The sequence below is a fragment of the Scomber scombrus genome, chromosome 15, assembly GCF_963691925.1.
Source record: "Scomber scombrus chromosome 15, fScoSco1.1, whole genome shotgun sequence".
NCBI classification, from domain to species: Eukaryota; Metazoa; Chordata; class Actinopteri; order Scombriformes; family Scombridae; genus Scomber; species Scomber scombrus.
In genome coordinates, this window is record NC_084984.1 from 15,569,758 (window position 1) to 15,702,208 (window position 132,451).

Here is a 132,451-nt window from a genome sequence, read left to right on the forward strand (position 1 = left end):
GAGTAAATGTACTTTATAAATGATCTTGGGTTAAAAATAGACTTCAGGTGTATGTAATGTGCGGGAATACAGCTTCTATAAGATCACTACTCACTTCATTTCCGCCTGTTTTGACATAAATTATTATTAATTGATCATTTTAACACTGGTGCAACCTTTTGACAGCTAAGTCCCGCCCTCCTTCACTCCTATTGGCCAATCCTGGAGCTCTTCAGAAGGATGTGGCTGTGATTGGCTCTGTGTAGCCATTACATCACCCTGCGCAGAGCCCTTACAAATACAGGCCCGAATCAGCTCTGCGGTGTCTCTGAAAGTGCGTTTTTCTCCAGGTGGACCATCACAGAAGCATCTTTACAACATGGGGAACCCCCGAGTTTATTTTGACATGACTGTGGACGGAGCTAACGCAGGCAGGATTGTGATGGAGGTAAGATTCATCTCACACTAAATACCTACGCACTTATCACTTCCTTTTTTATTTAATTGTCAATTTAAAGGTTTAAAATGGCTTTAAAAATGGTTTTATATATGCATCTCTGCGCTTTGAAAACGCCCTGCAGCTCTAAGCCTCCATTTTGACATATTGCTCATATCATAGGATCTGTTTTATCTCCTTATAATACAGCTAATTTAATAAATGCACATTACAGCTATTAAATTAAACACGTATCATGCAGGGTGGGAACGCCCAGCAGCAGCAGCAGCTGCAGCAGCACTGCAGCCCAGTTAAGATAAATGAGTACTGCAGTTATAATGTAATTGGGCAGGTCAGGGTGTGATGCAGCTTATTTTACAGCTCGTGTCCTCCAGGATGAGCACAGTATGTCCCACGCAGACATTTTTGGAGGGTTTACGTTTGAAGTCTTGCTAGTTTTATCAGCTGAAATAAAAATGAGTTTGCTTGTATTGATCCAGATGTTGAGGTTTCAGTCTATCCATGATTTTTCTTCCTCTGTTGTTAATGTGCTTTGTGTGTCCAGCTGCCACCCACTTCTTTAGCTTTTTATTCACTAATTTTAATGTTTGCTGTGATTTTGCAGCTGCGGGCTGATGTGGTGCCAAAGACTGCCGGTAGGTAAGCTGTAACCATGAGGATGAAACTGAGTAATTATTGTATTTTTTTGTGTGTTTTATTTAATATTTTCAACAAACTGGCAGACATCCAAAAAAGATAGAAACATAGTGCAGGCTATAAATATGAAGGGCTGCAACTAGTGATTATGGTAGGTAGGTAGGTAGGTAGGTAGGTAGGTAGGTAGGTAGGTAGGTAAGGGTAAGGTATCTTTGTTGATCCCCCTATATAAAATTCAATTCAATTTAAAAAAATAAATAAAATAAAACATTAATAAAATAGATTAAAAAAAATAAAAATAAACTATATACAAGTGTGCAATGTTCCTGGGATTAAACGGTAAGGACAGCCTCAGTCTCTTTTTAGTGGGAGGTACTGGGAGCTGTGGTGTTATAGAGTCTATTGGCTGATGTTATGAAAGAGCGCCTCAAGGGCTTTGAGGCACATAATAGAGATAGATAGATAGATAGATGGATGGGTGGTTTACAGCAGCTACAGCCACACGTAACATCACATAGAAAACATATCTCTACTATCTAATGGAAAAAAGTACAAAACTTTCTACTAAAAATACCCAAAAGTTGTGTATATATGTCATTAATAATATTATATTAGGTGTGTCAGTAAAAGTGACCTGCAGTATCTAAAAGATGTAACATCTGCACCTCGGTGTAATCAGCCTGTGACTGATGACGCTCATTATCGATCAATCTGTTGATTATTTTTGATCAATCGATTAGTCATTTGGTTTGTGAAACGTCAGAAAATGTTGACAAACAATAGTTACTGTTTCCCAAAAATCCATGATGGTGTCCCCAAATGTTTTTAAAGCTTCAATGATTAGTTGGTTAATTTATTTAATTATTTGATTCTCTGATTCCAGCTTCTTAAATGTGAATATTTTCTGGTTTCTTTCATCCTTATTGACAGTAAACTGAATATCTTTCTGTATTTTAGTAGCATATTGATCTTCAGGAAGAAGTGATCGACGTGTTTCACTATTTTCTGACCTTTTTATATAAAGATCAAACAACTAATTGATTAATCAAGAAAATAACTACAGATTTATCACACAACTTCTTTTATCACAACCAACAAGAAGATGTTTAATTTTCTATCACAGAAGACAAACTTTAGAAAATATGAGAGAATTTGGAAATGTTTTCTCTTAAATGACTCAAAATGATTAATCGATTATCAAAAAAGTTGGAGATTCATTTTCTATGGATCTACTCTAATAGATAGAAACTTTCAATTTCAATAAACAACAATTAAAATATGAAAACTTATTAACTTATGAGATACTTTAAAAATTATTTAAAAAACATAAAATAAACAAATGTATTAATGAGGAAACTTTAATGCAATAATTATAATTACATAATAATAAAAAATATATATACAAACACTCTTTGTTCTTTATGAAATTTCCGCATCAAAACCACAAATATTAACAATTAAACATTACATTCATTTATAATATCTTTTCATAGAATTGTTGAGATGAAGCTTTAAATAGGTTTAAATAAAGTGTTTTTCTAACATTCAGCATCAGCCACAGAGCTGCTCCAGTGTTTTTCCGCACTTGGAGAAACTGTGTTGACACGAGCTGAGATTTTATTCTAAATAAGGGTCGAGAGAGTCTGAACGGCCTCCAACAGCTGCATGTGACTGTAAACAGAGATACAAGGAGGAGACATGAGGCTAAATGCTGCTGCTGGTCTATAATAAAGAGAAGAAGGAAGAAAAAGAAAAGTCCTGAATTTCTACTTACAGACAGTTTTTATAACATGCGTGTAGCTGCTCATAAGAAACCTGCATCATCATTACTGTTGGAGTTGGTGGAGATGGAGCTTCTTATCTCATCATGTTGTAAAATCTTTGTTTTCAACTATGGCATATCATTATATATTTATATCGTATTTATAAGTAAAAAAAAAAAAAAAAAGTACAATATTTCCCTCTGAATTCAACTCTATTTAAGTACAGTACTTGAGTAAATTTACAGACAGATATATTTTGGTGTTAAATGTTAACTGCGACTCCTCATCTCATATAAACATGTAAAAGCAGAGGAGAAGAAAAGATGAGCTGTTCAGCTTCAGAGATGGATGACATTTACTGATGATAAAAGAGAAAATAAATTATTCAAGACGCCCTTCTAACAGAGAATAACCTGGCTCCTCAGGTGGTTTGGGTTAGAGACACCTGCTCTAAAGCACCAAATTATGGTTATCAATGCTGTTATGAACCTGCAGTTTATCTTATATGGATTATATAGAGATTTTCTTTTGACTTTTTAAGGACAACTGTCTTTATTTTACAGAGAATTTCCGTGCTCTGTGCACCGGAGAGAAAGGTTTTGGCTACAAAGGCTCCACGTTTCACCGCGTCATCCCTAAATTCATGTGCCAGGTACAGTGAAGGCAAGCAATTAGTCCTGTTTGCTTGTTTTCAGATTTAAAGGGCATGTTTACCATTTTTCAATTCTGTCTTCAAACAGTCAGGAGCCGAAATGAGCATAGGGTGCACTTTTCTTGTTGTAATCATTCCTCCTGTTCATACTGACCATTAGAAGATCCCTTCATAATGCACTTACAATGGAAGTGATGGAGGACTAAATCCACAAAATTGTATTTAAAAGTTGATCTGAAGCTTCAGTCGTCCAAATGAGTCAAATCTTCATCTTCTATGTTTCAATGTTAGTGTTTTTAGTACCAAAGTCTTTTTGTTACTATACTTCCACCACAGCTCAACAGGGAAACACTAAGAGGGAATTTGATGCTATAAAGACTGTAAATGTGTCAGATATCACTTGATATGACTAACTCAGACTGATGAAGCTCAATAGAAGCTGATCATCTACTTTTAAATGACTCCGTGAACACACTGTGGATTTTGTCCTCCATCACTTTACATTGAAAGCACATTTGAAGGAGATCTAGTTTTTACACCTTTTTCTTCAACTATTTGTGTTATTGGTTATGTTTTCTGTCCTTTTGGTTGTTGATTTTATTGTTTGTTTGTTACTGACCACTGAGCACTTGTTTCAGATGCAGCACTCCAAAATCGTGTTGTCTATTCTTGTACAATGACAATAAAGGCTATTCTATCTTTTAATAGTCAGTATGAACAGGAGGAATGATAACAGCGAAGAAAACCTCTTTCACTGCTCATATGGACACCAGACTGCTGGTTTAACACACTTGAAAAACTGAACTTGTCCTTTTTGAGCTGATTTTAATGGCAGCTGTCAGATATATTGAGTAAAATGAATTGTTGTTGTTTTCAGGGCGGCGATTTTACCAACCACAACGGAACTGGAGGTAAATCCATCTATGGAGAGAAGTTTCCTGATGAGAACTTCCAGCTGAAGCACGGAGGCATGGGGACTCTGTCTATGGCTAACGCTGGTCCCAACACCAACGGGTCCCAGTTCTTCATCTGCACGGCTTCGACCGACTGGTGAGTTCCACTTTGGCCCCGTGTGCTGTTTCATTCACAGCTCCAGGCTTGTTTCAGGTGTTCCTCTCACATACTAATCACCTCTCCTCCTCTGCAGGCTCAACGGGAAGCACGTGGTGTTTGGCAACGTTGTGGAGGGCATTGATGTTGTCAAGGCGATAGAGAAGTATGGCACAAAAAGCGGCACCCCGAAAGCCAAGGTTGTTGTTGCCGACTGTGGTGAACTTCAGTAGAGCGACAAAGCTGTTTCAGTTCCCCTCCTGTTAGATGGATCCTCTATCATGCACATCTTTAAAAATGGTGTCTATCTGCAGTATGATTATAAAATCACCCAGTGAACCCACTCCTGTCCTCTTGTGGTGATATTAATCGTGTAATATTTTGTAACTTCTAATTTGTCCTTAATGGGCCGCATTTGTTAACAAAAATCTGCGTATGGAGATGCTGATGGTGTAAATAAAGCAACTTGAAAGCTTTTTTGTGTGTGTATGTGTGCACTCATTCAAGATATGAGTCTTACCTTCAGTGGTGGGGAGAAACCTAATTACATGTAACGGCATTACGTAATTAGAAAATAAATGTAATTGTAATCCATTACAGTTACTGAGGAAAAAAAGTGTTATCTGGTGCCATCTGCTGGTCAATTAATGTAATTACAGTTACTGATGAAAATGATGATTACATCTGAAGTCAGACCTCTAAGATTTTGCTCAGAAGGGTTTTTTCCTCATTTAAAAAAAAAATCTAACATGTTACTGAATACATATATTGCTGTTTTTAATTCTTTGAAATCAATATTTTGTTATATTTAGTAAATAAATCGAGACGTGGGCTTATTTTGAGCACACATGGGTTTAACCTTCGTGTCGTCTTCCCGGGTCAAATTGACCCCGTCTGTTTTGACTGTTCCTTCTTTCCTCCTTTCCTTCCTCCCTCCCTCCTTTTTCATTTATTCCCTCTGCCTTCCTCCCTTCCTTCTTTCCTCAGGAGCATTCAGTCTTACTTTTGGTAAAAAAATGGTGTATGTCATTTCAAATGACATAAAACCAACACAAATACTAAATATACATTTTAATAAACCTGATGCTGCTTTTAAGACAGATTTTAAGGTATTTTTGAATTGCTCATCTTGCCAATCCTTATTTGTCACTGACCCATAAACACATAAAAATGAAATTATTAAAAATGAGACAATTCTTAATAGAAAACACACTAAAACAACTCAGAAGTTTTTATTTATTTATTTCTGATTAATTACAGAATTTATCAAAACAAAGTTATCGATGCTCATTATTGTTCACGATAAAAACATAGAAACAAAAATCCAAAAACCAACTTGAAGTACACAGATTAAGGCATCAACATCTCCTTTGCCAGCTTCTCCTTCAATGAACCTCAAAGAGAGTGATACAAAAATAAATTAAAAATAATCCCTATAGAAAGGTCTCTGTAAGAAAACAAAGATATTAAGAGAATATAAACAGGAATTGAGACCAACAACCAATCACGGCACAGGAAAACCACACAATACAAAACATACAGATCCAATACAGCAAAGGTAAAGATCGTAATGGTTACAGAGGCCCAGTCCAGTAGTAACACATGGATAGTTCCCTATAGTTTATAAATGTTTCCTCTGTGTTTTCACTGAGCGGATTGTGAAAAACTTCTGAAAAAAGGCAGATTTTGCTGTCAACAGGATGCTGTGATATGTAACAGAGTCGTGGTAAAGGGAGTCTCTGTTTTCCTGACACGACATGTAACAAGAGGAGTTTTGATGGACTTATTCTGGACATTGGGAGTAACTTCATACCTCAAAATTCAATCCAAATATAGTACAAAACGTGCCAATTTCAAATATCCAGGACCTCATGAAAATATCTTTCATGCTATGGGAATACAGGGATTTAATATGGCACCTTGGGTCATCTATTGGTCCCCAAGTCGCCAGCTATGAGGCAAAAAAGTCTTAATACTCAATGACATACACAATGCAAACAAATTGCCTCTAAATTGACGCAACATAGTCTTGTCTGGATTGTTTGCAGCTCTGCGTTGTTTTTTCCAAGGCAACGGTGCAAAGCACACTTAAAAAGAACAGTTTGACAATTTGGGAAATACACTTTCTTTCCCAAGAATTAGATGACACTAAATATCAATCTCATATCTGGATAAACATGGAGCTAGAACCAGAAGGCGATTAGCTTAGCTTAGCATAAAGACTGGAAGCTGAATCTATAATATTTGTGTTTAATCACCATAAATGACGGAGTTTGGCTGATATGAGAGTCAAATAAGTCTACACTTTCAGAAAAGTCAGTTTCCTAATCGTATAGGCTAGACTTTCAAGTTGGAATGAACTCCATTTACACGTTGGACTCTCATAATTACAATAACTTCAATATGACGTGACCAAAAAAAACCCATAAGTTTGAGTTTTGGGAGTTCTCAAAAAATTGACAAATGACAACTATTATCTTGTATCATTTGTAATGCTGTAATGCATTTTAGCTTTAAAAATACTAATATAATTACAATCAAATTACACCCCCATGTTCAATGATTAGGCGATGCTTTATCTTTGGTCACGTATAATTAGTTTGGACATGTGCTCGTGGATTTACTAAAAAACCTACTGCTCTCTCATTAGCCACAAAAACACAATATAAGAATTGACATATGAGTTGTGAAGAAACTGGCTCTAGTTTGTCACTAAGGGAGCTATACTTTTGTGTTTCTCTTTGTAATATTTGGTAAAAGTCAGCAATAACCTCTTTCTCTGCCCCTCTAAAGCTGTAGCAACAGCACTAAGTTAATTCTGTTTGTTAAATCCAAACACACATGTCGAGGAGTTGTGTTCTGTAAAAGCTCAGACATACTGTATCGTGACATAGCGAAATTCAACCACACATTCACCCAAAATTGTACACGCTAGAGGCTTGGTGACGTTGCCTGGGACAACATGCTAGCAGTAGCCAGGCACTATTTTCTCTTTAATGGGCCATTTACTACCCCTGACGTTTTATTTTCACATTGTAAATCATTAAAGATTCAATAAATATCTATTTCAAAAAGTAAAAGCTTGACCATTACTTTTACACATGCTAGTTAACATGCTAGGAAACAGTAACAGCTTGTAACTCCCCCTAAAACAATGATGTTTTTGCAAGTTTGTTTGTGTGTGAATTTAACAAACTGGATAATGTGTTAATTAGTGAGCTTTAGAGATGTTGGCAGAAGTATTTTTAAACTTTGGACTTGCTTGATTCCCCCTGCTTTCAAGCTAAGCTAACCGCCTCCTAGCTAACACGTCCATAGTAGCATGCAAACATGCAAACGAGAGTGGTATTGATCTTCTCATCTAATTCTTGGCAAAAATTCAATAAGTGTATTTCCAAAAAAACGGTCAAACTATTTGTTAATATCTCCGCTGACTGTACAAATTCACTATATCCATCTTTTTTAATCTACATTCTAGCTGAACAAAGTCGCCCAATTAGCTTCCTGTTTCTGTTCTTCATCCTGGTGTTGTTGAAACAGCACAGACAAAGTCACAAAAACAACCCCAAAAAAGTAGGTTTCAGACATGATACTTGAGGTAATCATAACACACAGGAGGGTATTTGAAGAGCTGGTTCATATTTCAGCATTGGATCGTCTACTGTTTTTTTCACGCTAGTATGAGAACGTGAGCCTCATTTTAACACAGAGACAAAAGATCTGACTTTTGCGAACAGCACTGAACAGTGTGCACTCTCCTGTCCTCCGGGCAGTTTGTAGCTTTTTTTTTGTTTTTTGTTTTGCTATGGCACATTTGTGGTATGTTTTTTTTTTCTCCCACTGCACATCTACTTTAACATCTGTGTCGTCCTCCCGGGTCAAATTGACCCCGTCTGTTTTGATTGTTCCTTCTTTCTTCCCTTTCTTCCTTCTTTCTGTCCTTCCTTCCTTCTTTTCCTTCCTCCCTCCTTTCCTTCCCTCCTTCCTTCCTTCCTTCCTTCCTTCCTTTCTTCCTTCCTTCTGTCCTTCCTTCTTCCCTCCCTCCTTCTTTCCGTCCTTCCTTCCTTCCCTCCTTCCTTCCCTCCTTCCTTCCCTCCTTCCTTTTTCCTTCCTTCTTCCTTCCTCCCTTCCTCCTTTCCTTCCTTCCTCCCTCCCTTCCTTCCTTCCTCCCTCCTTTCCTTCCTTCTTCCTCCCTTCCTTCCTTCCTTCTTTCCTTCCTTCCTTCCTTCCTTCCTTCCTTCCTTCCTTCCTTCCTTCCCGCCTTCCTTCCTCCCTCCTTTCCTTGCTTCTTCCTCCCTTCCTTCCTCCCTCCTTTCTTTCCTTCTTCCTCCCTTCCTTCTTTGACTCGAGGACAACAGTAGGGTTAAATGACTACTGTGCTGCTGGCATATTACATTATCACTTAAAGAGTACGACTCTGAGCAGTTGACGTGCTGCTACACCAGACTGGGAGATGCAGTAGCCTCGTTTAATCGGTCTATTCTAAGTCTGTAGACTACTGGATGAATTTCAGATCATCACACTCAATATATCCAATCTATAACAAGTCAAATACATCAGGTTGAAACAATACACTGAACTTGTTTGACACCCAATTGAAGACAAAAGGTGTATTAGACTGTATGCTGTGTGTTGCTAATCACAAACCCTTCACAGCTAATACTTGTGTACAGATTGTGACAACAGTATAGTGCTAACCAACAGGCTACATAACTGCTGGTTTAGACCTGGGCTACGACTAGAGTACGAGTTGTTCAGGGCACTTAATGACACGAGTCGAGGGAAGACCTGCAAAGACTGAAACCACAGGGAAAGAATCACTGAGAAGAATCTTTTATACTTACTTAGAGCGTAATTTATACTTCAAAAAAATTCTAGTTTCAGGTTGATTTTCTTATTAAAATCTCTCTGGAAATGATCCTTCTACTGTCCAGAGGAAAGCTCTGAGTGGATAAAAATGTTGATAATCTCATCTGAGTCGCCTTCAGATATGACTGTACTCTCAGAGCAATAATCTTAATGAGCAGCAACAACTGGTAACAACCAGTAATTAGTGGAATATGTTGCCGTCTGTTTTGCCTCTCAGGCGACATACAGGCAGTCCTACTTGTTAGCGTTAATTGTTGTTACAGTGGCAATAAAAAAAAGGCTTCAGGTTAACTGGAATGGTCTGAAGTTTGCGCTCTTGTATATTACCAGACATTTTTTTCAATAAGCAAATATCTTCTAAACCAGTGGTTCCCAATCCTTTATGGCCCATTTATGCCTTCTTTGGATTGTTCGTCATGTGTCTTTGAGCTGTAAGCAGTTAACCCAAAAAACGGATGCTCCCATTTTAAGACATGATAGTTAATTAGTAAAGATGCAGACATGATTTACGGGGAGAGACATTGGGTAGGTCCAAACCCCAGGATCGGGATTGGGAACCACTGTTCTCAAATGTTCAATTATAATTTTTTTAATCCATCCTAGAAGATAGATCCTTCCTTTGTTGCTCTTCTGAGGTTTCTTACTTTTTTTCTTTTTTTGTTTTGTTATAAAAATCAAGAGTCTTGGCTTGATCACTACAGAAAGTGGCACACAAAATGGATTGTGCAATTCAACCAGTAAGCTACGTTAACTTCTTCAATTTGGACTTTCTGTTCCCCTCAAAGAACAGGACTGTCAAGACTGATTAGTAGACTGATAGAAAATTAACAGCCAACAATTTTGACAGATAATTAATTGTTTTGAAGTCATTTCAATTGTTCCAACTTCTCAAATGGATTTCTAAACTAAAAATGAACTCTCTGTTCACTCAAAGACTTAAATCACGCCTTTGAGTGAATCCATTGATTGTGGCATTGACATTGATTGACTTTGTTGCAAAATTTCACCATTGTGACTGTGCCTTAAGGATAGAGGTTGTCACATGTTGTACAGATTGTAAAGCTCTTTGAGGCAAATTTGTGATAAATAATAAAACTTGAATCACATATTTGTGGGCCACCCTTCATATTTTAACCTCCTGAGACCCGAGCTTTTGTTTGATCTGCATTTTTAATCTCTCGTTCATTTAACTGTATAACAAAATTAATTCACCAGTGTATAAAACTATTTATTTCCTTACATTAACAACTTCCTTTTGCACGAATTAGCAGTGTTGTAGATTGCTACTATTGCAAAAAAATTAGTCAAATTTGTATAACATATCAAACTACAAATGTTTTGAAGCACAAACAAATAAGTGTCAACCATAAAATTTGATTAGGAATTTGTACCTGGTCCACTTTTTGACTGGGGGGGTTGTTTGACTTTTTTTGCACTGATTTTACACTGTAATGCGCTTTTGTTACCACTAGGTGGCACAAAAAGGCATGTACGAATGAGGACAACAGGTCAAAGTTCAGCAGAATGAAGTATAAGTAGTATAATGTCCCCATGTGAGGACGCAGGGACGCAGGAGGTTAAAGGATATGAGCTTCACTGGAGAGTTTTACCACCCAGTGCTCATTTGTTTCAGAGGCTAAAAGACTATTAAAATAAATAAATATACTGACACCAGTCTGCCACAGTATCAGAAACCCACAGGTTGCTCATAACTTGGTCCCGTTACCTCCCTCGGTGTAACCAGACTCGTTGCTACCTCAGGCTGTGTGTGTGTTGAGGGTTTTTTTATGCTCAGCTCTGCGGCGACGTCTTCCGGCTCTCTCTCAGGATGCCGTCCAGGCCGTTGAGCTGTCGCAGGAAACCTCGGTTGGGGATGACGCCGCGGTGGTCTTTCACTGTTTTGATGGCTTCCACTAGGGTCAGGTTCTGTCTGATCATCAGGTAGGCCAGCACCAACGTGGCTGAGCGGCTAACTCCCACGGTACAGTGGACCAGCACCTTACCTACATACAGACAATACTGTGAGCTGAAGATATCAAAACTATGAAATAACACAAAGGGGATTATATAAAAAACACAATATGTTTCATATTCGTTTGGAATCTAAAATATAAAACACATTTTACTTTGTTTAACACTTTTCTCTACACTTTTTTAACCTTCCTTCCTTCCTTCCTTCCTTCCTTCCTTCCTTCCTTCCTTCTGTCCTTCCTTCCTCCCTCCCTCCTTCTTTCCTTCCGTCCTTCTTTCTTTCTTTCCTTCCTTCCTTCCTTCCTTTACTTCCTCCCTTCCTTTCTCCCTCCCTCCCTCCCTCCCTCCCTCCCTCCCTCCCTCCCTCCTACCTTCCTTCCTTCCTTCCTTCTTTCCTCCGTCCGTCCTTCCTTCCCTCCTTTCCTTGCTCCCTTCCTTCTTTCCTTTCCTCCCTTCCTTCCTCCCTCCTTCTTTCCTTCTTCCTTCCTTCCTTCCTTCCTTCCTTCCTTCCTTTCCTTCTTTCCTCCCTCCTTTCCTTCCTTCTTCCTCCCTTCCATCCTTCCTTCCTCCCTCCCTTCCCTCCTTCGTTCTTCCTCCCTTCCTTCCTTGACTCAAGGACAACAGGAGGGTTAATTCCATTCTCAACCGCGTGAATACTTGAAACACATATTTTCCCATATATGCACATATAAGTAAAACAAACTCATGCATACATTTACAAATCATGAACAGTTTAATAAGTTATTGGTCCACTTTAATGGACAAATGTGTCAAAGCATGCAAAGTGTATAAAGCATATACAGTAGTTAGCATTATTCAATCTTTCTGGTCTCCTGAATCATTCTGCCAGTGTAAGTGTTTGGCTGAAAACAAATAATCTAAGTGATGGAAGTTGTAGATATTTTTCCAAAATAGTAGACGAGAGGCTGCCATGTAATATAAAACTTCTCAGTCCATCCTCTAAGAGAACATTTTCTTTTTTTCTTTTTCAGTTTAAGAATGACCTCAGATCAATTTGTTAAGTGTGTTCTGCTTGGGGCTTGGGCGACTTCCAGTTTAAGAGGATACATCTACGGGGCAATCAAAGAGGCAATAGATAAAACATTTAATTTCTGTGTAGTAAACTCTAGATAGTTCAGGGGAACTCCAAAAATGGACAGAGTGCAATATCAGTACTTAGGACTTCAGACATGGTCTTTCTTTCATTTTTAACATTGCTTTATGCTCCTTTTAGGCCCTTTTAATATGAAGCACTTTGTGTATGTAATTTATTTGTAAAGCACTTTGAGCTGCATTTCTACAAATAAAGTTCTCATCATCCTTATTATTATTTTCTGTTATCTACAGAAAGTATCTGGGCAGTGCAAAAGCTTTGAAACAACCTTTAGGGAGATACAATTTTCAGAAAAATGTAATTAAACCGTTAAATTAATGAATAAAGTTGTAATAATGGATCATTAATTATGCTTTTCTTTGGGGAAATCTGGATTCATGACCCCAGTATTTATAAAATGGCTACAGTCTTGTTATTATATGACATAATCAATATAATTCAGTGTTGTTAAAGGTTTATATGACGTACAAGATTTATTTAATGTGTATAGATGTCACACAAACACATCATTCCCAGACTGACCTCCACTCGTGAGCGCTTTGTGGATGAACTCTGCAGCAGGATAGAAGTTGACACTCATGTCGAAGGTTGGGGAGTCGTGAGCCTCGATGCCGTGATAAGTGATGCTCATGCCAGCGTAATACTCGGCCCCGCCGCGCCACTTGCTCTGTGCACAGTTGAGGATGTGTGTAATGCCGAGTTTGGCCAGTTCACGCCGATCTGATGCGATGTCTCTGCGGAGAAAGGAGGTTTAAAACAGACCCATTATCAGACGGTCGAGCTGATTTTTACTTCTCTACCACTTTCATATAATCAACTTCTTATTCCAGCTAATTTGGTGGCCTGCAAATCAATGTATGACTATAAAACAAATAAAATATCAAAATACAACAAAAATGTTGCATTGTATTTCCTCTCCCATGAATCATCTCACCACCCCTCACATTTATCTGCTGACCCTTTGGAGGGGCCCCACCCCTAGGTTGGGAACCACTGGACTAAACTAGCTAACTGTATATAAAGTAGTGTAAACTAGCTACAACAGTAACATGCTGCTCTAACACTGATGCTTCACTATTAATAATCTAATGATGTCATATATAATAATATATCAGTCAGAGGGACCAAACCACTACTTTTACTGTAATACTGCATACTACATCACTCATAATACTGCAGTACTTTTACTGTAATACTGCATACTACATCGCTCATAATACTGCAGTACTTTTACTGTAATACTGCATACATCGCTCATAATACTGCAGTACTTTTACTGTAATACTGCATACTACATCACTCATAATACTGCAGTACTTTTACTGTAATACTGCATACTACATCACTCATAATACTGCAGTACTTTTACTGTAATACTGCATACTACATCACTCATAATACTGCAGTACTTTTACTGTAATATTGCATACATCGCTCATAATACTGCAGTACTTTTATTGTAATGCTGCATACTACATCACTCATAATACTGCAGTACTTTTACTGTAATACTGTATACTACATCACTCATAATACTGCAGTACTTTTACTGTAATACTGCATAATATACACAATATTATGGGAATATACAAAATGTTTCCACCACTGTTAACTATGATTTGGTCCATGCTACAACAACTATTGGTGATCATGAGTTATAACACGTGTTGTGCGCTCTTATTATAAAAGTATTAAATGTAAAACACTCACTGGTCTCCAATATAAAGTCGTGGCCACACTTCATCGGCATGGTTGCAGGCAGTCTTCCCGGTGTACAGCAGCCTCTCCAGCTCGGACACGGTCAGGATTGGAGAGACGCGCTCGGAGTCTTTTCGGTTCGGGGACCTGGAGCTGCTCCGGGACCGAGAGAACCGGGACATGAACGCCATTTAATCTGGGAGAGGTTGGGGAAAACACACACACAAAGAATGATAATGTTAATATAATAAATACTGCCACTATAGACAATAACAAAACAGAAGGATGAAGGATAGAAAACACTAGAAACAAATTGAGTGTTAACGGATTTTTTGAGGAATACTTACATTAAAACATATTTTAAAAATGATTTATAGAGGAATAATTAGAATAAAAAAGGATGTAAAATAATTTCTGGAGGAATAATTACAGCCTCCATGGTTTGATTATCATAGATCATATAACGAATATACCTGTAGCTGTATGTTGGTAAACAGTGAGCTGAGTATCTTTCACAAATTGAGGCGACAAACCTTAAAAAATAACATAAATTAAACCTCTTCAGTCTGGGTGTTTTTCCTCATGCTGGGTATTTTTCTATACCTGTGTTTGGTTGGTGTCCGCGTCTCAGTGCTGCTGCAGGGCGAGCTGCTCCGCGGCCATGTTGACTCATTTATTTGCTTTGGGAGGAGGAGGAGAAGAAGGAGAAGGACGAGGAGAAGGAGGAGGAAGAGGAGGAAGAGGATGAGACCGTCGCTGAGCATCCATCAGGCATCTTCACCTCCATCCATAGCTTCATCATCCTCTCATTTTCTGACACATGCTCCCCTCAGTTTATCGTAGAATAAATAAAATAATCTTATTTATCAATCAGCTGTTTCTGCTGAAATTATCGTGGCTGTTTTTAATATCTAATAGTTAATAATGGAGAATAAATGGCGTTGATTCAGACGCTGCTGGAGTTTGGCACCATCTACAGGTCAATTAAGGGGACATTTATATAAGGGTAAAGGGTAAATTCACAACTTTTCAAGTCTGTCGCACAAGGTTTCCCTCTGTAATCATTCCTAGTGTTCATACTGACTGACTATTAAAAGATCTCCTTCAAATGTGCTTTTTATTATGAAGAGTTTGGTAACGTTAGATTGTTTAGAAACAACTGCAAAAATCAGAAATCTTTAAGTAAAAGTACCAATGTAAAAATTACAAGTAAATGTAGTGCATTTAAAATCCTACTTAAGTAAAAGTGTATACGTATTATCAGCTAAATGTACTTAAGGCCATGACCTAATTATGTGTACCTATATGATTTTAGGGTAAACAGACATGATTTTAAGTTGAAAGAGTAACACTAATAATCACAAATCACAAAACTGAGAAAAAACTGAACTGCCAACAATTTCTATCAATAAATAAATCAAAACAAATAAGTCAATTAATTGTGCTAAATTTGGGAATGTATAATCAAAAATCATAAAATTGAGGTTTTTAACCTTGTTAGGAATACAATATTTTTAAGCTCTCTTCCAATACACAGAGAAAAACTCCAAAAGTATTTTCCTTAAGTCTGAGTCTGAGTTTATTATATTATGAATATAATACTACATCTCTTATATCGCGGTTGTTTGTTACTAGAGCTTGATTTAATATATATATTCTTTGTTGAACAGAATATACAATAGAATAAACAAAAGAATATATAAACAACCAGTTATTTCAGTTCATAAATATAGATGAATAAAAAAGGTATAATAATTTCAATTGAAAGAAAGAAAAAAGTAAATAAATAAAAGTAAAAGTACTTTTCTTATGTTTTATATATTGCAGAAACACAAAATAATGGGGTTATTTTTGATATTTGGGCTTTGTGGATATGAACGTTATCTAACAAAATAAAATGACTTAAACAATGCTTACAAACAATTATATAATTTATGTACACAAAACAGGAAAAAACACTGTTTTCAAAATAAAGATCTCATGTAAAGTTTTAATAACATTTTCAAAAAACAACCTCAAAATTCTTTCAAAGTAAAACACAAAACCTCATCACAAAATGAAGTCACCAGAGCTCGAGGAGGCAGCGCGTGAAGGCAGCTCGTGACGTCACATCCCCGCGACGCACGTGTGAGGGGAGTGCAGCGCGAGGAGCAGACATGGCTGCGGACAGGCTGATGTTCCATGAGATGGGATTAGATGACCGTCTGTTAAAGGTAAGAAACAACCAACACTTTATTTAAACATGTAATAAACTGATAGAGAAGAGTTCAAAGCTTCAGCTGAGAGAAAGAAACTGAAGAAGAAACAAAAGAAGATGATAAAAAGAGGTCAGGAGCAGCATGTGTTTTAATGTTTACTGAAGATTAGATTTACAGTTAAAAACAGCTAAGTTTTATATACATAATGTAGTTTATCTCAGTGTCAGGGTGACATAAATAAACATTTGAAGTTGTAATAACTGACACTAGTTTGATATGATGATAGAAACATTAAAGGACGAGTTCACAGTTTTTTTAAGTGTGTCTTAAATCAACAGTCAGGAGCTAAAAATGAACGTTAAGTGTGTTTTTTTTCTTGCTGTAATCATTCCTCCTGTTCATACTGACCATTAGAAGATCTCTTCATAATGTTTACAATGGAAGTGATGGAGGACTAAATCCACAGTCCTCCTTCATAAACATATGAAGCTTCAGCGTCCAAATGAGTCAAATCTTCATCTTCTATGTTTCAACGTTACAGTGTTTTTAGTACCGAAGTATTTTTGTTACTATACTTCCACCACGGCTCAACAGGGAAACACTAAGAGGGAATTTGATGCTAAAAAGACTGTAAATGTGTCAGATATCACTTGATATGACTAACCCAGACTGCTGAAGCTCAATAGAAGCTGATCATCTACTTTTATAAATGCATCACTTTACATTGAAAGCACATTTGAAGGAGATATTTTAATAGTCAGTATGAAGAGGAGGAAAGATTACAGAGAGGAAAACCTCTTTCACTGCTCATATGGACACATGAATGCTGGTATAAGACAGAATAACATTTAAGCAACTAAACAAATCATGAAAATAATCAGCAGATAAATTGAAAATAAAAATAACAGTTACTTGCAACTCCAGTAAAAGTACATAAGTATTAGTTGCAAAGTTGACTTAACGTATTAAAAGTAATAGTACTCATTATGCAAAAAATGCAATTTTCTTGATCACTTTATTTGTGCTCGGTCCAGAAAATAGTGAAAATATCAATCACTGTTTCCCAAAATCTATCTTTTTGTTGTTGTTTTTTTGTCCACAACCCAAAGATATTCAGTTAACTTGCACAGAGAGACTAAATAAACCAGGAAATATTCCCATTTAAGAAGCTGGAAAAAGAGAATTTGGACATTTTATCTTAAAAGTGACTCAAAATTATAATTTACTACGCATACATTTACTATATAAATAAACAGATACTAAGCCTGTAAAAAGTATTCTTGTCCTTGAATCTTTCATGTTTTTGTTTTTATCGTCTTATATTAAATAAAAAAATGTGGCAGCGCTGATTCGTAGAAAACAGAAAAAGCAGATCTCTAAATAAATTAAGAATAAATAAATAAAATCATCTTTTAAATCTGCAAAGTAACTGAGCTGTCAGATAAATGTAGTGCAGTAAAAAGTGTAAAATTCCTCAGTTTTATTTTAGACCGATTTGAGTAACGTCTTTACATCAGAGTGAAGCTGCTTTCGTTAGTTTAACCATCTTCTTTGCTCGTCTTGGTCCGTCAGGCGGTGGCAGATCTGGGTTGGTCCCAGCCGACTCTGATCCAGGAGAAGGCGATCCCGTTGGCTCTGGAGGGGAAAGACCTGCTGGCTCGAGCTCGGACCGGATCCGGAAAGACGGCAGCGTACGCCGTTCCTGTTATACAGAGAATCCTGAACTCCAAACAGGTGAGAGACACACAGGAGGAGAATTAAAGGAGGTTTAATATAGAGCATTTTGACTGTCTTTAGCCATCAGATTGAGCCGGTGTTGGGTCAGTTAGAGTTCATTATCATTATTATTAGTATTATTATTATTATTTGGAATTATGGTGAAGTGTTTGTGGATTTGGATTAACTTTAACATGTCTGTCTGGTGGATTTTGATTTGATTTGTGTCTGTGATCCATAAATAAATCATATACAGCCGCCAACAATAATTCAATTAACAGAAAATGAATCTGCAGCTATTTGGATAATTAAATAATCGGTTTAGTGATTTTTTCTTTTTAAGCAAAAAATGCCAAAAATTGTATTGCTTTTATCTTTTTGGTGTCAAACCTGATGTTAAACTGAATGTTTTTGAGTTTTTAAGTGTTGGTCAGACAAAAAAAAGACACTTAAATACTTCAGCTTTCACTTTGGGAAATTATAAAAAGGCATTTTAACATGTTTTATACATTTATAGATGAAGTGATTAATTGAGAAATCAAGAAAATAAAAAAAGAAACTGATAAAGGAAATACTCACTAGTTGCAGCTCTTAAAATATATTATATCATAACATGGGACAATACGGTTATAAACTCACTAATTTTGTGTTCAGTACACATTAATCAGTCTGTGATCAGCGGTATAGTGACAACAGAAACTGTGTTATAGTCTGAACTGAAATATTAAAACTCTGCAGCAGATTTAACAATAAGTAAATCTCTAATAAGTCTCCTGTTAGAGCAGCTTGAGTCCATCTGTGAAACTTTACAAAGACCACAACACTGTGACAAGAACAGGATTCAAATTATCAGTTGATTTCCCGAAAGTAAAAACAGATCTTATGAAACAAAGCTGATTTAATGATTCACAGCTGGTTTCCCTCTCTGTGTGGTGACGTTTGTCCTCTTCATCCTCGTTTCGACCCTCTCAATCAGCTCACAACAAACAGGGCCAAACATAATAACGAGAGTCAGGATTGCAAAGAAATTAATCAATTATTAACAAAACAAATAAGGCTGTCTTTCCACAGTTTGACTTTGATAGTGGTCATTAATAATACAAAGTTTCATATCATTTCATTATAAATTTAGTAAAGATAGAATAAGATAAAGCAGTGTGTGGTCAGTCGTGGAAAAATAAAACAATATATGAGGTGAAAGCAGCTTTCATTCTGACCATAGACTGTATATAAGAAATGGACGTAACATCCGAGACGTCACCCATTGGTTTGTGGACTGCTGCTCGGAAGCCAATAGTATCAGATCTGAGCAGCGCCATCTTGAAAATTTCAGGTGTATGCCGGAAAAAATAAAAACACAGATTCTACTTATATGGGCATCAGGAGGAGCATGAGGCCCCTCCTGAACCTGTGAACCAATCAACCTGTCAAACACGACGTAGCCACGCCCTAATGCATACCCTGCTTTATCGTCAAATATAAAATCAGGGAGGCCAAAATTTCACAAATGAACATCATACTGCATTGAAGAAGGCTTTAAACTAGCGATTGAGACCATAAACACATTTTGAAAACGTTTACTGAGGTTAGAAATGAAGTGAGAAGTTGGTGAATTCTCCATTGACTTGTATAGAGACGGAAGTCCTTTTGACACCAAAACGGTCGCCCCCTGGTGGCCTTTTGATAGAATGCAGTTTTAAGTTACTTCCGCGTTGGCATCCCCGCCTAGTTCTGACCGACGTGTATCTGGGCTTGTTGTATCTTTAGTTCATGGATACAGGAACGCATTTAAGTATTGTTACAGTTAAAAGCATACACATATAATTTAATAGTTAATAGTTAATTTGTTTGTTTGATGGTTTAAAGGAGTGATTGCTCATTATTTCCACAAGGTGGCAGTCATGTTTATTTCTACTCACAGTAGGAAATAGTAACAGAAGAAAACAATGGTAGTAAGGATGCAAACGATGCAATGCTGTGTTCGTTTTCATGTGCAGACGTTCAGTAAACAAGAGAAAATAAAAAAGTGATGCTTCGTCATTTACAGTACACTCATACACATGCACAGGAGGGCTTTTAAAAAAATTATATTGAATATATATCCACCAGTTACACCCCCGCTGTCACTGCTCCAAGTGACGAAAATCCCTCTAGACAAAACCAAGTTCCTCAAATGAACCAAACACACAATAAAACCTCCAAACTAAATTTAATAAAGAAAATAACAACAGCTTCCGTCTGGAAGCAAATAAAACAACAAGCAGGAATCCCGGTTTGAAGTAATATCATATAAATTGAGGGCAGTGTAATCTGTTAACGTGGGCACTGAAATAAAAAACGAGTGCTGCTGCTGTTTCCAGTGTGGACGAGGAGTAACAGACTATCAGACTCATCAAACAGACAAAAAACTTACAAAGACCTGAAAAAGAGCAGAATTGACAAAAAGTAGGTTTCTTCCCCTCTATATACAGGGTTTCTGCTGGGTCTTAAAAAGTCTAAAATTTGATCATCTCAATTTTAGGCCTTAAAAAGTCTTAAATACGTCCATATGTTGCATACTAGGTCTTAAATATGTACGTTTATTTATCGCTTCCTTCATCGCCTTTTTTTGTTTGTTGGAGAAATGCATTGGTGGGATTCACAGTTAGATCTGTGTGTTGTAGTTCTTTCTGAAGGATCTAAGTTTCAACAATCAGGATTCAGTGGTTGGTTAAAACCAATACCAAACCATCAATTTGAATCGCAGTGTGCATCATCTCTGCAAGAAGTCCCTCAAATGATGCATACTTGGTGTGAAAGCACTGATGTCACACACAAGATCACATCAGATATTTTGTTACTTTGAAAGTAATTCTGAGACTGCGATTTTCCTTATTTTTTTGTACTTCGTGTAGGTCTTAAATTTAATTCATAATGGTCTTAAAGTCTTAAATTTAACTTGTTCAAACCTGCAGAAACCCTCTATATAGATCCTGTCTGAATCAGCTGCACCAGTGAAGAAACACACCACATTATAAATAGAATATCATGCTATATAAATCCTCTCAATCTCTCTCTTTTTCGTGTTTTGGTGTCTTCAGACTGTTCGGGAGCAGGATGTGAGAGCTCTGATCCTGGTTCCAACCAAAGAGTTGGGTCAGCAGGTCCAGACCATGATCCGACAGCTGACAGCTTACTGCTTGAGAGATGTCCGAGTGGCCGACATCTCCAGCAAAGCTGACCTGTCGGCTCAGAGGTTAGACCGCCAAGAGGCTCCAGTACATCAGTATCAAAGTGTCTGAATGTGTGAAATATAACCAGAGTGGATGCTGTACGTTGTGTTTGAACAGGCCGATCTTAATGGAGAAGCCTGACGTGGTCGTTGGGACGCCGTCTCGTGTGCTTGCTCACCTCAACGCCCAGAACCTGATCCTGCATTCGTCCCTGGAGACGCTAGTGGTGGACGAGGCCGACCTGCTGTTCTCTTTTGGCTTCGAGGCAGATCTGAAGAACCTGTTGTGGTGAGAGCACGTAGACATTGTTGGTAGAGTGTTTGAAGAAGTTATTTTATTTACTGTAGGTGTTTTTAATTACTCACCCCAAATATTTCAGGAGGTTTTAAGCATATGAGTAGAGAAGATCCAGAGTTTTTGGATGTTTAGATGTTTTTGAGATGTATTTCCACAGCTGCAAGTTGGTCTTTAAAAAGATGCAACAAGCAATTCAAGAGTTTTTGCAGGACTGTAATTTGCATAAGAATGTAAAATTGTAGCCACTAGAGGGCAGAATAACTTAAATATTATAATTAATGTGGCTTGTAACAGGTAAACGAACAGTTGTCTGTTTACACTTCCAGCAGAGGATACATTGTCTTTTTTAATTAATGAGCAGCATTTATCTTTTAGAGCAGTTTTTGTCTTCTATGACTTTAGCTTCTTAAATGCTGCAGTGCGTTCACCAGCTAGCCTCTAACTGTTCGGTGCTGAGCATGTAACGAACAGCAGGTTCATCAGAGGATGTTTGTAGAAAACAGCTGTCAGAAACGAAGCTGATGAGAAGAGTGAGACTAAAATGACAATAAATGTGCAAGAACACATTCTTTTTATTCTTCTCCTATCTGTCTCACTTTTTTCTCTTAAGATTAGCTTTAAGCCAGATTCACTAAACTCTTTAAGCCTCCCATTGTCTTCCCGTCAATCATGCAATTTTTATCCTCCTGGGTCAAAATTGACCGTGTAAGACAACAGATGCTATATATTTTAATAAAACACTCGGTGAAAGTAGTGATGATTAATTTTACCTCTAAAGAATGTAAGTTTTGAACCATCCATGTGCTGTAAATCGCTTGTTTCAGACTGATGAATGTCACCTTTTCATTTAGATTAAAACATTATGATTTCTTCTACTGTGAAGAAAAGCAGGCTGTCTTTTTATAACTTGCAGCAGTAGATCGATCACTAGAAAACAAAACACTTCCGCATCTTTTGAGTATAGTATAGATTTGTAGTCCCATTTCGTACTTAGAACCATACACACATATATATATTTATTACAAATAACTTTTAATTATCTTAAACATCATCAGTGTTTAATTAACCTGTTTTTCTGTGTTTTAACAGCCATTTGCCTAAAATCTACCAGTCGTTCTTGATGTCGGCTACTCTCACCGAGGACGTTCAGGCCTTAAAGGAGCTGCTGCTGCACAACCCTGTAAACTCATTTTCACGTTTACTTCACATTAACAGTCCTGATGATGTCGTCTGTGTGTTAGAAACATAAACCGTGATGATTGTAGAAGCTGCAGTAACACGTTAAAATTAAATCCACAGCTTTTAGGTTTAACTTAATCCCTGGATGTGTGTGTGTGTCTCAGGTGATCCTGAAGCTGCAGGGCTCCCAGCTGCCCGACAGCAACCAGCTGCAGCAGTACAGCATCAAATGTGAAGAGGAGGACAAGTTTCTGCTCATCTACACGCTGCTGAAGCTGCGGCTGGTTCAGGGGAAGACGCTCGTGTTCGTGGGAGCCGTGGACAGATGTTACAGACTGAAACTGTTCCTGGAGCAGTTCAGTATCCCTGCATGTGTGCTCAACTCTGAGCTGCCTGTTCACTCCAGGTGAGGAGGAGGAGAGGAGGGATTGGGGAGAGGAGAGGAGAGGCAGTGGGGAGAGGAGAAGAGAAGAGAGGGAGTGGGGAGGGGAGAGGAGAGGAAAGGAAAAGAGAGGGAGAGAGGAGAGGGAGTGGGGAGGGGAGAGGAAAAGAAAAGAAAAGAAAAGAAAAGAGGGAGTGGGAGGAAGACAAGAGAGAAGAGGAGATGGCAGGGGAGTGGAAGGACAAGAGGGAGGGGGAGAGAGGAAGAGGAAAAGAAAAAAGGAGGAGTGGGAGGAAGACAAGAGAGGGGAGAGGGGAGAGATGAGGGGAGGAGAAGGACGAGTGAAGAGGGGGAGAGAGGAAGAGGAGATGAGGAGAAGAGGGGAGGAGATGGGGAAAAGGAGAGGGAGGAGGGGAGTGGGTGGAAGAGAAGAGCGATTAGGGGAGAGGAGGAGAGGGAATGGGGAAGAGAGGACGTGAGGAGAGGAGAGAGCAGACTAGAAGTGAGGTGATGGGAGTCAGAATGATAAATATAATTATGCCACTAATTTCTCTAAATTGTAAATTATATTAACTGTATTCAGTAATACAGAACTCCTAATATCCAATAATTAAAAACGAGTCATTTGTCCCTCTGCTCGTCCCACACAGTGTAAATATAATAACTACAATCATAGAACTCAGTGTTTTTTGTTATTTTTTTCATGTTGTTATTCATCTTCCTCGTACTGCAGGTGTCACATCATCACACAGTTCAATCAGGGCTTTTACGACTACATCATCGCCACAGACGAGCAGAGTTTGGCCGACCCGACCGCCGCTCCTCCGACTCCGACGACCGCGGGAAAAGGGAAGAAGAAAAAGAAGACGGGCGAGAAAGGAGGAAAGTGAGTGAAAGATTTGATCTATTTAGCAAAGAAGACACTTTCTTTATGTGGGTAAATCTAATGTTTGTCAGTCTCTACACACCTCTCCAATTTGGCATTTTACTGTAATTACCTGAATATAAGACAATATTTTAGTTTGGGAATTACATTAGAAAAAAAATCAGGATCTTTTTATATTCAGGGACTAAACTTTTACAACATCAGGTGTTATTTTGAATTAGAGATTACAGCTGAGAGAGTGTTGCAGCAAGTTTCTATGTGTTTCTGTTTCTAGTGAATCTGTTTTGTGTTCATTGAATTGGTGGATAGATTACAAAAATGCATAGATAGATAGATAGATAGATAGATGGAGAGAGATACTTCATTCATTCATTCATTCATTCATTCATTCATGCATCTTAGCAGCAACTTACAGCCAAGAGATAATAAGCAACATGCAGTAAAGCCGTGAATGAAAAGAGAAAATTTGATCTAAAGAAAAACATCAAAAATTGAATTTGTAGTGACAAAAAAGTGACAATGCTGTTAGTCCGAAACTGTAAGTGCAGCTCAGATGACTGGTGGTTAGATTTGTGCAGTGAGTTTAGTGTTGTATATACAAAAAAACAAAACAGTCACAAGATAAAAAGATCAACACAAGAGGTCAGAAAAACGTCCAGATTATCAAAAACTGGCAAAATAGGCTGATTAACAATATCATTAGGCTATACATCGTCTTTCTTTAACTCACAGTGGACTCTGAGCTGCTGCTTTTTAATACATTTTAAGATTAAATAAACACAGATTTTTAATTTAATTTAAAGAATTCAATGAAACCTGCAGCTTATACCTTTAACATTGGTGCTCAAACTTTAAATAATACAAATGTTCTACCATTACTCACATATCACAACAGACACATAGAGATTATTTTATTTGATAGTGAAGTGATGAAAGAAACTGTTTTCTGAAGAGCGTTTCTGGTTCTTTGGTGGCATAATAATGTTTGTTTTTTTTTTAAAGGGGGAAGGATAAAGAGTACGGCGTCTCCAGAGGTGTGGACTTCCAAAACGTTGCCAACGTCATCAACTTTGATTTCCCCACAACTTTCGAGTCTTACATTCATCGAGTTGGACGGTAAGAGCTGCTCCGGTAGATGTTTGTGAATGCTGGTGTTACGTCAAGCTGCGTAACTTGTAATTTAACTCTGATAATAACCCTCCTGTTGTCCTCGAGTGAAGGAAGGAAGGGAGGGAGGAAGAAGGAGGGAAGGGAGGGAGGGAGGAAATGAATGAATGGAGGGAGGGAAGAAAGAAGGAAGGAGGGAGGGAGGAAGGAGGGAAGGAAGGAAGGAAAGACAGGGATTAAAGTTCTCCGTCGCTATGACGGATTTCCGTCAGTTTGACTGCCGAAAGGTCATATATGAGATCAATGCAGATCCAATGACAATTACAAAGGTATGTTAATACGTGATACCCTACATTATCATCACAACAAACACGGAGCAGGCATGGGCAGCCCGCGAGTCAGTTTGCAAATATCAATAAATTGTTAAAATGATGTTGAAAGCAAACAGATCATTACTGCATCTAAATGACTGAGTTAAGTTGTCACAATTCTCCACCGCTGTGTGTGTGTCTGCTGCTCCTCCCCCGAGACGGAGGAGCAGCTAACATTAGCCTCTGCTGATGTTAGCTGTCATCAAGCTGCTCTCCTTTGAGAGTCTGTTCACAGCAGGAATACTACTACTTTATTCCTCCTCACTGTTCTGTATAAAAGGTCCGGACACTGAATGAGGGACAGAGTTGCTCCACCAATAAGCGGCTACAGAGGTAGCGGCTGTAGGACGCTGTTGTGTTAGCTGTTAGCGTCCCCACACACCTCCACTCAACCCTGCAAACTCAGCCTCAAACACCTGCGTGCTGTTTTAATATACACAACAGCGACATTATGCTGGTTTTGGTTGGTTCAATGTAAGAAAGCAAAGTCTTAATAGAGATCTTCTTCATGACTATGATGATAATCTCTGTTTCACCTGGTGGAGCTGAGTCCCCAGTGTGTGTGCTGCTCACACAGACAGTGAACCAGGTGGAAACTGGAGGAGACAGCTACACTCCCTACGTTACTGAAAGTGCAATAAAATCTACCAGAGTAAAAAAAAGAAGAAGAGTAATTTAATTTAATCCACCCAAAAAACGAGTTTTAAAACACAAAATGTTAAATTGAAATATTATTTTTCTTTTTCCTGGTCAAAAAGTGATGAACAGAAATTTAAAAATGGTTTGATTTTCTTTTCATTTTTAGAATAATAAAAGATAAAATCACTGGCAAACCAACGAAAAAATGACCCGTTTTCTCATATTCTGAGACTAGATGTTGTCATCAAGGCAAGAGAGCAATAAACATAAATAAAATATAAAAATCCTTTGTCACTGAAACGGTCTGATGGACCGTTTGAGTTTTTATAATGTTAATAACTAATTTCTGAAGCCGATAAGGTGCTTAAATGAAATACAAACCATTTCTGAACATTTATACCTCCGACCCCCACTGTGGTTATACAGAGTATGGCTTATTATTGCCTGTAAGTTTTTTCATTTAATTTAGAAAAGAACAGCAATGGTTAGTGGATCAAATATAATCTTGTTTTCTCAGCTGTTTCCACCTTGTTTTACCTTAAATCCTAGGAAGCGACTGTAAAAGGGTTTCTGTGACAAGGTAGATGGTGAACAGTTTATGACTTGGTCGGGAAAAAAATTTCAGTCAGAAGATTTTTTTTTGCTTTAATCCCTGGAAAGAAGGAGGGAGGGAGGGAGGAAGGAAGGAAGGGAGGAAAAAAGGAAGGTAGGTAGGTAGGAGGGAGGGAGGGAGGGAGGAAGGAAGGAAGGAAAGAAAGGAAGAAGGGAAGGAAGGAAAGAAAGAAAGATGGAGGGAGGAAGGACAGACGGAAGGAAGGAAGGAAGGGAGGAAAGAAGGAACAGTCAAAACAGACGGGGTCAATTTTACCCGGGAGGACGACACGAAGGTTAATCAAATCCCGATAATCAATTTGTCTTTGCTTTGGATGTGTAGGACGGCGAGAGCAGACAACCCCGGCACTGCTCTGTCCTTTATCTCTCACACTGAGCTCGATCTGCTGTCGGAGGTGGAGGAGGCGCTCACAGGAGGTAATGAGGACTGTTTTCAATGCAGCTTCAGTCATTCACAGGAGGCTTAGATGCAAATATGGGTCATTTTACACACAAAAAGTACACCGTTATACTATAGTTAGATGTACAATAGGTTTTTTTTCTTTCATTTTAAATCACATCAAGTCATAACCACATTTAAAGTCACGACTAGTGCTGGAACTATTATTTTCATTTCATTAATATTTTGTCCACAACTCAACGATATTCAGGTTACAAGCATAGAAGATTAAAGAAACCTGAAGTTATTTGTATTTGAGAGGCTAGAATCAGAGATTTTGGGCTTTAATCTTAAAAAAATGTTGGCAACTAATCGAGTAATTGTTGCAGCTCTAGTCACCACATTCCTGGAAATAATCTTCTTTCAATTTGTTATTAATAAGAATTCATCTCATTTACATTTTGTTTGTCTTTTAGAAAATGCTGTTTCTGCTCTGAAACCTTACGAGTTTAAGATGGAGGAGATTGAAGGTTTCAGGTACAGGTGCAGGGTAAGTAAAGTCCTCACAGACAAAGACTATAAAGATGTTTATCTTTATATATTTAAGTAGTAAGTAACACATAATCTTCATTTTAATGCTGCTAAATACTGTAAATGTGTGGATGATCAATAGTTTTGATGGTGAGTCTTTGTTTTCTTTGCACGTAGGATGCGATGCGTTCAGTTACCAAACAGTCGGTGAGGGAGGCCAGACTGAAGGAAATCAAACAGGAGCTGCTAAACTCAGAGAAACTCAAGGTGACTGACCCTCACTGCTCTGCACAGATGATCTCTGACTGTTTATAAAGATGGATGTCATGACAGCTCCTCAAAACATCTGGATCGCCCCCTGGTGGCTGGCTCCAGTATAGGTCATAAGTCTCACCTCCTACATGTTAAAACCCATTTATGCTCAACGTACGTACGAAAATGTATGTCCTTTTCAAACGATGTTACCGTCACTGCTCACAGACTTCCATGCGTCCTTTACGTTGGCATGGATGTTAACCAATACATCCACCAGGGGGCAGCGCAGAGTCAAACGTTTATGACGACAACAAACTCAAAAACAAACATGGCGACTGTGGAGGAGATATTGATAATGTACCTCTTGCATAAAAGACAAACACGATATATTTTAAGTTTCTAACCAGCTCGCACAACCTTTCCTCAAAAAGTTCCGCCATTTGTTATTTCTTCTTCGTGAAGAAGAAATAACAACTCGATACGTCATTCGTGCTACGTATCGAGTAGTGACAGCAACACTGCCACCCATGGTTTCCGGTGGTACTGCTCCGTTTGGCCCGTATCCGTAAGCTTTATGGTAACGTGCAGAAATACGGATGAAGTGAATGCAGAGCACGGACAGAAGGCTCCGTCCGTATCCGTATTTAACGTTGAGCATAAATGGGCCTTTAGCAGATGCGACATGAGCCCAACTAAAAAATTTAAATACACATCAAATAATTTCCTCTCAAAGATTGTTTGTCATTTTAGGTTGTTCCTATTACACTGATGTTTGCCCAGTTGCTCAATTTCCTGATGAATGTATTTTTAATTAGTTGTTTGGAGCTATCAAAAAGGGGTTGTGACATCATGATTGACTGTAGCAGCCGCTCTCAATCCCCTGTTAAACGGCCAGACGGCTGAGCTCCCTTCGCTCAACTGCACAGACTCTGGCTCCAATTTATGTCACACAAGCAAGATGGCCACTCCCAGAAATAAGATATCGTGGCTTCACTTTTGCATAGCGGCAGGAAGCGAGGACATGTTGTCCATATACAGTTCATGATATAAATGGAGGTGGAAGTGTCTGATTGAATGTTTCTGCTGTCTTTTAGACATATTTTGAGGATAACCCCAGAGATCTGCAGCTGCTCAGACACGACAAAGATCTCCATCCTGCCGTCGTCAAACCTCACCTGAAGAACGTTCCCGAGTACCTCAGTAAGAGACACACACACACACACCTTTCTAACATCAGCATTAAATTACGGGTACATTTACATAAGTTATTTATATTTATCACTTTCACTGATTTTATCCAGTTCCTGAGACACTGAAGGGGACGGTGAATCCTCTGTTAAGCAGGAGGAGGAAAAAGAGGAAAGACAAGCTGAAATCAGAAGGAGGAGTTGTTAAGCCGAGTTTCAAGGTAAGCCTCAGAAAAATATGTGAAACTCTGGGAAACTGTGTCAGGCACCTTTTACAGGATATATTGAGAAAATACTCAATTGATTAACCTGTTTTCTTTCAAGCAGTTGCAGTTGCTACACATCAACATATCTATAAAGTACCTTTTTTAAAATTATTTTGCAATGTGTCCTTACATATGAGTTTCTTCAGTTTTGTCCTGGTTTTTATGTGTGTTAATCAATAAAAATAAAGTGTAAAGTCCATTTAAAAACAAATACAGTAATGTATTTATATGAAAATGTAAAGTATGAATAAAGGATTTGACACATTAGATGTTAGTTCAAATAATTTGTTCTGTCTATTTGCAGAAGAACATTCAGGGGAAGAACCCACTGAAGAGTTTCCGTTACACCGGAGGAAGAAACAGAAAAGGCAAAACCGGCCAGTTGTAGTTGCAGCTGCTGCACACGACTGTACATCACACTTGTGCAGAGACTTTCACCTGCCTGGAGCTCTGTTGGCTTTACAATATAATCTATACAGTTTGAACGGAAGGGTAATGTGAGCTGTTGAAGCTGTACGGGCCAACGAAAAAATGGATTATGAACTGTGACTAATGAGGACTTTGAAACAAGAGGAAAACGCAAGAAACATCAGTTTGAACCCGGATTTTTCAAATTCAAAATAATTATAAGAGGAATTAAGTGTCTTTATTATCTGTTTCTTCTGTTCTGGAAACTTTGAAAATGTTTATTAAAATAAAATGATTTCTTCACAAACACCGAGTATTTGTTTTATTGTACTAGTGGGCCATGTTTACAGTAGCAATGCCAACATGTTGATGTGTAGCAGGTATAATGTTAACATACTTTCTCTGAGCTGCTGCTAAACTGTTGTGTTTTTAATAGTTATATTAGCACAACTGCTAATTGTGTGTCTGGAATATTTGTTCAGTTTTTATTTTAGATATGATCATTCTTAGTAGGCTACCTATTTATTAGCCAACTTTTTTTTAATGCACTGACAAGAGCTGATGAGAAACTATTTTGTTTCATTCTGTGTTTGCAAATACATAAGCTGAGGCTGATGGAAATATCATTCATTTTGTAGACTGTGTGGCTTTGACCAAACACAAACACTATAATGTTGACGTGATGACACCAGAGGAAAGGTGAGGATCACACAGGTGAGTATGCTTCTATATAGTTCTGGGTCTGAAAAGTGAAGCTAATGTGTAAATAAAACCTGCATTCCTTCTAAATAGCCAGCAGGGGGCGACTGGTAGCAAGAAGAAGCCTGAATGTATGGAAGTCTATGAGGGAGTGAGCATACTTCTCACTTGATTTATTACCTCAGTAAACACTTTCCTGATGACTTTATGATCTCAATCGCGAGTTTCAAGTCTTTTGTAAAACGGTATGGTGTTCATTTTCTAAATTATTGTCCCATTTAGAGTAAAACAGACGATAAAGCGAGGTATGCTTTCGTCGTGATTGACAAGTTATTACCATGGCGACAACGTTGATAAGGTAACATAACTATGGCGTCACCTCAGGTTAACAGAGCACAGGTGTAGCTGTTGTTATTTTAAAGTACGTTTTTAGTTCATGAGAGTTAATTGTTACATATTGGTCATCTAAAAGGTATTATTAAGCGTTTGGTTGAACTGAAAGACAACCTAAAACAGGAGGGTCAAACTCATCTTTATTCAAGGGCCACAAACAGACCAATATGATCTTATGTGGGTTGGATCATTAAAAAGATGGAAGGAAGGAATGAATAAATGAAGGACAGATGGATGGAAGGAAGAGAAGACGGGACGGAAAGATGAAAGAAAGAAAGAAAGGACAGATGGAAGGAAAGCAAAGTGGGCCGGATTGGACTCCTCGACGGGCCGTTTCTGGCCCGTGGGCCGCATGTTTGAGACCCCTGCCCTAAAGAGTCGGGTGGACTTTTTTCGGTAAGTACATTTTGTTTTAATGGTTTTACCATATGATGTGAATGCACAGTGCTAACCAGGCTAGCAATTAGCCCTGGAGTCAACGCCACCATCTCACCAAATATGTTCACTTCTCTCTTCTGGCTCCAAAAACATCAAAGATGCCGACTTTAAACCGCCAAAATCCAGACTTCAAAACGGAAGTCAACAAAACAGTAATTGCCATATATGATTATAAACTGAATATCTTTGATAGGACACAAAAAGACATGTAAACACGTCAACTTGTCAGTCATTTTCCCACAATTTCCAAAAATGTAAAAGACCAAATGATTAACTGAGAAAATGAATGTCAGATGAATATCAATAACAATAGTCCTTAGTAACAGTCTCTCTTAAAACATGTCTGTCTGGAGGGGATCTTTAAAGTTAATATTTTTAGTTCACCTCAAACAGTGGACAGAAACAGAAGAAAAATTAAAGCCGCAAGCGGCGATGGCGGGCCCTCGCTCACCCATGCCACCGCGGGGCCTGAGGCATGGCGGGGCTGTGGCGTGAAGCAGAAAGTGAGAAAAAACCTGGAAGGAGGCCAAAAATGCAATGTTTCGTTCATCCAGTAGGGGGCAGTCACAGGTAGTTACACATATGGTCTGGTGTGTTCAGGGAGGCCACTCATCAGTCATGTGAAGTTTGGAGTGAATTGGACAAAGCATGAAGGAGTTATGAGAGGTTGATGGTTCATCCACCAGGGGGCAGTAATGGGATGCATGCAGGTGTGTTCAGGGTCAGTCCCTCATCACACATGTGAAGTTTCGTGGATATCGGACAATGTTGATGCAAAAAATTGCACTTCCTGTTTCCACTAGGGGGCGACATGAGCGACACCCCTATCAGATGGAAGAGGTCTCCACCCTGGACCTGTGTACCAATTTTCATGATGATACGAGTTCAATAAAGCCATCAAAAAGCCAAACGTATTTTCATGGCGAGGAATTGATGGTAGCCACGCCGCCACACGGACGCCATTACTCGTAGCTTCACAGTGTTCATAATGTAGCTTCACCAACTGGTTCTGCATGTTTTAGAAGTGGAATGAAGTTGATGGGGTCAACTATGTATTTTTCATGAATTTAAGTTCACTTCCTGTTACCACCGGGGGGCGCTATGAGTTACGTGGGAAGTTAATATATCGGGACGTTCAGGGCGGAGCCATCATCATGTCCAACAAGTTTGAAGCTGATTGGATGAAGTATGTGGGCGTGAGAGCCACTCGTATGTACATGGCGAGCACGCCAAAGTTAGTTGAGCCCTGGCAGACACGCCCTTTGACCTACGGATGCGCAGAGCACAACTTAAGCTCAGCTAGGTCTGGAGATGTTGCGTACCTAATTTGAACTTGATCGGGCGAACGCTGTGGGAGGAGTTAATTTTAGGCGGGAAAAATCAAAACCAAAATGGCCGCAGTCACCGCTCGGGCCCTAAAAAGATAATTGATGGACTAAGTCATGAACAAGGCACCTGAGAAATATAACAAAACGTATATAACTGAGGGCAGCAGGGACCAGAGTTGGTAGGATTAAGGTTAAATTATGTTTTAGATCCAAGGAAGGTTTAATTGAGGGTAAGTGGTCTTGGTTGGAGATACTTCTTCAGTTGGTAAATGGTAAATGGACTACTTATATCGCTTTTCTAGTCTTTAAACCACGCAAAGTGCTTTTACACTACAAGTCGCATTCACCCATTCACACACACATTCATACACAGCAATTTGGGGTTTAAGTATTTTGCCTAAGGACACAATGACATGCAGACAGGAAGAGCAGGGAATCGAACTGCCAATTTTCCAATTAGTGGACGCCCCACTCTACCTCCTGAGCCAAAGCCACCCAGTTCTGGATAGCCATGACCGGTAAAGTACAGTTGGAGCCATACAGCTAAACAATGAGCTGAAACTCATGAGCTGAACTCTGTAAAGCCGAGAGGAGCTGCAGAAGCATTGATAATTATCAATACGAGACACAAACACATTACACACTGACAGATCAGACATCATTACTGTAAGAATATTGATTACAGCCCCATCAATTTAAACCACAAAATAACAGACATACTAAAATATTTTAGAAAATTATTTATTTTTAAACAAATGCATTCAGCAGTACATTATCAGTTTAGCTGAGGCCAGAAAATCACAGTGGAAAGCTATTAAAGAAACAGAGAGAGATACACAGACTTCTTATGGAGACGTACCTAATCATAACCTGAACTTTGTTTGTTTTATTGAATATAAAATCAATTACATGTATAGTTTCCGCTCAGCAGAGGTTGTATTTTCTAGATTAATTCTATGTAGAGAAATTTCCAAAAAATATTTATCTAACTCATTAAAGACCTACAGTATGTACTTTGTGTTTGTATAGCTGCAGCAATCTGAAGTGGTTAATAATAATATCTTTGTATAACAATGATGTTGGCTCACTGAGTGTGGTAATCAATCAATCAATCAATCAATTACTCACTCAATCAATCAATGGTGAATTCAAAAGGATAGTCCTGTGTGGGCAAAGAGTCAAACATGACGCTGTCGAAGGGATTCTCCGTTGACCAGCTGTCCACAGGAAACCAGGAGTCGTACCAGGAGGTTGTGCTCTCGGTTTCACGTATTGTTGTGGGGGTTGTTGTTGTTGTTGTGGTTGTTGTTGTGGTTGTGGTTGTGGTTGTTGTCCTATCAACTGTTGGACTGAGACCGGCTCGCATCCTCTGCATACGGAGCCGGCGTAGGCGCATGATCCGCAGCCGCCTGAGCCGCTCAGCGTTCTGAGCTTTGGCGTGCTCGTCCATCCCTGGGTCAGCACTGGTCACCTCCACGGGGGCTGAGGTCGCTTTCACCACGGTTTTGGGGACGAGGCGGATGGGCCTGTTCCCGTTGAGCGCCATGATCTGTTTGATGCGGTTCCAGTTGGATTTGATCAACGTGAAGCTGCAGGAAGTGGCCCCGGAGTCATAGCCCACCATGCAGAGGCGGGTCTGAGTGGTGTAGCCGTCAGCTTTGGCCGATACCCGGTACTCTCCGGGGTTCAGGAGCCGCCAGTAATCACCAGCTGCAGCTGAAAGGAGTCACATAGATTTTAGGAGATCTTTCTTTCAAATGGCATTCATTTATTTAAAGGCATTCATTCATGCTCAGGTGGTGCTACTGATGGACTATAAATACACAATGCACTTTTATGGGCATTTATAGGTGTTCTTTATGTTTGCTTTACCAGTTTTGACGTCATGCCGTATCCCTTCCACAGATATGGTGGCATTAGGCAGCGGATTACCCTGCATGTCCCTCACGATACCCTTTATTCCTCGATGTACCTGCACAAGAAACAGTCACACCAATCTTTGCTTGTTTGGTTGTGAAAAAATAATAACAAAAGTAATAAAATGGACAGAATATTAAATTAAAATGTACACAACAATTTAAACTTTTCCATATGGACACTTTGACCTCTTCAGGCCTCTAAGATGAACTTATTTGCAGACAGGCTTACTCATTCCAGGTGGCTAGTTTCTATGTTTGAGTTTGTTCAGACTGGAGATGAATGTTTAAAATGATTTATGTAAGAAAAATCATATTTATTTTATGAGCTTGCCCCAGTATACATTGTTTTATACGTTTTTCCCAAATCTCGAAACTGTAAAGCTGGCATGACCCATGAAGTCACAATTGCCACATTTATGGGAAATACTGTAACTGTTGGAACAATCATTTAAAGTCTGGCTGAATTAATGCTCAAGAGATAAAGTTTGGCTCAAATGTGTCCCACTCATAGCAATCTGTCCTGTTCTCACTTGTTCAATGAAGGACAGCAGAGCCTCGCGGTTGTTCTCCCACTCGAGAGGAAGTTCACTCTCATGAGGAAACTTGTCACAGCCCAAGAAGATGGAGAGCTCGAAGCAGTTGGTGTGCAGGTAGCTGAAGTCGTTCATACCTGTGGGAGGAGAGTGACAGCTTCATAAGAGAGGTAAATTCACCCAAATCATAGGAAAGACCCCTCATACTTATTGTATTATTTAGTTTTGTTTTTATTTGCTCAGATTTTAATATATACCATCATCATCAGGTGAATGAAAAACTCAACTTTAAACCTGCATTAATTGATTTTTTTGGCCAGTTGGTGGTGTGGTCTATATTTATGTGCTTGTTGAGTCTCTTTAATGGGGAACAGCGATATTTGTCTCAATATAAGATCTCCCATTTTCATGGCTCTCATAACTTGCTGGACTCCCTGAGCTTTGTCATGAAATGCTTCATAAATCCTCTGGCTCCGAATGAGCGGAAGTTGATGAAACCGACCTCTGGCATCTCAGCAGTCAGCATCAAGCTCACTGAGAGTTTTTGTTGGTGATGTCAACTGTTGTGTAACACTTGCTGAGCCTGAATGGCAGCCACAAGTGACTGTTAAACTGTTAAATATCTGGCTCTTTAGCTACTAAATGCTCCACTATGTTCACCAGCTAGTCTACAGCTAACTGTGTCTGTTTGCTGTTTGGTGCTGAGCAGGAAGTGTACAGTGGCTTTATTTATTTATTCATTTACAGCTTTTTTTCTGAAAACGACACTATGAGAGAGCTGAGAGTGAACCAAAACAGTAAAGTTGCAGCCGGACAGCTAAACAATGAGCTGAAACTCAACTATAAAGCTCTGTAAAGCGAGAGGAGCTGCAGAGTCTCTGATAATTATCTGTAGGTTCATCACTTCGAAGCAAAATCACATTACTCACTGACAGATCAGACATTACATCATGAGATAATTGTCAATGAGTCACACTGCTGTACTGGGTGACATCATTACCTTCGTTACCATAAACACACTTTTGTTTATTTTGACTCCACCATCCTGCTGCCAGAAATACTCATTAGAGCGCCAAATGTGGATTCATCCGAGGCTGAAAATTCACTATTTCATCCTTTGAGGAATATTTGCTAAAATCTACAGTGACCAGCTGTTTAAGGAAATTACCGAGCCTATTTTGAAATATGTAACTACATATATTGTGAGGTTTTTTAAGATCTGGAGCGGAGATTCTTATTGTTTTATCCTTGAAGAACATTTCAGAGCAGCCAGAGCACATTTGCCTCATGTACTCGTTACTTCGCCTGTCACGATAATTACGTTATGGTTGATTAAAGTGAAGGGGTTAGCCCTGAATTTAGCCAGAATGGGTTAGTCTGGCCTGGCCGGGCTCACTTAAGGTGGACCGGGCTTTAAGGAAGGACCATTTATTCTCATTGTAGTGACAGTCTCAGCTGCTACTAAACTGAGAGCGGAGAAATGTATCTGAGAGTCTCTGTCAACACTTACTGCCCACCACTGGCTTCCAGGTGGCTCTGTTGGTGATGCCCTGCCCCGCGGTGACATCATCCCCGTGACAGGAGCCCCGGTAGGTCTCTGTCATGGTCAGGTGACTGTGGGCGTACGACATCGCCAACCACCGAAACATGGCGTCATCAGGCGTCTCCCTCAGAGCTCCCTCATTCTGTCGCTGGATGCGTGCCCACGTTTCCTCGTTCATCTCCGAATTCATTCTCCAGCGTCGGCTGTCGGTTAACTGCAACAACAGCCAAAAAAGGGAATGAAGCATTAGAGTAGAATAGAATAGAATAGAATATAATAGAATAGGGTAAAGGTATGTAAGTGTAAGTATGTAAAACCGCCTTACAGACGCTGGTGGACGCTGCATGTCAAAAGGGTACGCTACCAGTTTTTCTCCTCCTTGTAAATTGGCTCCCAGTACAAACGGGTTGCGCTCCATCCAGGAGATGATGGCTTTGGTCTCAGAACCAAGCTGTAAGACCAATGTTTGAATGTTAATACTTAAAAATGATTGGTTATCTTAGAAGGTAGATGAGCCCTTGATTATGTAGAAGAAACTCACAGATCCATTGAGGAAGTTTTCTGGGAGGGGGATGTGATGGTTGGGTACGATGCGAGGGACCCAGCCTCTGTCCTCGGCTCCCCACAAGATACTGTTGAGATCTGGGAAATTCTGAAAGATGTCGTAACCCTCTTCAGTCCAGTGGCCCAGCGCCCAGTTCCCCATCTCCGAGCCCTGGATGACAGGAAGGAGGACCACGTAGGAAGATGGGTTCACAGAAGTCTTAAAACATGGTCAGGACCCAAATGAGCTTGAAAGTTGTTTTTTTTGCTAATCTTTCCTCCTGTTCATACTGACCACTAGACCATTAAAACCTCTTTCACTGCTCATATGGACACCTGACTGCTGGTTTAAGACACACTTGAAAAACTGTGAACTGACCTTTAAGTCTCGGAGACCACAGTTAATAAATATTACTAGTACTGTTTACTCCAATGTTTTGCAGCTACCTTTAATTTAAAATACTGAAAAACCAGGGACATCAGACTCATCGTACCATCTCGTAGGCCAGCTCGTAAGCGTCGGGGTTCAGCGAGGGCACCAGGTGTATTCTCACTCCGTCCACCAGGCGGCGCACTCTGGGGTTGTCGTCGTTGTACTCCTTGCACAGGAACTGCATTAGCAGGAGGAGGAGCTCTCTGCCCAGCGCCTCATTACCATGGAGACCAGCCGTGTAACGAAACTCCGGTTCACCTTAAAACAACATGAGAAACACAGATTTATTAACACTGGGCCTGGACAAATAATGGAAACTTTATCGAAATCGCAATATAGAGCAGGAACTGAATTTTTGTCAAAGGAAAAATCTGTCAAAATTCACAAAGTATATCGTAATTGCAATATAAGTCAAAGTAATCTTGACTCTTCTGTCACATGATGATATGATAAACCCGGTGTATTCTTCAACTCTGTGTGATTTTTACTGTACCTGTCTCATGCTCTCCCGGGTTGTCAGAGATCTCCATGGCGTACATCTTCAGGCCCTGAGAGCTTTTACCGATGTTGTAGATCCTGGTGATGTTGGGACACTCCTCATTTATCAACTTCATCATCTGAAAGAGAAAAACAGGAGGTGAAAACACATCTGTGATATCATTGTTAGCAGCATGTACTTTTTCCCCCCTACTTTAATCTTCAAAACTTTCACTGTTTTTATGCTTGTGAGGCAGGGTATTCTTCTCCTCTTGTTCTTATTCCCTAAAATCAGACCTGTCTCATCTCCTTGTAGTTGTGGTGTCTGTAGTCCAGATCATCTGACGGGGTCACTTCATTCTCGCTGCGGTAGCTGCCTGAAAGAAACAACATGCTGATTGTAAACGAGATTATCTGTTGCTGAGAAAATGTATGTGTTAACAGTGTGTTTCTCTCCGTTTTAAAACTTCTACTTCATGGAAAATGCTGGAAAATGTAGTTATGTAACACACCTCTAAACACTGAGGTTATGAGGTTTTTGTCGTGAAACAGCCGCTTGTATATCATCACTTTTGTTAAGTTTGGCAAAAGTTGTGTTTTTTCTTCCATTGGCTGACATATTCCTCGATGGAAGGAGAAAAGTCTGTGACTCATGGTCTTTGTAAGGTCTGTGAGCGTCACAGAGACACCTTTTATACTTTTATATCCAGCAGTCTGGACTATTTCAATGTTTTCCTATCTGGTCAGCTTGGAAACTGTCTAATAATCGGCATCGTTGAAAATTAGGGTCAAAAGACTATAAAATCATCATCAATTCCAGCAATTTAATGAAAAAAGGTAATTAATTACTCATAGGTCCCCTATAGTAGTCAGCATATTTTAGCCCCTTATGTAGCATGTAGCAGTCAGTTTATAAACATAAATTATTATGCCACAGATATATATCATCACCTACTACTATAGGTATCTATATCGTCAACTATAAAATCATCACCAATTCCAGTAATGTAACATAAAGAAAAAGAGAATTAGAAAGAAGAAGAAAATGATTTTAAATTAATTAAAAGAAAATTAAAGTGTGAGTTGTATAATTGTGAGTGTTTTCTGTGTTACTGACTGGGTAGTTGACAGGCTAAGATCTCAGCTCTGAGACACAAGCTGCCATTCCAGCTCTGAGGCAGGATGCGGATATAACGCGCCACCACGGGTGTCGAAAACTGATTCATGACCGGCGTGTCTTTGTCCACGTTACCATAGAACAGCTGCAGCGAAGAATCAGAGAGAACAGAGATTAATATCACAACAGTGTTTTTGTGTTAAATGGTGGATTATGGTTCAGTTTTCACTCACCCACTCAGCGTAGCCGTCATGAAGTACAGTCCAATCACGACTGTCATTACTGAAGGCCACGAAGAAGGATGACACGAAATCCTCACTGGGGAGTAAACAAGATTAACCAGATCATTTTTAGTATTGACCGTTATGGAAGCTCATTACAGTAAAAGTTTATAAGGATTATGAGTGATGTAGTTAAAGTATTACAGTAAAAGTCCTGCAGTGTTATGAGTGATGTAGTATGCAGTATTACAGTAAAAGTACTGCAGTATTATGAGTGATGTAGTATGCAGTATTACAGTAAAAGTACTGCAGTATCATTAGTGATGTAGTATGCAGTATTACAGTAAAAGTGCTGCAGTGTTATGAGTGATGTAGTATGCAGTATTACAGTAAAAGTACTGCAGTATTATGAGTGATGTAGTATGCAGTATTACAGTAAAAGTACTGCAGTATCATGAGTGATGTAGTATGCAGTATTACAGTAAAAGTACTGCAGTATTATGAGTGATGTAGTATGCAGTATTACAGTAAAAGTACTGCAGTATTATGAGTGATGTAGTATGCAGTATTACAGTAAAAGTACTGCAGTATCATGAGTGATGTAGTATGCAGTATTACAGTAAAAGTACTGCAGTGTTATGAGTGATGTAGTATGAAGCATTACAGTAAAAGTACTGCAGTATTATGAGTGATGTAGTATGCAGTATTACAGTAAAAGTACTGCAGTGTTATGAGTGATGTAGTATGAAGCATTACAGTAAAAGTACTGCAGTATTATGAGTGATGTAGTATGCAGTATTACAGTAAAAGTACTGCAGTATTATGAGTGATGTAGTACGCAGTATTACAGTAAAAGTACTGCAGTGTTATGAGTGATGTAGTATGCAGTATGACAGTTAAAATACTGCAGTATTATGAGTGATGTAGTATGCAGTATTACAGTATAAGTACTGCAGTATTATGAGTGATGTAGTATGCAGTATTACAATAAAAGTAGTGGTTTGGTCCCTCTGACTGATATATTATTATATATGACATCATTAGATTATTAATAGTGAAGCATCAGTGTTAAAGCAGCATGTTACTGTTGTAGCTGCTGGAGGTGGAGCTAGTTTACACTACTTTATATACAGTTAGCTAGTTTAGTCCAGCTAGTTTAGTCCCACCCCTAGTTTAGTCCAACCTAGGGGTGGGGCCCCTCCAAAGGGTCAGCAGATAAATGTGAGGGGTGGTGAGATGATTAATGTATGAGGAAAGAAGAAAAAACGTTCTAATACCCACATCTTTAATAACTTTTTAGAGTTTTCTCTATTGACTACTACAAACTACTAAACCTACTAGTGGACAATCTGATTTACCTCCTGAGCCACACTCACCCTATAAATTGGCTGTTTGCAAACACATTCACAATTAACTTAATCATGTGTGCAAGTGGCAAAAAAAATATTGGTAAATTCATGAGATAGTATCTACTATCTATTCTTGTCATTTAGCATTTTATCTGTTTATTTATTGCCAGAAATAGGCTTCCATACTTCCTCAGTCCTGAGATACAAAAAGTACCCAAAAACATTAATACAAGCATTTTCAGAGGTGCAGCTTTAGCAGGACTCACAGTTGCTCTGAGTTTCTTCCCTGAGTGATGACCCCAGAGAACTCCACCTCTCTGCGGGCATCGACCTCAAACCAGTGGTTGAGCTCCTCGGACTCTGGACACCAGGCGCCGCCATACAGATCGTCCTCGTTATCAGAGCCCTGCAGACAACCACAGATTTTTTAAAGGTTAAACTTTTTCCATGTTTTGAGAGCAGACTCCTCATTTTTCTTCAAAATGAGCCATACCTGCATGTTGAGGCGTCCCCTCTGAGCCGCGAAGCCATGGTGAGACTGAGAGGAAGCCAGCAGCTGGTCGTCTTCCACCCGATGAGACTCCAAACCCAAAGGAGGACACTCTGAGAGGAAAACACACACAAATGTTCCAGAGAGACTCTTAATTCAAAACACTTGGGGAGCAAACGTTAACAAGTCTGTCAAATGCATTCTTTCTTTTTAACAGACAGACGCCGTAAAACATATCCGAATGTATTAGTTTAAAAAGTCCCAGTGGATAAACAGATGAAGACCACCCTCAGACTAACTGAAACACAAATCAAAAGCATTCATCTGTCAACTATTACTCCATCCTTAGATTTTAGATCTTAAACAAAGTGAGAAACAAGTGAATGGAAATTAGTAGTAAAAGTGACTCCATCTCTCTCTTACTTTTGGGTGCAGCGGGCACCGAGATCTGCTTCAGTCTCTCCTCTTCCTCCTCCTCCCACTGCTTCCTCAGCCGCTCGGCTTTAGGCGTGTAATGAGAAAAGAATATGTTAAGAATATGTTTTCAAATGGACCTCGCTCTCCAGCCAACCAGCGCCGTCTCCCCGCACAAAAATATTTCCATATGTGCTTGTACAGTGTGCACCTTCATTTCCACTCATGCATTCCTCATGTGTTTCCTATCTAGAATATAGGTCAGTTTAGTTCCTTTGAGTTAATATAGTCACGGTCTGTCATACAGAAAACTGTAGTAGATTTTTTTGTAACTTTTTATTTGATGTGACTGAAAATTCAGAGTGCTGAAATGTTATGCAACCCCCCTCTACCTGTCCCCTGATATCTTGATAGCATCAGCCAGCTCAGTCTCTGAACTTATAACAATCCACATTAGGACACTGCAGCTGTCCCAACTCTACTGTATCCCCCCTTCCTCTTTCTTATCATTGTCATTATTAACAAACCACAGGCGGATTAATGACAGGAATGTAAAAACAAACTAGAAAGGTTATAATTCCTGAAGATAGTTTTATTTTGTTTGCAATCTGTTGCCAGCTGCACTCTTGCAAGTCTGAAGCAGATGTTAATAGAAACAAAGCCATTAAAAAATATTTAAGTATATTGTTTCAGCAACTATTGGTGACATTTCACAAAGTTTTAGAGGGTGGTATAGGCACACAACACCTAATTTTGGCTGAAACTGAGCATTGCATTGGGGAGTTGTATTTTATTCACATACACCTCGCCTACTTGGCTTTGGTAACCAACTGTAGGAAAACAGTTGGTTACCAAAGTTTAGTGAAGATTGGATAACACATGTAGAATAATATGAGAATTTTTTGTTTTATAAAAAAAATTCAGAATGAAGGAAACATTTTCATGGCACAAATGGGAGTGATGTATATCAGTCTTGTTGTGTTTATCCAAGGAATCAAGTGTTCTTGTGTCATTAATAAAAGACTTGATGACTGGTCAGATTATGGTGCAATCGCTGCCTTTTTTTTAATAACCTGTGCACCAAGTTTGATCTCACAGTTTTTGAGATATTAGGTGTGAAAGACCGATGTGTTTGCACTTTCTATTGATCCCTGTCGCTTCGCAAAACGTAAGACCAATCACTACAAAAAGTCATAGCACACCCCCATGGCAGCTACCATATTTCTGGCAATGTTTTGTATGTCGCTCCCCCCCGTAGGAGTAGCTTTTTGAAAATGATTATAATAAGAAGTCTGCAGGATATTAAAAGTTGTGCTTTGCTCCTTCAGGTGCAAGGGTAAGATAAAAGACTTAAACCAACATTGCTGTAGTCCGTCTATCAATACTTTCTAACTTCTCCTCTTGTCTAAGGCTCTCATCCCAGAAAAATAAAGAATATCAGCAGAACCCCTTTTAGTCTTAACTCTCCTGACCAAGAAAATCACCAAAAAAGAAAGTAGAGACCTTTTTCTGCCTTTTCCTTTCGAGCTCTCTCCTCTTCTTCTTCTTGTTTCTTAGCTGCCACTGTGGACAGAAAACAGCTCATGATCTAAACCAGCTGCATGTCATAAATAATAATTAATTCAGTTCTTCGTAGGAATCAGTGCTGATGTCAGACTTACAGTCAGCGTAATCGTATTCTTCATACCAGGGACCCATGAATGGGACAGTGGTGGCTTCCTCTGAAACGGAGGCAAACAGATGATTACAGTTGGAAATGTAGCTTTCTCTTTATCCCATGATGAGTGCTGATGATTGTGAGTGCAGTTTTTAAAATAAAATTGAGGTATTCTCCTTAACAAGTCATGACATTTTCATCGTAGCGCCTACCATTCACTAATAGGTGTCTCACACAATTTGACATGTATTGACCTTGTTGAAGTCCCTTTAATCAACCTTCAGTTATTACACCAAAGATTTCTGTAAAGCTTAACCTTCAAATCATTGAGTCTGAAGTCAACTTTCATCTAGAATGATTTTAACCTGAGAAATCCTTTTTGACTGATATTTAGCATTGTATATTTTGGCACTTTTCCACTACACAGTTCCAGCACGAATCAACTCGTTTTTTTTCTGTCTCCACTAGGGATAGTACCTGGTACCTGGTACTTTTTTAGTACCTGCTCTGGTGAGGTTCCAAGCGAGCCGAGCTGATACTAAATGTGACGTCAACAGACTGTTGGCCACTGATTGGTCAGAAGAGTTGTCGCTGGAAGAGTCATGAGCCGTCCCACACAAGAATCAAACCCAGCATAAATACCGGCAACAGCGTTAGAGCTTTACGGCTCAATTTTCTTGCTTTGTGTGTGAAAGAAAGCCACATACAGCATCAAGTACACCACTGCCTCAATGTCCTCCATTGTTTGTGTTTTGTGTCGCGTATAAAACGAAGTGACGGCAGTTTCGCAGGGCCGCGCTATGACGACCCGGCACGTTGAGTAGGTACTTTTTTGTAATGGAAAAGGTCTGTCCTGGAACCGTGTCGAGTCGAGCCGAGTAGTGCTAGAACTGTATAGTGTAAAAGTGCCATTTGACATGTGTTTCTGTTCATGTGCAACAAGCAACAAAAATAAACACAAACACAACCTGACATCATTCAGCAGAGCAGTACCTGGTATGTACATGATGGCCTCGGTAGTTGTCTCCTCTTTTTTATCAGGGTATCCACCACCAGGTACATCCTCTGTGAGAAAAACACATAAAAACACATTCAAGATAGATGATATAGAGATGAGCATTTAAAATATGTTTTCAACATTTAAACAAAGAAAATAAACTCCGGCAGCAGAGGAGTTCATTGTCATTACAGACAACTCAAGACGGCTTATTAAAAAATAAACATTTCAAGCCAGAGACTTTTGTCTATACCTGAACAGTTAGTTACAGTGAGTTTTAGAACAAAAAACAAAAAGTTCTTCAGTGCATTCCTATCTTTTAATCCTTTAATTACCCAGTGGTCTATATTTATGTTTGTTGAGTCTCTTTATTGGAGAACAGCGGTATTTGCTTCAATATAAAATCTCTCATTTTCACGGCTCTCATAACATGCTAAAATCCCAGAGCTTTATCATGAAATGCTTCATAAATCCTCTGGCTCTGAATGAGAGGAAGTTGATGAAACCGACCTCTGGCATCTCAGCAGTCAGCATCAAGCTCAGTGAGAGTTTTTGTTGGTGATGTCAACTGTTGTGTAACGCTTGCTGAGCCTGAACTGCAGCCACAAGTGACCATTAAGCCTGCATTATTTTTGGCCACTTGGGGGCAGCACAAACTGACATATCATCAGCTTTTAAGTTGATATGTTGAACTTGTTAGCAAACTGTTGCTTATTTCCACATCCAGCAGTTACTGATCAACATTATCATTCATTTAGAGTCGTGTTTCTGTCCACCTGCTCAATGTAAGTCTAATATTCTCTCTCTTTTAGCTCTGTTTTTTTACTCTCTACCAACTCCTGAGGGAAATATCTAAATGCTCCACTATGTTCACCAGCTAGTCTACAGCTAACTGTTTACAGTGTACAGTGAACAGTAAAAGTTGCAGCCAGACAGCTAAACAATTAGCTAGAACTCACTATAAAGCTCTGTAAAGCTGAGAGGAGCTGAGTCACTGATAATTATCTGTAGGTTCATCACCACAAGCAGTGCCTCTGACACACAGTCAAAATATTGATTACAGCCAATTTTAGTGGAAAAAAGTAAATGCTGAAAACTAGCTAAAACCTGCATTGATCGTCAGCACAACAATCTGTAAACAACATTAACATATAACCACATTCTAAAGATGTTTTGGTGAACATGTTACCAAACAGTTGCCTATTTACACATCTGAGAGATACATAACCCCGTTTGTGACCTCAGCTCTCATGATTCAGTCTCATAGCGTTCCCTGCACTAACATTACATTTTTAAACTGTTTGCAGTTTGTTCTTCTTCAAAGGTATTTTCTTGATCATCCAGATGTGGTCTGTCTGCATGGAAAGATACAATATTAATCCTGGGCAAACATTTAAATTCAGTATTTACACAGACTACACCTGCAGACTTAATGTATATGCTCTATACTTGCGAAATGAAAGTATACGCTGTACTGAAATGATGAAAATATTAGATCTAAACACTAGTTTCCCCAGGGCAAATATTTCATCTGTCTGGGCAGACTGCAGACACCAGCGAGATCATAAAAATGACTTGAAGAGGCAACCTGCTTCTGGATAACTGGTTTATATTTGTGCAGGAAACACTATGAAACCAAATCACAGAGTAACACGTGACTGCTGAGGCCACAGATGGGGCTAGCAGACACAGACATTTGGCTGCGTATTTCTTTCACCTGACGTACTGAAGTCCAATATCACCTTTCTGTTTAGCTCTGTTCTGGTTTCTACCAACTTCCTCTATGTGTTTTTTTGGTGTTATTATTTTACCGTTGGTTTTTCAACTAAAAAATTAATATCTAACACTAAATCCAATAATAAAAGTTAATAAATCAAAAGTTAAGTGGTTCAAATAGACTAATTTTAGCTGTCCAGTGAATAAGGAATGTTTTTTGTCTGTTTTAATGTAATAGGAGTGCTCTTTTCAATCATTTACAGCTATAAATTTAATGTGGAGCAAGCATGGAACCCAGTTCACAGTCGTACCCCGTCCTGGCTCAATAGGCTCTTCGTATCTAGGCCCCGGGGTCACAGGTCGAAACACTGTAAAGAAAGATCATAGTTAATTGTACTCCTACCATTGCAAAATTTTACAGGTTACATAATATTTATAATAATTTCCAAGAGATCATATACTGTAATGTTAATAGAATTTCAGCACTGGCAGTACTATTCCTCAGTTTTATTCATATTTCTACTCATTAATAATGTTCTTGTCAATAATACAATTTATACAAATGTTTTAATGTAAAATTGTGAATCTAGAGTTTACAAACAGTCCCAGCCAAGTTCAATCAGCAGTTTCTCCTCTTCCTCGTCCAGAGTAGGACGCCTGGTGATCGGCTGCGCTGTAGTCGTTGCTTTTGGTTTCTTGGTGGATTTTGGCGCCTTTGGCTTCTTTGTGGGCTTTGGTGGTTTGGGTTTCTTGGTGGGTTTTGGCACTTTGGCCTTTTTGGTGGGCTTAGGAGCTTTCTGCTTCTTTGCTTTGGCCTCCTTCTCTGCTGCTTTCTTTGCCCTGGCTTCAGAGAGAGACGGGTCAACAAAGGAGAACATTAAGTTATTTGAAACTAGTACATGTACATATAAAAGATAGTTTGCCACATGAAGCAGCTTTTGAACATTTTATTGTAGTGGTATATGAACTTTTATTGCCAAATGTTTCTCTTTACTTTTCCTTTATAGCATTTTTATTGTTTGTCAGCAGAGATGTATTTACTGCTCACATCATGCAAACAAAACAAGTTCAAACTGAAACTCTGACACAGTTTGTTTTGGTCTGAGAACAGACAAATAAGCACTCAAAGAGGAAAACTTTGCCAAGAGATCATAATCTCCCCAACTAGCTGTTTCGTTGACAGCCAATACATTGACAAAATAGTTATATCAGATACCCCTTTTCCGTCAAGGCAGTTTTCGGAGCCAGTGCCTTATCTTGAACCAGTTCTTCATATTTTGACAGCAAAAGAACCAAAAACGTTTCCAGAGTGGCACCAACACTTTGCTGGTCTAGAACAAAGAACCACTTACGTCAGGGCTGGGGGCGGGATTATCATGACCAACTAAAACCAAAATGCATTGTGTCTCTTAAGACTGCGCAATTGCAGAGATTTTGATTTGTTATTGGCTGTACTGGATACAGCTTCCGTCAAGATGGCAAACCGGTTTTCTAAGCGACCAACTGCCCTGACATCTACATGAAAACTTCAAATTTCATCAAGCAAGATAAAACAGTAAATGTTTGAATGAGTGATTGGACCACCTCAAAATCTTAACCTAAAACCTCAGGCCAAGCAAACAAGCAAACTACTCTCAGATGGATGCTACAACCAATAGTGGTATAAAGAGAAAAACTCCTTCTGTGGCTCCAACAAAAATTACGGCGCCTCCTCCAAAGACAAAAACTAACTGCAGTCCCAAATGTGACTCTCGTTGAAGCTATAGAAAAGCTAACCTCAAAAATTCACAACTTCATTGACTGGTTGAGAGAAAACGCAGAATATCACTTGACTAGTAAAGATTAACGCAACTGAGATAGAAGGCTGCAAAGTCAAGATACAAGAAATGCCTCATGTCAACAAGTAAAATAAGGATCTGAAAGAACAAGTAATGCAGTTGGAACAATATAAGGGACACAGGAACCTCAAAATACATGATCTGGAAGAAAAAGACAAACACATCTAAGACATTGGGCCAGATGCAAGAATATGTTCGTATTTTTCTTCTTAAATCTGTCGTACTTTTCTCGTGAGGTGGAATTTACGAGTGTGCCACGTCGGATTCACCTAACACTTGTATCACCAGGAAACAGTTGTAAATGACCTTCGTAAACATGATGAATCCCACCTGTTCTAAATGAACGCGCGTTCCCGAAAATAGTAAATTAACATGAATGACGCCCCCAAAATACCAAATAAGGTCAGACGACCGGCAGGTTGTGGAGAAGCTCCGTTCATGAAAATGGCACTAAAGAATAAGAATAAGAACTTTACGAGCTCTCAGACTGAGGTCCCGCTCTCAGAAATAGATCAACAGAAACACATATTATTATTTAGTGTTAGTGGTGGAATTAAAGGTCCTGAGAAAGACAAAGAATGAGGAAAAATGACCCGTGCTGTGAACTCTGTCTCAGCTGTTGCTCGCACCGTCACAGAAATAAAAACAAAAATGACTGAACATGAATTATGCCAGAGGATGTCATCAGCCAGGGAGTTAAACTATTACTTCGATAAGCAATATTTCAATTAAATGAATAACAGTTATTAATAAATATTTAGTTTATATTGTGGAAAAGTCACTGTGGACAAGTCGCGTAGTTTCGGACGCTAATATTTATATTGTGCGCTTGCATTATATCATAGTTTCAATTGTCAATTTAAATGACTGATATATCTACCTAAATTGTTAAATAGCCTACTTCTTATACTAAATAGCCTAATTATTTTACAAACAGAGTAATGTCATCATGATTATGGATTCAGAAGTGCAATTTAATGAACGGGACATAGTATACACTTGTTTTATTGCTTTGGAGGACTGCAGGTTGGTTGTGCGTGACAGGTACGACAGGTCTGCATCACTCGTAAATTTTGTTCGTACCTAAGAGAAAATCCAAAATACGAGGAAATTGGTGAATGCGGCAAATCCTCGTAAATCACTCGTACGCATGGTTTAAGAACGAATCTGTGCGTACGAGTGGTTCTTGCATCTGGCCCATTGTCATAGATATCCTGTCCAAAATTGCGCCACAGTGGGCTACAATCATTGAAAACAGTGGTTGATACTATTCAAGGAAGCAGAGAGGAGGGGAAACAACATCAATTCACCAAGCAGTTCACCATGATATATCATTGGTATGTCTTCTGGAAGCTGTTCACTCCAAGATCTGCAAAGATTGGGGATTCACTTCAAGCGAGACTTCTGCTAAGCTGATAGAGAGGCTCACATTTCTGCATGGAGCAAGTCAGGGCGGCAGGCCAGAATATGTACTACAGAGGACATCAGGGCCTCATCAATGGTAACAGGGTTGCTCTGGATTAGATCATTTTGCACACTCAGACCTTTGAGAGTCCTACCTCAGAGGTTGTATGTTAATACATCATACAAGGTTTTTATTCTGTGAAGTCTGTTGTTGTTAAATAAGTTGTCTTATACTTTAAAGGGATCTCAATTTGAAAGTCAAGAGAGCAGAAATTTGCCCTCACTTTACATTAGATAATTCAGCTATTTACCTAATTTCACCAGAAGCTTTAAAAGTCAGCATTGTTTTCTTTTTTTTGCACATCCAACAGGTAGAACAAGGTGAAACTAGACTGTTAGAATACATGGTCACTTTAGATACATTTAATACAATTTCACCTAATACAAGGCGTCTAAGAGATTCTTTTAAAAGAAAATCAACCTCCCTGTTTTGTAAAAATTAAAAAGCACAATGTTTTCTTCTTTAAGAAAGTCATTCTCAGTAGGGAGACTAAATACATTTTTGTCACGGTACAAATAAGCATTGTAAATGACCTTTAATATGAGCATAGTATTTTTATAAATATTATTATTATTATTATTATTATAAATGTGTTTTTATGTTTACTTAGTAACATTCTTTAAAGCCAGGCTTTTATTTTATATATATTAAGCAGATGGATATTCAGTGCTTTTATTTTGAAAGCGTCTCGCCGAGACCTCGTACACATCAGGTGCTTCGGACTTTACCGGCAGTAGGAAAAGTGTCTGCAAGGCTAAGAGTGTGTCTTCAATGCTAAAAGCAAGCAAAGTGTGCCTAACTCACATGGAACGCCCTAGCACCTGGCTAATAAGGGGCACAAGGTTTGTTTTTGTTACCATTTCATGCCATATTTATGTCCGGCTCGAGTTTGGTTGCCGTTGATATTTTCATGCATAAAACGTATTGTGGTTAGCGGTAGCTACTATTAGCAAGGTCAAGTTGCCGTGTCGGTCTGTATTGAATTCAGATGAAGCTATAAGCTAACTCGTAGGTTGTTTTGGTAATGCAACAGGACGTATTTTGTCTGTTTTATATGAGGTCTGCTAAGGTTAAAAACTGTTTATTGGGTTAAAAATGAACGGTTAAAAATGCTAATTTCATGTCAAATATTGTTTTATATTGCACTCTATGTGAGGTTGTCTTTCAGTTAAAATGTGAATTTTCCCTCATGACTGTAACATCAATCGTAGCAGTTAAAATATATAATTAAATTCATGGAGTAAAACCCGTGAGTCTACAATACGTTTGTTAGATAAAAAGAGTTAACTTAACTTACATAATTGTTTAAGATAAAGGCAGTTAAAGGTAATTTCAAGTAAGAGTAAAGGTAACTGTATTTTGTTTTCTTCTTTTCATAGCTCTTACGGTGTGTTTACATTGAATACGGTCCAAGGAATAAAACACTGTGAACCATCAGTTTGAGAGTCCGACCATCATTTAGCCGGGGATGCTACAAGCATTTTTCCACTTGGAGGATTTTAACCACTAACAGGGATACTTTTGGTCACTGGATAATATGCTTTGAAGTAAATGATACCTTTCTGATCTTTGGAAATATATATATATATATATATATATATATATGGGTATGACCACCATCGGCAAAATAAAACTATAATTATCAAAATTACAAAGGCTGTAAAGGATCTATGCCAAAGGTATCCTACTGATGGTTTTATATTTGCAGGTGATTTCATAATGGTGCTAGATGAATGGCCTTCAAAATATCAGGGGCACCATTATAATCTTGTATTGCTTGATTTTTGTTGTGTGACACAGCCAATCGGTCAATCAAACCGATTGACCTTTTTGTTTTTTTTAGTGCATGGCTTAAAATTAAATCTTTAAAATGTGAATTTAATACAAATATATAACTCACCTCTGGCAACAAGTCATAATATCCCTGTTAAATCAACCATTAAACACATAAGAATACACATTACAAATGATAGTCACACACTAGATAAACTCAACATTTGGAATAATCTAGACCTTTTCTGAGTTTGTAATATGTCTATTATTGGCCAAATTATTCTTACAAAAATTGAGTGCATTTCACTTCCCAAAAATACAATAAAACCTTTAAAGTAAGTAAGTAAGTAAGAAAGTAAGTAAGTAAGAACATATAGGTTACCTTTAATTACACTGTAATAAATTACTGTAAAAATACAGCTACATATTAAAAGTAAATTATTCTTTCTAAATATGGTTAAATACTGTAAATTTTGATGTTTTTGGAGCCAAAACTGAGATACTGTATTTAATTTTAGTCACTGCAGAAATGGACAGAGGCAAGTTGCGACCATCAAGAACCATCAACCAAAAGGTCAGTAAAAATCATCTTCATTGTCTATCAGCGAGCATGTAACCGGACACGTAGCAGCGATGCAGAGGTGTCTAGTTACTCCCTCTCAAGTGTCTGATGAGAAACTGTTTTTAAAGTTGAAAGTATAAAATAAGTGGTTTCATGTTGATTACAGAGGGAAGATCTTCAAAATGCTGATGGGTTCAGTTTTTTGAATTCACCCTCGTTATACAACCAACACACACACACACAGAGGGCTGCTTGTTTTCTTCTGCTAGACATGTTTCCTGATGTTCCAGCAGTCCTTAAACACAACAATCCCTCGCAGCCAATTCTTTAATCACCCTCAATGTTCTTGTGAGTGAGGGAGGAGTAGGAGAAGGGGGGGTACTTTTCATTACACTCAGTCACCTCTCCTTGGCATTTCTGTGACTACACACAGAAACAACATTATACAACATTAGATTAGAGTGAAGGAAGTTTTTGTAATTCCTTTAATGTTCCAGATCTGACCTCAAAGCTTTTCCTGTCATGTTAAGTCACAGTTATTCCTGCAAATGATTTCTTTGCCTATTGATGTATGTGATGGTAAAATACAACCTGGCAAAACCCCAAGACCCCCTAAAGTCCCAAGTTCACTGCATGTTAATTGGTCCTCAGTAATTTACTGTGAATAATAATTTGTTGTGAAACTTGTTGTGAAACAAAAAAGACAGACCCTGCTTTATTGGTTAATCGTGTGGTCCTCTCCTTCAGTCTGACCTAAGTAAAAATGCTAAAGGGGAGATATTCTGCTTTTTTGTGATTTTCTGTCAATTTTATACTGTTATAATGGATATTAAACATGGTCAATGTTACAGAACTTGAGGTGGATGTTAAAATGTTCCCTGTAAGTCAAAGCCCAGGTTTCAGCTGCCCTGATGCTTCTTTTGCAAAGTAATCTTTGTTGCTAAAATTGCTCCATTGGGTGGTCAAGTTGTGTCTGATCTGATTTCGGCTTGAACATGTTCGGATGGATTTGAGAAGTTGACATTTGGAGTAAAGAAGGAGAAAAAGAAGTGAAATCCTGCTGCTATAGTTAGTTTACGTAGAAGCTTCCTGAAGCTGACCAATCAGAGCAGAATGGGCTCATCGGGGGGCGTCTTAAAGAGACAGGAGCTAACACGTCCTGTTTCAGACAGAGCCTGAACTGATGGGCTGCATCAAAGACCAGTATAAGATAAATAAGGAGTTTTAAACTATAAATCATGCAAAGATATTCCAGTAGAGCCACAGAGTATACATATAGAGCTGGAAATGTAAAGAATATGTCCCCTTTAATTATTTTAGTTTATATTGTGGACACGTGGTGCATATTATAGTACAAACTTTGAGACAGCTTGTTGTTCTTGCAAATGAGAACTGGCTGGTTTTGGGGGGCTCTGAGCATGTAAAGAAGCTGCCATATATAATCTGCTGTGTGCACCGTATTTAACGGGAACTTAAACAAATAAACTTGTGCTGACAAGTTAATCCGGCCATACATGCTGTAAATGTTTCCAGAAGTAAACAGAAGATAACATTAATTTGTTTGGTAGGCTCTTAAAATCAGTGCAAAGAAAGACAATGATGAATGTCACTGAAAATCCCCCCAACTGTGTATGTGAATGTTAAAGAAGAAAAACAGGGCCAATAGAGATTTTTTGCATGCTCAGCAAAGCATTCCCCGAATAAACAAAGCTTTGAGGGATGAAAAATTGTTTTAGGTCTCAGGTTTAGTTAATTATGGGTTTTTATGCGACCCAGATCAGCCACACATGAAAAACTCTGGCTGCGAGAGTTTTGTGGTTTTGCTTCATCCAGCGGAAAGTTAACATTCAGAAACATCAGTGTGCCTGCATTCAATGCTACTGAAACTTGGGCCCTCTCGTAAATCCTGTCTACTCACTTACGGAAAATTGTAGTGGAAATATTTCTGCTGTTGCTCATACTTAGTATTTTTTACAGATGTGCCTTTTTTCTTGCAGACCTAATTGAAGCGCTGACGCTGCTCTCATGATAAAAACAAATTTTTTTCTGATGCTTGACACAACAAGCTGCTTAATGTTTAAGAGTACATGACCTGTATTCCCTGGCAGAGAAAGCAGGTCATGTAAGCAGCAGTGTGGTCAGCCTGCCAAGAAAATGTCAGATCACCAGCTGAATCATTGCACATTTCCTCCACCGTCATCTCTGAATCACTGTGATAGTTTCATCCAAACAAAAAAACTCTCCTGCTGTCCTTTGTGAGCATATAGAGGTAAGTATATAGAGCTCTCTTGTTGACTTCAGAGAGAAAAGCTGGAGGCAGAGAACTAGATAACAGTTGTGTTTCCAGTCCAAACCAAATGTTTTCCGGGCCTTGAAGGCTGATTGCAGCCTTTTATGTCTGTGTATCCTCACTGTCTTGGCCGCAGGCTGTGAGCTGGGAGCTCAGAGAGGACAAGAAGAAGGTAGGAAAGGAAAGGAAAATTAAATCTCAGCTGATCTGAGCTGCAGACTTTGTGGAAGCATCAGCATGCGTTCAAGTGAAAACATCTGTGCTGACAGCTGTGAATCTGAATCTTGAGTCATATCACGGCTCCTTCTTACCTGCCTCAATTTCCTCAGGTGTTTTCTTCTTCTTTGGTTTAGTCGTCTCCTCTTCAGCCACCACAGCAGGATCATCTGACATTTCAGTTTCACCTCCCTCCTCTTGTCTCCGTTGTTTCACCAATCCTCTGATTTCTCTGACCCGAACTTGTCCTCTGGAGAGTTTGTTCTCTTTTACATCTTCACTGGCGCAGAAGAGGGCGCAGAGCAGGGTCAAACCCACCCAGACGACAAGGACTTCAGCCCTCATTTCTCCAGTAAACAACAAAACACTGACTGGGATGAAACAGATCAAACGTATTCCAGGAAAAGCTGTAAAAAATAACTGGAAGTGCTTTTTTAAAGAGCAGTCACGATAACCAACATCTGACCTGCAGATGCACAGATTCTTCTGTCTCGGGTCACCAGAGTTTGAGGTCCTTATGAAGCCTCTGAAGACATGAAAGGGATGGAGAGAACAAAAGGATGAGCTCGTGGAGGTCTGGAGAGCTTCCTCTTCCCTGATGGAGAGAGAGAGCAGAGAGAGGAAGAAAATTTGGAGGGCTGGAAGTTTTAAAGCAGCCTCCCGGTCGTGCTGGAGCGTAGAAATGCAGCAGCAGCAGAGCAACACACCTCCTTTCCTCGTCCTGCTCCCTCCTCCTCCTCCTCCTCCTCCTCCTCCTCCTCCTCCTCCTCCTCCTCCTCCTCCTCCTCCTCCTCTTCACTCACATCTCTCCCTCATGGCCCTTCACCCCCTTTTCCCCTCACCCATCTCTGAGCAGAGGGGAGGAGCGTCTGCCACATGTGACATTCCTGTGAGGGAGGGAGGAAGGAAAGAAAGAAAGAAGAAACAAGAAAGAAACTCAAAGAAAGACATTTTGCTCTGGTTTGCGGTTCTTCACAGAAGTTGTGCAGGACTGAAAAATGACTTCTGATCAACAGGAGAAAATGAAATGAAAACATAGAAAACAGAACCTGGACAGAAACATCAAACAACTTGGAGCTTCACATGTCTTCACAATAGAAAAAGAGACTCCAACCACTCTGCTGTCCTCCTTATTGACAAGGGCTGCAACTAAAGATGGCTTTCATTATCAATGAATCTGCAGATTATTTTTTTAAATTAGTTATTTGGTTTATAAAATGCTGATCACTGTTTCCCAAAGCTCCAAAATTCAACTTAAACTGTCTTCCCTTATTCTGACCTAGAGTCCACATCCCCAAGATTACTGTCATAGAGGACAACAGAAACCAGAAAATATTTACATTTAAGAAGCTGGAACAACAGAATATTAACATTGTTTTAGTAGAAAATTACTCAAATTACTCAAAAACTATTAATTGATTATGAAAATAGTTGGCTTTAAATTTTCAGTCCATCGACTAATTGATTAATCAACTAATCGTTACAGCTCTATACTAGATAAAGGAGTGAATGCAGGAAAAATACAGTTGTTCTTGGTTCAGCTGTGTTAATCGTCTAAAGCAAGATCATGTTACTATTTAAAGAAAGAAATGCATTTGTCTTCTTTACCATAAAGCCATTTTATGCTACTTTTCCTGTTTAACACACCCAGCACAGCCTTACTTGCTCTGATATGACCAGAAGTAAGAAAACCTAAGAAAATAAAGGAAAAACAGCATGAACTAGGAATGAACAACCTAAAGGAAAACCCTTAACATTTGTAATAATACCAATTAAACATCCAACATTGGAAGCAAGCTGTTCTGTTGACGTTTTTAGACAGAGACCAAAGCATTTTCTTTACATAAAATCTCAGTGTTTCTCCTTCTAATAGCAGGTGGTTTTAGTGCAATAAATCTGTCTTAGAATATGGAAATTCAATTCTAAGAAAACACATTAAAAGACTCACTTTAGCAGATTATATCGGCGCCACTTCCAGATTTGTCCAGAATCCAGTCGTAAAAAAGAAAAAAAAAACAAATCCCACAGCTAGATAGGCCGCTGAGATGGCTCCAACTGGTCTGACGCTCAGTCCACAGGCAAAGACATTTGACATATCGCAACAGTCAAATCCAGCGCAGACTCTCCAAGACCTTAAAAGCCCCACATCATGACCGAATCTAGGCCTTAAATCATGACGTTCATGACGTGTGTTCCTGGACTCCATTAAATTTTACACACCAGAAGAAACCTGTAAAACATGTACAAAGGGTTTAAATAATCTGATGTTAAAAAGATGTGGACACGACTGTCTTGAGTGAGATTATAAAGTGACATTTACGTGAAGAAATTGTATTATGTAACGCGTTTTGATTGTGATCTTTATCTCGGTCAACAGAGGGTCACAAAGCGTTACCTCCATCTGACAAACTGTTAGCAGATGTTGAAGGGTTGAAGTACCAAATTTATCCCTGAGTGAAGAAACTGAGTGATGTTGTAAAGTCAACAGAGGGACTTTCTGCTCTGCTAGACAGATTTTTTTGCTGTGTTAGCATTGTGGCTCATTAGATGGCAATGTCAGCCACCTCTTTGGCCCAGACTGAAATATCAATCGATCAATCAAACTTTATTTGTATAGCAGCTTTCATTCAGGTGAATGTACTTCAAAGTGCCTCACAGTTGATCGACAAGCTGATAATAAGACAAAACAGGTGACAAAATAAAGAAAAAGGAATAAAAACACAGAACAATTTGAGACCAATGCACATGAAAGAAAATAGGAATGGTAATTATACAATCAAAAGATATAGGATCCATTATAAAAAATCTAAAAGAAAAGAAAAGAATGAGAAAATCTGAGAAAAAGTTTATTAAAAGTTGGGTAGAAAATAGGTTGAAATAGATTTTTTTTGAAAGAAATGAAAATGAAATAAAAGAAATAGAGTTTAGTAAAACCACAACAGTTTGGTTTTCTTCTGAATGTTCTCTTCACAGAGCTGCCAACGTAGGAGGCGGCTGTGACTCAGGAGGTAGAGCGGGTTTGTCCACTAATTGGAAAATTGGTGGTTCGATTTCCGGCTCCTCCAGCCCACATGTCGATGTGTTCTTGGGCAAGATACTTAACCCCAAATTGCTCCCTATGGCTTCGCCAACGGTGCATCTATGTGTGTGAATGGTTAGTGTCCATCTGATGAGCAGGTTGACACCCTGTGTGGTAGCTCCTGCCATCAGTGTGTGAATATGTGAATGTGTGAATGTGACTTGTTGTGTAAAAGTGCTTTAAGTGGTCAAAAAGACCAGAGAAGTGCTATACAAACAGTCCATCTAACCCTCCTGTTGTCCTCAAGTCAAGGAAAGAAGGAAAGATGGAAGGATGGAAGGGAATAAGAAGGAAGGAAAGGAGGAAGGAAGGATGGAAGGGAGGAAGAAAGAAGGAAAGGAGGGAGGAAGAAGGAAGGAAGGAAGGAAGAGAAGGAAGGAAGGAAGGAAGGAAGGAAGGGAGGAAGGAAGGAAGGAAGGAAGGAAGAGAAAACAGATGGAAGTAAGGAAGGAAGGAAGGAAGGAAGGAAGGAAGGAAGGAAGGAAGGAATGAAGGAAGGAAAGATGGAAGGGAGGAAGAAGGAAGGAAAGGAGGGAGGAAGGAAGGGAGGAAAGAAGGAACAGTCAAAACAGACGGGGTCAATTTGACCCGGGAGGACGACACAAAGGTTAACATCACTCTTGATTATCAATTAAGAATGAAATCTGATCAGATATCTTTGAGACATTGATTGCTCTTGTTGTTCGTGGTTTTATGATCTTAATTCCTGCAGAAAAGAATAGAAAAACATTTGCTGTGAGTCACTTGTCAGCCAGATCATTCAAGGTTTATCACACTTCATGGAAAAATCCAGATGTTGACTCATTTCCCTGCTGCTTGCTCTCACTACTTTGGTTTGTCCTTTTTCAGATGAGGTTTTTGTGTGTGTGTGTGTGTGTGTGTGTGTGTGTGTGTGTGTGTGTGTGTGTGTGTGTGTGTGTGTGTGTGTGTGTGTGTGTGTGTGTGTGTGTGTGTGTGTGTGTGTGTGTGTGTGTGTGTGTGTGTGTGTGTGTGTGTGTGTGTGTGCGCGTGCGAGACAATAGCAACCTTTATCTCCCATTTCGTCCATCTGTTTCTAATACTTCATTGATGGAGGTGGATTCAGATCTGTTTCACTTTAACCAGTCTGCCAGGAGGAAAGAAAAAAACCCCAACAACAGCTGATTGTAACTTGATATTTAATCCTCGTAAAGTTTAGTTTGGACACTATTTTTGGAGTTAATAAATGTCAGAATTTGTGGCACCTGAGGAAAACTTAACAGATGTTCTGTCTCTTTTTTCACCCGTGACACTTATTCTTCTTTGTTTTTCCAAATGAAAGCTTGTGGAATCAAATGAGGGTCTTGTGAAATAGTTTGTGAATGTGTGATAAAGTTAAGAAGCACACAGATTTAATTTGCACATTTGTATGAACTTTTTGTAGCTGTAGAAATATTGTTATGTATGTGTAATTAAAAATGTGTGCAGGAATATGAGGTTTCACAAAGTCTGAGAGAAGGACACACAAATGTCTTACCTGTGTGTGTGACATTGAAGTTACAAGCTACAAACTACAAGTTACGAGTAGTAATTTGACCCTGATTTCACAGCTGAATCTTATTGGTCAAATGTTGAGTCAGCCTGTCCAATCAGAGGGCAGATGATCTTAAAAGATGGGTGACGATGCAGCCTCTCTTGTGACCCAGGTGGGTTTAATTTTACTTAAAGATGCTGTAGATATTAATCGTAAACATTAATGTGTTGAGTATTTAGCTTGTAGTTAGTTTGCCTTTATTATAAGGAAATGCAAGTGTTCAAATGAACATTTTTAAGTTCAAGAAGGCTGCTTTAAGGAACAGTACATGGATGTATTATAAGAGCTGGATACCAGACTAAAGATGGTACCCTTTCAGTCCTATAAGAATTACTCAGCTGGCGTGTGTACCAAAAAAAAAAAGTTTGCTTCTGTGTTATGTGGCTCACTGAATATACTCAGTGGTGTTTCCCTGCTTAGCCCACAGACTTCACATTGTGATGACGTCATCGATTTTGAAATCACTTTTCTGGGCTCAAGGAAAGTTTAACAAATATAAAACATCCATGGACGAAAACTTCATAATAGAAAGAGTCATAATTGAGCTTGTCTGCAGTTCGAAGTGTTCTGTCAACAGTTTACAGACTTTTCTTTTACAATGGTGGTCTATGGTGGAATCTATCTAAGACAATTATCGTAATTAGTTTTAGTTTTGTGAATTTAGGACAGATCAGCTCCTGTGGGATTACAGAAGCTATAGTTGCAAATTTGAGGATCGTTTCAAATTCATATTGACTTGTTTAATAAGATAAAAGTAACTACTACTTTAGTTACTTTATCTATTTTCTGCACTGTGATTGATTATGGCATTTGGCATTTTATTCTTTTTACTTTGTTTCTTTGCACAAGTAGAGCTGTTGTTGAATTCATCCCTGTTGGAGCTGTTATGAGCCGACGGTCCTGTGGGAAACGATGCAGAGACTGGGTCGATGAACCTGGTCAAGTGTTTTTTGTTTTGGTCAGACACGCAGGGAAATACCGACAGCTGTGGAGAAAAAATGCTTTGACCGATGACTGGAGGCGAGTCTAACACTGCTGCATACGAAGACTGACACACTGCAGGAGGGAGCGTTCACAGAGGATCAGATTCAGGTAACAGCTGACCTGCCAGACACAGCGGAGGGTAACAGACAGTATTTTCCTGGCAGTGTTGGCAGAGTTCTTAGTCCAGAGAAGAAAAAAAAATGGTGTAGCAATTAGGCATTTTATTTCCATTTTTGTATACCATGGGTCACATTAGAGAAAGTCTAAATTAAATGTGTATATGGTGTTTTTTCAGCTCTCAAATGTAAAAAATTGGTCAAATTTGAACCTGAACAGAATGTAAAGGTTAATACAAAACTACTTCTCATAGATGTATTCAGCAGCTACACATAATGTGAATTATTTACTTATTTGGCAGAAAGGAAGACTGGATATTACTCTTATTAGAAAGATCTTATAAATAAAGCTTCGATATTATCAGTAGACCGTGCAACTGCTGATCCATCTGGGGATAAAAACCAGCTCGCTCAGGGCAGTTTTAGTGGTTAGAACCAGTAATGCTGACATTATTAAATCAAACACGCTAAAGCAGAGCAGCAGTTTGTAAATACAACCGAGCGATTGGTTTGAATTCTGCAGATACAAATCAGTTTTACACAAGCGTGCAAATTAAGTCTGTGTGCATAAAACTTTTATCACACGTGCATGAAATATTTCTACAGCTGCAAAACTTTATTAAACATTCGCAAACTGTTTCACAAGCTCAAAATGTTAATGACTCTTATTTGATTTCATACTACTTTGGATTTTTTAACAATTTATTCAAACTTATCCACCATGTTGGAGACTTCAGAGTATGTGCTAAATTACATACAGATGTGCTCGGGTGTTTAAATGTGTGTGTGTGTGTGTTTGTGTGTGTGGAAGAGAGACTTCGAGAAAAAAGATTAAAGCAAAGAGATTTCGTCTTTGAAATACTTTTAGTACGAGTTAAACTTGGATCAGAAAATGTGTTGGGGGGAGTTTTAACCAGTTAGGAGTATCCACAACAAACCATCTGGTCATGTCTCTCTCTCTTAAACACACACACATACACACACACACAAACACAAACACACACACACACACACACACACACACACACACACACACACACACACACACACACACACACACACACACACACACACACACACACACACACACACACTTATACTAAATATTTCCTAAACTGATGACCAGAGCTGCAATAACTAGTCATAGAATTGGTCTGTTGGTTGGCTGGAAATTAATTAAGCAGAAATACCAAACATTTGATAGTTTCAGGTTTTCAAATGTGATAATTTGCTACTTTTCCTTGACTTATATTATAGAATATATTTTTTGGACTGTTGGACGGACAGAACAAGACATTGACATGATGATGCTTCTTTTTTAAACCATTGTCTGAGATTTTACAAGTCAAATAACTATTGATTGATTGAAAAAAATAATCAGGAGAATAATCAATTAATGAATATAATCATTAGTTGCAGTCCTACAAATGACATTCCCATCAGACTCAGCTGTTCTCTAAAATGCTAATCTAAGATTTTAAACATGGTAGACATCACACAAAGTGTCTCAGAGCAAAACTCTGCACTGTAAGAGAAATAAATAGAATATATACCTGTATTTATATGCCTACATGTTATTATTTCCTACTTGCTCCCTATCCCTGCTTACACTTAAAAAATGCTATTCATACTATTATAAATCATAAATCATCAACAATCACATTGTGACAAATTGATTAGGAAATATCCAATATATTCTACCTGAATCAAAAGGATGTTTTTTCTGTCTATTTACTGTCCTATTAGCAGGAAAAGACCCTGAACCACTCAGTCAGGTGAATTTTACCCTGTTAGATCATTTACACGGTCGCCCAAAAAGTTGGAATCAAATATTTTTTACCTCTTTCCATGAAATGATTGTGAAAATATGATTTATTCATATTATACATTAAGTTTATATATTCTCAAAATTGTATTGATCAATCTCATTGCACCTGGTCAAATGTGATTACTGATGTGTATAAATAGAAAATAAAAAGAGGAATGTGTCTGAAAACAAAATTATTCCAACTTTATGGGCGACCGTGTATGTACCTGTGTCTATTACTGCCAGTGAATATTATAGAAAAAACATTAACCAAAGTCATAATATTGCATCAGAATACATCTCCATAACTGAGCATGAAGCTGTAAACTGCACAATTTTATCCTGAGGCCTTAAATACAAAATCTCAGATTAGGATTTGATATTGAAAAATACAGTTTGTTTCTTTAGAGATTAATGCACGTTTGTATTTGGATTCAAAGGTTTAAATAGTGAACTTCATCTGATTATTTTCTGGCACTGTGTGAAGTCAAGATATTTTAGGCAGGAAAGAACAAACAACAAGATTTTCAATAAAAATGTTTATCAAAATAAGTTATTACATTAGAAAATTACATTAGAAAATAATTAGACTTTTTTTTTTATCAGTTTCCATGTTTTTAAACTCAGTCCTGTTTGACACAGTAGCAGCTCTCCCCTAAGTGTTAACAGTAGTGCCATATTTTGCTCTGATGCGTCAGTACATGTTGGTTTGTAATGATCTCATCATGTGTAATAATGATGATGAGGCACCAGCGGCAGAGGTGCAAACAGCTGGAGCGGCGTGCGCTGCTGGCAGTAAAGAGGACTGTAGGTCAGAGACGAGCAGACGGCAGGAAGTGACGTGAAGCCGTGCAGCTGCTGCTCCTCCTCCACCTCCCTCCCTGGGAGACGCTCCTTCTTCCATTTGGTGCGTCTGTTCTGAAACCAGATCTTCACCTGAGTTTCGGAGAGGCAGAGGGCCGAGGCGATGGTGTGGCGCTCCAGCACAGACAGGTAGTGGCACCTCTGGAAGCTGTGCTCCAGGATCTGCAGCTGCCTTAGAGAGAAGGCGGTGCGGACCCGTCGGCTTTTGGCCTTTGACCCCTGAAGCTTCTCCTCTGGGCTGCAGCCTCCACCTGATGGAGGATGCTGTTTCTCTCTGAGCTCATCTCTGTGTGAAGATCCTGAAAGGAAAGAAATTCATGAATAAATTAAATTATAAAGTCATACAATTAAGTTAACAGCTGTGCAACTTATTTAAGAAAAGTTAAATCTAAAAGCACAATGACACCTGTCAGTGTACTGCTAACAGGGTCATGATGGAACTTAAGTACTATATTTATACAGTAAAATCTATAAAATACATCATATTTTATAAACTAGCCTAATATAGTTTATATGTAAAGTTTAAATAGCTGGAGTAAAAAGTACACTATTTCCCTCTGAAATATTATATAATATATTAAATAGATGATTATGCAGCACGATGACACCTTGTCAGTGTACTGCATATTATAACTATAGGGCTGGGCAATATGATATCGATATCGTGATATGAGACTTGATATCATCTTAGAATTTAGATATTGTAATATTGTGACATAGAATAGGTGTTTTGGTGTTAAAGGCAGCATTACAGTAAAATGATGTAATTTTGTGAACTGTTCTAGCTGTTCTATTATTTGCCTTTGACCCACTTTGTCATTATATCCACATTACTGATGATTATTTATCAAAAATTGCATTGTTTAAATATTTTGTGAAAGCACAGTCATCCCTATAATATTGTTGCGATATTGATATCTAAATATTTGGTCAAAATGATCATGATATTTGATTTTATCCATATCACTCAGCCCTACTAGCACGTGATGGAGAAATTAAATTAGTTTCCCTCTGAACTGTGATGAAATATTTGTTTAAATACTCAACAAATTGACTACAAATACCTCAAAGTTGCATTTAAGAACGGTATTTGAGTAGTACAAGTTGTTTTTAGGCTTCAAAGACTCTGATTCTCACCTGTAGCTGCAGAATCTTCTGTACAGATGTTTTTTCTTGTAAATTTTGTGGGATCCAAAATATCCTCCACAGAAAACGGTGTTCTGTGGCTCAGTGGTAATTTGGCTGCAACTGGCTGCATGTCAGCTTGCTGTGGAGCGCAGGTATACGTGTATCCGTCCCTGTCAGCCTGCGCTCCTCTGGGGGGTTTATATATGCTGCACCCCCCCCCCCCCCCCCCCCCCCCCCCCCCCCCCTTCTGCTGCTGCACTTATACATTTACATTTCATTCATAAAAGTCCCCCCTCCAAAAAAGAAGCGATGCGTTTTGCAGGAACAATCACCATCTCAGTGTTTCCTGTGTGTGGACTCGCAGACACGCTCCGGCCCCGTGGGACCCCCCACGTGGGCACTCCAAAATGTAAATGCGCGCTCTCAGCTGGGGGGGCATGGAGCCTGTTATTTATTGCCGGGCATCTGGTTAAAATGTGCCCCCTTTTTCTTCCTCCGTGTTCCTCATTGTGGTTTAGCTTGTCATTATTTGCAAATGTGAGATTTTACGCTGGTAGGACACGTGAACGCGTGTTGTAATGCTAATTGATGGACTCATCAAAGGGAAAGTCTGCGCCTTTTTCTCCTCCTGTGCGCCAGTTTCCATAGCGCCGTTTGTCATGTTGAGTGCGACGTCCTCACAAAACACTTATAGGTTTAATTATAAGCCCACTTACAACTTTATGAGGCCATCTGATCACTGCAGGCAGCTCAGCTCTGATAAAGAAAATCAGATAATAGGTTTTTCTGGCGCAGAATTTTACGCACTTTTTACGCACGACCTTTTCATTGAACCGATACTGAATCAATGACTTTATTAATCAATTAATTGGTGGATAGAAAAGTACAGTTTGTAAAGTACTTTAGCAAGCAAAAATGTTAAATATTCTCTGATTTCAGTCTTTTTTCATTAAAATCATTCAAAACTGAATATCTCTAGTTTTGTGAATGTTGTTCAGACAAAAAAAAAATCACACTGGGCTTTAATAACTGCATAAATTAATAACAATAAATCAATTTATCACTAAATAGAACAGATGAATCCATAATGGAAATAGTGGTTTATGCATTTGAATATCCAGAGTTCAACACTAAATATTAAATTTGACAGTTTTAATTAGATTAGAAATAAACCAAAAAAAGGCAATGATTTACTCTCTTTTTGTGACTGTGGAGTGTTTATATTCATGCAGGTGCATCGAAAAGTCCATCCATCCATCCATCCATCCATCCATCCAAATTGACTTCTCATGTTAATATTTTAATCAGTTTTCACCTTTACTAACACCTCTCTCAAATAATAAGACCTCTTTTCCCCTGACTACAGAAAGACCTGCTTTCTTACAACTGAAAATTAATAGAAATTCATATTCATTGTTGTGCACCAAATTTGCTTTAACCCTTACATACTGTTCATACTCTACACCCTTGCAGTATGTTGTCTAAGAATCCCCTCATACAAAGTGTGTATACCACATGTTGAACCACAGATATGTTTAGAAAGCATCAATAGTCGATCTAACTGATCAATAAATGTGATTAAACCTTGATTAATGTTTCAGAGAGCAGAGAGAGTGTATTTTTTTTTTTTAGCTTTTACACCATTAAACAGCTCCTATCACACAAAATCATGTCCTATTTTACCTAAGACATTAAAATATAACAGCAATAATGATTGAAATGTATTTTATATGTAAAGTGAAAATGAGCAGAACTTTATGGAACTGTGGGGTTTATTCAGGCGGGGAGTTCCAGTCCTCTGAAATGATGCCAACGCGGAAGTAACTTAAAACTGTAATCTATCAAAAGGCCACCAGGGGGCGACCGTTTTGGTGTCAAAAGGACTTCCGTCTCTATACAAGTCAATGGAGAATTCACCAACTTCTCACTTGATTTCTAACCTCAGTAAACGTTTTCAAAATGTGTTTATGGTCTCAATCGCTAGTTTAAAGCCTTCTTCAATGCAGTATGATGTTCATTTGTGAAATGTTGGCCTCCCTGATTTTATATTTGACGATAAACCATGGTACGCATTAGGGCGTGGCTACGTCGTGATTGACAGGGTGATTGGTTCACAGGTTCAGGAGGGCGCCTCTTGCTCCTCCTGATGCCCATATAAGTAGAATCCGTGTTTTTTTTTTTACCTGGCATGCACATGAAATTTTCAAGATGGTGCTGCCCAGATCCGAAACTATTGGCTTCCAAGCAGCAGTCCACAAACCAATGGGTGACGTCACGGATGTTACGTCCATTTTATATACAGTCTATGGGTTTATTGTATAACCATTAGAGCCATCAGTCTTCACTGCTATATCATAAAAAGAAATCCTCATAACTTTAATAATCTTATTAAAACTATTAACTATTCATTTAACTAAAGGCATGTCAATAGATAGGTGTAAAATTTGACCCAGAACAGCTTCAATGACAAAAATTCATAGCACCTATACAAAAGCACAACATTTTCATTTATTTTCATTTTTGTGCATTTTGGGCAACTTATCGAAAAGTAGTCAAATTTCAGAGTAAAAGCCATTTGGCATGTTTTTACAGCTGTCAAATGTGACCTGAACTGTATGTAAGGGTTAAAAAGTAACTAAATGTCAAGAGATTACATAATAATCCTGGATCCAGTATCTATCATTGTCCTGACATTTATATCCACCACCTGATGAGGTTTTTTGGATGTGCAAATGTCTTCTTTTCTTCTTTAACATCATGTTCACAAAGTAAAGAGCAACATAAGAAGCTTTGACATGACGTTGAGACCACCCGATGTATGCTCTGAAAGTCGAACGTTATTTAGACGTTTGTTGGGGGTTGTTCTCGTTCCTGCACCAGTAAAAAAAAAAAGTGTCTGGCACAAAGGCAAGTGTGCCGGCAGACGTGTCACAAAAGAGCACGGGAATGCTAAGAACACCCCTGGGTGATGCAATAAATGCCTTTTTTAAGGCATTGTTAGGGAGATAATAGTTGTGTTTTCTCCTCCCCCTGTCCTCCAGCAGTGGAGACACATCTGTGACCACGGGATGCTGTGAAGAGAGTTATAACGACGTTAAGGAAGCTTTGTTTCTGCCTTCATGAAACTTTTTCCTCTGCACATTCCTCAAGAATATAACTGTAATTACATGATGATATATAATTATTATATATCATCTCTTCATTATTAGACCTCTATGCACATTTTCCAGTTTGTCTATGAAACTTTCAACAAGAAAAAATATCTTATATTGCCCGTTTCAGCTTTTTTATATTTCTTTTTGTCCTATTTTCAGTTGTATTCACTGGATTTTAACTTGTATTGTTTATCTTCATTTTCAGGATGTTTTTTATATGAATTATTGATACCACGAGCATCTCGGTTTGGCTCTAACTGGCTTCCTTTCTGCAGGACTGGGGTTAATGGAGCACTCTGGTTGCAGGACTGGAAATGCATAATTGTCAATTTAGGATATCTGATCTTGTATAACCTTTAGTTACAATACAATAATATGGCTGCAACTAACAATTGTTTTAATTTTTAATTAATCGCTCGATTATTTTCTTAATCAATCAGTTAGTTGTTTGCTCATTGTGAAGACTTTGTTCCTTTATTTTGAAGAGTTTGTGACGTGTTTTTTAATAATTTCTGAACAACAATGGAGGAATAATACATATCAGACTTTGATACACACACAATACTTCTCAGTAGATCAGTTCATTGTTGGTTTCACTCCGTGCATTAATTGATAAAAGGAAAAATATAGAAAATCACCAGAATGATCCTTTATCTACTTCTTTTTCCCTCCTGAGTTGAGCTATTTCCCCACATCCCCTCACACAAAGCTCCGGGTCAAATAGGGTCAAACCTACCAGTGACATCTGCTAATTGTCCTGATGGGCCGGCCACTCTTGTCTTTTTTCAATACCAGTCGCTCTGTAGGTGTCTGTAGCTGGGAGCACACCGGCAGCTGCTGCCACTGTCATGACTCACTTCCACAGGATCATTTACCCCCTAACTCTGACACCCAGCTGTGGTCACTCTGGGTATTAGGAGACTATAACCGATAATGTGAATTTTAAAGGTTCGACTGTTACATGCCTTTTAAAGTTAATGAAGTTTAAACTGTGGATGCAGCCGGTTAAGCAATGAAGACATGTTGAGGAAAGTAATTTTTAGTCATGGTGTTTATTTTATACATGTAAGAACTCTTGATTGTCACAGAAAACAGTTTAATTCTCTATAAAGCTCAAAGTAATCTATGTTAATGCTCTGAATCATCTCCCTTTCTCTCACTATTTGTACAGTTTTCACCTCATCTTGTCTCCCTAAAAACATGCAGTTTCTTTATGAAGTTTTAAGGTAAGAAAGGTTTTCTTATTCCACTTTTTCTGACAGTATCAAGACATGTTCTGTATTATACTGTGACAGCATTTAATTGAAGCTTTTTATTCTCCTGTTTTTATCTGTCTCTACTCTATTTTAGCTTAATTTAAATTCCAATTTAACACTTATAATTGTGTTTAAATGTCTTTTTCATGCCAGTGTCTTTTATATTGTCTTAATGCATTTTATATTTTATGTATAAATCATGTTAAATTGACTTGTTTTTGAAATGTGTTATGCAGATAAATTTGCCTTGTCTTTATGAAGTTCATGCAGAGTGAAATCAAACCCGAAGCTCTGTATCTTTGAGATTTACACTAGGATTTAAAATAGTCCTGAGGGTTGGAACAAACTTTGGCTGCAATTTTTAAGTTAGACAGGGAAATGAATCAAATATTTCTTTCTTTCTTTCTTTCTTCAACTCCCCTCAGTTTAGACTTCAAAAACAATATTTTTACACAAAGCAGGAGCAAGAAGAGGAAAAAACTCTTGTAATACTTTCCCCCTTCTTAAAATCTGTGCAATATCGATATCACACTCGGGTACATTATCATTCTGACAACACCAATATTCCTCTTGTTTTATATTTCCAATTTTTCCAATTTCTTGTGTACTAACTTATTGTTTATGTTCTTTATTCTTTTTATTGATACTCTTTCTATTTTTGCTGCTGTAACAATTTCAATTTCTCCAATGATTATCTTATTTTATCTTATCTTAAATTTAAAGTTAAAAACTGAACAGTCAAATAAGAAAACAGAACTTTACACTTGACTTGTTTTTCCGTAAATGCTTTTTCTGTTAATGTAGATTTTGGCAGTAGAACCTCCTGCTGACATATCTTTGTGACAGCAAACAGCACCATAAATTCAGAGTTTGAAATGGATTTTCATTCTTTTGGAATCTACTACATTTTCCGGTCTCATCCTGAACCGCTGGCGGCTGTTTTCTGGCTGCTTCTGAAGCTGCAGACCACAAATCCGTCATCCTGAGAGGAAACTACTAGTGGGTCCACTCTTCAGATCCACTCAGCTTCAACAAACCCACGCTTCCACTGATATACATAAACATTATAATTTCATGTGACCGATATGTCTTAATTCAGCTGGAAAAAAACAGAAAGAGCTTCAATGATAAGGAACATTTACCCAAATGTTGTGAAGTGTCACTGTAGCAGCCAATGTGTATGTTTGACTGTGTTTATGTATTTGTTTGGGCTGCATGCATTAGGTCACTTGCATTGATTGACACATAGGTTTCCTCTTCTTTTACCTGTTCACTAGGGTGGTGGTGGGAGTTTTTAGACAAAGGGGGTTAGTTAGTATTGCTCCAATATTTTCTGTTGACCGTCGCCACCGTCACAATATTATCACATCGTATCACAGTAAGAGGTATTGTTTAATAATTTTAGTGCAACAACTGCTTGTCAGTCTATTAATCTTTACTCTTCATCTGGCTTTCAGCTTGGGTTTGTGTGGACGCGTCACAGATGCGAGCCTTCTATGACTCTCAGCGGCCTCTTTTTTTGAGAGCAGTCGATACAGTCACTTTTAGGGAAATTATGTCAGTTTTTAACCCCATAACCCACATGTCAATTTAAATTAAAATGATGCAAAACAGGACATATATATACTTTATATATATATATGTGTGTCTGTGTGTGTTTTTTTGTGTGTGTGTGTGTGTGTGTGTGTGTGTGTGTGTGTGTGTGTATGTCTGTATATTTTGTAGTAGCTTTATTGTCATCATATTTAGGGTCAGACGACTGTATAACAAAATTTATATAGCACTCCCTGAGCCATAAGAACATTTAAGACAATTAAAAACAACTTAAGACATAAATAAAACACTGATAATCTATAAGAGCAATAAAGTGCAATATAAAAAGGTGCAAACAGCGGCAATGCTTGTAACAGTAGGCCATGCAAACTCCAGTGAGTGTATGCGGGTGAGTGGGATGAGGGGATCAGGCCATGTTCATTAGTTAAGGTATGTATAAGCAAGACGTGCCAGTTAAAGTGAAGTGCACTGCAGTATTTAAAAAACATCTACAAAATATAACACAGGTTAATGTTATAGTTATTATTTTCCATCGCTGTGTTGCACAGTATTGATGATGAGTGATATGAATTAATAACCTGAGCTGCAGTACAGCCATTTCTCCTGCTGGTGTCGCTGTGATTTAATAAGCATGAGCTGTAGTACCTCTGTTTTCTCCCGCTGGTATCGCTGTGATACAATAAACCTGAGCTGCAGTAGTCTACCGCTGTTTCTCCCGCTGGTGTCGCTGTGATACAATAATCCTGAGCTGCAGTACCGCTGTTTCTCCTGCTGGTGTCGCTGTGAGTTAATAACCCGAGCTTCAGTACTGCTGTTCCTCCTGCTGGTGTCGCTGTGATACAATAACCTGAGCTGCAGTACCGCTGTTCTTCCTGCTGGTGTCGCTGTGATTTAATAACCTGAGCTGCAGTACCACTGTTTCTCCTGCTGGTATCGCTGTGAGTTAATAAACCTGAGCTGCAATACCGCTGTTCCTCCTGCTGGTGTCGCTGTGATTGAATAAACCGGAGCTGCAGTACCTCTGTTCCTCCTGCTGGTGTCGCTGTGATTTAATAACCATGAGCTGCAGTACCGCTGTTCCTCTTGCTAGTGTCACTGTGATTTAATAACCTGAGCTACAGTACCGCTGTTTCTCCTGCTGGTGTCGCTGTGGAGTGCAGCGGCCTCAGCCACCCGGAAGTTGTCCCTCTACTGTCTCTCGCGGTGTTAGTTGTTTTCATTGATTGGAAACATGGCGTCTGAGGGAGAAGCGGGCAGCGCTGCAACCACCGAGCAGGACACCGGAGACGGGTTAGTCCGCTTCATATCCAACATTTACCAGTGTCACAAAGCTGCGGGACGTGTCTTTTACTAACTGCGTGAATATAACCCGAATATAAGCAGTTTTTTTTTACCGTTAAAAGCTGATAGAAAGTGGGTTAGCTTCTGTTAGCGCCTCCTGATAATGTTACAGCTGTGAGAAAAATCCCCTTTATAGTTAAAATCTGACAGTTTAAACTCATCCTGTTTGTTGTCTAATGTTTTAATACTTCTTATGTGTTAATATGGAGTCTAATTAAGCAACCAGGTGTTCAAATTTACGTTTTAATGTGTCAATTTCAGCTCGACTGCATTGTTTTTTTGGTTTATTTGCAACATTTGTTAAAATAAAAGTCAGAGAAAAGTAGTAGAATAACAAATAAAACACGTGCAGTTGAGGTAGAAACCCCCCTTATCTTAAAACTTCACCTATAAGAGATAACACACAATAATAATGCAAATAAATATCGTTAATCTAATTAATGTTTGATTTTATTTTCTTATTTTATTTTTTAACCCATGTTGTGTTACTTGCTCTACTTGGTTGCCTTTGTTTTATTGCTTTAAATGTAAACCACTTTGAGCTGCATTTTATGTATGAATGGTGCTATATAAATTTATTATTATTATTATTAATAATAATATTACATACAAAAAGCAAAATAAAATTAACTAAACCAGTAAAATGTATACGTTAAAAAAAAGAAAACTTCTTATTTATATGGAACATTTATTTTTCATCATAAACATTTTAAATTAGATGTGAAGCTTGTATGAGGCTTCAGCTGTCTGAGTTAGTCATATCAAGAAGATTGAGGATCCTTAATATTGTCTGTCAAACCAACAAACTTACTAGAAGCTGATGCGAAAACTAGGACATTGTTATACTGTTTTCAGTTTTGAGTGTATGAACTGTATAAAACTGACTGCCAGCTGATTGTCACAATTTAATTGTCTTATTCTTGACTCACAGTGATGCAGCATTTGGTGAAATACCCACCAACATGGACAATGAATCTTCAAACGGCAAAGAGGGAATGGTAACCTTGCTTTAAAATTTCCTTCCAAATGAAAATGCAGCTGATTTTAGTGTATACTAAATCTCTAAATGCTCTCCATGTCTTTGTTACAAGTGATCATACAGAAGCTGTTTTTAATAAAGAGACTCTCCTCACAGGAAACGGCTGGCGAAGGCTCGGAGGCCGCTGACGCTCTGACTGGATCTGGAGATGAGGAGAGTGGGAGGCAGTTGGGGGAGGTGGAGCTGCAGTGTGCTCTGTGTATGAAGTGGTTCACCGCGGACACGTTTGGCATCGACACTGCGTACGTACAGATCCCAAGATGATAAGTGAAATATCAGACGTTTGGACACACCTTCTTGTTCTCCTGAGTGAGAAAATGTGTCCAAACCTTTGACTTGTTGTGCAATACTGACAGTTTTCATGTCACAGTCGTTGACCCTCGTCTTTCTCTACAGGACCTGTCTTCCCTTTATGACCAATTATGTGTTTCACTGCAACGTGTGCCATCACAGCGGCAACACATACTTCCTCAGGAAACAAGCAAGTAGGTGTTTCCTTAGTTAGAAACCTCCAGAAATTAAACGTAAGAGTGGATTTAAGTTTTGTGATGCTTGTGCACAACATTAAAGTTTTAATTGTAAGTGTCAGTCACATAAACTGATGATAGTATTTGTGTTTTAGACCTGAAGGAGATGTGTCTCACAGCCCTGGCAAACCTGACATGGAGGTCCAGAACACAAGACGAGCACCCAAAGACCATGTTCTCCAAGGACAAGGTGAGTCCAACACGGTTTCACAAACTCGTGCTCTGTAAAGGTGATAAATTGTATGTGATATTGGGCTTTTCAAATAAACTCGATTTGATGTTAAGTAAATATGATGTCAAAAATTGAGGCCCGATCTTGACCAATAGTCAGGATGAAATAAGAAGTAATCCACGATAAAGAGGATATTTATGCATTTCTTATTTTATTAAATTACCAAAACAGTTATTTCCCACTGGCAATTCATTTAGAGTTGTAATACAAACTTCATGTAAATGAAAAGGGAGACATAAAATATACAATATATGTACAGCTTGATTTAAGATTATTGCCATCATGGTCTTTAAACTGTGAGGTGGGAAAAACTTGTACTCCTTCTTTGAGTCATAACTGAGTTAAATCTGAAGAAAAGATTTAGTGTGACTTAAACTTCCAGATGATTTCATCATCTCTGATGTGCATCACCAATACATCCTCATGAATCCATTTAGAAATGAAAAAAAGTCACTTTAGAACCTCCCTGAGAATCATCATGTTTTAAAGTTTTCTTCAGTATCTCAGTAATCGTGATAGTTGCCTCTTCATCATGTTACACTGCAAACAGCTGATACACATGACTATTAACGGCCAATTTGTAAAACATTTAAACAAATATCAGATCATCATACAATTCAATTCTATGCCTTTATTGTCATTTCACAGTAGTACAACAACAATATAAAAATGGTCGTAATAAATAAGAGCGGTCATTGCTGACTTAATTGCACATGCCGGCACTTTCGAGGTGCATACACAGTATAGACTAAAGCACAGTTGATGAGTTCATATCATTTTAATGACACTTGGGAGTCTGGAAGTGTGAGATTTCATGGACATGTATCACCTTCCAGAGAGCAGCAGTGTGAAGTGTGTGTGTCCTGGATGAGACTCTTCCCACCTAATTAAATAATGAAACATTAGAATATTAATATGTATGGTGCAGTGTTACAGTACAGTGGTTTGACACTCTCTACTCACAACAGTTTGGTAAATTTCACTCTGTATAATTTAAATATCAATTCTGTGCAATTAATTTATTTTTATTACTCCTTGTAGTTTAAAACAGTGACAGCAGGAGGAATTATGCAGATATAAATAATATCAAGAAGGCAAACATCTTCTGTTTTTGTTGACTGTGTGAAAACTTTGTCACGAATGGAAATATTTGCCTTTTCTTATTTTTTGTTGCAGGATATCATACCGTTCATTGATAAGTATTGGGAGTGCATGACAACTCGTCAGAGACCAGGGAAGCTCACCTGGCCCAACAACATAGTGAAGACAATGGTAATGCTGGGATGTACAGCTGCAGAAGATCTGTCTGTCTGAGAAAATCAGCACATGAAGAAAATATAGAAATAGTTTCACATATAGCAGCAGTTTAATAGCTCTTGTGTTTATTTTGCAGAGTAAAGAGCGAGATGTTTTCCTCGTGAAGGAGCATCCTGACCCAGGCAGCAAAGACCCAGAGGAGGAATACCCTAAATTTGGCCTGTTGGACCAGGTATCCACAAGAAGAAGAGCTGAAGAAGCTGAATACCATTTGTTTACATAATTAAAAGTGTAATCAAAGCTGCTGTTATTTATCTGTAGGACCTGGGAAACATTGGACCCTCATATGACACACAGAAACAGACCACCGCACCTCCAACTGCTGGTGGGCTGAACGGTAAGCAAATACAATAATACAAAATATCTTTTAACTCACATAAAAAACATAAAGGTGGGAGGAACTGGGACATAATTAATGGCCGTTTAAAAGTCCAAACTGAGCGTGAGATGGTGTTTTAATGTGATGACGACGGTGATTCTGTGCATTGTGTTCCAGGTGGATCTTCTTTCTCAGGTGAATATTTGGTATTTTGGCATCCGGGGCTGATCAGTGTGTTTGTTTTTTTGTCCTCTGTAACCGTCTGGATAGAAGTTGGCCGTGAGGTTCCAATCAGATTTCAGTTTTACCCCTCAACCCCCCCCTCCTCACACAGATTAAACTCAAACTCAAGCCAAACTGATCCTCAATAAAACATCTTGTGGGCAACTTCATCCATGTCCAGTTGTGACCCCCCCTCCCCCTCCTTCTGTCTGCTCTCTGCATCTGCCCTCCCTCCTCCCCTCTTTTTTTGATCGGTGAACTTCCTCGTCTCTAGCTTGCTGCTATTGAGCTCTGATCCCCCCCCCTCCAAAAAGAAGAAACCTCCTCTCTAAAATGACGCTCAGCTCTCTGAATTACAACACGTGTGAGAGCAGAGTGCCATTTTTGATGATTTGTCGTCGGCTTACATCCAAACCTAATTAGCCTCATCCTCCTCTTCTTCTTCTCTATTTGTAGTTTTTGGGTCAGATCATCAGCCACAATCTAAATAATGAAGCTAACGTTTAGTTGAATTTCCTTAAAACTCTACTTCTGAGACCTCAATGTTCAGCTGTTTGTAGTCAGGAAGGATTTTAAAGTTACCAGATATCACATTTTAAAAATAACTTTCATGGTTTTAATGTGTTAAACAAGATCAATGATTCAAACTTTAGAAGATGTAATTGCTACTGCTTTGTTTTCCACATGAATATAATGTTTTGTGGAGTATTTTAATGTGTGGCGTAAAGAGAAAGTATTTTCATCAGGAATTTATCTGCAAATTATTATCTTAATATATCATTTTGTCTGTAAAATGTCTTAAAAATAGTGAAAAATGTCAATTATAACTTCTTATAAGATAAGATATATTCCTTTTAATAGTCCTGCAGTGGGGAAAATGACAGTATTGCTGCAGCAAAGTGGACAGTAACAATAGAAAGAGCATCAATAAAAAGAATAAAGAACAATAAATAATAAGTACACAAGCAATAAAAACAATAGTAACATTATGTACAGATAGCCCATAATTATGTCTTAAAATTGCCTTTTTTGTCTGATTGAACAGTCCAAAATCCAAAGATTTGGCTGTCATATATGACGCTTGGAAGCTTTAAATTCTTACATTGAAGAAGCCCCAACCAGCAAATATTTGGCAGGTTTGCGTAAAAATATGACAATTTCTCATTTCGTACATATAATGTTTATTTTTTCATTGTGAGGTATGTGATCAGAACGGTGTGGCTGAGTCACGTTGAAGAGGTTTTATTCATTAGAGGCTGATAGTGTTTGGACTAATTCCTGCCTTTTATGTGCCTGCTGTTTCCCTGTGTGACACCCAACGCCTAATAACCTGCTGTGTGTGTGTGTGTGTGTCTGTGTGTGTGTGTGTGTGTGTGTGTGTGTGTGTGTGTGTGTTCTTTACAGTTGCATTGTTGTTGTGTAAAGGTGATGAAAAGACAATTAAAAAAGACTTTAGAAGTAAATCTGAATGAAAGGAGCAGCATAAAACATCTATTAGCAGATTAATTGATCAATTAGCACAACTCACCTGGTGGTTGTAATGATGCCACCTGGTGTAAAGTAATGTGACTGAACTGTAGTATAGAGAAGTTTTTTAGGTATAACTGACAAATCACTAAAATATTTAATGTCAGTTTTTCTAAAGCTGCTCTCAGTAGGACTGCTGGTCGTGTGTGTGTGTGTGTGTGTGTGTGTGTGTGTGTGTGTGTGTGTGTGTGTGTGTGTGTGTGTGTGTGTGTGTGTGTGTGTGTGTGTGTGTGTGTGTGTGTGTGTGTGTGTGTGTGTGTGTGTGTGTGTGTGTGTGTGTGTGTGTGTGTGTGTGTCAGTTCACAGTTCCTCATGTTCAGTAGTCAAACCTGTGTTGTATGTTTGAAGGCGCTCTGGCTCCAGGCCCAGGAAAAGGAAGAGGAGCCAAACGCAAGCAGCAGCAGCAACAGGAGGGAACGGCTGCTGGAGCAACCAAGAGAACACGCAGGTGAAAGAGCTGTTACCGATAACACACACACACACACAAACAACCCCGAGTATGTCCCTCACTTTGCAAAAAAACAAAAAGTAAAGTTTAAATCTTATATTGGATTTTCAGAATTAAAGTCGTAAAATGTCTTAAAAAAACGTACATTGGATTTTCAGAATTAAGGTCATAAAATGTCTTAAATCTTTATAGTGGATTTTCAGAATTAGAGCCATGAAATGTCTTTGTATCACATTTTCAGAATTAAAGTCGTGAAATGTCTTAAAAAGTCATATTGGATTTTCAGAATTAAAGTCACGAAATGTCTTAAAAAGTCATATTGGATTTTCAGAATTAAAGTCACGAAATGTCTTAAAAAGTCATATTGGATTTTCTGAATTAAAGTCGTGAAATGTCTTAAAAGTCTTATATCAGATTTTCAAATTAAAGTCATATATCCCTTTTCTGTCTGACAGTGTTAAAGCAGTACATTGATAACTCAGTGACATCATCTTTTTACCTCCCTGCAGCGACCCTCTGTTCTCGGCCCAGCGCCTGCCCCCCCACGGTTACCCTCTAGAGCATCCCTTCAATAAAGACGGGTACCGTTACATCCTGGCAGAACCGGACCCCCACGCTCCGGACCCGGAGAAGCTGGAGCTGGACTGCTGGGCCGGAAAACCCATCCCTGGTGATCTGTACCGGGCCTGCCTGTACGAGAGAGTCCTGCTGGCCTTACATGACAGAGGTACTCCAGGGTTAGAGAGGCCAGTTTAACCTTTTAATGTAGAGATAAACCAGATGTTTATGATCAGTTTAACCCTCATGTTGTCCTCGAGTCAAGGAAGGAAGGGAGGAGGAAGGAAGGAAGGAAGGAAGGACAGGAGGGAGGAAAGAAGGGAGGAAGGAAGGATTGAAGAAGGAAGGAAAGGAGGGAGGAAGGAATAAGGAAGGAAGGAAAGGAGGAAGGACGGAAGGGAGGAAAGAAAAGAAGGGAGGGAGGAAGGAATGAAGGATGGAGGAAAGAAGGACGGAAGGAAGGAAGGAGGGAGAAAGGAAAAGAGGAAGGGAGGAAGGAAGGAAAAAAGGACAGAGGAAAGAAATAATAGAGGAAGGAAAGGAAGGAAGAAAGGGGGATGGAGAAAAGAGAGGAGGGAGGGAGGAAGGGCAGACGGAAGGAAGGGAGGAAAGAAGGAACAGTCAAAACAGACGGGGTCAATTTGACCCGGGAGGACGACACGAAGGTTAATATCTAAATGACGTCACGTTCATACTTCAGTTTTACGTTCATGTTTCAGCGCCTCAGTTGAAGATATCTGACGACCGTTTGACGGTGACCGGGGAGAAAGGTTACTCGATGGTCCGAGCCTCCCACGGAGTCCGAAAGGGCGCCTGGTACTTTGAGGTTTCTGTCGAGGAAATGCCTCCAGACACCGCGGCCCGGCTCGGCTGGTCTCAACCGCTCGGTCAGTAACTCCTCACTCTCACACCAAACCTTTACATTTTCTTTTTGGAAAATAGTCTGCAGATTAATCCTTTTTTTTTTTTTTAATGGTGAATTGCAGCGTTAAATCTGACTGTGCACAGAGAGAGGTGACGTTGCAATTTTACTAAAAATGTACATAAATCATCTGCAGAGCTGACAACAGAATCTCGGGTGCATTTATAATTTACTGTAGTTGGATTAATTCGGATCATAATGAACCATCTCATATTGGACTAGTAATGTGTAGTTTTAAATAATGGAAATAATAATAAAAGAGGAATTTACAGGATCAGATTTTACTTTTTGATCCCGTTGCTTTTATTCCTGATCTATTTTAGGGGTCAATGAGGAATTAATACTAGATAGATGTATAATGTACTAGTTTCAACATGTGTAAAGAGGTAAAATACATTATTTATAAATCATGGTACTGTTTGGTTTATTTTTAACTAAACCCTTTCCAACATGTTCAAGATTTCCTTTATTGTCATTTTCATTTTGTACTTCCATACATAAGAAAAACAAATATTCTTTACCTGAAAAAGACAAATGGAAAAAATATTGAAATGAGTAAATTTGCAATCTAAAATGAATAGGCCTGGATAAAAGTCATTAATTAAAATAGTCATGATTATTAAAAGAACGTTCATGTTTGTAAAGTGTGTATTTAATAAGTGTGTGAAAATTCTAGCTTCCTTATTTAGATCAGGTAATCAAACACACCTGGTCAAGGAGGAAGTGTTGGAGTAAGAATCTGACCAAGCCAGAAACGTTTAGCATATTTCTCAGAAGATATCACGGTTTGATACCCGATCTGTTCTCACGGTGTTGAATTGCTGCAGAATATATGACGTAATCCTGCATTTCTTAACTGATTAACTTCAGTCTCTGCTTTAAAATAATGATTCATTTTTATTTCTTGAGTGTATTTCTTCCCATCACAAACTTAAGAAATCTTTTTTTCTCCAATATTTTAAATGATATTTGGGGCAAAATGCAAATGACTGTTTTTTTTTTTAAAGTGACCTGCTTTGAAGTTCATAGATCTAGTAAACATTAAAAGACAGCATGAATTATGTTTAAAGCAAGAAATAATTCACTTCAGTTTAATACAAACAAAACCTTAGTGTTTGTACAACAGTTGAAGAAAATGTCTGTTTCAAACTGTGGGGTGAATTTGTGGACATGGAGTTAAAACAAAGAATTAAGAATTAATATTAATCGGTTCAAAAAGATAAGCAAAAAAATATAATATTTTTAGAGGTATATGGATGAAGAAGAATGGGTTGGCTTTATAAATAGGTTTTTATAAATTTGGGATAGATGTTTTTATATATGAGTTAATGGAGGAGTAGTGAGAAATGGGGAAGGATTTATAATTATATACTTCTTGCTACTACCTTTTTGAACACTGTTATTCTTGTTTTATTTATCTGTTTTTATTCTCAAGTTCCAAATAAATAACTTTAAATTCACTCAACCTATACACAGATGCTGCCTGATTATGAGACTGTGTTAATCTCTTCCTCTTGTCTGAATAACTTTTTTCCCCTTTTCATATCGTAGGTAATCTGCAGGCTCCTCTGGGTTACGATAAGTTCAGCTACTCGTGGCGCAGTAAGAAGGGAACACGCTTCCACCAGTCGATAGGGAAGCATTACTCCTCCAGCTACGGCCAGGGAGACACGTTGGGCTTCTTCATCGAGCTGCCCGACGGCACGGAGACTTCCAAAGCTCTGCCGGATACGTACAAGGACAAGGTAACACCTGAGACACGCTGAAGACTTCTCACTGCAACCACACACATCTTTATTAACCCTCCTGTTGTCCTCCCGGGTCAAATTGACCCCATCTCTTTTGACTGTTCCTTCTTTCCTCCCTCTTTCTTTAATTTTTCCTTCATTCTCCCCCTCCTTCCCTCTTTCTTTGCTCCCTCCTCCTTCCTTCCTTCTCTCCTTACTTCCTTCCTCTTTTCCTCCCTCTCTCCTTACTCCTTTCCGTCCTTCCTTCCTTCCTTTCTTCCTTCCTTCCTTCCTTCTTCTTTTCCTCATCCCTGCTTACTCCTTTCCTTCCTTCCTTCTTTCCTTCCTTCTCTCCTTCCTCCCTTCCTCTTTTCCTCCCTCCCTCCTTACTCCTTTCCTTCCTTCATTCCTTCCTCTTTTCCTCCCTCCCTCCTTACTCCTTTCCTTCCTTTCTTCCTTCCTCTTTTCCTCATCCCTCCTTACTCCCTTCCTTCCTTCTTTCCTCCTTTCCTTCCTTCCTTCCTTCCTTCTTTCCTTCCTTCTCTCCTTCCTCTTTTCCTCCCTCCCTCCTTCCTTCCTTCCTCTTTTTCTCCCTCCCTCCTTACTTCCTTCCTTCTCTCCTTCCTCCCTTCCTCTTTTCCTCCATCCCTCCTTACTCCTTTCCTTCTTTCCTTCTTTCCTCCCTTCATCCTGTCCTTTCTTGACCTGAGGACAACAGGAGGTTTAAGCTGCCTTTATTCTGACATCTATTCTTCTGTCTGTTCTCGTTCCAGGCGCTAATTAAGTTCAAGAGCTACCTGTACTTTGAGGAAAAGGACTATGTGGACAAAGCAGAGAAAAGCCTGAAGTCCATGACACCCAGCAGGGTCAGAAAACCTCTCTGGAAGAAAATCCTGTTAGATACAGCATTGACAATATTCGCTGCTGTTAACTTGTGGTTCCTATTTTTTTGTTGGGTTTATTTTTAGATGATCTTCTATAAAAATGGAGTGAACCAAGGTGTCGCCTATGAAAACTTGTTCGAAGGCCTCTACTTTCCCGCTATCTCACTTTACAAGAGCTGCACGGTCAGTACGAGTGTTGTGTTAATGATGCTTTCAGTGTTTTCTTAACCTTCGTGTTGTCCTCCCGGGTCAAATTTACCCCGTCGGTCTTGACTGTTCCTTCTTTCCTCCCTTCCGTCTGTCCTTCCTCCCTCCTTCTCTCTTTCTTTCCTTCCTCCATCCCCCTTTTTTCCTTCCTTCTGTCCTTCTTTCCTCCCTCCCTCCTACCTACCTTCCTTCCTTCTTTCCTTTCCTCCCTTCCTTCCTTCCTCCCTTTCTTCCTTCCTCCTTCCTCTTTCCTTCCTCTTTCCTCCCTTCCTTCCTTCCTCCTTTCCTTCCCTCTTCCTCCCTTCCTTCCTTGACTCTAGGACAACAGGAGGGTTAAAGGGCCGTCTACACCAAGGACTGATAACTAGGATAACTATAAAGATAACTGTGTGATCAGAAGTATTTCAGACACTAGTTGCTGTGATGTTTCAGTATTTACAGAACAAACTGACCCACTGCAGCACATGTTGAAGCAGCTTTTATTGAGCTGTGGCAGCACTAACACACAGTATGAGCACGGATCTGAAGCATAAAAGATTCACTAACTTTGTCATTTATTCACATTATAATAGAGAATAAAGCTCCAGCATCTTTGTATAATAAAGACCTCTGGGTGTCATTTTGCTCCAATTTACAACGCTTCAGTCTGTGGTGAAAGAAGAGCAAAAATGCATTAAAATAAATAAGTATAAATTAATAAAATCAGTCAGTGAGTTTCCTAAATAAAGATGACCTCGTTATCAAGGTTAAAAGTTCAATTAATCGTGAATTAATTTGGATTTCAGCCCTACTCTTGATTGGTTGGACCTTATGGAATATTTAGACATGCCTGGTTCATGGGAAGGATTTTGATTGGCCAACGATATCGTTCAACACAGTCGATGTAGTTATGTGGTATAGTCTTTGTTGTTAGTTTGCTAAAGTTTACCGTCTCTTTTCAGGTGTCTGTCAATTTTGGGCCAAATTTCAAACACCCTCCGAAAGATGTGAAGTTCCAGCCGGTGAGAGCTTCTTCCTCTTCCTCATCTTTTCTCAGCTGACTTTTAAAAACCCTCACAGTGACTTTCACAGAGCTGTTTTTTTGACTAAACTTCTGTATTTGGGTTTTTCTTCTTCCTCAGATGAGTGACATGGGCTGGGGAGCTGTGATCGAACACACACTGGCTGACATGTTGTACCACGTGGAGACGGATGTTGACGGACGACGCAGCCCTCCGTGGGAAGGATGAAAAGAGATGTTGAATTCAGTACTCAGAGACGCCTCCCTCAAGTCCAAACCTTATTCTGCCTTCAAACAGTAAAATTAAGCTCCACACACACCGCAGTAAAGTGTAGTTCGAAAAAGGTTGTGGCGGAGTTGCGATATATATATAGGAAGTTAAAACCTGATGAATTTGTGCAAAAAAAGATTGATTGATTACAGGATCTAATAATGGATGGCAGCATATCATCGTTTGTTAGCGTGGCATCGACTGACATTCCACACTGAACATCGGACGACGACGAAATCATCTTATTTTTGGTGCTCTGCTTTAAAGATATGTATATTTTAAGTCGTACAGATCTCCCTGGATGTCGGTATCATGTTAAATCCCCCCCCCCCCAACCCCCCGATGTCTCTGCGTGAAAGTTGCGGCCAAATTAGACCCACTGTAAACATTTCGTACAGTCCTTCTGTAGATGAGAGGTGGTTCTGAAGTCTCTAGTATATTCTGTCTTTTTTGCTAATTTTATTTGTTTTAAAATGTTTGTCAGTTATTTACTGTTTTATACTTTGGGTTAAATAAAAAAAATTGCTACACGGACAACGTTGAATTCATTCATGAAGTCTAGATTTCACACAGAGATTCGTGTATTTGACATGAAATCAGTTGCATTCACACTGCAAGCCAAAATTCGATTTTTAGCCAATCTAAATTGGAACCAGATGGCTCTTATGTCTTAAGTCTGAACAGTCATAAATCACATGAAATCCGATTTTTGCAAACCAGATGGAAACCACCTTTGGGAGGCAGTTTCAAATCGCATTTGGACAGATGTGTCTGAGTCTGAACAGCTCCAAACACTCAAATCGGATTTGACTGTCCGTGACGTCTCTCTACGTCTCTACGCTACGTCACTCTATGCAACACCAGACCCGCGCTTATTCCAGTCGTTGTTGCTAGCTGATATCAATGGAGGCAATGGAGGACGTCGAAAACATCAGTCCTTGGACAGAGGACCAAACCAAATTCTTAATCTTTGGGGAGATGGCTCCGTTCAAGCGAAGCTCGAGGGTTTGTTGTTGCTGTCGCAATTATATGACATCACACAATACACGCTACAGAGTGGCCCAGTCTGAACAGAGCCAAATCTGATTTGGACACTTGCTAAAAACGGTTTGGACAGTCAGGCTTAAAAATCAGATTTGAGATGGAATCAGATTTGTCTGTAGTCTGAACGCAGCCTAAGAATGCCTTAATTTCGTTTTTTGGTTTTCAAGGTCTAAAAATGTCTTAATGTCTGAAATTGTAGGAGTTACGGCATTAAATTTGATGTGAGCATAATTATATTTGCTTAGTTTGTTATTTCTCATTATTATCATTATTACAATCAACTTATTGATTAAAGTTAAACATTATCAGCTGTTGAAACTAATCATTAGTTACAGTCCTATATAAATGACTAGCTCAATTTCAACCCGCTACAACAGTAAAATCCTACTTTTGCATTATGTCTCAATGTGTTATGAGTCACATGTGACACTTTTCTGCATTAAGTACTAACTTGAACAACCTACATAGTAATGCATACTATTACTGAGGTGACATTAGTGTTTTTATACAAGTAAAGGTTCTAAATACTTCCACCACTGTTTGACAAGCAATTTTAATACAATAATTTTTCTCGTTAAGACAGGTGACAAAAGCTTTACACAGAATAGTCGTATTTGCATTCTTTTGCGATATTAGAAAGGTCTTAAAAGTCATTAAAATGTGCAGATAACCTGCCTGCAACTGAAGACTATTTTCATTACTGATTAATCTGTTAAGTATTTTCTCAATTAACTGATTAATCCTTGTTTGGTTTTTTTAAATGTCCAAATATTGAAAATGACAAGTTCAAGGTGATTTATCCTCGTGTTTTGTTTTGTCTGACCAACCAATCTAAATGTCTAACTTTTTAAAAAATGTTCATTTGTATTAGGACAAATGTATAGTGTGAATTAATGCCATGTACCAAAGTATTTATAGCATAAGCTAGTTTGGCATGCCCACACTTTTCGAAAACTCAGCAACTACAAACTTAAACATACATTAAAACACACAAAACTCAACAAGTACATTTATACAAAACAGCACAAACACAAACATTTAATTCACAATCGTATAAGAAGGAAATCTGCAAATATTCACATTCGTAACCAGGATGGAACCTGAAGTACATTTTTGGCATTTTTGCTTTAAAAAACACAAACTCAAATGATAAATCAATCATTAAAACTTATTAATAAACTAAAATAAAACGGTTAAATATACAGTATTTAAAAAAGGGAAAAAGAAAAGAAAAGCGGACCTTCATATATTGGTTTCCAACCACTGCGTAATAGGGCTGGGTATCGTTTAAAATTATGATACCACTACCAATCCAAGTCCCCTTAAAGTGATACTGATACCAGCTGAGTTCTTCATTAGATACCCATCATTCTTTTATCCAGTGTAACAGGTGTGTAGTGTAGACACACTTTAGAGCGTTTAGGTGGCATCTTGGCTGCTGAACTGTTAAGCGCGATAACTCAAATTCACCACGACTTCACCACCACAGACGGGTTGTAGCTGCTGTGGCAGTGGACCAATCACATGTTGAATTATATGGAAGAATGCTTGCTGTTGATTGGCTGTGAGCAAGTCCATACAAATATTTTTCATATTTTCTAGCTCTGGGTGAAAAAAGGATTGGTTGCAGGTATCGTTTGACGGGAGAAGTTTTGATACTACTTGGTATCAATTTACTTCGGTCGAGTACCGATACCCAGCCCTACTGCGTAATGTTGAGCTTTATGTGCCGTGCTACTGGTATCAAAATTCATGTACTTTTTTTTCTTTAAAGACCAACTGAAATAGCTTTTTTGTCTGCTACAGCATCATAACAGCATCACATTGCTGTTATACAGTAAATCTTTGCATAAAACTAACGTGTTGCTCTATCATCAGCAGAGCAGACGGTCACACTGAGCCTGATTGCATCCTGACACTCAACACAAGAACCACAGACTCTGAACAACAACCGGCATTAACTTCCCTGCTAAAGTCTCCTTCTTATCTAACTTACAAACATGAACACACGTCTTCTGCACTTTAGCTTACTGGAGGAGCCACTAAACAAATATTCTGGTAATGACAGTTATCATGCTTGTTAGCAAATTAGTGGCTCAGCTGCAGCACTTTAAACAGTCTGCAAATGTCACTTTGGACCTTTTAGATGCTGGTTTGGTTCTCAATCTTTAAAACTGCTGCTAACAACACACTGTGTGTCCATGACTTGTAGCTACAGCTGAGATCAAATTGACCCCGTCTGTTTTGACTGTTCCTTCTTTCCTCCATTTCTTCCTTCCTCCCTCCTTTCCTTCCTTCCTTCTTCCTTCCTTCTTCCTCCCTTCTTTCCTTCCTTCCTTCCTCCCTCCTTTTCTTCCTTCTTCCTCCCTTCCTTCCTTGACTCGAGGACAACAGGAGGTTTAAATACAGAATTTCTGATATTTACCCATAATTATTAATAATCATAAAAAAAACTATCAACAATATTAACAATATATTTTTAAATGTTGACATTATTTTTTAATGGCTAAATGTGATTTCAGTTGGACTTCAAATTGGTTGGAAATGAGTGTGCGCATGGTAAACAGTTTAAACTGAGAACAGACGAAGGAGAAAGAGCTAAAATAGTGGAGCTGCTAGGGGTGTAAGTACGAGTTTCTTCACGATATGGTATTATGTATGTTCACCGATATCACAAAGTCTGCCACGATATGATTTCAATTCGATTCAGGAGGCAGCGATCGAATCACAAAAACTATAATATCATTTGACATTTTTACTCCTGAGCTCAACCAGCCATTCAAATGAAAAACAATCTGTTCTTTTTTTAATAAAAATAGATATCCTGTTCAGTATAAAGTGCCACATTTTGATATATTGAGCTTTAAAACTTTCACTTTTTCTGGCTGTTGCTGTGGTGTCTCTCATTTTGTTTGGAGGTGTGTTCGCTCTGGCGGAGACATGCGCATCTTAACCATTTACATACTGTTCATATTCTGACTTATAATTAATCTCTACACTAATTCACATTCATGAATCCCACCTCAATCATTAATACATGTTTGATTAATGTTTCTGTTTGATTAAAATACATTCACAATCACTATTTTATGGTCCAGGAGAACATTTTATAGCATATGATGATTACAACATGTTTTAATGCAGATTTTTTTTTGTATATAAATACAGGTCAAATTTGTACATTTGCATATGTAAAAATGTGTATTAGCTGCACTTTATTTCCATTTTTATATACTGTGGGTCACGTAAGGAAAAGTCTGGCTAAAAGAAATGTGTATATGTGTATATTTAAAGCTGTCAAATGTAAAAAAAAAAAAAAAAAAGGTTTAAACTTGCCCCTGAACAGTATATAAGGGTTAAAGATGATGATGTCTACTTGATGAATTCATTTTGCATCATTGCTCATTAAATCGACGTATCTTTACCACCCTAGGAGCTGTCAGTGTAAGGAGAACAACACAAAGACACTATTTAAAGGAACACTGACTCAGCTGTCCTCTGCTACTACAGTCAATTTTTTTTCTTTCTTTAAAGCAGTCGAGGTGAACTTTATTTAGCGGTACTGTACTGTGCCGGTCCTCAGAGGGCCGTGCTGAGCAGTCCTGACGTCATCAAGGTCCCGTTGGGCACCAAAGCCTGCCTGCTCTCATCTGACGGCTCTGGATGGTTCTACGGTGGAAGAGAAATAACTTATTATAATTCACAGAACCACACACACACTTTTAGAAGCAGCAGTGTTTTTGTTCTTACGTGTCTGCGGAAGATTCGTTGCAGCAGGCTGCGTTTGGGGCTCTCGGGGGTCTGGGAGTAGTCCAGGTCTGGAGATCGAGACCCTTCAGGGCCAAAAACGTTCAGCTCCTTGAAACATCCGGTCTCTAAGATCTATGAACCGAAAGACAGAGAAAAAGTCGATGAGATTTGTAGATTCCCTTAGCAAAAAGTAGTTTATTCAAGTGTACTACGAGTATACTTATTTTATACTAAAACTGAGGCAGTATGCTTGAAGTTTTTTTTTAGTTTTTATATACTATATTTTATATACTTAAGAATAGTATAGTGAAGTATACTTGGCTTATACTGAAAAGTATAAAGAAAAGTCTGAGACTAAGTACATTAATACTAAGACTTACACTTATACTTTAATACTAAAGCTTCTACTTGTACTTTAGTATACTTTTTACTTCTTTCTGCCACAAAGTACTAATACTTAGTATATCTTGATCCAAGTACAGAATAAGGTCAAGTCATTGACTCGTGCTTACATTTAATTTAGCAGAATAAAAATGTTTTTCACTACACACATTAGCTTTGAGGTATTACCCCTGTTATAAACTTATATGTTCAAGATCAAATAGTATATAACTAGTACAATGGCAGTATATAGAAGAGTGTACTTGTGCTATACTTTAAGTATACTTAATAAACTAAAATGTGGACTAGAAGTATATACCTAGTACACTAGTAGTATATAGATGAGTGGACTTGTTGTATACTTGAAAGTATACTTTTGGAAACTTAAAATGACCTTATAAAGTATACTTTTATAAACTTAAAAATGTTCCAATTTAGTCCGAAGAGGTATTAAATTAGTATACTTTCTAGTACACTACAAGTACATGGTCCGTAGTATACTTGCTATACTTATACTGACACTCAAGCATACTTAATAAAACGAACTTCAAGTATACTACTTTTTGCTAAGGGTTGTTTGTGGACAGAATGTAAAAGTAGAAACTAGCTCACCTCATTTTGCCAGGTTATAGGAATGCTGCCGGTGTTGAACTTAGAATAAAAGTTGTCGTCTGTTTGGTCCAGAGTGACACCTTTCACTGTGGAGAACTCCTCGATGTCTTGCACGTCGCTGCAGTAAACCAGTCTGGGCTGAAAACACAGAAACACATACAGTGAACATGGATTTAAATTCAGTTTTTCTGCCTTCATATTTGTCTGGATCACAGCATCTATCAACCTCCTCCATGTTTATTCAAGTCCAGGCTCATTAATTTTACATCTATAGTTAGAAGTTTGAAGTTTTTTATTTTGCACAATAATAAGACAAAAAGGAAAAAGATAAAGAAATAGCAACAAAAGAAAGGTGCAAGGTAGCGGCAAGAAACCCAAAAGGGCTTATACAGGGCCTCTACGTATATTAAAATTCACAAGTTGAATTAAAAACAAGTAACTATGAAATAGAAAAAGAAAAAAATAATTACCATAAAAATAAAGCAAAATTATAATAATATTAAAAATTAAAATAAAACAATAGTGTAGAAATGTGTGTGTGTGTACGTGTACTACTTAGTGACCTGAGCAATCAGAGCAGCCCCTAAATTGCTCTTATATGTGTTAAAAGAGGAGAACTGTATGGAACTATTAAATTGATCATTCCAGAGTATTGTACCTCTGTATTTTAAGGAAAATTGACCAAGGGTAGTATGATACTGAGGAGGGTGAAGTTGTGTCAATTGTCTAGTATTGTACTTATGTAATTGTGAGTTAACTTGGAAATATTCACTGAAAGGTTTAGGAATGGAATTTGGAATATACATATACTTAAACATAAAAATGCATATTGGGTATATATTGATCTGAAAAATTGTCATTATCTTGAGTTTTTGGAAAAGGGGAGCAGAAGGATCTAGGCGTTTTGAAAATGTGGCAGTTCTAACAAATCTTTTCTGAACTAGATAAATACTATGGAGGTTGGAGGCATATGTACTGGCCCAAACAATGTTGCAGTATATGAGGTGTGGATAAATCAAGCTATAATATAAAGTAAGTAAACAGTTCTGATTAACCAGGTCACGAATTTTCCTGATGACACCAAGCGATCTGGTAACTTTACCACATACCAGGTTGATGTGCTCTTTCCAGCTTAATCTCTCATCAACCAGTACTCCTAAAAATGTTATGGAAGTAACCTGTGAAATTTCTGTTCCATTGATTATAATTTTCGTTTAATCTTTGCAGTATTTCTTGTTTTTATTAGCAAATATAATAAAATTACTTTTTTACATTTAGAGATAACTTATTAGATTGAAAGCATTTTGAAATTTGTTCCATTCCACTGTTAGCATCAGATATAAGGGAATTAAGATTTTTATTTGTCAAGACATTGGTGTCATCAGCAAGAAGTATGGGAAGTAAGGTGGAAGATACAGCAGGAAGATCATTAATATATATGAGGAACAGCAACGGTCCCAGAATAGAACCTTGAGGGACTCCACACATTATTTTAGTCCTACCTGATACTGAGCCATTCGCAAATACATATTGTTCTCTATCATATACATAGCTGTACAACCATTTCAAAGTGTGTTCATGAAAACCATAGTGCTTCAGTTTTTTGATTAAAATTTCATGATTGACTGTATCAAAGGCCTTAGACAAATCTAAAAAGATACCAAGAGCAAATTCATTATTATTCATAGCTGTATATATTTTGTCAACAAGTTGTAATAGGGCCATGTATGCCGAGTGTTTCTTTCTAAACCCATATTGGTGTTCATAGCGGATATTTTGTGCATCTAAATGTTCTAATATACGCTTGTAGACCAGTTTCTCTAAAACCTTTGAAAAACAGGGCAGAATTGATATTGGACGGTAGTTTGTGAAGCTACTAGGATTCCTGGATTTAAAAAGAGGAATGATTTTAGCGACTTTCATACTTTTAGGAACAACTCCATTTTCCATAGACTTTCCACAGATGTATGTGAGTGGTTGTAAAATATGACTACTAACTTCCTCAAGCAGTGATGCACTTATTTCATCATGACCTGCTGCAGAATTATTGAGATCAGCTATTATTTCCTGTACTTCAGTAGCACTTGGTGGATCAAATTGTAATACAGAGGGATAATGACCACGCAAATAGTCAAGTGGACTTCCAGCTGACATCTTGATTCTACTAGAAAGAGAAACACCCATATTAACAAAAAAGTGATTAAAACTACAGGATATATCATACGGATTGTTTATTATTCTCCCGTCACTCAAAAATTGTGATGGTAGTGCAGAAGTTGCTTTCGTTTTATTTAATAATTGATTGATGATTTTCCAAGTGGATCTAATATTACTAGCAGATTCCTTTAATTTCTCAGCAAAGTAATTCTTTTTTGATATACGAAGTAAGTGGGTAAATTTGTTTTTATATTTCTTGTAATTTGTAGAATTTAAGAGACATGGGTTTGATAAGAATTTTTTATATAATTTGTTTTTTTTGACAGAAGATTTTTTTAAGCCAGTGGTAAACCAAGGTTTGCCATGATCAAAGTCCCTCTTTTTATCATATTTGACCAGGGGAAAACATTCATGGAAGACTGAATTAAATGAGTCCATAAATATTTGATAGGCTGTTTCTACATCAGATTCTTTAAGAACATTTTCCCAAGATACATCACCAATCAAAGATTTAAAACGATCCGTATTTTTCTTGTTGAACAATCTGCATTTGTAATCATTAGATGTCTTTTTGTTTGCATTAGCAAATGTAAACTGAATTAAAGCCGCAAGCGGCGATGGCGGGCCCTCGCTCACCCATGCCACTGCGGGGCCTGAGGCATGGCGGGGCTGTGGCGTGAAGCAGAAAGTGAGAAAAAACCTGGAAGGAGGCCAAAAATGCAATGTTTCGTTCATCCAGTAGGGGGCAGTCACAGGTAGTTACACATATGGTCTGGTGTGGTCTGGTGTGTTCAGGGCGGCCACTCATCAGTCATGTGAAGTTTGGAGTGAATTGGACAGAGCATGAAGGAGTTATGAGAGGTTGATGTTTCATCCACCAGGGGGCAGTAATGGGATGCATGCAGGTGTGTTCAGGGTCAGTCCCTCATCACACATGTGAAGTTTCGTGGAAATCGGACAATGTTGATGCAAAAAATGGCACTTCCTGTTTCCACTAGGGGGAGACATGAGCGACACCCCTATCAGATGGAAGAGGTCTCCACCCTGGACCTGTGTATCAATTTTCATGATGATAAGTGTTCAATAAAGCCATCAAAAAGCCAAACGTATTTTCATGGCGAGGAATTGATGGTAGCCACGCCCCCACAGGGACGCCATTACTCGTAGCTTCACAGTGTTCATAATGTAGCTTCACCAACTGGTTCTGCATGTTTTAGAAGTGGAATGAAGTTGATGGGGTCAACTATGTATTTTTCATAAATTTAAGTTCACTTCCTGTTACCACCGGGGGGCGCTATGAGTTACGTGGGAAGTTAATATATCGGGACGTTCAGGGCGGAGCCATCATCATGTCCAGCAAGTTTGAAGCTGATTGGATGAAGTATGTGGGCGTGAGAGCCACTCGTATGTACATGGCGAGCACGCCAAAGTTAGTTGAGCCCTGCCAGACACGCCCTTTGACCTACGGATGCGCAGAGCACAACTTAAGCTCAGCTAGGTCTGGAGATGTTGCGTACCTAATTTGAACTTGATCGGGCGAACGCTGTGGGAGGAGTTAATTTCAGGCGGGAAAAATCAAAACCAAAATGGCCGACTTCCTGTTGGGTTGAGGTCATGAGGTCAAGAGGCTTTTTTGCATATGTGGGTATAATACATATGTGTACCGAATTTTGTGAGCATAGGACAAAGTTAGCAAAATTCCCTATGGGCATTTTTGGACTTTGTAGGGGGCGCTATTCCGCCATTCTGCGTCGACCATGTGCGACCACCCAAAAATATCGAATTTCGGATGAGGCCGGACGTCCGTGCAAAAGTATAAGCATTTTCGCATTTGGGAAAGGGGCGAAATTGGGGCACGAAATTTCGGAAGAATAATAATAATAATTACAGCCGCAAGCGGCGATGGCGGGCCCTCGCTCACCCATGCCACCGCGGGGCCTGAGGCATGGCGGGGCTGTGGCGTGAAGCAGAAAGTGAGAAAAAAACCTGGAAGGAGGCCAAAAATGCAATGTTTCGTTCATCCAGTAGGGGGCAGTCACAGGTAGTTACACATATGGTCTGGTGTGGTCTGGTGTGTTCAGGGCGGCCACTCATCAGTCATGTGAAGTTTGGAGTGAATTGGACAAAGCATGAAGGAGTTATGAGAGGTTGATGGTTCATCCACCAGGGGGCAGTAGAGTGTAACAAAACACAAGCGGTTGCGTTCAGGGTGGGACAGTGATTACACATGTGAAGTTTTTTTGGAAATCGCACAATGATGATGTAAAATATGGCACTTCCTGTTTCCACTAGGGGGCGACACGAGTGAGATCGCCTATGAGCGAATGGAGACGTTGAGGTCGGCACCCTGGACCTGTGTACCAATTTTCATGATGATACGAGTTCAATAAAGCCATCAAAAAGCCAAACGGATTTTCATGGCGAGGAATTGATGGTCGCCGCGTCGCCACACGGACGCCATTACTCGTAGCTTCACAGTGTTCATAATGTAGCTTCACCAACTGGTTCTGAATGAAGTTGATGGGGCAAAGTATGTAATTTTAATGAATCTTAGTTAACTTCCTGTTACCACCGGGGGGCGCTATGAGTTACGTGGGAAGTTAATATATCGGGACGTTCAGGGCGGAGCCATCATCATGTCCAGCAAGTTTGAAGCTGATTGGATGAAGTATGTGGGCGTGAGAGCCACTCGTATGTACATGGCGAGCACGCCAAAGTTAGTTGAGCCCTGGCAGACACGTCCTTTGACCTACGGATGCGCAGAGCACAACTTAAGCTCAGCTAGGTCTGGAGATGTTGTGTACCTAATTTGAACTTGATCGGGCGAACGCTGTTGGAGGAGTTAATTTTAGGCGGGAAAAAACAAAACCTAAATGGCCGACTTCCTGTTGGGTTGAGGTCATGACGTCAAGAGGCTTTTTTGCATATGTGGGTATAATACATATGTGTACCGAATTTTGTGAGCATAGGACAAAGTTAGCAAAATTCCCTATGAGCATTTTTGGCGCTATTCCGCCATTCTGCGTCGACCATGTGCGACCACCCAAAAATATCGAATTTCGGATGAGGCCGCACGTCCGTGCAAAAGTATAAGCATTTTCGCATTTGGGAAAGGGGCGAAATTGGGGCACGAAATGTCGGAAGAATAATAATAATAATAATAAACATTACAATTTCAATAGGGCTTTCGCCAGGCGACTTGCAGTCGCCGCTCGGGCCCTAATAATAATAATAATAATAATAATAATAATAATAAACATTACAATTTCAATAGGGCTTTCGCCAGGCGACTTGCAGTCGCCGCTCGGGCCCTAATAAACATTACAATTTCAATAGGGCTTTCGCCAGGCGACTTGCAGTCGCCGCTCGGGCCCTATTTAAAGCTGCAAGCAGCGATGAACGGGCCCTCGCCCCCCCATGCATGTCGAGCTGTGGCGCAGTCGGAGGGTGCGCAGGTAGACGTCTTCATTCACAGGCTTTTATTTGACGTCGCATGATGTGGTGAAATATCACTGCTTGTGTCCACTATGTGGCGCTAGAGATCACCCACCAATTATATGTCATGTTGTAGTGAATGATGTGGAGAACACATCCTGTAAATTTCATATAAATCGGATAATGTTTGTCATATGAGGCTGACTTCCTGTGTCCAGTAGATGGCGCTGTATATATGACACAGTATTGATGCATAGATGTGTCCAGGGCGGGACCCTCTACATGCGTGATCAAATTGGTGTAGATCGGACGATGTCTGTAGGAGTTATAAGGACTTCCTGCTTTTTGGCGAAGGATCGTATGGCGAAGGAAATTGTCGGCACTGCCACGCCCATACCGAATCCCTAATCAGAAAGTTTTTGATAACTTTTCATCTCCAATGTCTCAAGATATTTCGGAGTGAATTTGAAGTCGGTCGGATAAAATACGAGGCGTGGAAAACGCCAAAATCGCACATATTTTTCAAAATGGCCGACTTTCTGTTGGAGTGACGTCATGGGCCCCCCAGACTTTTTTGTGCGTCTGGACATGATACATATATATTCCAAATTTTGTTCAAGTACGTCAATCTTTCACATTTTTATATTCGTTAGGGGGCGCTATTGAGCCATTTTGCCGAACCATAAAATATCAAATTTTTTGCCGGATCTGATGTTCGTGCAAATTTTCGAGAGTTTTGGGGTACGTTTAGGCTGTCAAAAAAGCGTTTGTTTTCTATAATAATAATCTCTATGATTACAATAGGGCCTTCGCACTGTGGTGCTTGGGCCCTAAATATTGGGAAATGATCTGAAATATCTGCATAGAGAACACCACTTTGAGTTTTATGACCTAAAGAGTTTGTAAAAATGTTATCAATTAGAGTAGCAGAAGTACTTGTTACTCTGGTGGGCTTATAGATCAAATGATACAGATAACTGGAATACATGGTATTCAAAAAATGTCCTGTTTGTGTGTGTTTCTCACTCATGAACAAAATGATATTATAGTCTCCAAGCAGATAACATAATTTTCCCTCCTTGTTTATCAGATCTAGTGTAATTGAAAGAAAAGTTATCAATATCAGTATCAGGAGGACGATATATACAGCCAATTATCACACGTTTTCCACCAAAGTAGGAACAAGAGGGGATTTCCACAAAAACAGATTCTGCAATAATCAATTGAGATTGTAACATAAGATCATCTCTATGGAGAAATTGGATATCTTTATGCAAAAAGAGGGATACCCCACCTCCGACTCTTAACTCTCTGTGGTAATGAACAGCATTATAATTGGATAAGTCATAGAGGGTTTCCACATCTTTAGCCAACCAAGTTTCCGAAAGGCCAATAACAGAAAATTCATGTTCCAAGCTGGACAAATAATGATTTAAATAATCGTAGTTCTTAGGAAGGCTGCATATGCTGAGATGAAAGGAAGAAAATACATTTATACCTAATGGGAGAACACCACAGAAGGAGTTAAACTGACTCTAATCATAGTATTTACAAATTGGTGACCCATCTATTGCTAAATTTAAAAAGTTTGAGTCAGGGTCAAAACAGCCATTGTACCGCAAGTCATTTTCATTATTGATGTCAAATGGATTAAAGACTAAGTGATCGGGGTAATTGTGACTTTTTATCCCAGACAAGAGGCTAATGCATTCATTATTATTGAGACTATGGAAAGGAAACAGCGTAATGCATTCATCACATGTCCAGTGTAACCAATTATTAGCATTCAACTTATTGATAGGCGTACATTTTTGATGGAATAGACGTTGGCATAGTCCAAGTGAAATCCAAGAGTTTCAAACATCTCTGACATTTTTGACAGATGTTTTTTAATGTCATGAAATGTGATCAAATACTAATATGAACGAGAAACAATGGGAGGGATACAAGAGTGATCCGACTCATGTGTTATACAGATCTATTACTCTTCATGGACTGCTTGTGAGCGGGGGGATGAACAATCAGCTTGTCATGCCGCAAGTAGGCTATGTCCCCACGAGCACGGGCAGCCTTCATTGTTGGCAATAGTTCCTTGCGTTTTTGCCTTACAGCTTCAGTGTAATCCTCATTGATGTATATGTTAGATCCCTTGAGATTTTTTGCCTTCTCCAAAATGGCAAGTTTGTCCTTGAATTTGAGAAATTTGACAATGATCGGTCTCGGTCTTTCTCTGTTGGAAACAGGTTTCCCTGTCCGGTGTGCACGTTCCATTTCAATGCAATGGGGGTCCAGTTGTAGCTTCTCAGAGATCAGTTTCTGTACCTTCTCTTCCGACTCAGACCAGTTTTCGTTTGTAGTTTCTTGGATACCATCGATGACAATATTATTTTTGCGTGATTGCCCTTCTAGATAATCCGTCTTCCCTGTTAGAGATAGTAAAACTTCATTCCTTTTAGATATGTCCAATTGCATTTTAGAACTTATCATACTGTTTGTTTTTTCCTTTGCTGTCAGGTCTTCCACGTCTTACTGAGTGAAATGGATGCTCTCTCTCAGCTCACTGAGTTCTTTGGAGAGTCCATCCACTCTTTTGTTTGAGGCATCTAAGATTTGCATGCAGCTCTTAAAATTGCGTTCTTGCTGCTCTAACAGTTCTGTGAAAAAAGTTTTCTGTTGTTCAAGCATATCACGTACCTGGGCAAGAGACACCATGTCTTCCTCTTTTCCTCGACGTGACATGATTTACATCAAGGTTGTTCCACTTGTTTGTTATATCCAAGAGCTCGAGGCCTAGTCTGAGGCCTACACGGCCAGAGGCCTAGGAAATCCTAATAAAGCAGGATTTCACGTCCAGAGTTGGATTTCCTACCCCGTTTTATGATAAGGTTGATGTAACCTCTTCTAAACTCAGGTTGTATAACTTCAGTTGGAACAAAAAAAGGATTCCAGAGATTTTAGATAGATAGTGTTCAGTTAATCTCTCAGAGAAAACACAGCAGCAGCCATCTTGAAAGCCAGAGGAGAGGATTCACAGTAGTTATTGTGGATATTAACATGTCATATACAAAACATATGTTGAGCTCCTCAAATATTGTGTATTAAGTGACCAACAGTATATTAAATAGTTAAAATTACAAACATTGAAATGCTGGATACCTCTTCCCAATAAGCACACTTTATAAAAGCTTTATAAGCTATTAAATCTACAGCTTTGAATTTAAAAAATGTTTTAATAAATGCTTAATTAATATGTATTTAAATGCATTGAGGCCTTTTCCAGAGGTTACAGTTGATTTGAGGTGAATTTCTGAAGAGCTTGTTGACCCTTGCAACACAAAAATTAATATATTAAATGTGTATAAAATGAATTATTAAATATTATATTAAACTACTTATAATTTATAGTTGTAAAGCTGTTTTATAAATGTGTAATTTCTTTGGAAGTTTTCTGAAAAGACGTAGATAATTCGGTTCTAATTACAGTAAAATTAGAGATAAAGTTCACTTGGTGCCGTGATAATAAATTACTAGTGTGCACAGGAGGTCAGCTCAACATGCTAATGTGAAATGTATTGTACGTGAACATAAATTCAGCCTATATGAAGAATAACGTTTAGAATAATGATGAATATTTAGGTTTAAATAAAGCAGTTCTGTGCAGTGCATTCATGTGCAAATCAACTTACTAATAAACACAAAACAATTAAGTAAACTGTAACTGAAATGACTAAACTTTGTTTTTTGTATTTTTTCCATATTATAGGAAAATAATAATAAAAGAATAATGGTGACAAAAACTCTAACACTCTGTAAATGTACTTTGAATTAGAAGTGCATTTTACTTCCATATTTTTATACTTGTAATGGAGTTTGTTTTGTTTTTTTTTACAATTTTAAAGTTAAAAATCTGAATATTTCTACCACTGCCGACGTCAGACTGAGTAACATTTAGCAGAAGGAAAGCTTCAGGAGTGGATGAAGCACAGCACATAAATACACATCCAGTATGTATTGATTGTTTATGTCTATACATTTGGAGGGTGAGTTAATCTTTGGGATACTTACATCAGGTTTAAACGGAGGCTCAACGAGTCCCGCCTCCAGCATCCTGAAGTTGAGTTTTTTGAAGAAGGGATGTGACTGGACTGCTATCCCTCCTTCTGAGCCTAGCCTCTGATTCGGGTCCTTGTTCAACAACTACAGCGCAGGAGAGAGAAGGTAAAGTTTTTAATCATGTGTGTGAGCTGCCAATTGAGCAGTTTCGGAGGATTTTTAAGACCTCACCGACGAGCAGAGGTCTTTCACTTGTTTGCTGAACTTGTCATCGTACTCCTCCTGGTCGTCGTGAATCCGTCTCTCCATCTCTAAGGGTCTCGGGTGTTCTCCGTGCTCTCTGAACGGCGGCTTTCCTGCAGTCATTTCATAAACCAGGCAGCCCAGGCCCCACCAGTCCACGCACATCCCATAATGCTCGTTGCCGATCACCTCGGGAGCTGAAAACAGGATGCGAATCAATCAAGGGTTAAGCCGTCAGTAAGGCGGCTGCGTCAGAACAACTTTTTATTTTCGCTCCTCCTTCTTCCTTCTTTTTATCCTTCCCGCACATTATCATGACCACATTCTCTTTTACACACACACACACACACACACACACAGACACTTATCATACCATCACATGCACACATTTGGCTTACGTTCTCATTACAAAAAAATTGTCTCAATGCCAAATTTTTTATTTTTTATTCTAGATATGATCTTTTTGTGTTGATGGTTCACATTAAGGTTAGTGAGTGTGGACATTGTATTGTTGTTTTATTTTATTCTTTCATTTCACTTATTTATATATATATACTTTTACTTTACATTTACCTTTTTATCTGTTTTATATGTGGGCTCAGTGCTGCTTAATATGATATACAGTATGTGCTCTTGTGTCTAATTCTTGTATGTTATACGAGGGGCCTTACACAGGGTATTTCAAATGTATTTTTATTCTGTAAATCATTATAATTTGAGCGTAACTCAGTGCTTATGCTTGATAAGTGCTATAAAAATTAAATTATTATTACCGTTATTTAGATCAGATCTTCCTTTTATTAATCCCACGATGGGGAAAGTTACATTACTGCAGCAGCAAAGTGGATAGAAAAAAATAGAAGAGCGTCAAAAAAAAAAATTAAGAAAAATAAAAAATGAGCACATAAGCAATAAAAACATCAGTAATCTTAACATTATTAACAAGAGTAATATTGGTGCTGAGTGATAATATACCATAATATATATAGTTTGATATTGATATCAAATAAGCACATCATCTCAGAGCAGAGTGTGTAAATTACAGGTTCAAGGCAACACACCCTCAGATGTACGGAGGCCTAAGAGTGCCTCTTACTTTAAATCTTATGTGTTTGTATGTTTGTCTTCTTCTTCTTCACTTTCTTTGTGTCATTCAGTGAAATCAGCTTCTGAGGTGAAAATCAACAGATTCTCGGTGCTCTGTAGATTTGTATCATTAATGTGAGTTACATACGTACCCATATATCCCAGCGTTCCCACCCTGCCTCGCACCAGTTTCCCTTCATACAGCCTCACGGCCAGGCCCAGGTCAGAGATGCGGATGTGTCCTGTAGAGGGGGAAAAAAAACAAAACAATAAAACACTGAACTGGTTTCATGTTTGAGATCTTATTTCCAGTTGATTTTCACTTCCTTCCCCTGAAACCAGTTTCTTTGAGAAAACTCGATACTATGATACAGTGATAACAGGGTTAGAGAGATAATACAGCGATGACTGCAGACTGAACCAGTGTAATGCTGAGTGGCTTATATCCAAATAAGGTGGAAGCTCAGAGTCTTGGGTGTGGGGATCTTAGTAAGATGTCAAGAAATCATTAATGTGTTGAGGCTCTGACGGTGGAGATGCATGACCAGTGTAAGAAGATTACGTATATGAATGTGTGTATGTATGCATATAGTAACATTGTGTGTGTTTTGTGTGGACTTTAAACTATAATTTTATCTTTGCACTTTATCACACAGCCTCAGCCCCAGACCCTTGGTTTTTTTTATTTTATTTAGTATTTAGTATTTAGTATACTGTTCTTAATATTTTTATTCTTATTTAATTTGTATTTATACAGATTTGACCTTTTACATTCCTATTTATGTTGTATGTGTATGTTATGTGTGATGTCTTTTTATGTGTAAACTGCTGGACCCTAAATTTCCCCTAGGGGATCAATAAAGTTAAATTTATCTATCTTTGTGACTTATGTCTGTGAAAAGCACTGTATAAATACATTTTACTTTTACTTTCATGGTAATTTTCTATTGGGTAAAATGATATAGGCTGATATGTTCGACCAATCACAGATTATTTCTTTAATCCCTTAGAAACAATAACAGTTTAGGCTTGGTTTTTGCTCGTTGAGATGAGCTGATGTCACTCTGTCTCTGTCTGCTGTCTCCTTATTGTACAGTAATAATCATTTAATCTTAAACCCAGCAGTGTTTAATGTATTATTTCATATTTGTGTTCAGTGTTTTCAGACATATTCCATGACAGCTCTATGTGACCATGTGCTTTTCTATCATTGCTTTTTATTATTAATGTTGTAGCAATTTTTATCATCCTTTTTTGGACTGTGTTGTGTTTAAAGTGCAATATAAAGAAAGTGTAAGTTGAAGTCTATGAAAAGCATCACATGTGTAACTGTATGTTTAATCAGTGCATGAACGTCCTGAGGGAGCAAAATTAGTTTCAGTTTGAAGAGGCAGGAAAAGTTATTTGATGTCACACAGAAGTGCACGCCAGTTCAACTAATACAATAACCTTGTGACAACTGTGGAAACATTACCCGGTCATTTGGTAATTACTTAGGCATGTACAACAAAAAGGTGTCTCCAAAGTCTCCAAACATGCTGCCAAGAATGAAGCAACAGGTGTACAGGTTTCTTAAAATAGACGACACCACGCCTGATTCCCAAAGCCTCTTCACTTCCTCATCCTCCAGCCTTTGTTTCTACCCATGTCAAAATACCGTCAACTATTTCCTTCTCTAGGACAAGCCGATGCATCTGAGGAATGAATCTCAATTGGATGAGTTATTGTCTAGCGGAGTTGTTATCGTCTAAATCATTCAAGAAATTTCAGAGCTATAAATAACCTATCGAGTGGGTGGCTGTCAGTTATTTAATCGAGTTCTGTCTGCTGAGTTTGGAATTTGATCCGATTAATAAACTTGCTTGTTGCTGTTTATCACTAAAACAAACAAAAAAAGGGTGTTGACTGAGATCTTACGTACCGTTGTCAGCCAGGAGAATGTTTTCTGGTTTCAGATCCCTGGAAGATAAATCAGCGTTAGAGTCCGTTCCCTCCAGCTGGGACTTTAAGCGATGGTTCGGCGTAATTTCGACCTAGCGTCATATGCATCATGACGTCTATCTAACCACCCGCTCCGCTTTTTTTGCACATCTAGAGATCTGTGCGGGGATCTCGCGCGACCACACAGGATTTCAACGATGTTTACAGCTTTAGCAGTAGCAGCAGAGTAAAAGCCATCAGGTAAGTGTTTATTTTAATAAACTGGTGTACTTACAAACATTCCAATGTATCGATTTATGAGTAAAGACCCTATTTGTACTACTGTAGAAGTTTGATAACAATCCAGGCATTATTAGTGGAGTAATTTACGAGATACACTAGTGGGTCCGTTAGCGCCTGTACTAAGCCATTCGGCTGATGGCTCTAACTCCACCAGTTTGCGACAAAATGGGGAAAAAAAGCGGAGCGGGTGGTTAGATAGACGTCATGGTGCATATGACGCTAGGTCGAAATTACGCCGAACCATCGCTTTAAGTACATCTCCAGTCTATAAACACACTGACCTGTACACTATGGACTTCTGGTGGAGGTGGATTAAACCACAGTAGACTTCTGCAGCGTAGAACTGCACTCGTTTTATATCCAGGCCGGGCGCTCCGATGTTATAAATGTGAAATTTCAAGTCTCCTCCGCTCAGCATGGTCAGAACCATACAAAGGGCGTGTTTGGTTTCATAAGCGTACGCCAGATTCACCTAAAGAGAAAATGAGAACATTTTAAAGACTTTGGTGATTTTTTAACTTTTCCTCCAGTGCCAGCATTAAGTTTACATTTTTACTTTTTTAGTGAAATGTCAGGTACTGCCCTCCCCATCCTCCACTTCCTCCACTGTAGCTGTGCCCTGTTTTCCATCAGCTTCAGCATAAAAAGCTCCAAGGAGAGCTAGACCCGGTGTCAGTTGGCCATTTGGCAGCATTGTGGCTGTAATGGTTGTGTCTTTGAGATCGATTTTTCAACAACAATGCCCCTTTTAACCGATTGTGTTATTTTTTAGTAACCTATTTCAGATCAGCTTCCTTTTATTTAGTGAAGTCTGTTTTCTGTTAATTGTGCTCAAGTTTTTGATTATCTTTGTCTAAGTTGTTAATTCATTTTTGGTTTTGTACTTGTACCTCAGTCATCCTCTTGTTTTTCCCCCAGGTTATCCCAATTGTTAGACCTCTCATCCCCTATACATTCTCTGGGTCGTAACAGTCTCAACAACTATTGGATCAACTGTATTTAAAGGTTTAAATAAAAGAGTCTTAAGATTATTTAAAGGAAAGGTTCACAAAACTGAACCTTTGTTTTGACCTAATAACAAATAGACGAAACTTTAACCAGTTTTCTGTTTCTCTTGTACAAGAAGATTCAGCGATGAAAGCAGATTGAGGGGAGAAAACTGAAACAATGATGGAAACTGTTGATGATAAAACTGTACAGGCTCTGACAACCTACCTAAATGTTCAGCAAAAAAAAGACTGTATTCTCCAATCTCTCATGCTCATTTTTCACATTTTTTCCCTCCTTAAAACCACATCTCTGAGCTCTAAGAACTTCAACATTTGCTTTGTGCGAACTTGGAAATGGCCAGAGAGCTAAAGGATTAAACAACAAAAGTGAATCTCACCACAAATCGACTGTCCAGCGACTCTAGTATCTCTTTCTCATTGAGAGCCATGCCCTCCCCTCTCCTCTTCTTCACATGGGTCTTGTCCAGCTTTTTGCAGGCGTACATTCTTCCTGTGGCTCGAGCCTGACAAGCCCACACCTGAAGAGGAAACAACACGATTAAAGGATCAAACTGGTAAATGTCTTTGAGACTACTGTCAGTATCAAAGAAGAGTCATGTGTTTAAAAGGAGCAGTATTCCAAAATAGACGTGACAGACACCAAGTTATTGTGGCTTTTAAATATCTCAATAACTACCTGATAGATTGCAACGATATTTGGAACAAATAAGGTTCCCCAAAGGATGAATCCTACTGACTTTGATGGTCTCCTGACTTTTCCTCCAGCACCATCATCAGATCCAAATTTTCACTTATACTGTGAAATATCTCAACATTTAATGCATGAATTGGCACACATTTTTGTACAGACATTCATGGTTCCCAGATGAGGTATCCCAATGACTTTGATGGTTCATGAGGTTTATATTTTTAGTGAAATATACCATAACTATTGGATACACCATCATGAGTTTTGGTTCATACTTTCACCTCCCTCTCAGGAATAATTGTAATAATTTTGCTGATCCTCTGACTTTTCAGTATTGTCCGATACTGTGGTTAATTCCCGCCAAACTCAGCTGCACTTTTGTTTTTTGCTTGTCAAATCATAAACTATGGTGAGCATGAACATCAGACTACACATGCTTATCATTAGCATGTTAGCATTATTTTTTTCATTCCTTGTTAAAAACCTGGTGCCTACATTACCCACAATGCAACTTGACCACCAACAGTTTGCTCAGAGATTCAGGTCTGTTGTGCTAGTAGCAGCTCATGTAGCCTGGAGCTGTTCCTCTCCAGCAAAGATGAGGAGCTACAGAGACTAACCTGCTAACCTCACTTCTATCTAACTCCACATCCCTGGATTTCGCTTTACTTTTCACACTTATCGTCTTCAAACCCAACTGATGCTGACTAAAGTGGCATCTCTTTCAAAACATAAGGCTTTACATCTATTTTTTCACCTGACAACATGCTGAGATGGAAAACTGTTGGATTTCCATTTTAAAAGAAAACTATGTCTACTTGTAACCCCTCATTACTGGATGCATAAGTACTTTCTCCCTTGTTTTATTTGAATATTTATGGAGTAATGAGTACTACCACTCAATAAATACTAACATGAGAGTCCTTACAAAGTAAAATCATCCCTTAATTTAAGAGAGAATAGATGATTGGGAACCGCTGCTTTAAGTAACAACAACAACAGAGAAATACATCTGTCCTTACAGTGAGGTGACTGTGGCCTTACCTCTCCAAACCCTCCTTTCCCCAGCAGTCTGTACTGTCTAAACATATTCTTGGTGATGGGCTGCCTTGAATAGAAAGACAGGTTGTTTTCACTTTGATTGGAACAAATTTTAAAAACATACAACAAAAAATGTGGCCTAAAGTCAACAATGATTGCAGCGGAGCGTATCGAGTACAAGCAGATAAACCAGCTACCCAACCAACCAACCGCTGATCTTTCACACTGTGCGTCATATACTGACCTCTCCACCATCTTCCACTGCAGGAAACGGTCAAAAAACATGCTCTCCTGGTACTGGATGAAGGGCTCTCCACTGAGGTATCTATTTAAATATCTAATGCATGAAACAAAGATGTTAGTCATTATCAAAGCACACAAGCTCGTGTTTTTATTCTACCTCAGTTGGATGTTGTTCTTTTCTCTGAAGGAGGAATGTTTCTCTGAGCTCATGCCCCTCCCCCTTCCTCATCAGCTCGGTCAAGCTCATATCTCCAAGAGCGGCTTCAGGAGCGTAGAGAAAGTAATGGCGCAGCAACAACCATCAGCGAAGACAAAACTACCGATACCCCCGTTACCAACAACAGCATAAACGGCACATCCATGGTCGCATGCTGCCGCGCGCACGTCAGCCTCCTCTGGGGGAGGGACTTTGGAGGCAGGGCAGGAGTGCAGCAGAGAGGGAGGGGGAGGGATCTGAAAGGTGTACTTCTTCAAATTTGAAATTCTCTTCAAAGTTACCAACTGCAGCTTTAAGGTAACGTCTTGTGTTAAATAGCAGGATGCAATCAGGCTCAGTGTGATTGTCTGCTCTGCCTGACAAAACAATATGTTATCACTTTAATAAAAGATTTGATTTGCTGTATTGAAATAAGAATCCCGACTATGTAAGCAGATGATGGAAGTTATGTGAAACTACGGGGCGCCAAACTGATATGAAAGAACTGGAATTATACACTTCTTTCTTTTGGTTTCAGAGTGATCTACAGAGCAGATATATCTATGCTGCAGTGAGTCATTTGGACTCTAAATCTCAGTTTACGGTACCTAAGAACAGGATTTGTAACCAATCCTGATCCAGTACTCACAAGTGTGATGTGGAAACTTTAATCCTCCAATGCACAAACATTAAGAATAGACTTTACAATGAAGGAGGAGACATCTGAACAATATTTGCCTATTCATAGATTCCAGATTTTTCGGACACAAATTATCTTTTTATATGTCTTAAAACATGTCTGGAGGGCACCTTTAACCTTCGTGTCATCTTCCCGGGTCAAATTGACCCCGTCTGTTTTTACTGTTCCTTCTTTCCTCCCTTCCTTCTTTCCTTCTGTACTTTCTTCTTTCCTCCCTCCCTCCTTCTCTCTTTCATTCCTCCCCCATACCTTCCTTCTTTCCTCTGTCCTTCTTTCCTTCCTCCCTTCTTCCTTCTTTCCTCCCTCCCTCCCTCCCTCTTACCTTCCTTCCTTCTTTCTTTCCTCCATCCTTCCTTGCTTCCTTTCCTTCCTCCCTCCTTTCTTCTTTCCTCCCTCCCTCCCTCTTACCTTCCTTCCTTCTTTCTTTCCTCCATTCTTCCTTTCCTTCGTCCCTCCTACCTTCCTTCCTTCCTTCTTTCCTCCCTCCCTCCCTCTTACCTTCCTTCTTTCTTTCCTCCATCCTTCCTTTCCTTCCTCCCTCCTACCTTCCTTTCTTCCTTTCTTTCTTCCTTCTTTCCTTTCCTCCTTTCCTTCCTTCCTCCCTTCCTTCCTTGACTCGAGGACAACAGGAGGGTTAAACTCACATACATATATACACACTAACATATATAAGCAAACAGCATGTATGGACTTACTCCCTGCAGTCATGAAAGACGTCTCCACAGGGATCGTACTCCAGATTTTCGATGCAGCTCTGTTCATACTTCAGCACGATGGACACACACTGAATGGACTGAAGAAAGATGAAAGCAGTATTAAAAACACTGTCAGCATCTATGTCTGTGATTGGATTTGCAACTTATATAAGAATACTTATACATGTCTTGTGTTCCAAAATAAAAAATAGAGGTGTATTTCTTTGGAGTAAAAATAAACATTTACATTTTTAAAAAGTTAAGTTATCAGTTACTAGTAAAGACATGTCAAACCTGACTCCGGAGGAATCTCTGAATGATGGTGATGCCAAAGTCCCTCCTCTCCTCGTCACTCTTTGTCTCAAAAGTGTCCTGAAGGAGACGAAGAGGAAATAGATACATAAGCAGAGTGTGAAGTTTTGCTATTTCCCATTCATAAACAGTTAATAAATCTTTTAAAACACACTGTGTATATAGCTGTAAGCAGATATAATATATAATTTTAAGTATTTATTACCAATTATAACCTCTCCCTTGAAGACATATTTTATATTATTGTCAAACTTCAAAGTCAAACTTTATTTATAAAACATTTAAAAATAACCTCAGTTGAACCAAAGTGCTGTACAGTTATTAAAATACAATATAATCATATACAAATATAATAATAAATAAAACAATAAGGGAATAGTAAGAGTTCCATTTAAAAAAGAGTAAAAGTAAAGATAAAAATAAATAAAATTAAATTTAAAAAAAGCCAAGGATTCTCGCCTAGCTGGGGCTGAACGCCAAGGAGAAAAGATGGGTTTTCAGCAGTGTCTTAAAGTGCAACTGTGCTTTACTATAATGTCTTCTGTTATCTGTTTATATAGCAGCAAACACTTCTGGCTACTGATAAATATATTCATAAACCCTTATATCTGATTATAACTACACTATAGTGTGTTACAAACCATGTTTTTATAGTGATTATAAATGCATGAATGGGGGGACTTATAGCAAACTATCATTAAAATGGACTAAAATAACATTTTAGCACTGATCACATCTTGTGCACTATTCCTGTCTGTTCCTGTTTATCAGAGCAGCAGACTCACATCCTCAACATAAATGAATTACACCACACACACACACACAGCATTCAGTCTCTTCGGTTTGCTTAATGCAAAGAAACACGTCTGTCCTGCTACTTTTTCCTGCATGTTATTGTTCATACTGCATCAAACAGTGCTCATTTACAGAGTTTTTCATAGTTTTTGCTTTACTGTTGCTGCTGTACTTAACTCAGATTTGCTTTTTACAGTTAATCATGACACTAAAAGTTAGCCAAATTTATAGTAGATTTTTTAAAACAAGTGTCCTACTTCAAGTTGTTTTGCTTATTGTGTTTTAAATGAATTTTGTATTTTTTGTCCCACATGATGGCCTTTATGCTACATTATTACTTCGTCCTGTTGCATGATGCATGATCATATTAGGAAACTCAGTCCTTGCTCATTACTGTGTTGTGTTACAGACTACATGAAGGACACTAAACACAATTTACTCTCTTGTCATCTTTTCAATAAATATATAACATGATACATATCTTTTTTCAGTGTCTATTCTACTTGTATTCCTCACCATTACTCACTCAGTCTGACAGTTTGCATAACTTTCTGATCATGAACTCATTTCTTACAGTAGAAATCCTCTAAATATTAAATCATATTTCTTCAGTTTCAAGTGTACCAAAGCATCCTGGAGCGATATGTAGTTCTGCAGGTAGGGTCGACTACGGCAGAAGAGCTGAAACAGTTTCTTGCCAATAGGCTGCTTCACACACAGACTGTAGTAGTTTCGTTCTGAAACATAAAATAAAAATATGATGTGAAATTACACTACAAACCATTTACAAGGCAGGTGCAAGACATGTACTGACTTATAAGAAACACACTCATGCACACACCGATGTTCATTGCCAGGTCCATACACTGGTTAATGTGAGGAAAGCGAAGCATCTCTCTCCATTTCCAGCTTCTGCCTTTATCGCCTGCACAGAGAAAGAGAATAAAAAGTAAAGTGAAGACGAATAACCCGTCTATCAGTGGTGTGTCATAAATGTGCATGCGCACATGCACGCCTAGTCCGGCAGGTTTTAGACAATTGTGCGCTGCACTACAGTGAATGAACTATTAATAGCTCTGGCAGCAGGTAAGCAAAGCCTGTGGGACCGCATTACTCTGCAGACTTAAATGGCCACGCTGTCACTTGAAAACTTTATTTCCATAAAGCACATTTGTTTACCAAATCAAGGGGCACATACAGTATATTCATGTTGCTTTCAGGGAGACTTTAGTAGTTCATTTTCATCAGAATTTATAGCTTTATAATCTCTCAATGTGTCTTTCTTTTCAGACTTTGTTCAAAGGCAGCTGAAGGGCATTTTCTCTGGAACCTAAAATGTTAAAATAAAGTTGACCAGCTGTGCATGTTATGGATTAATAAATAAGACATAAAAGTTTTAATGGTCTAACTTGACTAATCTATCATCAGTTTCATCATTCCTCAGCTCTCAACACTGTGCTGTTTAGGGAAGTAACCGCTGTCCTATGATAACAAAACCAAAACATGAGGGAGATACATATCTACACCTGATAAATATAGCAACAGAGATTGCATAAGAAAATTCTGCAAATTAAAAAGGTCTGAAAACTGAGCGTTATTCATCTAAAACTATACACACCACATTTTATTTCCTTCCTATTATATCATATTACAAGTCGTTTTTCATTATTATTATTATTACAACTTTTCTGTGTAGTACTTTTATATAAAGTTAGAAAGTGCTTCAAAGAGGAAATAAAAAAGCAAATCAAACAAACAATGAGACCATAAAGACAAACAATAAGATGATTAAACACAAGAGATTTACAGCAGAATATAAAATTGCAAGGATGGAAAAGTAAGTAGAGTTAAGTATGCCCAAAAGTTTTCTTGTAACATAATCTTTTAAAGGAGGGATTTAAAAGATGTTGAAAATACAGCTGCTTTCTAAAATCTGACATCTCTGTATAAAAACATTAAAAAAAGACTCTCACCTTCTCTGGCTCTAACAAGAGCGCTGTTTGCTACCATGCTTTCAATCTCCATGAGGGAGCCTGTGTTCTAAAGGTTGTCCTCCTCTATCTGACCAAAGCTGCTAAATACATCCAGTTTTCATGCACCGACTGTAATAAAATCAGAACTCATCACCAGCATCAATAAACAGCAGTTTGTTGAATTGGAGTGACGAGTTGTGCCGTCCGGCTGCCGTCTAACCTGCAGAGCCTGTGACTCACTGATGAATGGAGATGATGGTATTTGAGCTAGAAGTTTACTCCAATCAGAGGACACTCCTTCATCACAGGGGCGGGACAAACACTGAGGCTCAGTGTGAAGAGACATTACATAGCCTGCAGGGCATGAACATTCAGAGGTATAGTCCAAAAAGTGGGTTTAGTGACAACTTTACCACCTCTGGGATAATCAGGTCAGAGTTCAGGGTTAGAGTTAAAACCTGCTTTCTGGAACAGACTCCAGGTTTTTATAATATATATGATATAATAACAAACTGAACAAACTCTCCGATCCTCCTCTGCCAACCAGCTCTCTGCCCCATCTGCCAACTTAAATACCATGGGGTCAAGAGCCTTCAGCCGATCTGACCCCCGCCTTTGGAACTCTCTCCCACCAGACATTCGCACTTCTGACTCTGTCTCCACCTTTAAATCCCGCCTGAAAACGCACCTATTCAGAGTGACATACTCTGTCTCACACTGACTAAGCAATCACGTTCCTGTTTATTTACTGTACTAATGCACTTTGTAGTCACATTCATATTTATTCTTTTATTCTTTGCACTAAATGCTACCTGATTTATTTTGTTTGATGTACTGTTGTTGTGTTTATGTGCCTTGTAAGGTGTCCTTGAGTGCTCTGAAAGGCGCCTTTAAATAAAATGCATTATTATTATTATTATTATTAAAGGGATGGATTTATATATATAGATACGTATGGTGGCCCTGGTGTGCAAATGCAACATTTCAGAAAACACACCATTAAAAGAGAAACATTTGAAAACACATCTTACTAACAGAAAAAAATATATTTACTGTAAAAACATGTCAACAAAACAGAAAAACCAAAAGGTAAAGGACTTTAGAAAATCAAAACAAAACAGAAGAACTTTCAGTAATTTTAAAAAATAACACATTTTAAGAAAAATAAATGTCCACAACAAAACAGATAAAATAACAAAAATAAGAAAAACACATCAACAAAACATTTGTGTTTTCTGTTTTGTTGGCAAATAATTACTTTATGCTGCACTCTCATATATTATGCTCTATCTAAGTCTAGCTTTTTGTTTTCTTTCTATTTTTATTTCTCTGTACTTTGTTTTCTTTTGATCATAATTGGGTTTTTTTTTTTTTTTAAATGGCATGTTTTAATTGTTTCCAATTTGTACTGTTTAATCATCCTCTGATATTTTGTTTTTATGTAAAGCACATGGAGTTGCCCTGTGTATTAAATGCACCATATGAATAAAGCTGCATTGAAATGTTGTATTTTCTTAAATGCTGTTGTGTTAAGTGTTGTTCACAAAGACATTAACAAACACTTATATCTGCTTATAAATACATCGTAGGGTGCTATAAACCATTAATTAAATGTTTATATACTGGTTATAAATATTAAAATATGTGTTAATATACATTATTAACAGCAGGAATTATTACAGTGAGAACATCTGATTTCAATGTCCATTTAAGCTCCTGACTGTTGTTTTCAGACACTTGAAAAACTGTTAATCTACCATTTAATGCAACTTCAATAAAGCACTTTGAGCTGCATTTTATGTATGGAAAGCACTTTGCAAATTATGTTTATTATCACTAATATTTGCTGCTGCTGGCCAAAGTGGATCATTTGTTCAAGTGCATAACTGTAATAGGGAGACAAGTAGAGGAAGATAAATAAGCACATTTACCCAACTATTGTATTCAAATACAATGTTGAGCTACTTGTACTTTACTGCAGTATTTAAAGGAGTGAACTGGAATATTTAAATATAATCGTGATGTCATAATGTGACTCTATAGAACACCTGATGAGTGATTCTTACAGCAGTTGGTTCATTTCATCATCAGAAAACACAGAGTGAACATCGTGTTTTCTGAGCACCAGAACTTGCTGGTAAGGTGAGTAAATACTTAATTTGCTTTTTAGACAGTTTTCAGCTACTTCACTCAAAGATAACACTGGTTTGACTCTCTTAGCACACATGTAACATTAGATACATTTTAACTAAATGCTTTTTTCTACACTTGTTCATATAAGTGGAACACTAAGTTAGTAATTAAATAAATGCTAAATAATAATTCATAAAGTAACACTTATGGCCTCCTTGGAAGATGAATTCACCTTCTTTTCTTTAATAAAATAATAAAGCTGTCAGATTAATGTAGAATAAAGACATTTATTTTTCCCCAAACTTAATCAGAAGTTTGTTTTTGTTTGAATGTTTTTAAAAGCTTCTCCTAAATGTCAGAAAATCATGAAAATACCAGATTACTGATTCCCAAAGCCATCCTCAAATGTCTTCTTTTTTTCTGAGCAACCATCCACAACTCAAAAATATTCATTTACTGTCATAGAAGACTAAAGAAACCAGAAAAAAAATTCACATTTAAGAAGCTGAAACAAGAGAATTTGACCATTTCCTCTAAAAAAAATAATTCAAAAAGATTAACTGAGTGTCAAAACAACCATTAACTAATTTACTAATGGTTGCAACTCCATAAAAAACTATATATCACTAGTTTAGAATAATATGATCTGTAATATATGATTTTTCTCCCTGTAAAGCAGCTTCCCTTCACTGTGTATCGCAGGAGTCCTGTAATCACACAGTGTCGATCATCTGGACAACAAAAAACGTCTGCAAACAAACTCAATGGAAATCAGTGCAGGCACTTTCCACACACCCGTGAATCGAATATTGGTCAGGATAACCAACCTTCCTCCTCCTCCTCCTCCTCCTCCTTCTCAACCTGCCATGCTCGGACTCAACACCCACCTTTATCCAGTAGGATATCAGACTGGAGGCTTTGGGGGGAGCATCCTGCTGGGAGCAGCTCCTCAGAGGTCTGAGCAGCCGAGTCCCATGATGACTCTTTACAATCTTCCTCCTCCTCCTCCTCCTCAACCTGCTGTGCTCGGATTCAACACACATGTGAGGCAGCCAGCTCACCTGTGCTGTCAGCCAGGTGTTTGTAGCCAGACCGAGGTGAGAGGAGAATGAATAAAAGGTATCTCCATCTGTCATAGACTAAAAGAAATCAGACAAATTGATCACACACATTATCTCATTACATGTCACTGAATGTATTGAGCTGTACTGAAAGGCTCTACTGATCAATTACCTTTAAGGAGTTTTTCAATGTGTCTTAATCCTCCTGTCGTCCTCCCGGGTCAAATTGACCCCGTCTATTTTGACTGTTCCTTCTTTCCTCCCTTCCTTCCTTCCTTCCGTCTGTCCTCCCTCCCTCCTTCTCTCTTTCTTTCCTTCCTCCCTCCTTCCTTCCTTCCCTCCTTCCTTCCGTCTGTCCTTTCTCCCTCCCTCCTTCTCTTTCTTTCCTTCCTCTCTCTTTCCTTCCTTCCTTCTTTCCTCCATCCCCCTTTCTTCCTTCTTTCATCTGTCCTTCCTTCCTCCCTCCCTCCTTCTCTTTCTTTCCTCCCCCTACCTTCCTCCCTTCCTTCTTTCCTCTGTCCTTCTTTCATTCCTTCCTCTTTTCCTTTCTCCCTCCCTCCCTCGTTCCTTCCTTCCTCCCTCCCTCCCTCCCTTCCTTCCTTCTTCCTCCCTTCCTTCCTTCTTCCTTGACTCGAGGACAAAAGGAGGGTTAAAACAACAGCCAGGAGCCCAACTGAACACTGAAACAGATTTGACTTGCTGTAATAATTCCTCATGTTCACACTGGACATTAAGGGCTGATTTCTCCGGACAGGGATTAGGTTTAGTCCAAGACTCGAATTGTCTTAAGTCTCAGACCAGTCTTGATCTCCATCCATGATATCCATTCCTACCAGGCTCATAATGTTATTTTGGTGTGTGTTTTGGTGCCACAGTCCTTTTTTTTTACTATGCGTGCCTCAAAGTGCTTGGGGGTCTCGTTCATACCATCAGCCAGTAACCCACTCCCACTAAAAACACAGGTTCTGTCCTTACTATGTAAATCCCAGGCACATTGCACACAGAGATTGTTTACTGTTTATAGTATTTTGTTTTATTTTACACTTTCACCCTTACACTGCTACTTTTTATCCACTGTGCTGCTGTGTCAATTTGAATTCATCTCAAGGGGGATCAATGAACATCTAATCTTAATCTAATCTCATATCTCACTGTCCAAGGAAACACAAAGAGGGAATTCTGAGTTAGTCTAATCAAGAATATATCTATCAAAGCTTTTTTCATACAAAATTCCCTCTTTTTGTTTCTAACATCCCACTGCACCTCAACACAAAGAGGGAATTTTACAATAAAGACACTGAAACTTTGGAAGATTCACCTGATTTGAGTAACTCGGTCGTGAGATCGTAAGATCGTGTTGAAGCTAGTTCAAACTAGTTTCAGACAAGCTTTGAATACATTTTTGCACATTATGAATGGATCTTTTAATGCTCAGTATGAACAGGAGGGATGATTAAAGGGAGACAGACATGTTTCAGTGTTCACTTGGGTTGAATTCACATTCATAAATTCACCAATAGTCAATAATATATTATTAATCTTATGGAATAAAAGACATTCACAATCATTATTTTATTGTCCGGGAGAACACTTTACAGAATATGATTAATTCAAGATGTTTGAATGCTGATTTTAGATTTTTTTTTCAATAAACACAGGCCAAATTTGTACATTTGAATATATAAAAATGTGTATCAGCTGCACAAAATGGAAAAAAACAAACATTTTATTTCCATTTTTGTGTACTGTGGGTCACATTAGGAAAGGTTAACCTAGCAGAAATGTGTATATGGTGTTTTTACAGCTCTCACATGGTAAAATTGGTAAGATTTGACCCTGAACAATATGTAAGGGTTAAGAAGACTTTACTTAATGACTTACCAAGTAGTAAATTCTCAGTGTCTCAGTGTTGTAAAAATTGTGAAGTGTCTGCTGAAAGTAGAATAAAGAAGAGAGACATCAACAAACAGATTTGACCTCTACACCACTAATTCAAACACACAGTTAGACAGTTAATTTAAGAATAAAACGCCTCTTAGAACTGTATAAAAAAGGGGATGTGGACACCATGACATCACCCATGGGACTAAAGTTTTGAAGCCTCCAGTTTGGCGTTTTTACGTTTAATCTTGGAGTTTTTTGGAGAGGAGAGAGAGAATTCAGTTTACTTACCCGAAACACTGAACACCTGATTCACAAGAGGGTCTTTTAGTACTCCTAAGCACTGAACATGACTTTTTTTTAAGCTGAACAAAATGCTGCAATTAACTTTGATGAACTGAAAACACCCCTAACGATATACTGAACGTTTTACCTGGTGTATCGCCATGGTTCGTAATCAACATTGTTAATCACAATGTAGCCACGCCCTAAAAATCTTCTATCATCTATTGTCAAATGAAATATGGGACCATAATTTACTAAATGAACACCATGCTGTACTGAAATAAGCTTGAAACTAGAGATTGAGACCATAAAGTCACCAGGAAAGTGTTTACTGAGGTGATAAATCAAGTGAGAAGTAGGGTAATTTTCTCAGACTTCCATACAATCGGACTTCTGTTTGGAGCAGTGGAGTCGCCCCTGGTGGCCATTAGAGAGAATACAGGTTTAAGACATTATAATGCATTGGCTTCACTTTTCACTATTATTTATTTTATTTTCTGGTAATATCATACAAATAATTTAAGTAAACAGACGCAACATTCCCAAATGTGTGGTGGTCATACTGATTTTGCAGTCTGATAAAGCAGATATCCACCTCTAACACATAAAGACTTTATGGGTTTTTAGGTTTATGAAATGGCATATTGCACTTAAGTGTGTGTGAATTATGGCTGACTAACTTTCCCTCTCTCTCCACAGACACTGCAGTATCAGCGGCTGATGCACGGCGGCCAGATGGGAGCAGCTTTCAGTTACCCTGCTGCTCCTCTTCAGATGGTAAGACCCAGGTTAACAACACACTGACTCTGGACACCATCACTTATTGGTTGTAGGCGTGGTGCAGGGGACAGCAGGTGTAATTGTGCTGCTGTAATATTAGATTATATTAGCCTTTATTGTCCTTATGTGTAATATACAATCAAACTACAGTTAACATTCAGTATCACACACAGATCTGCATACATACACCAATAATATTATACAATGCCCATATGCAAAGATATTGCACAGATGCACTGACATATTTGTACTCCACAGTTGTCAAAGTTGCTCATTCAAGCTGAACTGTACTGTAGAACTGAAAGGGTAAATACTGACATCTAATGGGCATGTGACACCATTGCAGCTTCACTTATCACCTGTGTGTCTCCAGAATAACAATATACCAGCGGTGATGTCTCCTAAAACTGCAAACAAGCGACCTGTGGGAAAGCTGTAAGTAACGCACATATAAACACACTTGTGTCTTAGCACGCACACACACACCGTCTCTGTTATCTAATGAGTGTATCTGTCGTCTTTATCTGTTGAGGTGTGGAAACCTGGTGTACGGATGTCCAGCTTCTTCTAACTCTGCTGCTCCTCCAGCAAACACCTACACAGCAAGGTAAGTTTGCTATAGACAATTTTAGTGTAAGTGTACTTTTCGTTTTTTTTGGGACTGGCCCATAATCTGTTGATCATGATGTTGCACTCTGGTAAACAGGGATAATCACACAAGAGATGAAGTGTTTCCTCAACCAGAGCTTTAGTGAAGTGAGTTCAAATCATATTTTACAACAATACTTTCGTTGAAACAGCGTACATCCGCACAAAAATAAAATCTGCATATACTGTGTAATTATGTTTACAGCTCAAATAATGTGATTAAATGCCACTTGTCTTTAAACTGCACATACATTTAACAATCTAAACATGCATTCTTTTTAATACACAAATTGCATTATACAACAACTGAATCTAAATTATTAATAAAATAAAATACAGCATTTCTCACTTATAATTCACAATTTCCTCATCAGCTCAGTATCATCAGTAAATCTTCTGAAAAGTAGCTCAGTGAACTCACACCCTTTTCTTATACAAAAGTTGCTAATTAAACAAGTAAACTTTAACAAACTAAGTAACTACATAAACAGGATATAAACTGTGCAAAATACATTCACTTATGTGCACATACACACGTAAACAATTAAAGCTAGGGTATGTAGTGTTGTAAAGCTAGCAAGAGAGCTAGCAAGATTTGAAAATATCACCTCCTCCTGCCTCCTCTGAGTTCCACCCCGCTGCTCCCCCTCCCGTCAGTGAGTCCGTCCAAGCCACGCCCCACCAACTGCAGAGAAATGTGCTGTTTTTTTCCGGCAACAGCGACAGGTGAAGACTGCACGCGCGTAGTAGGCAGGGAGAGAGGGGGGCGGATGCAGAACTAGACATGAAGGCACCTGATTGGTTTTTGCTTTTCCGTGCGAAGAGCATGGATTGGTCGGAGTTTTATCAGTCCTGTGGCTGTCACAGAGGTCTGATTTTTTCCGTTCCTTTTTCTAAAGTCATAATGTATTGATACCTATGATAATAGAAGGACCATTTCACCCAGTATAACAAAAAGTTCTTCTGAACAACATAACATACCCTACCTTTAATAATCACACAGGTGATGCAGTGTTTCCTCAACCAGAGCTTTGAAGTGACGAAAACATTGCGCGCGACCGATATCCCCCGTATGCGGACGCAGACCAAAATAATCGATCCCCGATTCTGACAGATCGTCGACCTCCTTAATGGAAGACAGTGATTATTATAGCTTAGTTTTTAACTGTAACGTAACAAATAAAACAAACAATGAAATGAATAAGAGATGATGTAACATGTCAACCCTTTCTTAGACATCTGATGAGTTTTTTTTAACTAATATATAGTGACTTTATGGTATTTTTAATCATATCTCAGCCCTTTTTTTAATGAATTGTTTCCTTTTATGAGCTTTTTAACTTCAACAGGATTTTAACTTATTACAGATTAATATATTACCCTTTTGTTTTACTATTACAATGACAGTTGTCAGAAACAAAACCTGATCACAGTCAGCTTATATGTAATTTCTAGCAGCTGCTGTTTTATTTCAGGTATCTGTTATTTGTCTATATGATGCCTGAACGAATATTAATGTAATCAGTCTATTTTTACTGGGTTTCAACAACACAGTTTAAACAAGGATGATTTTCCTTCTTAAACACTACTTTAACCTTTAACCTTTGACCCTGACTACACATTGCTTTTTGTAAGACATCAAAAGACAAAAATGTTGGAAACCACTGGTTTCATCTTTAGCAATGTGTTGTATTTTAAAAGATTGTTATATTATCCATTGTGTCAAATCTTCGTCTGAAAGTAACTAAAGCTGTCAAATTAATCTAGTGGAGTAGAAAGTACGATATTTCCCTCTGAAATGTAGAAAGTAGCATCACATGGAAATACTCAAGTACAAGTGCCTCAAAACTGTACTTAAATACAATACTTGAGTAAATGTATCTAGTTATTTTCCACCACTGGTAATTCCTGAACCTGTCTGTGTAAACCTCACAAAGTGTCAGCGAGACACTCGAGGCGATACAGAAACAGAGCAGAAGGTCTTCGAAGTCCATAAAAATTGAAAATTGATCCCAACCTTTTTTCAGTCTGAATAACGGTCTGTAGTTTTGTCTCTAAAGGTGGAAGGCAGTATGGGACTGGACACTAAACACCAGTGAATACCTGCCTCAAATTACAGCATAATGACAACAAAGTGAGAAAGGGCCAGGTAGCAGAGTTAATGAAGTTAACACTGTGCTCTTTGTTTTCTTGTGTTTTCTGTAGCCGTACAAGGAGAGACGTAGAAACCCAGCAGGACACAGGCCAGCCGTACATCAAGAAGCCACCAAATGCCTTCATGTTGTTCAGTAAAGAGTGGAGGCAAAAGGTTGCGGCTGAATGTAACATCAAAGAGAGTGCAACTGTGAATACGATCCTGGGATCCTGGGTAAGACTGTTTGTGCTGTGTGGCTGAGACAAAAGCCTGTTTGGTTAAAAAAAAAAAAGAAGTAGTCGTGCTTGTTCTTTATTGAACAGTTTAAAAGAAAAGTCCTGACAGTGACCTTTGTTCTTTTCTTGAAACAGTTTCAAGAAGTTAATTTAAAGTTTTATGCATTTGTGCAAGAAAATACCCCCATTAATGTAAGTCTGTGTTTATTTCACTAGCACCAGCCAGCCTGTACCTGTGTGTTAGTGTGTGCCCTTAGCAAAAAGTAGTTTATTCAAGTGTACTACGAGTATACTTATTTTATACTAAAACTGAGGCAGTATACTTGAAGTTTACTTTTTATATACTATATTTTATATACTTAAGAATAGTATAGTGAAGTATACTTGGCTTATACTGAAACGTATAAAGAAAAGTCTAAGACTAAGTACATTAATACTAAGACTTACACTTTAATACTAAAGCTTCTACTTGTACTTTAGTATACTTTTTACTTCTTTCTGCCGCAAAGTACTAATACTTGGTATATCTTGATCCAAGTACAGAATAAGGTCAAGTCATTGACTCGTGCTTACATTTAATTTAGCAGAATAAAAATGTTTTTTCACTACACACATTTGCTTTGAGGTATTACCCCTGTTATAAAACTTATATGTTCAAGATCATATAGTATATAACTAGTACAATGGCAGTATATAGAAGAGTGGACTTGTGCTATACTTTAAGTATACTTCAATAAACTAAAATGTGGACTAGAAGTATATACCTAGTACACTAGTAGTATATAGATGAGTGTACTTGTTGTATACTTGAAAGTGTACTTTTGTAAACTTAAAATGACCTTATAAAGTATACTTAAAGTATACTTTTATAAACTTAAAAATGTTCCAATTTAGTCCGAAGAGGTATTAAATTAGTATACTTTCTAGTACACTACAAGAACATGGTCCGTAGTATACTTGCTATACTTATACTTACACTCAAGCATACTTAATAAAATGAACTTCAAGTATACTACTTTTTGCTAAGGGTCTGTTGATTGAGAGTGTGTTGTTGTGTGTCCACAGTGGAATAGGCTGTCAAGTCAGGAGAAGTCCAAGTACTTCTATCAAGCTAACATAGAGAAAGTGCTCCACGCCCAGCGGTACCCTGGCTGGTCCACCCGCATCAACTATGTGAGTACAACCTGCTCACTAACACACACGTTTACATCACCACACTCGAGCTAAAGAAACACAGTCGCTGTGTGTTTATCAGCTGATTTCGGACTAAAAAGTGTCTCGTGTGTTTGTGTAGGGCAAAAACAAGAAGAGGAAGAGGTTGCACTACACACCTGCTACCAGAGTTACAGGCAAGATTTCTGTTTGTTTTCATGTGAAATGTAATGAAAACTAGAAGATGTGTGATTATATGTGACAAGATAAGATCCCAGGCTGTTAAAATACAAGCAAAAGACCCATTTACATTACGGAGTGTCTATTTGCACCCCTGGTACAAATAAAGACATTTCTGGCGGGAAAGTTGTATTATATTTTCATAATCTTTCCTCAGTGAATGCATACACGCGTCAGTTTGTCAGTCAGAAATTATTTGTCGCCAATATCTATCTTCCGTATTAGCAAACATATTGGGCTGTCACATTGCTTTGTAGGAACGAAGCGGTTGCGTAACGGGCAGGGTGTCCGTGATTAATTCAGGAGACTCTGGTTCGAGTCTTTGCAGCAGCAGTTATTTATTGATAATGTTTTCAGCGGAAAAACTTTGCTACATTTTCACTTATTAAGCAAATGCATACAACCCGAAAATGTCTGAATTTACAACCTTCAGTTTGTTATATGATGGGAATCAAATTTTGACAGATCTATGGTTGCCACGGATACCAAATACATTTCAGACCTCTGAAGTCTCGCATTTCAAGCTGCTCTCACGCTCACACGCCACACCTGACATTTCTCACGCCTAGAAGTGATAGCTCTCACCGGACAGAAAGTATTATATGATATACAGAGGAGAACAGCAACGTATATTTATCCCGCTGTCCCGGGGGGATACGTGAGTCTTCCGCATCTCCAGACGCTCCCCTCCGACAGCATGCACTCCTGTACTGGGGTGCAAATAGCATACATTGATATTTGCACCAAGACGGGTGCAAATAGAAAACTTTGCTATATATACCAGGGTACAAATAGCATCCACTTCTAATTGTACTGGGTGCAAATAGCATTCATTGATATATGCACCAGGGGTGCAAATAGCCTTTGCCTTTACATTATTACAGGAGACTGTGGACGAGTAACCGTTTCCCTCAAAGATCAGGGTCATTAGATCATTTCAAATAAAATAGTAGTAGTAATAGTAATTTCACTAGATTTCATATAAAATGCACAAAAACAACTTTGCCACAACTATGGTATAAAGGTTTCTTGTTTCCTCAACTTAAGAATTGCATGTTCTTACAAAATAAATCAGAAGTTGTGACCATTACAGATGAAATGTTTGATTCAATATTCATATAAAAATGTTTCTCAGTGCAGGTTTAACCTCTTGAACTCTTGATTTTTTTCTGTTTTATGCACTGTTATGCCAACATTTCAGGAGAAATTTACATATTTCACCAAAAGTATCATTGGAAACTTTGATTTATACTTTTATAAGAAGTTAAACAGGTCTAGAGCAAACAACATGATGACCAATGACTGATCTAGCCATGTTTAAGAGGTTAAGAGGTCTCATTTTGTTTTTTTAAAGATGACTCAAGTCGTAGTGGACTTTATTTTTGTGTGTGTTTGTATTCGCAGCATCTGAACCTGAACCTGAAGTGGACATTGGACAGATGTGTGTGTCATCACTTCAGACAGGTGTGATGCAGCCACGGACAGGTGTGATGGAGTCTCTTTATATACACACAGGCTTGATGCAGCCACTGAGAGATGTGATGGAGCCTCGTCACAAACAGGCTGCAGTGCGTCAGGAGGTTTCGCGCTACAGGCTTCACGTGTCTGAGTGGCGTGGCCTCGGCACTGCCTCATCACTGCTCTCCATCACTGCTCGGACTCAGCACTCCTCTTCACATATGAACATTGTCACTGTAGATCATACCGAAATAAACATATAGAAATAAGTGAGCTGAGGGTGATTTTAAAATATGGGAGGTTTCAGTGGTTTTACCGACACAAAAAGGCCACACGATGGCGCTGTTCTCTAGATAATTGATGCAAACAGTGACCATTGAAGTGGATCAATGTTTTCTATGGCGCTCTGCTCCCCCAGTTTCACCATATCAGGAGTATTTTTGCTTTGTTTTGTTCAGATGTGACTGATGTGACCTGTCTGCACCAAGGCTTTCATTTTAATTTTGTCTGGCTCTGGAGTGCATGATATATGAGGCTGGTTAGTGAGCTTATATTAAAACCATATACTGGGTTAGTATTTCTTCCCGAAAATATTCTGTGATCCATCCTTTACTCATCTGTACTAATATGATTGCACTTCACATTTCCTTTAAAAACTTCAGATCAGTAAACATAGACTGGGACAGAGAGTAATATTCTCAGGCAAGATACAAGCTTGATACCTATGATAATAGAAGGACCATTTCACCCAGTATAACAAAAAGTGCGTCTGAACAACATAACATACCCTACCTTTAAGTATAAGCTAAAACAAAAAACATAGTGGTGACTTACCTGTATTTTTCAGTTATTAGATCTTTGACTTGGATTTGTGGTTATTTCTTTCCTACTAAGCTCAGCATTGTCAGCAGATGGCGCTCTGTGGATTACACTATACTATGCACCAGTAGCTAACAACAGTACAAGGAGTTTCCAGTATGTGGTGAGTTAAATAAAATATTTCTTCTTCTTCTTCTTCTTCTTCTTCTTCTTCTTCTTCTTCTTCTTCTTCTTCTTCTTCTTCTTCTTCTTCTTCTTCTTCTTCTTCTTCTTCTTCTCCTCTGCATTTACTGACATACATTTGCCTCAGGATGTATGAAAACACAAATACTTCTTAAACAAAGATAAACGCTAAACTCTCACCAAATAAATAAATAAACAAATACATAATTAAATTAAATCATAGATGCTCTACAACAAAACTGTTTCTAAACCATCTCTTGCTGCAGCTTGTAATTTGTAACTTCAGTGTTTCACATACAGGAAGGAAATGTGTGTGTTCATCTCTCAGAATTTGTGAAACCTCACTACTGAGAATATTTCTTTAATTACACATACACAAAATATTTCTATAGCTACAAACCCCTTTGCACATACATTAAATCATGTGTGCACAAAACCTTTTTTCACACATGCACAAAATATTTCTACAGCTGCAAAACTTTATTATACATCCACAAATCATTTCACAAGCTCAAATTATTATTGACGCTTATTTCATTCCATACAGCTAGAGCCGCTGCCCTCCTCTGCACCCGAGGATGTCGTCGCCACGGATTTCAATCAAATATGTAAAAACAACTGCAACAACAAGCTGAGGGTGTCCTTAAAAATAACACAGGACGATTTCAGCTGAACTTAATGAGAATCACAAACAGCAACTTTACATGTGGAAACTAACAGAGCAACACAGAGACAAAATCAACTGCAGATGCATCTGTAAAAATCTGTACTAGGCTTATTGTTGAAATAGGAAAACCACATAAAAAAGGGGGGGTGGGGGGGAGAAGCCACATGTTGAAACTACTCAACAGGCATATGACAAACAAACACTGAAATATTACATTTTATAAACCACAGTTATAGCAGCGCATGTGATGATGAATCAATATTTTTTAATGGTTTCTTGGTGAGTCAGTTTTACAATTTAATATGCAAAGGTTACAGCTATCCTACAATCCTCCAAAGTCCCTTTTCTTTAAAACAGTTCTAATCTATATTTTCATAACACAGTCTGATCTGTCAGTGAGTAATGTGGTTGTGGTTCGTAGTGGTGAACCTATAGAGGATTATCAGTGACTCTGCAGCTCCTCTCGGCTTTAAGGAGCATTATAGTTGAGTTTCAGCTCATTGTTTTGCTGTCCACCTGCAACTTTACTGTTTTTATTTCACTCTCAGCGCTCTCTCGTTTTCAGAGAGAAAAGCTCTTAAAAAGCCACTGTACAGTACCTGCTCAGCACCAAACAGCAAACAGACACAGTTATCTGTAGACTAGCTGATGAACATAGTGGAGCATTTAGATATTTCCCTCAGGAGTTGGTAGAGAGTAAAAAACAGAGCTAAAAGAGAGTGAATATTGGACTTTACATTCAGCAGGTGGACAGAAACACAACTCCAAATGAATGATAATGTTGCTAAGACTGCTTTAAGTACAGTGCAAATATTGATTTGTCTAATACATAAAAAGTGCATCGCGTGTGAATGAATGAAATGCCAACAGCATCAGATCAGCTGATTGTTTCTGTCTCAGTTATATTGGGAAAAAATCCTGGTCTGATCTTTCTGAAGCAAGTTTTTTATTATGCGAGTGAACCGTTGAAGCAAAGTTAGGAGCCATATCAAACTGATGCTACGCCACTCCAACGCCTGTCGTTTCCTCGCAGGGCTTTTAAAACAATGTGCTTCCTGTTTGCCCATAATAAGGCATAGTAAGCATAATAAGGCCAATACAAGGCTACGGACTGTGAAGAAAGGAAAATGTTGTCAAATAAACTGAGAACATATTTTGTGGTTTTTATTTTTAGAAAAGGAGGGCAAAACTGTGACTGACAAACTATTTCACACTAAACACAAAGAACAGCTGAGGTTGATGGGAATGTCATTAGCTTTGAAGGTATTTGGTCATAAAGCTGCAACTGATGGTTATTTTCATTATTGATAAATCTATTAAGTATTTTATCAATTAACTGATTAGTTGTTTTTATCTATACAATGAAAGATATGCATAATTAGCTGAAACCACAGAAGTTTAGTATTTCTTCTCTACAAATGGCTTAAATTGATTAATTGATGATTGAAATAGTTGGTGATACATTTAAAAAAAACACATTTGCATACAGAATGATTCTCTTTTAAAGAGAAAAAAGAAAAATATTTCTAATTCTGTTGTATAAAATGCTTTTTAAGTGACTTGTGAAGTACTGAACTATTTACCTCTACCTTTATGCTACGTGCCTCTGAAAATCTAATTATTTGGTTGAACTGCTAATAACTCACATACATATTACAGATCTGGTTCTCAATTTTAAAGTGTGTCTTAAACCAACAGTCAGGAGCCCAAATCAACATGTAAAGAGTATATTGAATGAATATTAAAAGATCTCCTTCAAATGTGCTTTCAATGGAAGTGATGAAGGACAAAATCCACAGTGTGTCCACACAGTCATTTAAAAGTAGCTGATCAGCTTCTATTGAGCTTCAGCAGTCTGAATTAGTCATATCAAGTGATATCTGACACATTTACAGTCTTTTTAGCATCAAATTCCCTCTTAGTGTTTCCCTGTTGAGCTGTGGTGAAACAAAAATACTTTGGTACTAAAAACACTGTAATGTTGAAACATAGAAGATGAAGATTTGACTCATTTGGACGACTAAAGCTTCATATTAGCTTCAGATCAACTTTTGAATACTTTTTTTTTTACACAGAAGGAGGACTGTGGATTTAGTCTTCCATCACTTCCGTTGTAAGTGCATAATGAAGGGATCTTCTAAGTGTCAGTATGAACAGGAGGAATGACTACAGCAAGAAAAACATTACTCTACATTTTGGCTCCTGACTGACTATTTTAAGACAGACGTGAAAAAATGTGATGCCATCCTGTAATGTGGATGAGGAGTCACATGTGGATATTGCTTAATTTTAATGGATCACAAGTCTCAAAGATTGGGAACCACTGGTCTAAAACCAGTTAAAAAACAAAACATTTAAATTGCCAAAACAGTCCTTTAGTTTCATGGTGTGAAACTTTTAAACTTTTTAAATGTTTTTTACTTTTGACTTTGTCACTGTAAAACATACCACATGTTCTGTGATGTATTTAAAGCTCTGGCAAAAAAACAAAACAAAACAAAGTTGTCACCTGTCACACATCAGTCAGTTTGTAGCGTGGTGCAAATCCGTTTTTTTGTGTTCAACAATGTGCCAGAAACAAAATCTCCAAAAATTTAACTGATAAGCTGCATGAGAAAATGTCCATTTATCTAGATAATTACTGACTTAAATGTGTGATGAACAGTTAGAGGTGAACATCCTTTTTTCAGACACATAGACACCATACATTGGAAACATGTGATTTTATGTTTTGAAGGCGTTCGATTTCAGGGAAGTCTAAAAAAACTTCCTTTTTTATTAAATGTCACCATCAGCATTCAGGAAGGAAGGCATGTGAGGAAAAGCTCACGTCAGTCTGTGATAAGTCAGAAGTACATGTTGTGCTTTTAAAGCCTAAAAACGATTGTGATGATGAGGATGAGAGATTTCACACATCAGTCAGATGAGGAGCTGTGGTGGGCTACTGCTCTGTGGACCCTGTGTGCTGTTAATATGTATGAAGCAATCATGTGTACTCTCAGTAAGAGAGATTCTCTTCATCACCCAAATTAACCAAATCCATGAATAAAGATGTGAGGTATTAAATATCATCATTGGTTAAAGATTTGATATCCTGGAGCCAAGTTTAGCTCCACTCACATGCTTTATTTGACTTCAATTGTCTAACAGGGTAACAGAAAAGGCAATGGACACACAAAGAACTATATACTTTACATGACTCTATGAATCGCTATGTTGGTCCACCACTTTGGTTCAGACTGAAATATTTGATTGATTGGTGTAAAATTTGGTGCAGACCAGGCAGGGAGTTCCGGTCCTCTGAAATGAGGCCAACGCGGAAGTAATTTAAAACTGCATTCTATCAAAGGGCCACCAGGGGGCGACTATTTTGGTGTCAAAAGGACTTCTGTCTCTATACAAGTCAATGGAGAATTCACCAACTTCTCACTTGATTTCTAACCTCAGTAAACGTTTTCAAAATGAGTTTATGGTCTCAATCGCTAGTTTAAAGCCTTCTTCAATGCAGTATGATGTTCATTTGTGAAATTTTGGCCTTCCTGATTTTATATTTGACGATAAAGCAGGGTATGCATTGGGGCGTGGCTACGTCGTGATTGACAGGTTGATTGGTTCACAGGTTCAGGAGGGCGCCTCATGCTCCTCCTGATGCCCATATAGGTAGAATCCGTGTTTTTATTTTTCCCGGCATGCACCGGAAATGTTCAAGATGGCGCTGCTCAGATCCGATACTATTGGCCTCAGCAGTCCACAAACCAATGCGTGACGTCACGGATGTTATGTCCATTTCTTATATACAGTCTATGGTGCAGACATACATGGTTCCTAGATGATGTGTTGTAATGATTTTGGTGATCCTCTGATTCTTCCTGTAGCCCCACCGTGAGGTTGACATTTGTAGTTTTGAATTAAATGTCTCAACATCAGGGATGCAGCCTCAATCAATTACACCCCAAAACTACCAAACAAACTACTTTTAGATTATCTGCGAAGCCAGATTGCTAAATATTTTTAAATGAAAGCTAAAAATCTGCCTCTTAACTTTAGCCTTTAACTAGTTTTTCTATCAGTCATCTTCACACTAATGCTAACTTGTTTTAAAATGTTATATATTTTCCTTGTTTTTATATATTCTATTGAATTTATGTTGTAGCTACTTTTACAATGTGCAACTTTTACTATTTTTAAAATTCTGACTTTTTTCCCCATCCTGTATTACATTTTGTGTGACCAATTTTTCCAAGTGGAAGCTACAACATAAAGCCACCAGAGCACTTACAACGAGCCAAACAATATAGTCAATGAAGTATAAATGTACATGTGATTGGATACGTACATTGATATTTGACTGCAGCCACGAGATCACAGCCGCCACACACCACAACCTATCCCATAGGTCTGCACCAATGTACATCACCACATCCCTCCAAAAACAAATACTAAGCACTTGGTGTATGTAATTTAGTTTGTTGTACAGCACTTTGAGCTGTTATTGCTGCTATTATTGCCCTGAAATTTGGTACATAGTCTATATATAAACACGGACGTAGCGAGGTGTGACGCCACTTTCTGGTCTGTCAGCTTCTCGTCAGACAGACCAGTCAGATGAGGAGCTGTGGTGGGCTGCTGCTCTGTGGACCCTGTGTGCTGTTAATATGTATGAAGCGATCGCATATACGCTCAGTAAGAGAGAACCTCTTCATTGCCCAAATTCACCAATCCATGAATAAAGATATGTTGGGCAGTGGTTAAAGATCTGATTTTCTGGAGCCAGGTCTAGCTCCATTCATATGCATCCTTTGACTTTGATCATCTCAATGGATAACAGAAGAACCAATGAACATACAAAGAGACTTTATGTGCTTTAACCAACAAAAAAATGTTGGCATTACTGAAAATGACTTGAAGAGTTCATGATTATGCAAATTTAAATCAGATGGCATGCTGCGGTACAACATGACCTATACACAGCTACAAAGATTTGTAGTGATTTGTAGCTGGAGGCATAAAAACTCCCTATGGATGTTAGTGTCAGTCCACCACTTTGAACTACTTGATGGATTGGCGTGAAATTTGGTGCAGACATTCACGGTTCCCAGATAATGTATCGTAATGACTTTGGTGATCCTATGACTTTTCCCCTAACGTCACCTTGAGGTTTACATTTGTAGTTTTGAATGAAATGTAAATACTGGATGGATTGCCATAAAATTTGGGACAAACCATGGACTTTATGTAAAGATCGATGTAACGAGGGGTCGAATAAAGTTCATTTAAACCTGCTGATTGTTCTGTGCACACAAAACAGAGTGGACTGCTTTCATTGGATCACCCTGTGTAAATAAAGGTTGAAACATGATTTTAATCTTAAATTAAATTAATCTTAAATTTAAAAAAAAAAGCACTTCCAGAGCCATAGCGGATGTTATACAAGCTGAGTAGTGCTCCCCATGAAAAGTAAACATGATCTTCATGTGTAAAATCTGCAGAGTGCCCCTTTAATTAAATGGACCTGACCTTCACTATAAAGAGCAAACTTGTTTCCTTCCCATCAATATCATGCAGACTATCAACAACCTGGGAATCTCTTTCGGAAATTGAACACAGCCAATGTTGTGTTTTAACACAGAGGAAAAATTTAACACTGACCTCAAAAAACTCATCAACGCCCTCATTTCCTCTAAACATGAATACTGTCTCAATTTCTTCTTGACCATTGTTATTCATTTAAAGCAGTTTTAATCATTTCTACTATTTTTGTGTGTGTGTTGAAAAACCATCAGACATAAATTATTAGATACATGGTCGCCCATAAAGTTGGAATAAAATATTTTTTACCTCTTTCCATGAAAAGATTGTGAAAATGTAATTTATTCTTGATAGATAAAGTGTAAATATTCTCAACATTGTATTGATCAATCTCATTGCACCTGGTCAAAGGTGATTACTGATGTGTATAAATAGAAAATAAAAAGAGGAATGTGTCTGAAAACAAAATTATTCCAACTTTATGGGCGACCGTGTATATAGAGTAGGATATTTTTTATGTATTAAAACATATCTAGAGTAATTTTATGCTTGTTAGAATACATTTTACATGCTCAAAAGACACCACGTTAGTGTAAAAAACTGAGTTATTGCAGATCAGTTTGGCAAGTCCGATTCCCCTAAAAACCTGCTTTACTTGCAGCTGTCACTTTTCACATTTAACCCCTTCATTTACCTTCTAAACAACTGGTCAGTCAGAAAAAGACAGCCCCTGTCCTGACTTTTCACCTTTAACCTAGGCACAATGTCTATTTCGAATGCCACAGGACACCAAGGGATGGCCCAAGATATCACATACCGAAGGACATAGGCAAAACAGATACCACATGAGTAAGTAAAGTTTATTTATATGAGACTTTTCACAGACAACAGTTATAAAGTGCTTCAAATTCAAAATAAATAAAATTTGCACAATCTGTGCAAATGTTCACTGCAATGTGCAATTAATGATAACACTCGTTTGTGTCAATGTAACGCATGTTATATTTGACGGGTAAAAAAAAATCACAGCTGCACAAATATAAGATTATAAGATTATAAATTAATATAATTTGTAATATGCCTGGAGGGACAGAGTTGTTATCAGTGGGGGTCCCAGACCTGGCTGATGAGGCAGCTGCAACGGGAAGAAACTGTCCTTTTGACGAGAGGTTTTATCCTTTATAGACCTTCAGAGCTGTCTTGTCGGAGGAACTACAAATCTTCATTGTAGGCCAGCAGCCTTCATCATATTCATTAATAGATTAATAATTACAGCCTGCGTCAGCAGTGTTATCAAAATGACCCTGATGAAGACAATTGGTGGAAATGTTTTTCATTCCATAGAACATTTTCCATCTTTGAAATAGACACAACTTCAAAAACACAAAGGTTAGTGTTCATAAAAAGACATCTTTCATTAACCCTCTGACTGCTGAGGTCATTATTAGTTTTGCTGCTGTTGTACTACAGTTGTTCACCGGGAGTTCCTCATAAGAAAAAAGCCAAAACAATTGTCTTCTTTAACCTTTGTGTCGTCCTCCTGGGTCAAATTGACCCCGTCTATTTTGACTGTTCCTTCCTTCCTTCCTTCCTTCCTTCCTTCCTTCCTTCCTTCCTTCCTTCCTTCCTTCCTTCCTTCCTTCCTTCCTTCCTTCCTTCCTTCCTTCCTCCCTCCTTCTTTCCTTCCTTCCTTCCTTCCTTCCTTCCTTCCTTCTTCCCTCCATCCCTTTCCTCCTTCTTTCCTTCCTCCATCCCCTTTTCTTCCTTCCTTCCTCCCTCCCTCCTTCTTTCCTTCTTTTCCTCCTTCTTTCCTTCCCTCCTTCATTCCTTCCTTCTTCCCTCCCTCCCTCCTTCTCTCTTTCTTTCCTCCCCCTACCTTCTTCCTTTCTTTCTTTCCTCTGTCCTTCTTTACTTCCTTCCTCCCTTCCTCTTTTCCTTTCTCCCTCCCTCCTACCTTCCTTCCTCCCTCCCTTCCTTTCCTTCCTTCTTTCCTTTTTCCTACCTCCCTTCCTTCCTCCCTCCTTTCCCTCCTTCCCTCCCTCCTTCCTTCCTTCTTCCTTCCTCCCTTCCTTCTTCCTTCCTTCCTTCCTTCCTTCCTTCCCTCCCTCCCTCCTTCCTCCCTTCCCTCCCTTCCCTACCTTCCCTCCCTCCTTTCCTCCCTTCCTTCCTTCCTCCTTTCCTTCCTTCCTCCCTCCCTTCCTTCCCTCCCTCCTTCCTTACTCCTTCCTTGACTCGAGGACAACAGGAGGGTTAATAAAGGCATCCATGTAAACTTCACGTGTTTGTGGTTAAGTGTGAACTGACGTTGTTTATACACAAGACTGACACTCAACTAACCATATTATGTTGGATAAGCATTAAGGAAGTCAAGTAAGGTAGAGACCCTCCTAATTACTGAATCGTGCCATCTTCCCCACTGTAGGTATGTGAAAGGCACTATATAAATCACACCTATTATTATTATTATTATTCTATTTCTTTAAAGGACCAGTGTGTCAGATTTAGTGGTATCTAGTGGTGAGGTTACAGATTGCAACCAAATGAATGAAATCACATCAGCAACACAATGAGAATGGGTGTGACTGAGTCAGCCTCCCCAAATTAGTCTAAATGCAAAGAAATGCGGAACGAAACTACAGATAATAATTGTCATAACACCCAGCAGCTGCTTGTAATTACTAAAAAAGCAGCGTGGTCAGTTAGGTGGGGTCGGGAAGTCACCTTTCAAGTATCAGTCATTATTTACATATATTTACACAAGCACTGTAATGAAGTACAATTAAGTATTTACAACAGAGTATTATCATTCAATCAAACCGTATTTATGTAGCACCTTTCATACAAGTTAATGTAGTTTTAAGTGCTTAAAGTCAATTGACGAGCTGATAATAAGACAGAACAAGTGACGACAGTATCCTTCCTCTCTCTCCTCTCTACCCCAACCGGTCGAGGCAGATGTTCGCTCACTTTGAGTCTGGTTCTCAGGTTTCTTCCTGTTAAAAGGGAGTTTTTTCTTGCTCATGTGGGAATGTTGGGTCTCTTTAAAATTAAACCTAAATTGCATGAAAAAAAGAAAAAACTGAGACCATTTTATGCTACTTTACACTTCCACTTGACTACATTTATTTAACAGCTTTAGTTACCATTTATGCTTTTGATACTTTAAAAAAAAAAAAAAAACCTAAAATAACATAATAATGCATTTATAAATCACAATGCATTGTTAAAAATTAAACTGGTGGATCCCAAACTTTTTGACACAAAAAAATACAGTGTTAAGCAGTAAGTTTGTGAATTGTTAGCAGTTCCACTAAAGAGACATTTACTCTCTAAACTGATAAAATGGTTTCAAATAAATAACAGTTTAAGACCCAAAGAGGAAAAAATGCAAAGATTAAAGAAATGTTTTACAAAAGTTTATCCAAATGTATGTAGAAGAACTTAAAATTCTGCTTACACATTGAGCACTAATAATGTGCTGTAACATGTGCTAAATTTGCTTAACATGTCAGTAACAGCCCAGTTTCCTGTAGTCTTAATTTGCAAAGAAATGTGCAGTGAAACTAAAGAGAACAATTGTCATAATGCCCAGCAGGAGCAGCAGCAGCAGCTTCTAATTAGATTTAGCTATGATAAGATAAGATATTCCTTTATTAGTCCACCAGTGGAGGAATGTACATTATTGCAGCAGTAAAATGGAAAGAGCTGGCCTAATAAGGCTTCTATATTTTGGAGGATTTTTCTACATTGGCCCATTCTATTTGTCCTTAAAGTTGTACTGAAATTTGACATTTTTGCAAGGGACAATATGAATCATAATTATACTGTAGCTATTTTTTTTATTGTTGAAAAGTGAATAAATGTTTTCTTGGACGTATCTGTGGAAATTGTCTGAATGTCAGGAAACAAGCTTTCAACTCCCATTTTTCACTGCCGACTGCAGCACGTCATTGTCACTGACTGGGCAGTATGTTCACTTTCTTCTAAGCCAGCGATTGCATCACTGTTCAAATGCACTTTATAGTTCGTACATCATTTAATGGAGCTCATCAACTTTAATATCTCTGTGCTGTTCTGCACTGATTCTGACTGAATTTAGCTTGGTAGCATTTCCAGTTTGCAGCTGGTTCAAGCTGTAAAGTCCAGTTCAGTACAAAACAAGGAACTGCACAGCGCTGTTTATAAGGTTAACACAGTAACGCGACACATGCAGAGTCACACAGATGCCAAGTAAGGAAGGCAGTGCTGAAATCACAGATGGGACACAGCAACAGCCATTCCACAGATATTTAACTGTCTGTGTGAATGTTGGGTCTGAAGGAATATCACAACCTGTTTTCAGTTATT

General features: G+C 38.4%; 7 protein-coding genes across 8 annotated transcripts; 3 read left to right on the top strand and 4 right to left on the bottom strand.

Moving 5' to 3' along the window:
* Nucleotides 1-280: 280 nt before the first annotated feature.
* Nucleotides 281-5,013, top strand: ppiab (peptidylprolyl isomerase Ab (cyclophilin A)). Its single transcript, XM_062434241.1, has 5 exons — nucleotides 281-427; nucleotides 1,041-1,071; nucleotides 3,399-3,487; nucleotides 4,365-4,537; nucleotides 4,635-5,013. The coding sequence occupies exons 1-5, from the start codon at nucleotides 359-361 to the stop codon at nucleotides 4,768-4,770; spliced, it is 498 nt and encodes a 165-aa protein (XP_062290225.1). The 5' UTR covers nucleotides 281-358; the 3' UTR covers nucleotides 4,771-5,013.
* A 6,184-nt stretch (nucleotides 5,014-11,197) lies between these two features.
* On the bottom strand, nucleotides 11,198-14,380 carry LOC133995405 (dual specificity protein phosphatase 26). Its single transcript, XM_062434790.1, has 3 exons — nucleotides 14,202-14,380; nucleotides 13,014-13,225; nucleotides 11,198-11,409 (listed from the first exon to the last, which is right to left on the bottom strand). The coding sequence occupies exons 1-3, from the start codon at nucleotides 14,378-14,380 to the stop codon at nucleotides 11,198-11,200; spliced, it is 603 nt and encodes a 200-aa protein (XP_062290774.1).
* A 1,951-nt stretch (nucleotides 14,381-16,331) lies between these two features.
* ddx56 (DEAD (Asp-Glu-Ala-Asp) box helicase 56) lies at nucleotides 16,332-30,109 on the top strand. Its single transcript, XM_062434484.1, has 14 exons — nucleotides 16,332-16,402; nucleotides 17,960-18,121; nucleotides 21,184-21,338; nucleotides 21,433-21,603; nucleotides 22,702-22,792; nucleotides 22,956-23,197; nucleotides 23,907-24,059; nucleotides 25,062-25,175; nucleotides 27,111-27,205; nucleotides 27,644-27,717; nucleotides 27,876-27,965; nucleotides 29,048-29,153; nucleotides 29,255-29,361; nucleotides 29,711-30,109. Exons 1-14 carry the CDS (start codon nucleotides 16,346-16,348, stop codon nucleotides 29,792-29,794), a joined length of 1,701 nt encoding a protein of 566 aa, XP_062290468.1. The 5' UTR covers nucleotides 16,332-16,345; the 3' UTR covers nucleotides 29,795-30,109.
* A 3,333-nt stretch (nucleotides 30,110-33,442) lies between these two features.
* On the bottom strand, nucleotides 33,443-54,710 carry aebp1a (AE binding protein 1a). The gene is made up of 20 exons (XM_062434485.1): nucleotides 54,321-54,710; nucleotides 46,683-46,925; nucleotides 46,393-46,449; nucleotides 44,362-44,433; nucleotides 43,373-43,432; nucleotides 43,215-43,274; nucleotides 41,721-41,798; nucleotides 41,301-41,410; nucleotides 41,074-41,213; nucleotides 39,471-39,555; nucleotides 39,238-39,382; nucleotides 38,418-38,497; nucleotides 38,137-38,260; nucleotides 37,705-37,901; nucleotides 37,209-37,382; nucleotides 36,993-37,118; nucleotides 36,635-36,881; nucleotides 35,122-35,261; nucleotides 34,545-34,644; nucleotides 33,443-34,388 (listed from the first exon to the last, which is right to left on the bottom strand). The coding sequence occupies exons 1-20, from the start codon at nucleotides 54,568-54,570 to the stop codon at nucleotides 33,805-33,807; spliced, it is 3,072 nt and encodes a 1,023-aa protein (XP_062290469.1). The 5' UTR covers nucleotides 54,571-54,710; the 3' UTR covers nucleotides 33,443-33,804.
* A 7,776-nt stretch (nucleotides 54,711-62,486) lies between these two features.
* pnx (posterior neuron-specific homeobox) lies at nucleotides 62,487-64,401 on the bottom strand. The gene is made up of 3 exons (XM_062435218.1): nucleotides 64,372-64,401; nucleotides 63,765-63,894; nucleotides 62,487-62,926 (listed from the first exon to the last, which is right to left on the bottom strand). Exons 1-3 carry the CDS (start codon nucleotides 64,399-64,401, stop codon nucleotides 62,487-62,489), a joined length of 600 nt encoding a protein of 199 aa, XP_062291202.1.
* A 6,550-nt stretch (nucleotides 64,402-70,951) lies between these two features.
* On the top strand, nucleotides 70,952-82,769 carry ash2l (ash2 like, histone lysine methyltransferase complex subunit). Of its 2 annotated transcripts, XM_062434518.1 has the most exons (17): nucleotides 70,952-71,010; nucleotides 71,993-72,059; nucleotides 72,197-72,342; nucleotides 72,497-72,585; nucleotides 72,723-72,817; nucleotides 74,036-74,131; nucleotides 74,253-74,348; nucleotides 74,438-74,513; nucleotides 74,673-74,690; nucleotides 76,593-76,692; nucleotides 77,202-77,419; nucleotides 77,970-78,137; nucleotides 79,724-79,917; nucleotides 80,673-80,765; nucleotides 80,868-80,966; nucleotides 81,932-81,991; nucleotides 82,112-82,769. In XM_062434518.1, exons 1-17 carry the CDS (start codon nucleotides 70,952-70,954, stop codon nucleotides 82,217-82,219), a joined length of 1,782 nt encoding a protein of 593 aa, XP_062290502.1. In that variant the 3' UTR covers nucleotides 82,220-82,769. The 2 variants fall into 2 exon arrangements, with proteins under 2 accessions (XP_062290502.1, XP_062290503.1); XM_062434519.1 differs by lacking the exon at nucleotides 74,673-74,690 and having other exon boundaries at nucleotides 70,959-71,010.
* Nucleotides 82,770-82,826: 57 nt separating this feature from the next.
* Nucleotides 82,827-108,950, bottom strand: grk5 (G protein-coupled receptor kinase 5). The gene is made up of 17 exons (XM_062435219.1): nucleotides 108,893-108,950; nucleotides 107,767-107,850; nucleotides 107,550-107,662; nucleotides 106,113-106,190; nucleotides 105,819-105,916; nucleotides 104,229-104,321; nucleotides 103,988-104,051; nucleotides 102,633-102,773; nucleotides 101,527-101,717; nucleotides 100,944-100,981; nucleotides 99,175-99,264; nucleotides 97,925-98,133; nucleotides 97,706-97,837; nucleotides 88,049-88,186; nucleotides 87,056-87,187; nucleotides 86,894-86,974; nucleotides 82,827-82,928 (listed from the first exon to the last, which is right to left on the bottom strand). The coding sequence occupies exons 1-17, from the start codon at nucleotides 108,948-108,950 to the stop codon at nucleotides 82,827-82,829; spliced, it is 1,842 nt and encodes a 613-aa protein (XP_062291203.1).
* Between the last annotated feature and the right edge of the window lie 23,501 nt (nucleotides 108,951-132,451).

Coding starts and splice junctions, on each gene's coding strand:
- ppiab (XM_062434241.1), top strand. CDS start 359: ATGGGGAACCCCCGAGTTTATTTTGACATGACTGTGGACGGAGCTAAC. Junction 428..1,040: donor CAGGCAGGATTGTGATGGAG/GTAAGATTCATC, acceptor GTGATTTTGCAG/CTGCGGGCTGATGTGGTGCC. Junction 3,488..4,364: donor TCCCTAAATTCATGTGCCAG/GTACAGTGAAGG, acceptor TGTTGTTTTCAG/GGCGGCGATTTTACCAACCA.
- LOC133995405 (XM_062434790.1), bottom strand. CDS start 14,380: ATGGCGTTCATGTCCCGGTTCTCTCGGTCCCGGAGCAGCTCCAGGTCC. Junction 13,226..14,201: donor CGACTTTATATTGGAGACCA/GTGAGTGTTTTA, acceptor CTTTCTCCGCAG/AGACATCGCATCAGATCGGC. Junction 11,410..13,013: donor CAAAGCGCTCACGAGTGGAG/GTCAGTCTGGGA, acceptor GTCTGTATGTAG/GTAAGGTGCTGGTCCACTGT.
- ddx56 (XM_062434484.1), top strand. CDS start 16,346: ATGGCTGCGGACAGGCTGATGTTCCATGAGATGGGATTAGATGACCGT. Junction 16,403..17,959: donor TAGATGACCGTCTGTTAAAG/GTAAGAAACAAC, acceptor TTGGTCCGTCAG/GCGGTGGCAGATCTGGGTTG. Junction 27,966..29,047: donor TAAACTCAGAGAAACTCAAG/GTGACTGACCCT, acceptor GCTGTCTTTTAG/ACATATTTTGAGGATAACCC.
- aebp1a (XM_062434485.1), bottom strand. CDS start 54,570: ATGAGGGCTGAAGTCCTTGTCGTCTGGGTGGGTTTGACCCTGCTCTGC. Junction 35,262..36,634: donor CTGGAAGCCAGTGGTGGGCA/GTAAGTGTTGAC, acceptor CTCCTCCCACAG/GTATGAACGACTTCAGCTAC. Junction 34,389..34,544: donor ACGGCATGACGTCAAAACTG/GTAAAGCAAACA, acceptor GACTCCTTTCAG/CTGCAGCTGGTGATTACTGG.
- pnx (XM_062435218.1), bottom strand. CDS start 64,401: ATGGAAACTGGCGCACAGGAGGAGAAAAAG. Junction 63,895..64,371: donor GCGCACAGGAGGAGAAAAAG/GCGCAGACTTTC, acceptor TGCGCTCCACAG/CAAGCTGACATGCAGCCAGT. Junction 62,927..63,764: donor AGAAGATTCTGCAGCTACAG/GTGAGAATCAGA, acceptor CTTTCCTTTCAG/GATCTTCACACAGAGATGAG.
- ash2l (XM_062434518.1), top strand. CDS start 70,952: ATGGCGTCTGAGGGAGAAGCGGGCAGCGCTGCAACCACCGAGCAGGAC. Junction 72,818..74,035: donor CCATGTTCTCCAAGGACAAG/GTGAGTCCAACA, acceptor TTTTTGTTGCAG/GATATCATACCGTTCATTGA. Junction 79,918..80,672: donor CGGATACGTACAAGGACAAG/GTAACACCTGAG, acceptor TTCTCGTTCCAG/GCGCTAATTAAGTTCAAGAG.
- grk5 (XM_062435219.1), bottom strand. CDS start 108,950: ATGGAGATTGAAAGCATGGTAGCAAACAGCGCTCTTGTTAGAGCCAGA. Junction 104,052..104,228: donor CAGTGGAAGATGGTGGAGAG/GTCAGTATATGA, acceptor TTTCTATTCAAG/GCAGCCCATCACCAAGAATA. Junction 101,718..102,632: donor CGCTGGACAGTCGATTTGTG/GTGAGATTCACT, acceptor TTTTCTCTTTAG/GTGAATCTGGCGTACGCTTA.